Source organism: Corythoichthys intestinalis, chromosome 6, assembly GCF_030265065.1.
Source record: "Corythoichthys intestinalis isolate RoL2023-P3 chromosome 6, ASM3026506v1, whole genome shotgun sequence".
Classification (NCBI taxonomy): domain Eukaryota; kingdom Metazoa; phylum Chordata; class Actinopteri; order Syngnathiformes; family Syngnathidae; genus Corythoichthys; species Corythoichthys intestinalis.
In genome coordinates this window covers 58,023,016-58,152,372 of record NC_080400.1, presented here as the reverse complement: position 1 = coordinate 58,152,372, position 129,357 = coordinate 58,023,016, and the positions used below count along the sequence as shown (strand labels likewise).

At 41.1% G+C, this 129,357-nt stretch overlaps 1 protein-coding gene and 1 long non-coding RNA gene across 2 annotated transcripts; one reads left to right on the top strand and one right to left on the bottom strand.

Annotated features, from left to right (window-relative positions):
• Window positions 1–28,019: 28,019 nt before the first annotated feature.
• Window positions 28,020–71,042, bottom strand: akap1b (A kinase (PRKA) anchor protein 1b). Its single transcript, XM_057838764.1, has 11 exons — window positions 70,877–71,042; window positions 58,491–59,968; window positions 52,113–52,231; window positions 50,579–50,705; window positions 47,026–47,153; window positions 46,743–46,920; window positions 35,118–35,268; window positions 34,707–34,774; window positions 34,516–34,589; window positions 34,374–34,439; window positions 28,020–29,768 (listed from the first exon to the last, which is right to left on the bottom strand). The coding sequence occupies exons 2-11, from the start codon at window positions 59,944–59,946 to the stop codon at window positions 29,706–29,708; spliced, it is 2,430 nt and encodes an 809-aa protein (XP_057694747.1). The 5' UTR covers window positions 59,947–59,968; window positions 70,877–71,042; the 3' UTR covers window positions 28,020–29,705.
• Window positions 71,043–107,524: 36,482 nt separating this feature from the next.
• Window positions 107,525–110,580, top strand: LOC130917405 (uncharacterized). Its single transcript, XR_009063459.1, has 3 exons — window positions 107,525–107,925; window positions 108,121–108,256; window positions 108,488–110,580. It is a non-coding gene; the product is annotated as an uncharacterized LOC130917405 (long non-coding RNA).
• The last annotated feature ends 18,777 nt before the right edge of the window (window positions 110,581–129,357 follow it).

Below are 129,357 nucleotides of genomic sequence, written 5' to 3'. Positions count from 1 at the left end.
AATCCATACCGCTGCATGCGAATGGAGGGGTTGCTTCTAGTCTTTCAGATGGCAGGTCGCCCATCTTTTGTTCTTGGTTGTATTTCCTGTATCTTCGGCATTTGACACATTTGTATATGAACGATGAAACTTCAGTACTGCAGCCAATTATCCAGATGCCATTAGCACGAATTTCATTAACTGTCATTCCTCGACCTTGGTGGTGTATCTTCTCATGAAAATGTTTGATGAGCAAACGTGAGACGTGATGATCTCTTGGCATGATAACTGGATGTTTGATGTTGGGATGGAGCGATGCCTTCGTCAGTCTGCCTCCCACTCTAAGGATATCATGCATGTCAAGGAATGGACTTAACTGGTACAACTTTGATTGAAATGACTTGAGTTCTTCTTTGTCTTTGAGTGATTGGATTTCTTTGCTGAATGTCTCCTTTTGAATTGTGCGTATGATGAACTCTTCAGCTTCTTTTCTTTCTTCCAATGTAGTACTTTCATTTGACATCACTTTTGAATTCTTTGCAGACTTAACATATCTTCTTAATCTTGCAATTGCTTTCACAGCTCTTGTCCAATCTGAGAACTTTTGCAGCCGTTCAGTGACATATTTCTCCTCCTTTGCTTGTACTGTGAAAACATGCATGACCTTTAGCTCTGGATCTTCGGTGTTAATCTCTTTCAGTTTAACATCATCTTTGGGCAGTTCCTTTTGCCATAAGAAACATGGGCCAGTGAACCAGTTGGACTCAACTAATTCTCTGGTCATGATTCCTCGCGATGCGTGATCTGCAGGATTTAGTTCAGAGGCGACATATCGCCATTGACTAGGTTCTGTGCTTGATCTGATTTGTTGTATTCTGTTAGCAACGAATACATGAAAGCGTCTTGCGTCATTATTGATGTAACCAAGGACGACTTTAGAATCAGTCCAGTAGTATTCTTGAATGTCCGGTATTTCTAACTCTCTTTTCAGAAAGCTAGCTGTTCTTGTAGCTACAACAGCCGCTGAAAGCTCCAGTCTTGGAATCGTTGTCACTTTCGTAGGTGCGACTCTTGCTTTCCCCATTACAAGGGTGCAGTGAACTTCTCCAGACTTCGTCACTGTTCTTAGATATGAGCACACGCCGTAACCGGATACACTGGCATCAGAAAAGCTGTGTAACTCATACTGTTGGACTTGGTTGAATGTTGACGGGACATAGCAACGTGATATCTTGATTGTGGACAGGTTCTGGAGGTCTCTAAGCCAGGCTTCCCATTCAGGTTTGAGATCTTGTGGAAGCGGCTCGTCCCAATCCAGCTTTTCCTGACACATTCTTTGGAGGATTCTTTTGCCGACGAGAATGAATGGGGCCACAAATCCGAGTGGGTCGAATATTGAGGCCACTGTGGAGAGCACTCCTCTTCTGGTGAAGGGGTTGTTTTTCATGACAACTCTGAAGCAGAATATGTCCGATGTTACACACCAGTGAACTCCTAAGGCTCTTTCCATCTTTGGCTCTCCCAGTGCTAGATCCAGTTCTGTTGCTCCTTCTGCACATTCTTCCTTTGGAATAATAGCAATCACCTTTTCGCAGTTGCTAATGAACTTGTGCAGGTGCAGCTTTGCTGTGTCACATAGTTCTCTGGCTTCTCTTACAATCTGCAGAGCTTCTTCTTCCAAATTTACACTTAGCAAACCATCATCAACGTAGAAGTTGCGTTGGATGAACTTAACAGTGGCTTGACTGAACTTACTTTTTCCTTGGTCAGCTAAATGTTTCAATCCAAAGTTTGCGCAGCCAGGCGATGATGCTGCGCCAAACAAGTGGACTCTCATGCGAAAAACTGCTGGTGGCTTTTCCATGTTACCGTCCTCCCACCATAGGAATCTAAGGTAGTCCTGGTCTTGTGTGGCGACATGAAATTGATGAAACATGCGCTCTATGTCGCACATGATAGCCACCTGTCCTTTCCTGAAACGACACAGAACTCCAACGAGGGTGTTTGTGAGATCTGGCCCTGACAGGAGATGTTCATTCAGAGATGTATTCTGAAACTTTGCCGAGGCATCGAAGACAACACGTATCTTATGTGGCTTCTGTGGATGGTAGATGCCATGATGAGGTATGTACCATGCTGGTTGGTTGTGTAGCTCAGCTTCTGGCACCTTTTCAGCATCACCCTTCTGTATGATGTCTTGCATGAATGCCACATAATCTTTGTAGTAGCGCTCATCTTTCCGGAGGCGCCGCTCAAGACACTTGAGCCTGTGTTCTGCACAAATTTTGTTATTTGGCAATTCAGGTTTTTCTTTCTTAAAGGGTAGTGGCATTTCAAAGTGACCATCTTGCTTTTGTTTGATGCCTTCTCTTACTTTAGTCAGAAATAACATGTCCTCTTGTGACATCGACTCTTCTTCAATGCTTCTTTCAACGAAGTCCATTTCCAACACTTTAATTATTTGAGCAGGAGTGACTTCTTTGACTTTGTTTCTGTTCACAAAGTGCACTTCAGGTTTGAGTTTACAGCTTGGTTCAATAGCTGGTATGACTTGTTTCACAATAACACGATGGCTCACTCCTATTTCATCTACATATGCACTCTCGGTGTCACTGTAGCCAATAATACACCAACCAAGCAGGGATTTCAGTGCGAATGGCTGGTCTCTTTCACCACTAATGACTTCTAGTGGGAGTAAAGCTTGAGGACAATTATACCCAATCAGTAACCCTACATCGCAGTCAAGCTTGGGTGCCATCTCACTTGCGAGATGTTTCAGATGGGACCAATTCTCTGCCGTCTTACTTGTAGGAATATGTGATCTGTTGGCAGGAATGTAGTTTCGAGTATAGGTTGTTGGCAACTTGATTCTTGTTTCGGAATTCATGCCCCTTACTTGTAGGTCTTTCATCTTGTGGCTTGACACGATCTTTGTTTTAGAAGTCATTGTGGAGATCTTAAGTTTGACCGGCTCAGACTTTGTGTTTAAGGTCTCAGCTGTGTCCTTCAAAATGAATGTGGTGTCGCTTTGAGTGTCAAGCAAAGCATACACAAGTCTTTCGTTTTTTGGTTCATCCACCGTTGAGACATAGACTGGAATAACTGAAGAAGTACAACCTTGTGACCTTTGTTGCACTACTCTGTTAGACGTAACTTGTGTGGACTCTTGTTCTTCTGACACTGTTTCCTGATTTGATGTTGATCTTACTTGATCGTTCTTTGGTCTTTGTTCCTTGTCTCTTTTCTCTCTGTCTTGATGAAGACACGTTGGATGAGGCTTTTGGCACTTGTCACAAACACTTCTTGACGTACAGTTTTTGGAGTTATGACCGGACTTGAGACAGCCAAAACACAGTTTTTCAGACTGCACAAACTTAACTCTTTCTTCCACCGACTTTTCGAGGATCTTTCGACATTTATGAATTGTGTGACCAGGTTTCTTACAAAAAAGACATGTGATATTTGGTTTTTCATTGGAGCTTGTGCTGAGTGATTTAGCATTCAGCATTTTGTTCCCTCTTGGCTTCTCTTTGAACATGTACTTATCTGGTTCACTTGGCTTCGTTGCCTGCAACGAAGTGATTGGATTGCATGCAATTCTTGCTTCTTTATTCAGAAATTACACAAAATAACTGAAGTCAGGGAACATTTTGTGTTCATCTTGGAATTCAGTCGCCTTTCTATTCCAGCGTGCACTTAGCCAATCAGGGAGCTTTGCTGCTATTCTCTGATTTTCTACACAGTCATTCAACACTTGTAGATTTTTAATGCAAAGCATGGCTGATTCAACACTTGTTAGGAAATCTGCAAACTGGCGTAAATCTTTACTGTCTTTGGTGCCGATTTTATGCCACGACTGAATCTTATCTCGATATGACTTGCCAATCACAAATGGATCTCCAAACCTGTCATTGAGAATTTCCCAGGCAGCAGAATAGGCTGCATCTGTTCCAACTAAAAAGTGTCCTTCGATGGCCATTTTAGCTGAACCTCCAACATACTTTCTTAGGAAGAAAAGTTTTTCTTGAGTTGGGATATTTTTACGATCAACTAATGTTTGAAAAGACAGTTTCCAATCATTAAACTGCAGAAGGTCACCTGTGAAGATAGCAGGCTCCGGGATTGGAATTCTGTTTGCCGTGATTGCTTCAGCCAATGTCTGTACGAGATCAATGGATGTTGCAGTTGTCATTGCTGGTTGATGCACAGCTGCTTGTTGAGGTGCAAACTGCTGACTTGTGAGAGCAGCAACTTGAGATGGAACAAATGGTTTAGAATGGACATTGAGAACGCACGGTTGTGGAAGAGAATTATCGTGTTTAACTTCAGAATTGGAAACAGGAGGTTTTTCTTCAAACTCACTGTTTAGACTTTCAGCATACACCCTTAATCTGGCTTGAGCTGCATTGTGCTTTTGAATTTCTTTTAATAGTTCCACTTCTTTTTTCTTTTCCTCTAACTTAGTCTTTATTGTTGTGCTTTCTGTCAGAAATTGAGCTCTTCTCTTTGCATCCTCAACTTCAAGTTCTCTTATTTCTTCTTCACATTGATGCTGTGTTTTCATTATTTTAATGACTTCTTCAGAAGCTGCTACTTCAGCTGCAGCTTGTCTTTGTTGTAGTGAAACTACAGACGACTGTTGGGACATTCCTGACATGGACTTTGATTTATGTGTCAGTATAGAAGAAACGCTAGAAGAACTACCTTCAAAAACTGACTCTGAGTCAGGCCAGGCGATGCTATCTGGATCACCTTTTTCTTCCAGAAGACACTGAGCTTTTGCTCTGGCTGCTTCAGTGATAGACCAGCACATATCACATTTTCTTCTTATTTCAAAATCAGGAATTTCATCCCTACTTCTGAATTTGTCATAGATTTCACATATCTCAGTCCTGATAGCGCTTATAGCACTCACAGCTTCAGGTAGCAAATCAGTGTCCTTGTATTTCAGCATTCTTTTAAAACTGTTAATTTGGTATTTCCACTTCTTATAAATTCGCTCAAAGTCCTTTACCAAATCAATGAACTTGGCTTCTTGTAAGGATTTTCCTTTTTCAGTGAGAGTGCGTGCACGCTGACTTCTACGTGGAACTTCTGGATGTGTGCTATCAGTGAACATTGATGACAGCAGTGTTTCTTCTCCAACTGCTTGAGCTTCTGAATGCTGTTCTTTATTTTCATCCTGCACAAACAATCCTGCACTGCTTTGTTCAGCGGGCTGGATAATATCTTTCTTGTCTTCTGCCATTTTGCCTTGTTTTCACTTTATACGCATACAGTGACTTTTATCTTGCTGGCAAATGTGCAACCTTTTGCGTAAATGTCACCTTGGAAGTACTTGTAATACTTGCGATACACAAGTCTTAGTGCTTTCTTGATTAGCTTTAACTTATTAGCTTGCTTATTGACTTCTTCAATGCATTTCCAAGCGTGTGTAGCATGTCTTACTTGCAGCTTCTTCCGACCGCCATGTTGCCTTCTCTGGAATTCTTTCTCCAGAGCAGAAATGTTCTACTTTCTCTTCTCCGAAGCAGAGGTGTTGTACTTTCTCTCTCCGAAGCAGAAGTGTTCTACTATACCGGCTTGTTCACGAATGGAGACTCGAGAGTTCTTGTTTTACTGATGTTTACTGTAGTCTTGCCTTTACTACAGATCCACCGTAGAACTGGTGATACAATGAAGTGGTGTACAATTGAATAAATGAACATATACAAAATATAAAACACAAATGAAAATATACATACCACTTTGGCCTGCTCATGAACAAACAGGGAACTTTACTTGACTTATTTAGCTTTTATACGGCTTACTTTCAGCAACTCGAACGAGCTAGTGCTGCTTATGCTACAGCTTGCTGCATCGGACTTTCACTTCCTTATTGGAGAACAGGACGCGACCTGATTGGTTGTGCGTTCACTGCAATTAAACTTGGAAATTTAACAATTTTAGTTTAACCTTTCAACGAATTATTATTAACAATGTACTTCCATGAATTGTAAAATTACAACAGGAAATAAAAATAATGCACACAAAAATAATTAAGTTGCACGTCTTGTAAAAGTTAAATTAACTTTAGCGATTCAACAGCTCCGCTTGCTGGCGAAACAAAAAAGTTGCGGGACAACTTGACAGCTGTTACAACTGGGTTGTCGATTGTCTTTGTGGATCGGCAAACCGCCCGGCGGAGAGCAATTTACAGTTCGTTCCCCAGAGGAGGGCGGCTGCAGTTGTTGTGCAGCTAACGTGCAGCTAATGTGCACGAGGAGAGCTTTTTACATGCCTATCAATGATCAAACGTAAGTAGTCCTTTATTTAAAGAAAGTTTGTAGTGTTTACTTTGTAATCGCTGTATTAATATTTGACATAATACAAAACAAGATGTTTACTCACTTCCTCGTAAGTCCAATAGTCCCACAGCCCACCTTTTCAATGCAAGACCGAAGCCGGAAGTCACTCATTTTCATGGCGCTGGATTAAAAAAACTAAATAAATATAGCGATCGCTTCCACACACATCCAAGCGGTCCATATCATTCAGGAGCATAAAATACCGCATGTATTATGAAATAAACATGCTTTTTCGTGTCTCATGCACTTTAAAGGGTTAAGGAAGTACATAACAAAAGTGGCGACGAGGATGGTATCTTCGCAACCTGGATGCTGTCTTAAAAAGGCTAAGGCAGTGTGGTCTTCGAGTGCGCAAGGAAAAATGTGAATTTTTAAGACCCATCGGTGCAGTATCTCGGGCATGTGATAGACCACGAAGGACTACAGAAGGCTCCATCAAAGACAAAGGCAATTGTGGATGCACCTGCCCCAGAAAATGTGAGTCAGCTTAGATCTTTTTTAGGTCTATTGAACTATTATGGACGGTTTATTCCCAATTTGGCATCGCTTCTTGACCCATTGCATGAGTTGTTGTGCAAAGATGTAAAATGCAAATGGACGAATGAGCGTAACAAAGCTTTTCGAAATGCGAAAAATGCCCGGATTTCATCAGAGGTTCTCACTCATTCAAACTCTTCAAATCCAATACAGCTGGATGCTTCACCCTATGGTGTGGGTGCTGTCATCTCTCATGTGTTCCCGAACGGAGATGAAACACCAATTGTTTTCGCATCAAGAACACTTAACAAAGCAGAGTCAAACTATGCTCAATTGGAACGAGAAGCATTGGGCATTATTTTTGGTGTGAGGAAGTTCCACCAATATTTGTATGGAAGGAAGTTTACTCTGTTAACAGATCATAGACCACTGACAACGATTTTGGGACCTCATGCAGGAATCCCTTTGCTGGCTGTTGCACGTCTTCCGAGGTGGGCTTTGTTGTTATCAGCTCACTCATACGACATCAAGTATTGTAAATCTGATTTGCATTGCAATGCTGATAGACTTTCGAGGGTTCCGCTTCCTGTCACAAAACATGAACCTACCTCAGCGGACTCTATTTATTTACGAAATGTTCAACATGCACCAATTTCAGCTTCGCAAGTGAAACGTGCAACTCGGAACGACTTTGAACTGTCAGTCGTCATGGACATGGTAATTAAAGGACAAACCAAGTGTGAGAACACCGCTCTCAACCCTTTTTTGGATAGGAGGTGGGAACTTTCTGTTCAATCGGGTTGTTTGCTGTGGGGGAGGAGAGTGATTGTGCCACAGTCATTGCGTGCTAAAATGCTTGCGCAACTGCATGCAGGTCATAGTGGTATTGTTAAAATGAAAGAAATGGCGAGAAGTTATTTTTGGTGGCCAGGATTAGATAAACAGATCGAAGAGACGGTAAAAAGTTGTTCATCTTGCCAGAGGATTCGCAGCAATCCACCTGCAGCCCCACTTCATCCTTGGGATTTTCCTCAGGACCCTTGGCACCGCATTCATATTGACTTTGCGGGGCCTTTTGAAAATCGAATGTTTCTGGTTGCTATCGATGCCCATAGTAAGTGGCCAGAGGTGGCTATCATGAAATCAACCATATCGGAAAAGGCAATTGAGAAGTTAGGGGAGATGTTTAGTCGTTTCGGAGCCCCTGCACAACTCGTGTCAGACAACGGGCCCCAATTTGTGTCAAAAGAAATGGTTGAATTCCTGCAAGCCAATGGGGTTCAACATATTAAGTCGGCTCCCTATCACTCGGCAAACCAACGTCTTGGCAGAGAGGTTTGTGCAGACCCTCAAACATGCTCTCAAAGCATCACAAGGGCAAAGTACACTCCATCAGAGACTACACAAATTTCTCCTCAAATACCGAACATCTGTGCATGGAACTACCAAGGTATCGCCAGCGAGCCTAATGTTTTCTCGAGAGATACGAACTGGCATGGATCTTCTGAAACCACCAACCCTGAGCGTGATTGTTCAAATGGATCAATGGAAACAAGTCAAGTACAGAGACCTGCATTCCAAGAACCATGTTTTTGCACCTGGTGACTCTGTTATGGCCCGGAGTTATCAGAGTAAGGAAAAGTGGGCCCCTGCCACCATCATTGCTCAAACTGGGTCTGTTTCCTACACAGTTCAGACAGCTGATGGTGTTTGGCGTCGCCATGTGGAGCAGTTGTTGAGAACACCAGACACTACTCCAGAACTGTCTATTGATTGTGATGATGCTAGCAGTGTAATTATACCAGAAATGTCTAGCTTACCGGATGTGCCAAAAATATCAGAAATGTCTAGCTTACCGGATGTGTCAAACCCAAACAATCCTGCTGTAATTGTGTCGAAGTCAACCAATACACAAACGGAACCTGAAACGGTATCGGAACCTGTTTCCACAAGTGGAAAATCGGAAGTGACTGTTGAATGGAGTTATCCTGCACGCAACAGGCCTGATAGATTGGATTTATAAGTAATAAATAATGGGGGAAAAACAGGAGGTATTTTTGTGTTTATTTCTGGGACATGTTATGTAAGGGTGGAGGAGAGTTTATTTCTGGGACATGTAAGGGGGGAGGAGATGTGACAAGGACCTTGGTTGTAAGTCGAAATGGTTGTATGTACAGTGCCTTGCAAAAGTATTCGGCCCCCTTGAACCTTGCAACCTTTCGCCACATTTCAGGCTTCAAACATAAAGATATAAAATTTTAATTTTTTGTCAAGAATCAACAACAAGTGGGACACAATCGTGAAGTGGAGCAAAATTTATTGGATAATTTAAACTTTTTTAACAAATAAAAAACTAAAAAGTGGGGCGTGCAATATTATTCGGCCCCCTTGCGTTAATACTTTGTAGCGCCACCTTTTGCTCCAATTACAGCTGCAAGTCGCTTGGGGTATGTTTCTATCAGTTTTGCACATCGAGAGACTGACATTCCTTGCAAAACAGCTCGAGCTCAGTGAGGTTGGATGGAGAGTGTTTGTGAACAGCAGTCTTCAGCTCTTTCCACAGATTCTCGATTGGATTCAGGTCTGGACTTTGACTTGGCCATTCTAACACCTGGATATGTTTATTTTTGAACCATTCCATTGTAGATTTGGCTTTATGTTTTGGATCATTGTCCTGTTGGAAGATAAATCTCCGTCCCAGTCTCAGGTCTTGTGCAGATACCAACAGGTTTTCTTCCAGAATGTTCCTGTATTTGGCTGCATCCATCTTCCCGTCAATTTTAACCATCTTCCCTGTCCCTGCTGAAGAAAAGCAGGCCCAAACCATGATGCTGCCACCACCATGTTTGACAGTGGGGATGGTGTGTTCAGGGTGATGAGCTGTGTTGCTTTTACGCCAAACATATCGTTTTGCATTGTGGCCAAAAAGTTCAATTTTGGTTTCATCTGACCAGAGCACCTTCTACCACATGTTTGGTGTGTCTCCCAGGTGGCTTGTGGCAAACTTTAAACGAGACTTTTCATGGATATCTTTGAGAAATGGCTTTCTTCTTGCCACTCTTCCATAAAGGCCAGATTTGTGCAGTGGACGACTGATTGTTGTCCTATGGACAGACTCTCCCACCTCAGCTGTAGATCTCTGCAGTTCATCCAGAGTGATCATGGGCCTCTTGGCTACATCTCTGATCAGTTTTCTCCTTGTTTGAGAAGAAAGTTTGGAAGGACGGCCGGGTCTCGGTAGATTTGCAGTGGTCTGATGCTCCTTCCATTTCAATATGATGGCTTGCACAGTGCTCCTTGAGATGTTTAAAGCTTGGGAAATCTTTTTGTATCCAAATCCGGCTTTAAACTTCTCCACAACAGTATCTCGGACCTGCCTGGTGTGTTCCTTGGTTTTCATAATGCTCTCTGCACTTTAAACAGAACCCTGAGACTATCACAGAGCAGGTGCATTTATACGGAGACTTGTATACACACAGGTGGATTCTGTTTATCATCATCGGTCATTTAGGACAACATTGGATCATTCAGAGATCCTCACTGAACTTCTGGAGTGAGTTTGCTGCACTGAAAGTTAAGGGGCCGAATAATATTGCATGCCCCACTTTTCAGTTTTTTATTTGTTAAAAAAGTTTAAATTATCCAATAAATGTTGTTCCACTTCACGATTGTGTCCCACTTGTTGTTGATTCTTGACAAAAAAATTAAATTTCATATCTTTATGTTTGAAGCCTGAAATTTGGCGAAATGTTGCAAGATTCAAGGGGGCCGAATACTTTTGCAAGGCACTGTATGTCGAGCAGGATTTTCCCATAAGAATACATTATAATTCCATTAATTCGTTCCACAGCCTAAAAACCTACACTAAATCCTTAAAAAATACTGCTCGTACTATTACAAATGGCAATTACACATAGCAAAACAAATAAATTATAAATAAAAATGGGAATAATATAATAATAATAATAATAATAATAATAACAATAATTCCTGTAATATTGTAACAAATCGGGTTTTAATGTGGCGGACGTTTGTTGCTGTACCTGAACGCACCGCGGGGGCTGAAGTGCCAGAGACAGAGCAGTGAGCTTGAGTACTTCACTTTCAATGTTTTCTTGAGAACACCGTCAATTACGGCAGACAGTAGGCGTTTTGTGTTGAATAAGTTGTGAATTATATGATAAAAACGTGGTGAAGCTGGTGATTTTTTTGGGCGATGTTTCCACAATAATAATTGTCAGCTCAACTTATAAAGACTGGCGAACGGTGGTCGGAGGAGGACCGTTGAGATGTATTCTTGAGCCAGTTCACGGATGCGCACCCCACGCTCATATTTTTCTATAGTTTGCAACTCCATTGAAAAGGTAAGTGTCACCTTTTTCTTTATTTCACTTCTGTACCAACCTTTTTGAAACATTTTGTGTTGATTTCTTACACAAGAAAATCCACCGTGCATTCGTCTGCGATGCTGTCATGTCGTCGGATGTAGAAACAAATGGCCAGTCAAATTTTACGTCAGATGTCGAAAAAATCGTGTGTCGAAGCGATCGTATGTCGAGGTACCACTGTACTGTATATTATTTTTCAATGTACAGTATATTCACCTGAGTTTTCGAACACCTGTAGGTCAAAAATACTAGTAGTTGATTCAGAATAGATTTGCCTTTAGCAATTTTCATGATGACATGAACATTATTATAATGAACAAAACAAAGACGAGAAAAGTTTTGACTTCAAATAAAGTGCCCATATTCATTTTTTCAAATAAATATAATTTGAATCAATCACAATCAATCTGTCAACATCACTAGCCACGTTTACATGCTGACTTTTATTCATACCGATTCAAATCATTCCAAATGGAAATTTCACATCAGCTGTTTACATGTCACTTCATCTATTCCGATCCAGCGTTTACATGTGTCTGCCTTTATTCCGAAAGGACGTTTGACAACTGCCGTCTGACATGCGCAGATTAATCAAAACAAAGCGTCACGTTGCAAAACATGGAGATCGATCGTCAGATCAGCTGCTGTTTTAACTTTTCGAGTGGAAACAAAACTTCAGAATGACACGCCGTTCATTTAAAAAGTTGTGTGGGTGCGCTGTGCGTGTGCTTGGAAGCCATGTTGCAAGTGACGTTACTTACGTCACCAAGTGACGTCACCACGTCAGTACGGAGCATGTGCAGAAAGAACGCAACCAGACACCATTCCGCTTCCCTGTTTACATGATATAATTTTACTTCTAATCGGTTTGGGAAAAGGAATATTCCACCCCTGTGAATCGGAATGAAATTCCATTCGGTTTGGGCCTGTTCATCCCGAATGAAGTGTTTATATGGAACACATTTATTCGGTTTGAACAAATATTCCGATTGTAATTGGAATATTTGGCTCCATGTAAACGTGGCAACTGACGATGTGCTCCCCTGAACAATTAGCACAGAACTAAAACAAACATAAACCCAACAGGTATTGTGCTTTGACAGCAGATAAAACATTTGGTGCAACAGGAGAGGAGACTTTTGTCGTCTTGGTCCATGAAACAACTTTCTTAACCTGGCAATTATATATCAGTAACCAAAAGTCCTCTCAATAATTTGTAAACATAACACTGTAAAATGCAAACATTTGCTAATTGCCATAGTAAGGTTCATCACTCAGTGATGGAAAAATAAGGGCTCTAGAACAGTAACAAAACTTTGCATACCGGCAAAACAGGAGGGGAAACAAACACACACATCCCAATCCACCGATACCGTGCCAAAATTAATAATAACTCATATGCTCCCAAAAACGTATAAATACGTTCTATTTTTAATTGTTTCAGTGTCCCAAAGACGTATTTATACGTCTTTTACGTTTTTAATTTTTTTTTTATAAGAGACATCTCTGGGTTCCGATTCAATTTAAATCCCAAGCACAAAGCTGAAAATCCATTTTAAAGCAATAAAACTGGCCACTGGATGGCAGTAGCGCATTTGGTAGGACCGCAATCTGATTCAACGGCAATGAACAGCCGGGCCACACGGCCGGGGCGTTGGCAGAAGATGACCGAATGGAGAACAACCTAGAGGACGCTCGGGATGCCAGGCGCTGGACGACCGAGCAGAATGACCGGGACCACCAGTGCAGCGGACGATGCCGTTGAGTCCGTGCTGCTCGCCAAGCAGACCCCGCAGAGACTAAAAAAAAAATCCTTTTTTATGAGACAGGCGGCGATGAGGGAAAATTTACCTGGCTGTCGCGGCGAAAACAGCGTCATCTCTCAGTTAGGTATTTGTAAATAAATTGTTACTTTGCTATCAAAAGCTCTATTTGTCTTGTTGTTTATGTTATTTTGTAAAAGGAAAACATTATTCAAATGTTTGGGTTGTAACTAAAGCAAAAAATAGCTGTGTTAAAGTCAAAGTTATTTTTGAAATGTATGCTTTCACAAAAAGGTCAATTTCTCTGTTTTTCATCAGAAATTGGAAAATTACTCAAGCTAAGCTATTTCCTAATGCTGATTTCTAAAGAATGGAAAATATATGAACTTACTTTTTTTCCTGCTGAAAGAAGAGAGTCTAATCTTTCTTTTGGTGGGTTCCATCCATGTTTGTTTAGCAATAGAACAGAATTTTCTGTGGGCCTTGCAAAATCAGTCAAAATCCAGTTAAACGGCCGGGAGCGAAGGGGGTTTCACCGGTGAAAATCGCTGGGAGTGAATGAGTTAATAGGCCTGATAATATATAACAGGGATCCCCAAACTTTTTCCTGTGAGGGCCACATAACTTTTTCCTTCTCTGATGAGGGGCCGGGGTCAGTTTTTAACAGAAAAAGTGTGATGATTGCAGGAGAGCCTAAATGTAAAAATGTATTGTTTTTCACAAAGCCACAATCAAATAACCCTTTCTAGATTCTTCATGGAACAGAAATCAAATAAAAATAATAATAATACAATACGAACCAACACAATATAATACAATATAATAATTATTATATTGTATATATATATATATATATATATACATGTGTATATATATATATATATATATATATATATATATATATATATATATATATATACACAATATAATATAATATAAACCCTCTCTGGGTTCTTCACAGAAAAGGCCAGGAAATAAATAACACAAGTAAAAAAAAAAAATTGTTCAGGGGGCCGTATCAAATGTGGAGACCGGCCGTAATTTGCGGACCCCAGATATATAATGTTATTGGATTTATTGGGATGACGTCATAATTCCTATTATTAGACCGATGATTATCGTGCACCTCTACAAAAAACGCTACTCTTACTCTGCTACTTTGGGATTTCACCATTGAGACGTTCCAACAATAATCACATGACTCCATTATACCAATCAGACGCAAGCTTGCCGTTCTAGCTTCACACCAGCCTGTTCAATCATCTGCCAACAGACTCTACTCACCTACGTCACAAAATGACGTGTCGCTGTATCCTGCCGCCATATTGTCCGTATTTTTTAGACCTATTCTCATTGTTTTCAATTAGTCGTGCAAGTTATAGAGCAATTCATGGAAGCCCCGGTGTTATCTGACTCTGTAAACTCATTGGATGCGTTGCATAAAAGGCGTTATGTGGAAAAGCTTCAGTTTATCCAGTGTTTCCCACAGGATTTTAGGAGACTGTGGTGGGAGCGTCTCTGACCCTCGGGGTAGGGTGTGTGTGTGTGTGTGTACATTTTCAAGCCTGGTGTATCTCTTTAGGGCATTTTGAGACCACTGAATGTAATATAAATTGCTGTATGCGGTGTCGCCGGATCGCGCCAAATGCAGCAGAATGCAGCAGACAGTAGTCCCGTAGCCTGGTACACCAGACTCTGCGGCTATATGTTCCAATCCGCGGTAAATTCGGTTTTACATGACCAAAAACACACCGAGTCGCTAAAACCAACAGTCTGTCTCGCGCTAGCCATGTTGAATATGTTGAAATGTCTCTCGCTAGTTTCTTGTCGCTTTACCGACGTCGCGTCAGCCCGTCGCTGATTGGTCCGCTCCGCTGTCTATTTGCTGTGGCTGGCTCCGCCCTGGAATTTTTTTTCTGCTGAATGGTGGCCAGACTCATACTCTCATAGCCAGGCATGAAAATGGGTCAGGGGTTTAAAGGTGAGAAGGGTGTGGAGGAAATATGTTCCAGTACACTGTACACCCCAACAAAATATTGAGCTCTGTCGACCCACACTGTGTTTCAGCAGGGCCATGCAGAGACCGGTGGAGGGGCGGGTGCTCGTAGATCAGAAGGGGCACATGAACAAGTATTTAATACACCTTAAAACAACATAACTTCAATTTTAACCAGCTTTAGATAATAATTGGCTGCGACTGTGACCAGTGACGTGCGGTCAGGGGAGGCAGGTGAGGCAGAGCCTCACCTGTCATCATGACAAAAAAATAATTATAGCATCAAATTTATATTAATATTTGTCCATTGCTCTTTATGTATGACTCATTTCAAACATTTTTTATAGTCAAAATCGCTGAATTTGCCCATTTCCTGTTCAAATAACGAAATGAAACGAGAGGTGCGGCAGCAACGAGTAAAGCCTCACCTCTGATTGCGCAATCCATAACAAACTGGGTTGATACATGGAATTGGAGCGTGCTGGTTGCCGTACATCTGCATGTCGCCATTATAATGTTTCCAGATACGTTTACTTGACCTGATTTTCCACAGTCTGGCTAATGTCTTTAACCCTTAAAGTTTCATTTTTGTTAGCGACATATTTAGTTTTGCTGATGGGAAATAAAACCGCAGTGAAAAGGCACAGCTTGCGGCAGATAGTACTCTGCCGCACTGAAAGGGGGCGTACGTGAAACTGGACTTTCCGTCAAAAGTGGACGCGATTAACAACACCGGAGCTAAAAGGTGTGCTTCAAACTACGGGACAGAAGATAACTCGCGCTTTTCAAACGGATTGGTACACCCGAAAAGACTGGCTATGTGGCTGTCCTTCGAAAAAATCGGCTTTGCTGCTTTCCCTGCCTTTTTTTCTCAACTTGTGCCAATGTCTGGACTAACACGAGATATTGTGACATTAAAAAACTACCACGAAGCCTCAGCAAACACGAGAGCTCGACCACTCACATTCAAAGCCTGATTGCTTTAAAAACTTTTGGAAGCTCAAGGATCGATTTGGCTTTGACGAACAGCGGAAGCTCAACGGTAGCATCCAGAATGCTAAGGTAAAGAGTTTGAAATACCTCATTAATGCAACCTGCATCCTAGCTAAACAGGAGTTAACATTTCGTGGTAACGATGAGCGTGTAACCTCTTCTAAACGTGGCATATATGTAGAACGATTACATGGTTTTGCTAAGAAAGATGAAAGGTTAGCTAGACATTTGGACACATCCACTGTGTGTTCTTGCTTGTCAAATAGAACACATCGATCTAATTGAAGCAATCCTCTCCAGTGAGGCGGAGAGATTTTTTTAAGGTAAAGGAAAATAAGGAGTACTTTTACAAAAAGGGCGTAGGTTTGCATAGGGACGGTAGGGACATAACACTACCAACTTTTCAGGATGCTAAAATTGTCCCCACCAACGTTTAAGCAACCTTACCTTTTTTGCATGATATAATGTTCAGTTATATAGAGAATTTAGATCTTTCAATAGTTCCATATGTTGTAAGGATAGAATTGACCCTACCATTATTAAGTAAATTATTTTCATTATGTTTATGCTATTAAAAACCAGACATTTATTCAGGAAGTTTTCAAAATGTTTCTTTATTATTTTTTGAAAACAAAGGTTTGAATCGAACAGTGTATCATCTGAACCAATGCACATAAAAGTTATTATCAGTAGATAAGGATTTATTTTGCATTGATCATTTTGTCTATTAATTAACTAGGTTCATATACATGAGAAATGTGGCCCTTTGCCCCCTTCATCCAATCTGTTTGGTCTTATTAATGTCCTAACTAAATTTTGGCCTTAAATAAAATATTCTTTGTTTTTCTTTTCACACTTTTTGTTTAGCAATCTGTAATAAATTGATTAAAGTATCAGAATTACAAGTTTTTAAAAAAAACTGAATATTTCACTAAAGGTCAGAATTGAATTCTGTAGTTTTGTACACCACTCTTTACTCTCATTTATGTTGCATGAATTATCGCAAATGCATGTTATTTTCTTACTTTTACGTATCGATAATATGTACCGTGTGTGCGTGTTTTGTGAAGAATGCTGATGAGATATGAAATAACCAGTAGCCAATTGAATAAGCTACCCTTTTTGGTTTATATATTTGGAAATCTGACACTAAAGGAGTCAGTGCCTCACCAACCATGAACCTCACCGCACGTCACTGAGTCTGTGACATACTTTAATTGGGAGGGGGCAACAGTGAATAGAAATCAAAACTGTCATCAACACTTTCTGGTTGTGACTCAGTCAGTCTGCCTCTTTTCTTCCTTCAACCTCTGCATCAAAACTTCCTTCCTCAACTTGTTCATCTGAGAACAAACCACATCAGATGGTCACTGAGCCACCAACAGCACAGTTTTCTCAAAACTATTATTTCATTATTATCCATACTTAACAACTCTAGCACCTAATGATTAATAAAGCAATGACATAAAATCTTATAGAAAAATAAGATTGTAATTGTTTATAATTGTATTTAATACCCGACTATCCTTGCAAACTTGTTCTTACCATGTCTGCTATTCACCCAGCTGATGAGGTACCCACTGCCTTTAGCAGCCTCATCCAACTCCTTTTTTGATCCCTCAATCTCCTTTCCCTACGAGGCATGTCTATGTAATGAAATATAAATATTAAAAAAAAAAAAAAAAAGACTCCCCGGTGGCTTTTAGTTTTAAAGCTTTCTTAATTTCTTTCTCTCTCAATAACGATGGAGGTAGATTTGTGTTTTTATTATTCAATCAAAAAACAAAGTTACTTCAATCAAAATACAGTATATACTTTTAATCCCAAAAAAGTCACTTCAATAAAAAAAATTGTTTTTGATTGCAAAAATAAATTTGAGACAAAAAAAGCATTTGAAAACTATTTTTCTTGATTGAAACAAATTTTTCCATTGAAGTAATGTTGTTTTGCATTTGGGCCACATTTTGGCTAGGACATTTGTGTCTTTATTATACAATCAAATAAGTTGCTTCAAACAAAAATATATATATAAAAAGAAAAACTTTGCACATGTGTCAATCACCGTTCAACAAAGCTTGAGAGGGTTTGAGTAGACTCACTATGAAGCATTTAATAAACCCAAGCATTTTCTTACTACTTTATTCTTGTTTAAAAAATAATTCGGTGGGGCAGTAACATGTTTAAAACATCATAATTCTTACATTTTGAAGTGCTTGAAAACCATTTATAAATGATACTTTGGTGAAAAAAGTGAAAAAACATGTCATATATATATGTATCTTTTTTCCAATGTAAAATCTGAATAAATACATTGAACGCGCACAAAAAAATGGGGGGGGGGGGGCACTACTTCGCGGTTTTCACTTATTGCGGCGGGTTCTGGTCCCCATTAGCCGCGAAAAATGAGGGATCCCTGTATCTCTGAAAAGCATTAAAAAGCAAGAGTCATTCCCACCACTCGTCGGGCCGGTGTTGTGCAGACACCGGCCGTCAGCTCAAGTCCCAGCCGAAAATAACGCGTCTCAGGTGGACGACGGGAGCGATACGAGGCGCCCCCCCTCCATCCGAGAGCATGCCGCTTAATTTGACTCAACAGTGTGTTTCTTCGTTTATATTACCGCTAAATACACAAGCTTGACGCCAATTTAACGGGAGCTATTTTTTTTTTCATGGGAGATTTGGCTAGCTCTGGCAGTGTTCAACGCAAACTGCAACGAATGGCAGTAACTTTTTTATATCGCTAAATGTGAAAACGATTGAAACCATTACTCACCAAATTCAATCTGCTGGCAAATACAGGCAAGTGTGTATGCTGCGCTCTGGTCTGCCCCGGTGTGGATAAGGCCTGCTTTTTGTTTTCGCAGCTTTGCAATGCAACCAAAGGCTCTCCGAGCACTCCATGTACATGTATGGAGTGCGCGCGTTTGGAATAATGGAACGCAGCTTGGGCCGATGATTGGTTCTTGTCAGCGAAGCATCTAGAAGGATTTGCTGACTGTCCAAGTGTCGCTTTTTTAAAGAACCGATTTCTTAAGTGCTCAGTTTACGTACTAAGTTAATCACATGATGATTATAATAATAATAATAATTACATAAAACCCCCCGCCCCCCCCCCCGCCCCCCCCCCCTCCCAAAAAGAATTTCTCCTCGGATCTACGCAATTCACGTAGGTCGCCCTTTTTGACTTCAAAACGGCGAATTTCGCCGAAAGGTGAGAGATTTTCATGCCTGCATAGCACAGCTATGAGTCTGGTGTACCAGGCTAGTAGTCCCGTCTCTGAGCGCGACCTGTTGGCGCGTGTGTCTGTGTGTGTGTGCAAGCACGTGCGCGCTCTCGCACGCGCGGGTAGTAGAGTGGAGTGGGCTATAGCTATGTAATCGGCTGACTGACGCATCTGATTATTATCTTTTTTTTTCTTCTTTTTTTTCGGCGGGGGGGCAAACAAGACTGTGGCGCGCCCAAACGAGACTGTGGCGGCCCACCACAGTCTCGTTCATTGGTGGGAAACACTGTTTTATCCATTTGCCAGATCCATATTTGATGCCTAAATCGATGTTTGTCGACTCGCTGTCTTTGCCGTCTTTGCCTGACATCTGCTACCCTGATATTTACAACTATCTTGTCCACACAAAATCAGCCTATTCTCACTAAAGTTTGAAAAACTTTAAGAGCTTGGAGGCTTATAAATACTTCGTTGCTGGTTGGGTGAAACAGGTCCTCATCCACGAAAAATCGGCAGGAATCTATCTTGTGCTCGGGAAGGTGAGTAGTTATGAAATTTTCAATTCAAAATCTTTTGTTCTTGCTAACATCCACTGTCAAGTCTAATGTATTTCATGTCATTTGTCAATGGAGCTAGGACTTTTAATGTTTATATGGTTTAGCGATAGCACTCTCACTACATACATATATAATATGTAATAAATATGAAGTGCGATAGCACTACTCCAGATTGTCCCTAGTTGAATTTATTTTTTGGCTTTTGACCTCAATAGTGAAATTGTAAATTAATTGTATGACAACTGTCTCATTATCCCCTTATATGTTTTCAGGTAGTTCATTCACAACGTCTGAGTGTATGTTGTCGGCGATTAGCCTAGCAATGATCTTAATTGTGGTTGCCAGCCCAAAACCCTCTAAATATATATTAAATGCATCTTACTAAATATAAAATGACTACTACATAATCTGTGGTAGTCGTTTGGAGCCCAGTTTTCTCGTCGAATTGCAGCAGTCCATCTCGCTCTCCTCTCCAGGTCTCTCGGACTACGGTAAAACTTCAAGTCTCTCCGTCTATCTTCTCTGTTTTTGCAACTGACCGCCACACACAACTTCACCATTTTGATTATTAATGTTAATGAGCAGAAAAACACGCCATAATAGGAGGAATTTACGAAGCGCTAATGCATTAACATGACGAGTAGACGGACAACATGGCGCGGGGGCGTGGCTGTGACGTCACGTGAGTAGGGTCTATAAAGCACCGTGAGAAATGAAGTCTTTCATATAGAGCGCTGCCCTCAACATTTCTGAAAAGCGCGGATTTTAACCTCTCTTCCAGTTTTTGACACCGACTTGCCGCTGAAAACCAGAGATATAATCCTTTTAATTTCAAAATAGTAATTATGAAGGAAATCTTCAATATCCAAACTAGGAACTATTTTCTCCATCAGAGGGCAGTCATACTCTTTGGACGAATAATGCTGCATTTATGTAATTTTTATTTGAGTAAAATTTTTGGCTACTCTACCCACCTCTGCTTATCCGATACTGGTAACAAATGAACGGTTACAAAACTGACGGTTCCAAGTCTGTGGTTGGTCCTTTAGTTAATTATTGTCATGTGCCTAAGACGAATTGGTTGATCGGCAGATGAGAAAGTGGGAAGGACGTTCAGGCCATCAGTAGGGGGTAATGGGGTTGGTTGTCACTAGAGTTGCCTGAAAAAAATTAATAAGGGACTCCTCATTGGTAGAGCCAGCTGGCCAGATAACGTCACCCTTTAATGTATTTTTTTCAACGTAAAATTTTTTTTAGGAGTTGAGGGGTGCATCCCCTCTTCCCATCCCTGAGCGCGGGTGGCCTGGGGGACCACCCTGGATCCTGGGGGGGTGACGATGGCTCCTTTGCTGGGCTGCGGGAGAAGGGATGGGCTGCGCTGCCCCCCCCTCCGCATTGTCAGCCACAAAATGCAAGCCACCTCCTTATTAAAACGTGTGCCATAATCCCAGTATTTTACATAATACAAAACACGATGTTTACTCACTTTCTCATGAGTTCAATGGTCGCATCATTGTCAGACTTGTTTTGGCCAATTTCCGCTGTGAACGGGAACTTTTTGAGACCCAAAATGACTCACATGCCTCTCCCTGGTGCAGCAACAAAATCCTGCAGCACATTTGGCTGGCATGATGTGAAAAATAAATAAATTAATCCCCAAAAACAGCTGTATCCACAATTTATCTGCATGTTATAAAGCAATGCTGTATTGTGAGATGCTGACCCGGGTGACGTCATACTGTCATTCCTCCTCAATCCAGGAAGTCACTCATTTTCATGGCATAGGATTAAAAAAATTGAATATGTAAATCGGTCACTTCCACACACATCCAAGCGGTCGGTCCATTTCATTTAGGAGCATAAAATACTGCGTGAAATATGAAATAAACATGCGTTATGCTGTAGGCATATTATGGTATATATACAGGGTGTCCATAAAGTCTCTTTACCATTTCAAAAATACATTAAAATGCAATTGATTAGATATTTTGTTCAGATTTGTTCTATTGTATTCAGCGTTAATTGAAGTTTTTTTTTTTTTTTTTTAACCTCTTAACACTTATCACTTCTACATGGGCACCAGTAGTTGCACGAAGCACATCAAGACGGTACTCGATTTTTTGCCATGTTGGCTGTAGCATAGCCTCATCAATTGTGGCAATGGCATCAGTAATCCTTCGCTTAAGGTCAGTAATGTCCCTTTTATCTTTGTTCGATACACGATATCTTTAACATAGCCCCATAGAAAGAAGTCCAGGGAAGTGATATCTGGTGAATGTGGTGGCCAAGGAATTGGCCCATCCCTTCCATCCATTGGTCTGGAAATGTTTGATTGAGGAACCCACGAACATGCAGCCCCCAATGTGGTGGTGCAAGATCTTGCTGAAAAATGATGGTTGGTTGAAGGTCATTCAGTTGCGGTGCCACATATTCAGTTAAAAGGTTAAGGTAAACATTTGCAGAAATTGATGTCGCGATTAAGAAAAATGGACCAAGTATTCGATAAAAAACTTTAATAAACACTAAATACAATAGAACAAATCTGAATAAAATATCTAATCAATTGCATTTTTAATAATTTTTTTAAGTACGTTCCTCAGTTTAGAGGTCACGGTTCGGTTCATTTTCGGTGAAGTAAGAAAACAAAGTGCGAAATATAAATGTGCTAGTTGTTTATTACACACCTTTGTGCTTTCAACAATAGGAACATTAGCCTATACAAAGCTAGAATTCTGTTCAAAAAGAAGTGGGTATTTAAAGCCAACAGTTTGCCTTTCAGACCCCGCGTATTGATCAGCTTTCTTTCTGAAAGAAAGAAGTCCTGTGCTTAGAGAAAAGCAATCCCAATGACAAAGATTTTTTAACATGTATTTTACAAATGAAATGCCTCAATGAATAATTTTCTCCCCTTTTGAACGGTTTTCAAAAGCTTTATTGGTGGATTTTCTCAAGTTAAAGTGCCACACAGAAATTAATGAATTAATTGTGTAAGCAGGATCTGTGTATTATTTTTATTATTTAATTACAGGCGTTTTAGCTCATTTCAATTTATTTTATCTAAATGGGCTATTATTAATTTTATGTTTATATTCTACAAATGTGATGTAGTATTCATTTATATTGTATATTGTATAACTTTAGTTCCTATGTGAACATTTGTTCCTACTTGTTTTGTTGTGGTAGGAGGGTTTTGTATTGAACGTGTTGGTTATTATTATAGCAGAGAAGACAGCAGTAAATCAACAAAGACAAGTCAACTGTGCCCCGATCTACCACTCAAGAGATCTGATGGACTCAAAAAGTGAGTTACGATTGCATATTAGTTTGAAAATCCATCCGGATTTTTACACGAGTGACTTCTGGTCTGCCCGATCCTAGCTACCAGTAGTAGTATTGACGCAGGAGGGTCGCGTCTCACATCAAATAATAAACTCTGCCGTTCTTTTCGCGTGCGTCGTGTTGTGCCGCTTCTGGGATGCGTCTAACACGCGGCCGCACTGCGACTGGTGTGCATTGGCTGATTGACTTTAAAGCCTGCGTTTCACTGTGTTCTCGCGGCGGCCACGTTGTCGCGCCGTTGACGTTTCTGGGTTATACTGTCCTACCGTGTTTGTCCTTATTATAGTAGAGAAGATGGAGTAAATATAATCTACACGAAGAAACTGTAACCCGATCGACTCACAGCCTCGAAAAGTAAGGTTTACATTGCGTCAGAAACTCAATCGCAACGCCTCCGTTCCGAACCGAGCACCACGCACCGAGACGGTTCAATACAAATACATGTACAGTTACACCCTTTATGTATATATATATATATACATATATACATACATATATATATATAAACTGTTGTATTTTAAGCCAAAACAACTGTTGTGTTTGATAGAACCATATGTCTATATGCTGCCATAGCAGATTCATGGCGCATTAAGCCCCCGAACTATTTTTAATTTGTCTGTTTTACCCTGAAAACCCCTGTTTACAGACGTCAGGCAACCGCTTTTTTTTCAACCCAGCCATAAAATGATAATATTTATCATTCAAATTTCGTTTTTTGCTTAGAATCATTGGTCTCATATTTTGTTTAAAAAAAAAACAAAAAAAAAAACATAAAATATGTGAGTGAACAATTTTTTAAACTTTTAAACAAATTATGTCACAATGAAAAAAAGGTGTCTAAAAAAAAAGTCACATACCTACATCATAAGTATCGCTTAATTATATATTTTTTTGTTACTGTCGCATTTTCGCCAATATGTTAGATGATAATCGATGCGAACAAAGAAAAATTAAAATAAATAAAAAAAGTTTAAAAGGGTAAATATATGAAAAAGAAAATCTCGACCACTCCTTGACGTCTGCGATTTCTTCATGTTTCACCCATAAAATCCCCCCCAAATCCAGCTGTGGCCATTCACAGCTGTGTCTTGATACTCAGGATACATGCTACATGGAGTTTTTGGATCGAAACAAGGTAAGTACGCGATAATATATCGTTAAAGCATGGCATCTGTAATTCTGCTCTCGCGTGCTGCCACTCCCAGATAAGGTTTTGCTGTTAATTTTTTTTTTTTTTTTTTTTAAATCCCCTCCTGTTCAAATTTTTTCTTCCCCCAGAAAATTGAGATTTTAAGCTTTCCAATGATGTATCACACATCCATATCGGACAATTTTGAAAGTTGGCTAAAGTGGGGGTCTCAGACCGGAACTTCAAGTCTGAGTGTTTTCCGCCACATATACGTATATATACATACACAGTATATACCACTAATTGTGCAAGTTCTCCAACTTAAAAATATTACAGAGGCCTGTAATTGTCAACATGGTTAAACTTCAACCATGAGAGACAGAATGTGGAAAAAAAAACAGAAAATCACATTGTTTGATTTTTAAATAATTTATTTGCAAATCATTTGGTATTTGGTCAATACCAAAATTTCATCTCAATACTTTGTTAAGTACCCTTTGTTGGCAATAATGGAGGCCAAACGTTTTCTGTAACTCTTCACAAGCTTTTCACACACAGTTGCTGGTATTTTGGCCCATTCCTCCATGCAGATCTCCTCTAGAGCAGTGATGTTTTTAGGCTGTCGTTGGGCAACACGGACTTTCAACTCCCTCCGCAGATTTCTAAGGGGTTAAGACCTGGAGACTGGCTAGGCCACTCCAGGACCTTGAAATGCTTCTTACGAAGCCACTCCTTTGTTGCCCTGGCTGTGTGTTTGGGATCATTGTCATGCTGAAAGACCCAGCCACGTCTCATCTTCAATGCACTTGCTGATGGAAGGAGATTTTCACTCAAAATCTCTCGATACATACTCATTCTTTCCTTTACACCGATCTGTCGTCCTGGTCCCTTTGCAGAAAAACAGCCCGAAAGCATGATGTTTCCACCCCCATGCTTCGCAGTGCGTATGGTGCACTTCAGCATTCATTTTCCTCCAAACACGACAACCTGTGTTTCTACCAAAAAGTTCTATTTTGGTTTCATCTGACCAGAACACATTCTCCCAGTCCTCTTCTGGATCATCCAAATGCGCTCTAGCGAACCGCATACGGGCCTGGACGTGTGCTTTCTTCAGCAGGGGGACACGTCTGGCAGTGCAGGATTGGAGTCCCTGGCGGCGCATTGTGTTACAGATAATAGCCTTTGTTACTGTGGTCCCAGCTCTCTGTAGGTCATTCACTAGGTCCCCCCGTGTAGTTCTGGGATTTTTGCTCCCCGTTCGTTATCATTTTGACGCCACGGGGTGAGGAGGGAGTCGAAAGTCCATGTTGCCCAATGACAGCCCCAAAACATCACTGCTCTCGAGGAGATCTGCATGGAGGAATGGGCCAAAATAACAGCAACAGTGTGTGATAAGCTTGTGAAGAGTTACAGAAAACGTTTGGCCTCCGTTATTGCCAATAAAGGGTACATAACAAGGTATTGAGATGAACTTTTGGTATAGACCAAATACTTATTTTCCACTATGATTTGCAAATAAATCTTTAAAAATCAAACATTGTGATTTTTTTCTTTCTTCCCCACATTCCGTCTCTCATGGTTGAGTTTTGCTCATGTTGGCAATTACAGGCCTCGCTAATATTTTCAAGTGGGAGAACTTGCACAATTAGTGGTTGACTACTTATTTGCCCCACTGTATACTATATACTATATATATACAGTATGTATTACTATAGGCACTTTCAAGTTACTGATGATTGCCTATGTACATAATGTGACAAAGGCACGTGCAGAGGTGATTTTTCTTTTGAAAATATTTGATTATTTTTTGATTGAATAATAAAGACACACATGTCCTAGCCAATATGTGGCCCAAACACAAAACAATACTTCAATCAAAAAAGTTGTTTAAATCAAAAATAATATTTCAAAGAAAGAGTTTTCAAATGCTTTTTTTTGTCTCAAATTTATTTTGGGATTCAAACACATTTTGATTGAAGTGACTTTTTTTGATTGAAAATATATATTTTGATTTAAGCAACTTTTTTTGATTGAACAATAAAGACACAAATCTACCTCCATTATTAAGAAATGAGCAAAGGTTTAAAAATAAAAGCCAATGGGGAGTCAGATTTTTTAAATTAAAATTTTAAACAGGCCTTGTAAGGAAAGGAGGTTGAGGGATTTAAAAAAAGAAAAGAAAAAAAAAGTTGGATGACGCTGCTAAAGGCAGTGGATCCCTCATCAGCCGGGTGAATAGCACAATTGGTAAGATTAACAGTTTGCAAGGATAGTAAGGTATAAAATACAACAATTATAAACACAATTACAATGTTATTTTTCGATAACATTTTATGTCATTACTTTATTATTAGGTGCTAGAGTTGTCAAATATGGAATAATGAAATAATAGTTTTGAAAAAAACGGTACTGATGGTGGCTGGTGGCCACGTCAGCTGGTCACCAACCAGCTGATGTGGTTTGTTCTCAGATGAACAAGTTGAGGAAATTTTGATGTGGAGGTTGAAGGAAGAGGCAAAGACAGTCACAGCAGGAAGGTGCTGATGACAGTGTTGATTTCTATTCACTATTCCCCCCTCCCAATTAAAGTATGTCACAGTCACAGCCAATCATACTGGTCTCTGCACGGCCCTGATGTTACATTATACTGGCGAGTAGGGTGGCCAACAATTTTATAGGGGTTAGGGCATGGCCACCCCCTGGTGGCGCCATTGCATATTGGGCAGGATGTTATCGTTTTCGATCCAGTTTTTATCAAATTGAGTTCTCTTGCCTTCAAAGGATGCCATATTTACTGTTAAAGTTGAAAAATTAAGTCAAATTCAAGTATTAAGATTCTAATAAATAATCGAGATATTGATAGTAAGAGTAAATTGTGAAACCTTATGTCACAGTTTGAAATGATCATATTGACTTTGAGGATTACCAACGTTTTACCACTCTTTCCTCCACAAATGAAGAGCACTTTGAAAAGAGTGCATATGAACACTTTAAACAGTCTTTATTAGGTTTTTCCTCATAGATTTGTACAATCAAAATGAAAAGGAGGCTAGCAAAAAGAACAAAACAAACCCTCATATTTACAAGTCAAATCTTTTGGGCACACGGATAACCTAATGACGACTCATCTAGCAGTTCAAAACAAAAACAAAAAAAACGCCCTCCAACTTTACAAAACAATATGGGTGTGACAGGTTGAGGCAAGATTAACCAGAACAGACCAAATGGCAATAAATACCCGTCTTTCCCTTTAAATTCCACTCTTAGTGTTATAGAAAATACAGTCAGATCTTATTTACACATAACCAAAGTAACTAGGTGGTGGAAGTTTGGAAATGAACATTATAGGAGAAGACATCTACAGTATTTACTACATAATTGGCTTCAGGAATACACATTTCAGAGAAGTTCCAGGGTGATTTTTTTTTTTAAATGGCGAATTAACACAAACCCATCAGAACAGATTTAAACAATCCTCCTGGATTTTGCAGATACATTATAGAGGCATTTATTGTCTCACCCTTATGTGCCTCAACTAAAAGACAGGAAATGCAAAAGAAAAAAAAAAAAGTTGAAGTCTGTTTGCATGGAGCTTGAATATAACAATTTCGGCCTGAATTGTCTCACACACAAAAGGGACTCTCGAAACGGTATTAAGGCCTTAACCAGGAGTGTTTCAAAGGGCAATATTAACTAAACATTAAAACTTATCTTAACCAAGAGATAGTGCTTGACAAAAGTTGCCGTTTTTACATGGGTCAATCTAACTGCCACGTCATGAACTCAACCCTGCATCAACTTTGACTAGTGTGATTTTACGTTCCCCCCCCCCCCTATTTAAAATACAAGAAATATGACAGGTAGTCAAATACAAATCTGTTTCTACTGAATGCTAGTAACAAAGATGTCCCTGAACCGATCACCTGATCGGAAATGGGGCCATTTTTCAGAAGATCGGAATCGGGTGAATTTTTTTTTTTTCCCTCAACTTCAGGGCTGAAACATAAAATAATTGGAAATACAATGGCGCTGCCAAAACAAACAAAAATATGTTTTATACTTCGCAACAAAAAAGCGGAAGAGGAAGTACTGTAAACGGTAGGGATGTCCCGATCGCATATTTTTGCACCAGTCCGAGTCACCCGATTTTGAGTTTCTGCCGATTGGAAGTCGCGATCAGATACAAAAAAAAAAAAAAAAAAAAAAAAAAAAAAAAGTTATTTGAACAAATGTTCCAAACATGTAGACAGTACAGTCCTGTAACAGGTTTGAACTTTCATTTATACATACATACACGTGTATGTATATACATACACGGATGTGTATAAATACACACACACACACATATATATATATATATATATATATATACATATATATATATATATATATAATCTATTGGATTGAGACTCTGTACCGGCATTCTCAAAGTCGGGTAACTCGGGCGCAAAAATATGCGATCGGGACATCCCTACTCGTACCCACAACGTCCAAATCCTGCATTCATGTAAAACAGGCCACAGAAAGTCAGTTATGAGTATTCATTTTTAAGCATCGAAACATTCAATTTGGGAGGGATGGCAGTGAAAAAGAGGTCTATGAATTTCAAGTAAACCACACTGCCTCGGACTCCTCCTGTAGTCTTAATCCACCAATATACCCAAACTGTGCCTCACTCAGTTTCCAGAGGGAATAATGACCCCAAACAATGAAACTTTTGTAGTGGATGCCGAGTAGTTCTGTATCACTTAGGTTTGCCATTTTGATGGGTTAAAATGTCTCACAACATTGTAGCACTCAAAGCGTAGACTTAAATAACAATAAGCTTAACTTCGAATCATTAACGTCTTTCCCCATTCTTAATACTTGGGTTTTGTGGTTCTGTGGCAGTCAAAATTCAAAACATTTTGTCAAAAAGTATCACCGATAGTCAGCCAGTGAACAGCATTTTGAGACCATTAATACAAGCACAAGATGGTCACCCTCTACTTTGACATCCTATTAACTTGAGTCCAATCAGCCTCGCAGCATTAGAAAATGACTTTGCCTGTTGAGTCACGGTATACAGACATTTTTGCAAACAATTTTGAAATTGACTGACCTAAAGCGCTCATTAAGTTGATCATTACAGTTCAAAAGTGTCATATATATATTATATATATATATATATATATATATATATATAATATATATATATTAGTCTGACAGTCTTATCACACAGCATGACTGAATAATGTCCCAAAGCCCAGTGCAAAAGGTAAGCTGGGGAAGAGAAATATTTTGGTTGAACCTTTATTTAAATTACAATAAAGACCGTTTTGTTCCCATTTAAATATAGCCGTTTTCACTGGGATCTTTGTTCAAGAGAACCAGAAAAAGTTTTTTTGAAGCAGTATTTGTCTCCAAGGATTATGCCTGAAAATTATATTTAATGTCTTTTTTAAAGGAAAAAAACAACAGGACAACAAAGAAAAAACAACAACAATCCAGTGGTGTCTTCAACCAGTGATGGTTCAAAATCCTTCCACCCATACACCCAAGCCCCTCTCTGCTAGCGTGCGGTTTAGTGAAACAACCTGAAAGAGAAAGGAATTTACGTTAGACATTGCTTAGAAAATATGCCGGGTAAACTGAAATTACATAGTATTTTGAACAGTGTTAATAATCTTCCTTTAAAAAATGAATTTGTTACATATTACTTCTCCCAAAAAGTAATTGAGTTAGTAACACAGGTGCCTCATTGTGAGAGTAATTAGGGGGTAGCAAGTAGGGGGCCGTCCCACAGTCCGCTTCAGTTATTCAACGCATAGAGCAAGCCAACGCTGGTTGAAAAAGAAAAAGCTGTACCGCATACAAACAGGAAGGATTGTCTCAGGAGTGATTTGTTTGAGGACTCAAGGTAATTATACTTTTCGTACCATGCATGCATTTCAAAACGTTGTGAAAAAAAAAATCAGGAGAAATTAAGCGCTATGGTATTGGGGTCATAATTTGCAATATTTACGTAAAATAAATGCTAACTGCACAGTTTCTTTTGCTTTTAACCAAGATTTGAGACTTTTACGTCCATATCTATAAAGAATGCAGGGATTTAAGCATTTATTCACAAGAATTTTCAACGTAAGAAGCTCTTTGTGGTGATAAGGCGGCGCAATAGTGGCTTAACCCTGCAGCAGCCCATTTGACATATTTCCGTAAAATCAGTGCTAACTTGCCGGTTCTTTGCTCTTTCAACAAAAGAATCAAGACTTGAGTCTATATAAAGAATTCAGGAATTTAGGCATTTATTCACAAGAACTTTCAACGTAAAACGCTCTTTATGGTGATAAGGCGGCACCACAGTGGCTTAAAGACGAGCAGAACATTTGACATTTTTACATAATTAAATGCTAACTGCCCGGTTTTTTTTTGTTTGTTTGTTTGTTTTTTGCTTTTAACAAATAATCGAGACCGTTTTACGTCACTATCTATAAAGAATTTAAGCATTTATTCACAAACGGAAAAAGCTCTTTGTGTTTCCACTCTGTCAGCTTTGACAGAGATAGGCCCCCTATTTATCGGCCCAGTGTCCCGTCAATATCATTATGAAGTCTATGTTTAGTTAACTCATTGAATTGAACAGATTTTTTTCATTCGAAAACAATAAAAACCATAGGTCACACGTTTTACTTTTTAAACTTCACCTATATTAGATTAACAGCATACAAACTTTCAAATGCTGTGGTTTTACAAGCTCTGCTTCTGCCCTTTCAAATTTAATCTCAGAATTTGCTTTTGCATTTTTTAACCATAATCTTTATTTTGGTTTAAAATAAAACAGATTTTTAAAAAATAACTAGAAATATAACTAATTTCTTTATTCAGGGTGTTAGAAAATAGAAATGCCGATATATTGCTCCAAAAAGTAACTAACCCAACAGTGACTGTAAATAATAACTGAATTTATTCCCATTTGCCGGTTTTTTAATTACTGCAAATCTGACCCTTCACGTCCACATTCACATTGCTTCTAGAGACCTATGGTCTTAATGTCATCACTGGATTATTTTTGGAATGTGAAAAGTGAAACTGACGCCAATTTTGTTAAAATTTCTTGGCTGAATTCAATATGTATTGAAGGGGATAGTTACCCTTCTCGCAGACACCGTATGACTGTTTGCATTAGTCCAACACATTCACTATAGTAAAGCATTTAACCATAGTTTAAGGAGACGTTACTCCATGCCTTTTGACACAGTAAAGTAGACCAGCTTATCAGCCCTCGCCTGATAAGGTAAGAGAGAAGTCAGCAACTCTTCGGTGGGGTCAGGACATCCCCGCCTTACCAAGACAACAAATTGATAGCTCCGCGCCTTAGATGTCAAGGCATGCCGAACCCCAGTTGCCATGGCAGCCACGACCCAGCCACGAAAGATGACACGAACTTGACCGCCCAAACCTGCCACAGAAGGATGAGCCCAAGACAACACCCATGCACGCCTTCCGCCCCGCCCACTCCACCGCAGCTTTCAAAAGACTGAACATTTAGCGAACAACTGTCGCTTCTCGGGAATATTCCGATGTATCCGTTGTTTTCCCGACCCTGGATCCAGTATTGCCTCTCAGTAGTCTGTTTTTGCCATGCTTTTTGATCACTGTCGGCGAATAAAGCCTGAGTTACGCTCCTGCATTGCAGTGACGCCGCAGCAACTACGGCGTCATTTGACATTCGATGGTTCTCCGGCCAGGTGACGCGTTGCTCTGTTATTCACCGCCAAGCCACTAGAGGGGTGTGGCGTTATGTTTGTGCGGTTTTGGGGCATGGTTGTTGACTTCCTCTTGTCTAGTTTAACAGAGAAAAATAATAATGCAAGATGGAACGCTTGAATGTGGATCTCATCAACATTGAATAAATGTTGATCATACAAATGTTGAGACGCAGGCGACGCAGAAGACTGTTTCGACGCAGTCTGTCCAACTTTTAATGCCGCATAGAGAGTTCTAGCCTCGGGTGGAAATCAGCTAGCTGTGGCTGCTAACTTCAAACTGGCGTCGAGCACTGCGTCCAGCATTTTGTCCGAGGTCTGCAAAGCCCTCCAGCCCGATTTGTTTGCCGTGTTCTACAACCAGTCAGTGGGAAGCCATAGCAGATTTCTGGCATCTATGGAACTTCCCAAACTGCGTTGGAAGCCTTGATGTTAACGTTATCATAAAAGCACCGAGGCACTCTCAATCAGTGATGTATCGTGTATGAACTGTCTGTTGTTGAAAATTAAACATTAATAACAACTCTTTTGACACCGAACCTGTGCTTTATTTTTCATTTACTTGAAGTGTGACACGTAAAGTCAGACTCACAGCAAACATATGTACACAATAAATGATGAAGTGCAACGACCAAAAATATGACAAAGTGATAAAAAACTGGCAGTTTTTTGCCGACTGGGTCACCGCTTCGTGTGGCCATTCGATTCCGAACACACACATACTGTACCGCATTTTTCGGACTACAAGTCGCCCCTGAGTATAAGTCGCACAAGCCATAAAATGCCCAACAAAAGAGAAAAAAAACATAAGTCACACCGGAGTATAAGTCGCATTTTGGGGGGAAATTTACTTGATAAAATCCAACACATAGAACAGATATGTCATCTTGAAAGGCAATATAAAAATACAATAGAGAACAACATGCTGGATAAATGTACAGTGTACAGTGCATGAACAACGAAATGCGAATATACTGTCCTCACCAGGACGCTACGGCTCGGTGCTGGCTATACAGCGAACTCCCAAAAGACAATGCTGGACGTCCGTATAATTTGCTGAATCAATTTGGTCCTCGATAGCAAACAGGTTCACATCAACGTAAATAAATGATAATTAGGTACTATGACAGCAATAACGCAACAGCTTAGCATACGTTTGCTATCATTAGCACATCTTTCAAACAACCACACAACTGGCTCTAAGTGTCCGATCGCGGGTGGAAAACACACAACAACAACAACAACAGAAAAGATGATACATGCAGGCGTTGCCTCTGTAGAGATATTTTAAAAGCATAAACAATGAACGTAGGTTCGCAGCCGTCTTTCTCTAGCTAACTCGCCCACTCACTCACTTAGAGCTACGTAGCTGTCAGTCTTCTTCTGGCGTGTGAGCGCTCCACGTAAACAAGTGCGAGTGTACCCCCACGTGGGCGTGAAAGCGCCACAGACTAAATGCATCCATTTCAATATAAAAAAAGTCAATAATACAATTGAACATACATTGCCAAAGGCAGAACGTGAACGTGGCCATAGCTATTAAGAGTTATTCAGATAACTATAGCATAAGAACATGCTAACAAGTTTGCAAAACCATCAGTGTCACTCCAAAACACCAAAATAACGTGAAATTATATCATATTGTGTTAATATTTTCACACATAAGTCGCTCCTGAGTATAAGTCGCACCCCCAGTCTAAATATGAAAAAAAAAAAAAAAAAAAAAACGCGACTTATAGTCCAAAAAATACGGTACTTGTCTCGGTGGTTCTTCCATTTAAAAAAAAAAAAATTCAATCGCTGGCTGACCTCCAGCCCCGTATTTTCAGCAATCTCCACCCACGAATTGCTTGCCATTTGGCAATCTTCATAATGTCTTGACGACACATTGTAGAAGTTGTCGTACTTGCTCTTCCTTAATACTCTCGTCGGCTTGGTCCAATTTTGCGTGTGTAGAAAAATCATGTTTGACAATGGCGGTGATTTCACGCTGAACCGGAACCAACAGTCTGAGCGGACCAACCATAGTCCATTTCCACTACGTCACACGTGTTGATGCGACGCGAAGTCAGAAAAAAAAGGAAGGACCCAGAGAGGCTACGGTGCAGGGTCGTAAATCGGGTCTTCTTTGACTGCGCAGGTCTGACGCGGAAGCATAACTCGGCCTTAAATGGTCAACCTGTTCTCAATGGGCTTTCTTTAAACCGTTCAATATGGAGTCAGTACAAAGGGTGAATGTGCGGAGTTTGGCCTTCCCGGCCAACTTGCTGGGGGCTGCGCCAGCGGGACGCCTACTGGTTCGGCTGTCGCGGTTCCGGCGGCTTGGCCAGGGGGCCGAATTCCTTCAGTATTAATTCAAAACCAATTTTTAAAGTCCCTTGTATTCAGCAATAATTTAGCCACTTTATTCATTGTCAGTACGTCATGGCATCTTACCTTCTCTCCCACCATGTTCCACAGATGAACTAATGGGAGGCCTGTGTTGTTGTCATAGTTTGAGACCTTTCAAATCCAGAACGACATATTGGCAGTTAGAGAGTGTCAAACTACCCTGTAAGGTTTATAGACAAAGCCTTACTTGAGCAAGCAACGCAACTCCTCTTGTCATCTCTTCTAATGCTGTTGTGGCCTCAGATGAAAACCGATCCTCACCTGATACATTTCAATTCAATTCATGCAAAGACATTTCATACGATGCATAGACATTAGGAATGCAAACTATTGTAATCAGTTGTTGGACATTATGCACAAAATCCTGTGTCAGTGTACCTGGGAGAGGAGCGATGTTGTCAAGCAATACTTCAGCCCCTTGAAACGGCAGTGTTACAAAATCAGACCTAGGGAAAAGAACATATTTAAATCTGAAGATTTTTTAAATAAGAGCTAATTAAATGCCACTAAGCATTTTCCCCAGAGTTGGTTCAAAGGACAAAAACATCTTTAAATAGATTAATCTGCTGTTCCTGAATCCTTAATATGCAAGCATCAACTGTACAACTATTGATATATAGTTTCCATCTTAAAATATTTCAGCAACATTGTTACAATTACCGATTCTAAAGAGTAACACATTGAGGTCAGAACATATTCAGAAAGGTGATTTGCATGAGAATACACCTAAAAATAAAATACTTTGCAAACACAGACCACTTCAAAAGAGCCTCTTGCATAAAGCCTTACCTTATTTGTCGTAGTGAGTCGATCTTAACTCTGTCATAGCCGCCATAATCAACGTATCTTATTTCCACTTCATTTGATTCATTGTAGAAGGTGATGACCTGAGCTCTCCACCATGCTCCTTCCAGAGCTGGAGCAGCACATATCACACCAACTAGATGATGAAGATAGAAAGACTGTGTATTAAGTTGTGCAAAAACTGCATAAGAAGTGCAAAAGTTAATGCGATGTTTGATGGGTTTTGGAACACCATAAACCGAAAAAAGTGCTCCCCCCAATCATAATATCTGTTTGGATCAAGGTTGGACAAGCGACAGTATTTATCAAGGACCCTGTGAGAAACTGCTATACTTAAAAAAATAAAAATAAAAAAAAACGCTATTTGGTACTTTGTGATAATAAACATTAAAATTGTCAAAACTTCAAAATATTTTTATTTTTTATTTTTATTTATTTATTTATTTATTTTTAATTGAGCTTTTATGCTGGGCACCAACAAGCACTAACACGTATTAGCTTAAGACTCATCAGTCCGAATTGACCTTTCGCAAACTCCACGTCCTAAATGGTCATGGACCAATTATACAGTGCTGTCCAAAAGTATTGGCACCCCTGAAATTCTGCCAGATAATGCTCAATTCCTCCTCAAAAATGATTGAAATTACAAATGCTTTGGTTTGATTATTTTCCTTGCAATGAAAAAACACAAAAGAATGGGGAAAAAAATTAAATCATCATCATTTTACACAAAACTCCAAAAATGGGCCAGACAAATTTATTGGCACCCTTTAAAAAATCATGTGATGCTTTTCTAATTTTGTGTATTTAACACCACCTGTTACTTACCTGTGGCACATAACAGGTGGTGAAAATAACAATCACACTTGCAGCCAGTTAAAATGGATTAAAGTTAACCTATTTCCTGTGTCCTTGTGTGTACCACATTGAGCATGGAGAAAAAAAGAAGAGCAAACAACTGTCTGAGGACTTGAGAAGCAAAATTGTGAGGAAGCAGGGGCAATTTAAAGGCTGCAAGTCCATTTCAAAAGACCTGAATGTTCCTGGGTCTACCGTGCGCAGTGTCATAAATAGTGTAAAGGCCATGGCACTGTGGCTTACCTCCCTAGATGTGGACGTCAAAGAAAAATTGAGAGATTTAAACAAGGGATTGTGCGGATGGTGGATAAAGAACCTCGACTAACATCCAAACAAGTTCAAGCTGTCCTGCAGTCCAATGGTTCAACAGCGTCAACCCGTACTATCAGTTGGCATCTGAATGAAAAGGGACTCCATGGTTGGATACCCAGGAAGTCCCAGAGACATAATAAAGCCAGGCTGGAGTTTGCCAAAACTTACCTGAGAAAGCCAAAAATGTTTTGGAAGAATGTTCTCTGGTCAGATGAGACAAAAGTACAGCTTTTTGGGAAAAGGCATCAACAGAGTTTACATGGGAAAAAAACGAGGCCTTCAAAGAAAAGAACATGGTCCCAACAGTCAAACATGGCGGAGGTCCCCTGATGTTTTGGGGTTGCTTTGCTTCCTCTGGCACTGGACTGCTTGACTGTGTGCATGGCATTATGAAGTCTGAAGTCTACCAACAAATTTTGCAGTATAATGTTGGGCCCCGTGTGAGAAAGCCGAGTCTCCCTCAGAGGTCATTGGTCTTCCAGCAGGACAATGGTTTGAGAGAAAGCACTAGAGACTTCTACAGTGGCCAGCAATGAGTCCAGACTTTCAAATCTCAGAGACCTGGAGCAGTTTGCCAAAGAAGAATGCTCTGCTGGAATTTTAGACCATTGTAAGAAACTCACTGATGGATAGCGGAAGTGGTTGTTCACAGTTAATTTGTCTAGAGGTTGTGCTACCAAGTATTAGGCTGATGATGCCAATACTTTTGTCTGGCCCATTTTTGGAGTTTTGTATAAAATGATTTAATTTTTTTATTTCTCTTTTGTGTTTTCTCATTTCAAGCAAAATAAATGAAGCTATTACTCCCAAAACATTTGTAATTGCAATCATTTTCTGGGAGAAATTGAGCATTATCTGACAGACTTGCAGGGTGCCAATACTTTTGGCCAGCACTGTACATCCTAGAGACCTGTTAAGGCAGCATGTCCTACAAACTCTCGGATACCCAATGGCAGACATGTGCCGATTAATGGTTTCAAGATATACCGTGGTATGAAAACTTTAAGGTCTCAAAACTCCCAAAAATTTCCATCATACTGTCCCTAAGGTATTAGCAATTTTTTATGTTAAAAAAAATGCATGGACAAATCCCTTGCTTGCAGCTGCAAAGCTCAACCCTCCCCCGCCAGTTGTTGCTCAGTGTCTGAGTCAGCTGTGATACACGATGGCTGGAGAAGGTGAAACTCTTGAACATTTCCCCCCCCGTTGAAGAAAACAAAATCGCTGGTATGCGAATACTTCAGTTACAGAAAAGTTACAGATGGCCGCAGCTTAGAGGAGCGCAAACCGCCATGTAAAACATGTCTGCGGAGGGTCGCTGCCGAGGAGGTAATACCTCCAATGTGATTTTGCATTTATACAAAATTAAAGGTTAGTGAACAATGTCATGGACGTTTTCCACCAGCAACAAGAGGTAACTCCAGGGTATTTAGTGTGTCTAACGGTGGTAAAATGTGTTTTTTCTCTCTGGTAACTTTGTGTTGAGAAAGTGTGTGTATCATGTAAACATGATAAGAGAAAATAATAATAATTCAATTATTTTTGTTCTGGTGGTAATAATGTTAAGCTGTGACTGTGTTGTCTGGCACAGCCGGACTGTTCTCCCTGTATTTTTCAAACACTGTGAGAATAGTCTGGGGCCCTAGCCCATTAACGGCCTCTCGAACACGGACAAAATCAACCGTCCAATCAGATTCGTTTATTTGCGTGACGTGTTCTAAAAGAGCAACGTCACTCTTCAGTGTCTGAAGTCGTCTCCACAACAACACAGATGGCGAACAAGAGCCGAGAATATTTTCCAATCCACGGTAAAATAAGTTTTAAATTACCAAAAACACATCGACACGAGTCATTGAATAAACTCCGCTCTCCTCGTATGTTTACTTCCGCGCGCAAGTCCCTCGTCCTGCCCTCGTCGCTTTACTAACGTTACGTCCGTCCGTCGCTGATTGGTCCACTCCGCTGTCTGTTTGCTGTGGCTTGCTCCGCCCTGGAAATTGTATCCGCTGAATGGTGGCCAGACTCAATAGCTGGAACAGCGGTGAGTCTGGTGTACCAGGCTAGTGGCTGTGGGTTTAGGCTCACCGAAAAGGACTGCATTTATTTTAATTTTATTCTGAATATTTTTTAAACTTAATATTAAACAGTGGTACCTCTACATACAAAGTTAATTCGTTCCAAGACCTTGTAAGTCGAAATGGTCTTATGTCGAGCCGGATTTTCCCATAAGAAATACATTATAATCCCATTAATTCGTTTCGCAGCCCAAAAACCTCCACTAAATCCCTAATAAATACTGCTGGCACTATTACAAAGGGCAATTACATATAGCAAAACAAATCATTTATAAATACAAATCGGAATAATAATTCCTGTAGTAGTGTAACGAGTCGGGTTCTAATGTGGTGGACGTTTTTTTCTGTACCTGAATGCACCGCTTGGTTGACGTGACACAGAGGGAGCGGAGCGGCTGAGAGTTTACTTTCGCTTTCAATGTTTATTCTTGAGAACACCGTAAGCTTTGGCGGTCAGGAGGCGTTTTGTGTTGGATAAGTTCTGAAATAAATGATTAAAACCTGACGAAGCTGGTGATTTCTTTGGCGATGTTACCACAATTATAATTGTCACCTTAACTTAGAAAGACTGGCGAACGATGGTCTGAGGAGGACCGTGGAGATGTATTGTTGAGCCAGTTCACGGATGCGCACCCCACGCTCATATTTTTCTATATTTTGCATCTTCATTTCAATGGTAAGTGTCCTTGTTTGACCACCTGTATAAACCTTTTGAATCCTGTAATGATTTCTCTCACATAAAAATTTGCCGTGCGTCCGTCTGCGGTGCTGTCATGTCATCATATTTCGAGCATGTTGTAGGATGTCGAAACAAATGGAGAGTCAAATTTTTCGTCGGATGTCGAAAAGATCCTGTGTCGAAGCGATCATATGTCTAGGTACCACTGTACTTATGTTCCAATTTGCTAATATGTTTTGGAAAATAAAAATCCTGTTCAATGGAAAAAAAAAATTAAACCCAGTTATCGCCAAGTAACACATTTTAGAGTTGTAATTATAATACCGTGATATTTTGGCTTAAGGTTATCATACCGGCACATGCCTACCCAATGGCTGATTAATTAATATGGTGGCTTCGAGATCGACGACTGCCATTAAAATTTATGGAAGAAGACAAAAAGACAATATTCTTTGGACGCCTAAATTGGACACAAATGTATCCCAGGAGTATACCAGTATGAATGTGGTTCTTTCCCTTCCTAAACCCAAAAAAAATCTGGCTTCAGAAGTATTTCCGGCTAAACGTCTCCAAAATTAACATGCATACAGACGTGCTCCCTTGAGGTAAAATTAAGCTAACTTCAGAGGCCAGCCAACTTTCTTGCCTAGAATGCTTCAATTGGGGCAAGAACATTTACAAAACTTGATATCGAAGTTACCGTTAGTGTTATCGAATATTCTATCATACTAGGATGTCACCACTATAACGTCTAACTATTACCGTTTCATTAGCTAAAGTTAATACATTTCATGTATTTTTTTTTTTTTTTTGCAGTTCGTTGTTGGAGTGCCACAACATTTTTCTTTTTAAGTAAACATAGGCTAGGTTCATACTGCAGGTCTTAATGCACGAATCTGATTTTTGCGTGTTTTTCCGACTTAAGTGAGGCATTAACTTGACGGTCTGAACGTGACAAGTCGCATAGAAGTGGACCATTTCAAATTCGATCTGGGTCACTTTCGTATGTAGTTCAAATCCGATCTGGACCACATTTTTCCAGAATGTGGTTAGCGGTCTGAACTGTCAAGTTTCCCAAATCGGAATTCATGCAGCAATGACATCAGCAGAGAAAGAAAGTGGCAGGCAGGACGGCAGCGATGTAGCTGTGCATTAGCTTCTAGCTTGAACTCTGCTTTTAAGCATGAAGCGGGCTTGACCAGTCAAAAAAAAATAAAATGAAGGATAAGCCTGACAATTTTTGATTTTCATTCTGTGCGCCGAATGAGCAATATTTCATTATTGCTTACATGGCCGAGTAGGGGCAAACTGGCGCACCCACGTCATTTCATGCACACATGTCAAGGCTTATGTTTGTGCTTGTATGCGTTCAGTCATATAATAATATATAATAATCAGTCCATATAAACTTTGAATACAAGACTAGATGGGGATTATTAATGTCTTATTTGTGTCCTCTTTTTGGAAATCAAAATATGATCACCCTGGAATGACATACAGCTAGCATGTGTAATTTGTTTGAATGCTTCTGCGCATGCGGGTCAGTTTGCTGAGCGGATCTCGGACTGCGAATTAGTGCGCACTTGAACGGGCTTAATGGAAAAAGGCAGTCTGAACAGGCATGCCAAAAAAACAGATATGACAAAAAAATCTGATATGTGCATCAAGACCTGCGGTATGAACCTAGCCATAGTGTCCTAATAAGCGCCTTGAAATTGATTTTTATTTTTCTTAACATTTTGTGAACGGGCACCTTACTATACCAACACTTTGCTTTGCAGCGTTGTTTTCGTCAACAATGACGATAACGAAAATATTTCGTCGACTAAGTAATCTTTTTTGTGACGATGACAAGAAAAAAAACGTGGCTCAGGAGACTAGAACGTAACGAGACGAATGCCATGAATGTTTTTGTCTGTCGAGACAACGAGAAGAAAATACGACACAGTTTCTGTCATATGTTCACAATGCGTGACACTTTCATATTGTACGTTAAGTCCGTCAGCTTGCATCGTAGCAGTTTTTGGGTTGTGTCACTCATACGAGATGTGCTGCGCCTCCCCCTCCTCACGGGAGTTTAGGATGTATCTCAAGCCAGGCTGCACTTCATCTTGCTTTTTTGGAAACACTAAGACTTATCTTGGCAAGAGAAAATATCCAGTGTTGTTTCAGCCTTTAAAGGTCTGTGCTGAATGATCATCAGACGCTAAATGTAACTCCTAGCATTAGCGTAGCATTTGCATTAATCTCAGAATGCCGAGCGTTCTCTTAAAAGCAGAGCCTCTCGGCTTTTCTGTTCAGCAAGCCTTGAGGATGTTACATGCTCGGACAACTTTTTTATTTTTACAAACATTTCGCGGCTTCTAGGTAGGTTTATTAGAAAATACTGTAGGCCTACTGCTTTTCCTGCTGAGAGTATTATCATCACAAAGGCATTGTCCTTGTAGAGCAGTGGTGTCCAAACTATTCCACATAGGGCCGCAGTGGTTTTTGTTCAAACCCATCATGAGGACAACCTTTCACCAATCTGGTGTCTCACAAGTGTAATCTGTTGATTGCAGTCAGATGCTGCTTGTTTTAGCATAAACTTCATTGGTTAAACTGTCTGTGCTTGATTGGTAGGAACAAAAACCAGGACCCAAGCGGCCCTTGAGGACAGGTTTGGACACCCATGTTGTAGAGGTTACAATATGTGCTTGTCTATGTTCATTTGATTGTTGGAAACCTTTATTTTTGTACTAAATTTTTTTTAATTTTACGGACGAAAACACTGAGTAACTGTCAACTACAACTAGACGAAATTTGCATGAGATTTCGTCAACTCAAATAAGACTAAGACGTAAACATTTTGAAATGACTAAAATTTGACTAAGACGATAAGTATTTTCGTCCCAAAAAAAGACACAAAAATTAAAAGTGCTGCCAAAAACAACAATGTTGTTTGCTTTAAAGGGAACCTTGGATAAAAAGACATGTAATTCTTAAAAGATAAATGTTAGTACGAGTTATAATAATTTGATTTTAAAGCCCCTCTTAATGTTTTCATTTAAATAAGCGACTTTGCCTGAGTTTTTTTCATATTCTTGGTGCCCTGATTATTTGAATCCTCTACCTCGTTAAGTTATTTGAGTTCACAATTTTTTTTCGCCTCACTTTTACGGCTTCTCACCGCGGTTTTCCACGTTTTTTCTACTGTCTCCCGTTTCGCGATCGCGTGTTTTTTTTGTGTGTGTTCAATAAACCATTGTACACAACTCCTCTACATTTGTTGTCTAATTTGTGCTCAAGCCTCGCTTCCGCATTCTTGAACCATTTGTTGCTTTTCATCTGAGGACTTGAGTTACTGATTGCAGCTAATAGACAGATAAACAATACACATACTATCGATGAAGAAAAAAATAACATGGTCATTGTGGTGTTTCCTGATTGTTGCCAAAGTGGGTGGTCTTGAACGCTTCCTATTGCAGCACCAGCGCAGAGTGGAAAAGAATCACGTTTGCTCACAATGTGTCTCACGTGCTTTGAGTACAAAGCGTACACGACAGTCCTCTTAGATCTCAAAGTGCAAAACAAGGCGTCATTATAACCTGTTGGGCAGAAAATGATGCCAATAGCCAGCAATCAAACTAAATTTAAGACTCAAGATTCATTCGTTTTTCAGCAAGCTTCCGGACTCTCAGGAGCAACATTTGATAAACTGAGACACAGGCAGGATGATCACAGACGACATGGACAGTGCATTTACGTGACAAAAATAAGGTAAGGTGACGCAAAAAAGTAATCAAACCGCTGTGTGTGTGCTAATGCCATCCAAAAGACAGCTGTGGATGCTTCCATAATAATGTAACGAATTGGGTTTATACTATAGTGGGGGTATTAGCTTGCGTTCCTGAATGCATTGCATGACTTATGGAGGTGCGGCAGACAACAGCCACGTGTTGTATAAGTTCCCAAAATAAAGAATTGCAACTTTACTAAGCAGGTGACACTTTGTATACGTTACAATAATATTGGACTAAGTTCGATCACACAGTAGTTTAGCGTGAAGATCTGCAAACATTTTTTCACATCACTCTCCGGCTCCGTCACTAGAGCAGGAGTGCTAGCTGTCACTAGTGAACTTGACACATGTACGCTGCTCCTTGTCTCATCCCATTTTTGATGTTCATTTTGCTTTTGCTGCTCGTTTTGTGAAATATCGACAGGGCTATCCTTGTCATTAATATTACATTCGGATTCAAATTGGAAGGGCAGAATGGACGACATGTTTATGTAGTTCACGAGTGACACTGTGGAAGTGCGGCAGCGAGCCCATTTGACGTCACCAAGCTGCGACGTCAGCAACAATAATGGCGATCTACTAGTTAAAATAATTTTACAAACTTTATTAAAACGAAAATGTTAAGAGGGGGTTTAATATCAAATAAGTATAACTCGCACTAGCATTTATGTTCGAAGAATTACATGTCTATCTTTGGATCCCTTTAAGTGTTAAAGCCGTTCGCCTCAATAGTTTGCTACTTAAAAAAAAAAATAAAAAATTCAATTTAACCCTCCGTTGTATATTGTAAACTAAGGGTGTCAACAATAATCGATGCGGCGATGCATCCTGATGCGGGGCAGGGACGATTCGATTCGATGCGGGCAACATGCTGAATCGATTCAGCGCATTTTAAAATATATAAGTACGTTAAAAAATCTTCCCTGCGCAATTCCGGTGATGCAATGGATTTGGTTTCCCCATTTGTATTGTTATTCTCATGTTTACCTGTAGAGAGAGCTACTTTACATTCAAAGCAAGCCCGTAGAGGTTAGATCGGGCCTAAAAAATTCCAGCCCAACCCGACACAGCCCGTTGGTATTGAAGCCCGACCGGCCAGATCAATTATAGATTTGCATGCCCGAGCCGAGTGATGCGGGGGGAAAAAAAAACGCAGCAGCAGCAGCAGCAGCAGCAATTTATTTTCATTTCTTCAAGTTTTCTTACTGTTTAAATAGTCTACATATTTTTATAAGAGTTATAAAAGCCTTTACACAACGAAATAACGCTGGGAAAGTTTAATATAAAAAAAACACGGTTTTGCAGACAAACAGAGGAGAAGATTCGTAAGGATCACATTTGCCTTTGTGTGCATAAATAAAAGTGTCTTTCCTAACAAATTCTCAGTTGGCAGGAAAAAAACGCAAGTTTACTCAATATTTAAATAGTCTACATATTTTTATGAAATTTATAGAAGCATTTACACAACGAAATAACGCTGGGAAAGTGATTTAAAAAAAAAAAAAAACGGTTTTACAGACACACAGAGGAGAAGATTCAAAATGATCACATTTGCCTTTGTGTGCGTAAATAAAAGTGTCTTTCGTAACGAATTCTCAGTTGGCAGGAAAAAAACACAAGTTTACTCAATATTTAAATAGTCTACATATTTTTATGAAATTTATAGAAGCATTTACACAACGAAATAACGCTGGGAAAGTTTGATTTAAAAAAAAAAAAAAAAAAAAACGGTTTTACAGACACAGAGGAGAAGATTCAAAATGATCACATTTGCCTTTGTGTGCGTAAATAAAAGTGTCTTTCGTAACGAATTCTCAGTTGGCAGGAAAAAAACGCAAGTTTACTCAATATTTAAATAGTCTACATATATTTATGAGAATTATAAAAGCATTCACACAACGAAATAACGGGAGGAGAAGAAGAAAAAGAGGGCTGCGCCACAGCCCTCTGCGCATTTTTTTTTTTTTTTTTTTTAAATACTTTATTAGTCCGGCGCGGCGGCCCGACCCGACCTACCGAAACGTGAATGCTTAACATTTCGGGTCGGGTCGGGTTCGGGCACAAGATCTAACCTCTATGCAGGGGGGACGAGGAACCCAAATCCGCTTCCTTACCGGAGTAACGTCACAGACAAGCGCAGTTGTAATCGAGAGAGCAGAGAGATAGGACATAACATAACAATGGCTGGAACGGAGAACGAGGGAGCGAGAAATATTATAGATATAAGATTGGCTAGGCCTACATTTTACTTTTGTTCTACATTGCAATTTAGTTGATGTTTTGTTTGCAACTGAACTGATCCCTGGATTGATATTGCGATAAAGATGCTGCTGCACTACAATATTTTCTTTGTCGTTTTCTTTAATATTTACTTGAATATTTTTATTGATGGGTCGTTGTGACTAAAATACAGTGACTGTTATTACTGATTTTGCACAGGAGTTCAGATGTTACACTGTGTGAAAGGCTGCTACTGTGTGTAAAAAAAAAATAAAAAATAAAAAAAAAAAAAGCCCTGGTCTCATTATAAGCACTATTAAATGCTGTGATCTGATTTTTTTTTTAAAAGATATATATTAAAGTATACTATTTTCATTTGACTTCGACCAGGAGTGACACAAGAGCCAATAAAAAGTTGTTTAATGTCTGTCCGCTTGTGTTGGCTCATGATTCACAAAAAATATGCTTTGCTTTAGAATTTTAATGCATCCCAGGCTTTAATGCATCGCAATGCATTGTCGAATCAAACCGAATCGAATCGTGGCCTTCCGAATCGTAATCGAATCGTGAGGGCGGTGTCGATACACACCTCTATTGTAAACCCTTTGCCTCTATCTGGAGGATGTTGCACTGGTATCGCTCAAAAATCACTTGAATCACTGTGTTATACGTCTGGAGCAGGGGTCGCGTTAAACGAATATTTTCCGTCATTGACAGATTTTTTAAAACGGTGACGGAAAAAAACTGAAGTCCATCTGTCATTTTGACAGGTTGCAATTCACACCCCAGACCACAGGGTGGCGAGTGAGCATATTAATTAGCTATTGTCTCTCTTGATGCATGACGCCGTTGGCCTTAATCTGAAAAAATGTTAAGGCAACTGAGTGTCCGAAGTTTCTTCAAAAAGCCCCAAAACGACAATGGTGTTGATAAAAGAGGTGAAAAAACAGGGACTGCACAAGCGGGCACGCAATTCAAGTCCATGCGCACCAGGAGGAAGGTGTAAGACTCCGTTCAGGCCACAGCAGGTGGACTGTTAATTTCACTGTTCCATATGTAGCCTACCTACTGGGGCCACAGTCAGCTGTTTTTGTCACTGCGGAGAAAAAGTTACATATTCATCTGCTTGATGTGTGATGGCACGGTGTGGATTCTCTGTTAAGCTTGTTCGGACAGAATATTAATTTAAAATGAATGAAAACTAAATACTATTGAATGTGTTGAAGCGGTATGCAATGTTAAGAGTCTTGTTAGCTCGAATTGCTGTGTCCAGCCGCTGTAGCTCTGCTGCTCTCTGTGAACTCTCTATTCAAGCTGAAACGCGCGCGGCTCTTCAGTGTCTCTGTCACGTGACTGTGTTGTAGCCGGTAACGCGCTCGGCCAAATGGACACACAAGTACGGAAGGTGAATTATGCCAAACAAAGGGTCACCACGATGTCATTATCATCATTTAAAAAATTTAAGTGACGGGTAAAAATAGATTATGACCGGATTTTTATGACCCTGTCAGTCAAAATGACAGACAACGAAAAAGTCTAGCGCAACCTCTGGTCTGGAGTTATGAAGGTTTTCAACCATAACTAATGGGGCGGCGCTTTTGCGAAAGGTCAATTACCCTACCTGAGAAACATGACTACTAGACATACATTGCTGGCCTAGACTCTTTAATAAAGCTTTTACTTACCTTCTGCTGGGGAAGGAAGGGTGGGGGTGCCTGGCTGAGAGTAGCATAAGAACATCTGCTGGTCAAGGCTTCTTAGGGCATGGTAAGTAGGATGGGTGTGTTGCTGGACAAAGACGTGCCCGGCAGATACAATATTCACCACAATCACTTCAACCGTCACACCACTGGGCAGAAGAAGCTAGATGACAAATGACAACAGTAAGTTCAAATCGATTAATCGTTCCAGCACTACTTCAAATCAAGAAAAAAAATTCTATTGACCAAACCAATTTTTCAGCCTTACCCACGAAGTCATGGGGAGTGATGGCAATGTAAGCGGGGGTGGTGAAGGTGCATATAGGTTGGTCAAATCCATATCCTTAAACTTCTTCCCAATCAGAGACAGGGCTTTGTCTACTTGCTGTTTCATACCTGTGCAGATATCAAAGGTTACAATTTTGATCAATTGTGACAAGGAGAAAAAAGCAACTACCGTATATTTTTGGGGGACTACAGGCAAAGGCGTAGGTTTGGGCTCAACATTGTTAGGGACGATATAACAGCAAAACCTACAAGTACACTTTTTGCTGGAGACCAGACCAAACAGATTGGGTTAAGAAGGGTGAGGGCTACATTTCTCACGAATATGAACCTAATTGATAGGCTAAACAATCAAAGCAAAATAAATTTGTATTGACTTTTACTAACTTTCATATGTATTGGTTCAGGTGATACACCGTTCGATTCAAACCTTTGTTTTTAAAAACTAAGAAACATTTTGAAAACATCCAGAATAAATGTCTGGATTTTATGAGCAAATTTAAATTGCAATATTTGAATATACTGTAAATTATATTAACATACATAATCAATACAAACTTGCTAATAATCTCTTAACCATCCAGGAATGCAAAAAAAAAAAAAAAACATTTGTCTAAAGACCACTCAACATTGTGTAAGAAATTAAATATAACAAACATCTTACTCAGGGAATGAAAAAAATCAAAATGGAGCCTTCATTCAGGTAAAGCGTGAGTGCTTTTGTCCACAAGCACAGCCAAACTCAGTAAAAAATAAAAGCTCAATTGGGCTGCTTTAAGACAACATAACTAAAAATGAATATTGGGTTCACTATATTTTTCACAGTTTAATTAACGTTAACAGTACAAAATGCATACAGGAGGACACGTCTCTCTAAGCCAGTGTTTTTCAAGCGATGTGCCGTGAGAGACTGTCAGGTGGGCCGCGAGAACCATTTCTTTTCTTCTTTTTTTCTTTACATCATCGGGCGGAGTTGCAGTAGATGGCTAGAAATCAGAGCAGCTCTTGAACGCGACACGGCTTGTGTTCATCTAAACAGGCTCAGGTTTCATATCGAGTTAATTATAAAATAACTTCTCAGTATTTATACTAAGTATACTGTTCAGAAAGTAATTTTGGAACATTTTTAGTTTATTGTGTGCCGCGAGATTTTTTCTCATGTAAAAACGTGCCGTGACTCGGAAAAGGTTGAAAAACACTGCTCTAAGCTTCCCACTCAAGTGTTGCAGGTTGGCAAATTCACACAGTTTAATGTTATGTTAACTCTGATGCAGGTTGGACATTTAGTAGCAAAATTTGTAGTGTGTTCCCCACCTCTACAACATTGACATATTTTTTACTTACAGTGGGTGCTGCTGGCCGGAAAAAAATATTCTAATATCTCTCCTCTTTGAAGGGGGCTGAGGAGGTAGGAGGTGGCATGTTGTTGATACGTTGTACTTCTGTCGGGGCTGTGTGTTTGGGTGGTGGCGCTCAAGTCATCAACCAATCAAACGTGCGGTTTTTGGGGGGACTGGCACATTCAGCAAGTGAAAAGGGGTCAATGTAAGTCTGAACATAATGAAAATAATTCACTTAATTCTATCCTTACAACATATGGGAAGACAATCTAAAGGACCTATATAACTGAACTCATTATATAATGCAAATAAGGTTGCTTAAAAGTTTGTGAGGACAGTTTGAGCATCCTGAAAAGTAGTGTTGTCCCTACCGTCCCTATGCAAACCTACGCCCTTGACTATAGGTCACATTTTTCAATTGTTTGGCTGTGCCTGCGACATACTCAGGTGCGACTTATGTTTTTTTTTTTTCCCCTCTCTCACACACTGACAACCACACTTAAAAGGGCATTTTAGTCGTACCATCTTCTTTCAGAGTTGTTCAGGAATCAAAAGTGATACTAAAGATGAAGAGGTCAGTGGATTTGGTATTTATTAGGAGTGAGATTGAGTTAGGTAAACAAGTCATGTTGTGCTGTTTAGGCTATAGATCCCAATCACGTGACGTCACAACTCCGCCCCCCCGACTGGTGCCGCCATATTGTCCGTCAGCTCATCGTGTTTACATATTACCGCTACGTACATTCCTTCCATATATTACTGCGTGTTTTTCTGCTTGTCCAAGGAATCACCGCCTAGTAAACAAACCCAAAAACCTTCCTGACAATCGTTAACATTGATACATCAAAATGGTGAAGGCATGTGTGGCGGTTGGTTGCAGTAACAAAGATAAACGGTCATTTGTGTGCCCATTGTTAAAAGGGCAGATCTCTAAAGCAGCACGGTTTGTTTATCTCGGTCCATGATGCGTTTGTGTCGACAGCCGTCAGACGGCGGCGAAAACATCAATATGATGCCAACACGATCACAGACATCATCAGACTGAGACTACGAAGCTCGTCGCCACGGTCGTGCAGCAAGAAGGTGAGCACAACAACAGGTGTTGTGCCGAAAAATAGCCACCCTGCGTGAAATGTCCCCCCTGACGGGAGCGCCCACACTGAAACGACTTTCTTGTACCTTGAATATGTATTGTTTTACTCTGCTTATTAATAAATGTCATACCTGTGTGATTGTCATTGGGATATGGTCGTAAACACCTGTAGACTAATACATTTCTGATCAAAGATGGTTATGTGGCCCAGTCCACGATTTGTTACTAAAATACAGTACTAATATTTTGTGTAATTATTTAAAACTGATCTTACAGTCAAAAATCCATTACTGTAATGCGTCCATGAAAACATTTGATGTTTTCATGTCAATAAAGCGTTATAAATAAGCGCTCCCGTCAGGCAGGACATTTCACGCAGGGCAGCTATATTTCGGCACACACCAGCCTGTTGTTGATCAAGTTTCATTTTACAATCGTGACAACGTTGACGCTCAGCTGACCAAATGTTGGTTTATATTCGGGCCGGTGCCGATTTTGGGTACCCGACTCCTCATCGTGACATAAACTGGAGTATGATTGGAAATTTTGTGGTCTCAGGACGAGCTCTGACGCACAGGATAGGACCGGACGGGAGGAAACATCTGTTTGGGCATCAAATATGGATCTGGCGACTGGATCGACCGAAGCTTTTCCAAATAAAGGCTTTTATGCAACTCATCCAATGAGTTTACAGTGTCTGAAAGCACCGGGGCTTCCATAATTTGCAAGTGAATCCACCTTTAGAAACTACGATCATAGAGAATACGGACACACAATGATGGACAATATGGCGGCACAATACAGCGATCACGTGATTGTGTGACGTTGGTGATTGGGGTCTATACCACTCTGAAAAAACTGCTAATATATTAATAAACATTTTTATGATTGTCTCTGATGAAACGAACCAAAATATGATTCTACGGGCGACTTATATACCGTTTTTTCCCCCCTTTACTGTGCATGTTTTGGCTGCTGGGACTTAAATTGTGGTCCAACCTATGATAATCTAAAAAATACGATAAATGCTATAATCTTCCGGCTAAATAGTTTACTTTTCAAAATAATCTATGGAAAAAGATGTGATTGATCGCACAACTCACCCTCTATGTGACAGATTTGGAAATCCTGTGTATAAGGCAGGGTTGAGATGTATATCTTTGCACCAGAGGTCTGCTTCAAAAAGCTTACATATCTTCCTTGCTTCCCAATTAATCGACCAACCAGAAGCTGAAACAAAACCAAAGAATATGCACGTCAGTCACATTTTATATGAACGTTGCGAGCAGACTTAATAGTAATTTCAGAGATGTGCATCAATAGTCAGCAAATCTGCAGAAGTGAAACGAAAATTGGCCTTTTCAACAACGATTGAAAAAAATGTTTCTAGTTAAGTGACAGCATGCAAAAACTATAGATAGCAATTTGCAGAGTGCAAATAAATACATGTAAATGATATGGAAATCTGTACACAACAGACAAATACTGGTTCAATTTTTACGACAGTGTTAAATTATGGGGGGAAAAAAGCCCCTAAGTTTGCCTTCCAATAGCTGCAGAGTGGAGAAGTTGATTTGAGGAAAGTTAAACTGCATTTAGATGGTGAATGCTGCTTGACAATGGTTATAGGAACAAAAGAGGTTTGTTTTGTTCATTTGTTTTTTTAAATCCAGATTGCACAAAAAAAGGCTCAACTGCCCATGCCGTGTCTTGTTTAAATTCCAGCATATTCAAATGGCAGGGCTCTCATCAACATTTCTGTGGATTTCAAGAGGCGTAGGACAAGAATTGGTGTTGGGGGCCCATTTAGTTCTCTTTTCGTCCTAATTACCATTGCATACAGTGTATCACAAAAGTGAGTACACCCCTCGCATTTCTGCAGATATTTAAGTATATCTTTTCATGGGACAACACTGACAAAATGACACGATGAAACGTGGTCTGTGTGCAGCTTATATAATAAATTTATTTCCCCCTCAAAATAACTCAAAATATAGCCTTTAATATCTAAAGCACTGGCAACAAAATTGAGAACACCATTTAGAAACTACATCCCTACATCATGGTTGAGGTTTACCCATGTTAAAAATTACAGGCCTCTCTAATATTTTCAAGTTGGAGAAATTGCACAATTAGTGGTTGACTAAATACTTATTTGCACCTCTGTATACCCACACATTCCAGTCTTCTTCCACACACATACAAATACATCAACGTCATTCCACGCATGCTCTCATCTGCTCATTGAGTGATTCTCATATCAAGTGCCATTGCCTGTATATAGTTGTGCCTGTTGCCAAGTTGGATTAAAAGTGCCAAAGACCAACTCCACTCTCCGCTCCGGGTGTTTTAACAGACACCCCGAGGCGAATGAACCATAAAACATACTGAACCCAGAACCTCATTCAGTCCTCTAGTCCAAATTAGAATCGATAAAGAATCGAATTGTTAAGCAATATCGATAATGGAATCTGAATCGCAAAAATTGTATCAATTCCCATCCCTATCTATAAGTGTAGAAAAAATGAACTCTATACAACCTCACTCCTCATGTTCGGACCTGGGTCACTTAGCTGATCAAGTTGCTGGACCTCTTGCTAATTCCAATATATACGGCTATGACTTGTAACGTCTCACCTTTGGCACCTCAATCTCCCAGATGACAAGCTCAGAGGGGGAAGCATAGTTACTATGATTTTCTCTTGCACCCATAGTGCAGCCACTGTCCACAGAGTCCATACTGTTCACATCAGACCCTAAATCAGAAACACACAGTAAGCACAGTTTTCAGCACCACAAACTTTGAATCAGTCAAATCAAATTAAATATTCCCATAATGTAAACATCAGCTTTTTTCCCAAGCACATCAGATATGAATTAACACAGATTTACAGTTTTTTTTTTTTTAAACCTGTGCTGTACATTAGAGGTCGACCAATATATCGGCCGGCCGGCATATTGACTTTTCAAACATCGGCCATTGGCCAAGGATTTTGATGAGGCCTCTGTGCGGCTGATTGGAAGTAGGACCCCGGAAGGATCCCTCAGCAGCTTAAAGGCAGGGTGCTACAGGAAGCTTCAGGCTTGTCTGTTTTGTAAATATTGTAAAAAAAAAAAAAAAAAAAAAGAAAATTATGCATTGTTGCTTTAGCCATTTAAGGTGTTTACTGATTTTTACACTACAACCCCTAACAAAAAGTATGGACGAGCACTCTCAGACATTATGTAGAAAAAACTGAAAAAGCTTGAAAAAAATAATTAGTTCAAAAGTGCACCTCCTTGGCATACAGAAACACTAAAAGAAAAATAAACATTGTGGTTATTATTTATAGCGCAAGTGCAGGGAAATATACAATAACTCCATTCTGAAGAAGAAAATATGGAATCACTCCATTTTGGGTAGAAAATACAGACACACTCAGTCAATTTCTTTCCTTAATTGGGCCCCCGTCTTAGATCTGCTTGTTAGTCAGCAGTTAAAAACGGTGCATTTATCACACCTTGGAGGACTGCTGAACCAAGTGGATTCACAAGAATCATGGCTCCAACAAGAGATGTCTTTTGAGACCAAGGAGAGGATTATCAAACTTCTTGAAGAAGGTAACGCTACACATATGGTTGCCAAAGATTTGGGCTGTTCACAGTCAGCTGTATCAAAAATCTGGACCAAGTACAAACAGCATGGCAAGGTTGTTACAGTTAAGCGTACTGGTAGACAGAGAAAGACATCCAAACGTCATAACAAACAACTAAAGGCCATGTCTTGAAAACAGAAGATGCACAACGACGACAAAGAAAAGGGAGGAAGCTAGAGTCAAGGTATGTGACAGAACTACAGGAAAGCTAAAAGGAAACCATTATTGACACATAAACAGAAAAGAACAAGACTGCAATGGGCTAAGGAGAGGCAATCATGGACTGTGAATGACTAGATGAAGGTCTTTTCAATGATGATTTAAGAATCTGCAGTGGACATGATGATGATGCTGGAACTTTTATTTGGTGCCGTTCAAGTGAGATTTGCAAAGATGACTGCCTGAAGAAAACGTCAAAATTCCCTCTGTCCCTGATGATATGGGGCTGCATATCAGGCAAAGGCACTGGGGGAGATGGCTGTGGTTAAATCTTCAATAAATGCAGAAGTTTACATTACAGCTTGCTTATTCCTTCAATTGAAAATATGTTTGGGGATAAAGAAATAATTTTCCAGGATGACAATGCATCATGCCACAGAGCTAAAACTGTTAGAGCATTCCAGTCAATGTCATGGCCTGCAAATAGCACAGATCTCAACCTTATTGAAAACCTGTGGTGGAAATTGAAAAAAAATGGTCCGCAGCAAGGCTCCGACCTGCATGGATAAGCTGGCAAGTGCAATCAAAGAGTTTGCACCAAATTGATGAATAATACTGTTTGTCACTCATCAAGTCCATGCCTCAGAGACTGCAAGCTGTCATAAAAGCCAGAGGTGATGCAACGAAATACTACAGATGTTCTGATTGTCATTTCTTTGTTTCTCATGATTCATTTTTCCTTAGAATGGAATGATTCTATATTTATTCCCCTGCACTTGCTCTATAAAAGTAACATTTACTTACCACCACAATGTTTTTATTCATTTCTTTTAGTGTTTCTGAATACTTAAAGTGTAATTCCCTTTCGAGTCGAAATCACAAACCACGCCGTTTCTTTTTTACGGGCTTTTATCACAGAACTTGATTTGCCTTGACAATGCCTTGATTTGCCGTGACAATGCCGTGAGAACTGAACAATACAGATAAAAATATGCATAAAGTCAGATCAGATAAATATATACAAGTCAAAATAAATACCGTATTGGCCCGAATATAAGACGGCCCTGATTATAAGACGACCCCCTCTTTTTCCAAGACTCAAGTTTGAAAAAAAAAAATAAAAATTTTGAACACCAAATTAATTTTTATACAGAAAATAATTACAGTACATCTGAAACAAATGATTATACAATATATTTGAGAGAAAAAGCATGTTATTTTGCCTCATTCAAATCTTAATATATGAAAATTTAAATATGTAAATTAGTGTCCAATCACATTCGTAAATGAATGGCTTCTGGTTTTTGAAATGTAAATAAACCGATCTATTGGGATAAAAACAAAATTGCAATACCTGCATTAACCATCAAAGTGAAATCTAAGGGCCCAAGGACACCAGATGCAAGATTGTTGCGGTTCCGGTCCGGTGCAGTGTTGACTGCGTGCCACGCAGTACGTCAAAAACAGGCAAATTATACCAGCTGCGCACGGCTGCGGTCCGCCAACTCCGTTCCCTCGTGAGCGCAAGCTATAATGTGCCATTTAAAACAACGAAAAACACACGGAGTCTATAGACCCTACCCACGTGACGTCACAACTCCGCCCTCCTGACTGGTGCCGCCCAATTGTCCGTCAACACATCGTGTTTACCTGTTACGGCTACGTACGTTCCTCCTATTTACGGCGTTTTTTTCTGCTCGTTAACATTAATAATCAAAATGGTGAAGGCGTGTGTGGCGGTCGGTTGCAATAACAGAGAAGATAGACCGAGAGACTTGAAGTTCTACCGGATTCCGAGAGACCCGGAGAGGAGAGAGCGAGATGGGCTGCTGCAATTCGACGAGAAAACTGGGCTCCAAACGATTACCACAGATTATGTAGTAGTCATTTTATATCTGGTAAGATGCATTTAATATATATTTAGAGGGTTTTGGGCTGACAACCACAATTAAGATCACTGCTAGGCTAATCGCCGACAACATACACGTGTGCATGTAGTGAGAGTGCTATCGCTAAACCATATAAACATTAAAAGCCCTAGCTCCATTGACAAATGACATGAAATACATTAGACTTGACAGTGGATGTATTTGGGCCCTAACTGTAACTGTAGTCTTGAAACAAATCTGAATCAGGAAAAACAAATAAAAAAAATAAAATAATGCAAACTGGTTAAACTAAAAAGAGTAGCTGAGATCTGTCATGACAGAATATCGCTTCAATGATATCTGGCGCCATCTAGCGTCGCGAATGGGGAGAGTAGCTGAGATCTACATGACAGAACATCGCTTCAATGATATGTGGCGCCATCTAGCGTCGTGAATGGGTATAATGTCTAGACCGCGAATATAAGACAACCCCCTCTTTTTCAGTGTTATTTCAATGCAAAAAACACCGTCTTATATTCGGGCCAATACGGTATGTACATGAAGTCAAATTATATTCACACAGAAACAAAACAACATGAATACATAGCTACACTGACTAACAGAAACCAAGTCAATTAACGCAAGCAAATAACACAAACTAAATTACTTCATTGGCCGCTTTACTCCAGAGAAAATTAGTTCAGCTTCAATTCTTCGATGCACTATAAAATTGAGATGTTTCCTTGTTGATCTTAATCAGAGGTACCGAAAACTTGTCTGTACTCTAGTCGTGTTCATCAGATAATAACCCGATGTAACGCTTAGTAGTGCCCCTGTCAACTCGCAACAGTGAACTTTAGTTCCCACCCCATATCAAAGTAAATGCTGAACATTACACGCCCAGATCAAAGATTCAATTATTCATTTCTTTATTCTGCCTTAATGGCAGTTAAACAAAGAGTTGCACTTTGAATTAATTATTTTTTCAAGCTTTTTATCAGAGTTCGTCCTACATAATAAAATGTCTGAGTAAGTGCTCATCCGAGACTGGTGATTCCATACTTTTTGTTAGGGGTTGTAAATGTTACTCGTAGCATCGACAAGTAGTAAGTCTTCCGACGGAGCCCGGCAGACCGCCGGTCGAGCCCGGTTCCCCGGCGGCGGGACCTCAGGCGAACACCCCGGTTCCACGAGTGTTCCCCCATGGCGTGCGGGACGCAAGGCGTGCACCTACGTCCGGAGCAGAGCAAGGCCCCGAATACGCCGAACCGGCCAGGGCGGGCGGATCATTCGGTATGAACGTAGCTGCTGCCGCCGCCGAAACGAGACACAATTTTTTTTTTACCGAAATGACCCGAGAGCCAAAGCCCCGGATAAAAAAAAATAATGCAGTTCATACGACCGCCATTCTTCATGAAAAACATGCCAATCACATCAGTTTCACCACGGACATTTGGACAGGTGATGTCCAGTAAGCAAGCTTACCATGATGGCACAGTGGTTAGATGATAATTTAAACAACAGAAAACGAAGTCAGCCAGTCAGTAATGCATTAAGTATGTAAAATGACAAGCGGTCAGATGACTTTGTAACGAGGCCTTTATTTTCGGCTTAACAAAACGTGCACAAAACAACACGCACGGGGATGCGGGCTTCAACTCCGTCCAAATATTACTGCCGTGTATCAGTTTAGCTGCTGTAAAGCAGGTGTCGAGAGTGCCGCAAATGTAAAAAAAGCGCTGCAGAATGGATACATGACATCTCGCTATTTTGAGTCAGTCATTTTCACCGTGTGCAACAAAGCATATAACATTATCAATCACGTCTCAAATTATTTAACTTATTTGTCTGCTCCATTACAGCCGCAGTAGATAATCAAAACTTATTGGCACTTATTAACACTTGTCAATTTAAGTATGCACATTCCTGTTGTAATGAAATAACAATATTCTGTAGCCACAAATATTATTCAAAATGTTTCCTACCAAGTTTTTCTTAGGATTAAGTATAATAATTTATTGCTTAAAATAAGGCTGTTAAGCTTATTTTAAGCTTGTTTCAGCTAGCTATTTTTCTTCCAAGAAATCTGAAATACACTTGAAGCACTGGCAGATAATTTCACTAATTTCACTGATTTACACTTAAAACTGACTAGTTTTAAGGAGGTGTGTTTTAGCAGTGTAGTAATGTCATACAGTATATGTTAGGAATGGTTTACTTTTAAAGATATTTTTGTGCAACTTAGGTATTTTCTCTAAGTAATTGTTGCCAAAAGTTAACCATTACACAATGTCAGACAATCTGTCATTTAGATGTTGGAATTGACTACTTGTTCACATTTGATGTTGGAAAAAAAAAAAGAGCAATAAATTATATTTTTGTACAGTAATATTTTCTTTTGTGTATAAAATTTTACATAAATCTTTTAATAGAATATTGGCTTGACATTATCGGCTATCGGTTGGAATGAGGAGGAAATTATCGGTTATTGGTATCTGTTGAAAAATGTATAATCGTGCATCACTACTTTGAACCAAGATTCGAGGCCTTTTTACTTCAATATCTATAAAGAATTCAGGGATTTAAGCATTTATTCACAAGAGTTTTCGCCGGAAAAGCTCTTTATTACATATGGCGGCCACCACATTGACTAACAGAATAGCATCGTATTTCGACATATTTACGTAAAATAAATGCTAACTGCACGTTTTTTGCTGTTAACCAAGAATCGAGACTGTTCTACTTCATTCAGGGATTTAAGCATTTATTCAAGAGCGTTTTCGCCGGAAAAGCTGTTTACATATGGCGGTCGCCTCATTGACCGACAGACTTGCATCGTACTTCGACATATTTACATAAAATAAATGCTAACTGCACGTTTTTTTTTTTGTTTTTTTTTTTGCTTTTAACCAAGAGTCGAGACCGTTTTACGTCTATATAAAGAATTCCGGGATTTAAGCATTTATTCACAAGAATTTTCACCGGAAAACCTCTGTTTACATATGGTGGCAGCCAAATTGACTAACAGATTAGCATTGTACTTCGACATACAGTATATGCGTAAAATAAATGCTAACTGCAGTTTTTGCTTTTAACCAAGAATCAAGACTGTTTTGCGTCCATATCTATGAAGAATTCAGGGATTTAAGCATTTATTCACAAGAATTTTCAACGAAAAAAGCGCTTGCATTTATTGCAGTGGGGGTTGAATAATTGAATAATTTTGAACTGTACAAGTTCATTTAAGATAATTAAACTAATTAAAATACTGCCTCCACAGGTCGACAGCAATGCATGTTTGACTACATGCTCTACTGGAAATTGCACTGAATGAGACTCAAAAGACAACTCACCTCCAGACTGGTCTGTTTCCATTTCACATCCCTGAATTCCGTTTCTTAGATCCATTCCATCTAGCATCTTTATACCACACACTGAATCCACAGAGGTTTCTTCCGTCAAAGAAAAAATATTTTTCTCTGTGGCTGTTTGAATCTCGCTCACTTGGGCTTGTATTGCTTCTTTTTCTGACAAGTCTGTAACCTGGAAGACATCTATTTCGTTGTCAAACAGACTATGTTGGTCGTTGCAATTGCTCATGCTGTCCTCAGACTGACAGTCTTGTGTAGCCAATTCATCACCTTTGAATTTATTGTTTAATAGAGGCGCACAGTCTGCTACTTGGTGAGACAGTTCTGTCATAGGTTCTTTTTGTGTATTGTTTATCTGATGAACTTCGACAGACTCCCATTCCGAGGCTGAAGAAGAACCGTTGGGGAGCACTTGCTCTCTGTTCTGGGTTTCATCACAGTTTATTTGATGGTGGTTTGATGGTCGAAGTTGGTGACACTGCTGCCTTCTGTCAGAAAGAGAGCAGCCGGCGCCACCAAGGACCTGCTGGGTGGCTGCCGAGATGACCTCGGTTATGAGTCCAGCTGCCAGAACTTCCAGATCGTGCTGATTTCCGTGATTGCTGTGAACCTGGATTTCCTGTGGCGTCAATGGCGTTGTTTGGGCTTTGGAAGTCAGGACCAGAGAATTGGGAGTGCTGGTTAGAATGTGTTGATTAAAATCATGCGGTGAAGTAGGTGTATCTGGAGACTCGAACTGTGATGAGACCACTCTCTGCGCTTTCAGCGGGATAGCTGCAAAACAGTCATCCTGTGTCATTGTAGCGCTGTTGTTTGCAACTTCCCCCTCTGGCTCAGGCCGTTCTGCATCAGATAGGCACACTGATGTGGTGGCTGAGTGAGTAACTTTGGTGGATTGGCAGGGAAAGACTGGCTCTGTGATCATTTCTGATGCCGATGGTTTACGAGTTAAATGGATGTCTGCCTCTGAAGCGCAGGGAGGTGATAGGTCCTTGGGATCTTTGAGTGATTCATTGAGCCTCTCATCCTGCTCATATTGTGGTAGAGTTGAGACTGTAGGTTTCTTAACTTCCTCTTTTATTCCACACGTCTCAACGGCAGCATCTTTAAAAGTCTGTCCCACCAATGATGATTCATTTGTATCAACACCATGGTTTTGAGAGATATTGTCATGCTCCCCGTCTTTTGTAGGGATCCTTGCACGTGAGCAAGTGAGGTGGTGTTCAGTGTTGTTTGTGATGGATACAGTGTCTTTCTCAACCACACCATTGCTACCGACTGATGAAGAGAAACTTAGTGTTGCAAGAGCTGGACCTCCATCTGGGTCGTCATGGCTGATGAGATGCTCTTTCTTACGGGAGGTGTACCACCACCAACCGATCAGTGCAAGGACTCCAGGCAGTGTGTAGGGCACAATCGAACGAAACCTTAGAGGCATCTCAGGATGCTAGCAGCTACACCTAAGGCAAAAGAAGAAGAAAAAAAAAAAAAGATTTATGATTTTTCATGTGAGCGCTAAATTGTTAATAGTGCTGCAACGATTGATTAACTCGAGTATTTCGATCACAAAAAAACTTTGATATTTTGCTGCTTCGAGGATTTGTTTAATTAGAATGGCGTTATAATGGTTTGTTTTGAAAGTGTTTGCATTTAGTTTTATTACTTCGTTCGTTTTATTACTTGTTTATGCATTCGTAGTTTAGAGGTATATTTAGCAGTTTTTTGTGGGAATATGCGTTTGAACGATTTGTTAAGAGCATTGTAAAAAAAAAAAAAAAAAAAAAAAAACGTGAGCATTATACAGTATCATTTTAGCTATCGAACTTTTGCTATGCAAGTTAGCTAATTGTTGTACTTCGATCCTTATCCATTAATTTTTTTTTATACCGTAAGAGGCTAAGCTCAGGTATTTTTATTTCTAAATGCGTTTATTGCTCTTGTGAAATGAAAGTGCAACTCTGCATAGTTTGAAGAAACACTCGGGAATTATATTTTGTATTCACATTTAATGTTCTTTGAAAGTGCAATCTTAGCAAGCCGTTTTACATCTCCTAAAATTAAATGTTCCTAATCCGATTATTCGATTATTCAAACCAACTGATTTATGGATTAATCGATTACTTACATAATCGATAGCAAACAGTATAAAAAAGTAAATAAATCAGGATCTATGTACAAACAAAAGAACAATTGGCTAACTTACATAGCAAAAGTCCGCTAGCTTAAATGCTATAAAATGCTAACTTTTTTTTTTTTTTTTTTTTTTTACAATGCTCTTAAATGGTTAAGACACATATTCCCACAAAAAACAGCTGAATATTACTAAACTAAATCACGATTAAAAAATTAAAAAAAAAAAAAAATAAAAATAAAAAAACTAACTCAAACAAAAGCTGATGTATGTTCTTAACAGGGAGCAACTGGATTCATGTGAAATGAGGCACCCAATGTATCCACCCAAATCAATAAAACTAAATGCAAACACTTTCAAAATATACCATTACAAGGCCACTTTAATTAAACGAATACTCGAAGCAGCAAAATTTAATTCGAATGTTTTTTTTTTCTAATCGATTACTTGAGTTTATCGATTAATCATTGCAGCACTAGTCTATAGCAATGTTTGGCTAACAAGAGTCAAAGTAATGTAATATGGACTAGGAGCATTCTATTAAACAGTGATAATATATTACTCCTAATAAAACTAGCTACAGATGTACACACGTTATAAACACCAATTTGGAAGAGAAACAGAACACAACTTTGTCCTCAAATGAATGAGTAGAACCACCACTGATTGCATCTTGGCGTTCTTGCTGTAAAATACTAAAATGTACTTACTAAAGTTTAACTTTGAAACAGTTGTGTTATACTAGACTTGTGAAGTTAAACACTACTTGGCCAACCCCCCCCCCCCCCCCCCCCCAATTTCAAGCGGTGTAAGTTATCCGTTGCACTAGAATTGCACTGTTTACATTGCAGTGTAATAGTGTAAAACAAGGATGGCATAGCTATTGTGTGCAATAAAAATGGTGTTAATCCAAAACAGAAATTACATATTTTTATTCCCATATTCCCATAAAATATATTCATTCCGAATTTTCTCGAAATCTCGCCCACATCTATTGCGCAACATTAAGTAAATTTATCTGTCCTTGGCCTATTTAACTCGGTGGGTGGATGGGGTAAGCGTTGATTGAGTCATGTTCATTCCCAACATTGTAGCGATTGGTGACGTTCTCTTTTGAGTCAATATTGGACATTTTTAATTTAGCAGATAATGCAGGAATTTCAGACCCTAAAATTTGGCCACTCCTGAATTCCTGAAAAATAAACATCACCTTTTCAGATTGTTTTGCTTTATATTATCAATTGAAGGCAATGAACCAATAAAGGCAAACAAGTATGACATGATTCATGTGGTGGTTACACTACGTGGTGTAATCACAGTCCCAGAGTTGTAGATAACATTATTTCAGATATGCAAACCTGTTATCTTTTTCTTTGGCGTAGAAGCTAGCATTTTAGCTAGCAGTTACTGCTGACCAAAAAGAGAAACTTATGTAAATAATACTGGTGCACGATAATAATTCGATCCGATAATAGGAATTATAATAGGAATTCTGACGTCACCCCGATAAATCCAATAACATTATCAATAGGACCGACAATATGTAGTGTGCTGGCTTTACAGTTTACACACTAGTATGGGAAAGCAATTGACCATTTGCGGGGCATTGCACCCACCTGCTGGTCAGAATAATTCGCTGCATCCATTTTTTTGTTACAGTAGTTTGGTTCAGATTACAAGCTCTTCACATACACATTGCGGTGTCTAGCGGTAGCATTGACATTCGTGAATGCTTTCGGTTACCTTTCCGCCTCGGAAATATATGTCTAAGTATTTTATGTTTACTATAACATATGGATGTGCAACATATGTTTACTTTTGTGGTGAATGGTCATATGTGCAGTACTTAATAAGTTGTTGTGTTATAGAAGCCAGCCAATGCTTTAGTAGCTCAAGCTAGTGTGCTATGCTATACATATAATAGTTGTGTATATAAGTGTATTGTGCAGTGTGTTGTATATTGAGTAGGGGTGTAACGGTACACAAAAATCTCGGTTCGGTTTTGAGGTCATGGTTCGGTTCATTTTCGGTACGGTAAGAAAACAAAATGCAAAATATAAATGTGCTATTTTATTACACACTTTTGTGCTTTCAACAATAGGAACATTAGCCTATACAAAGCTAGAATTCTCAAAAAGTAGCGAGTATTTAAAGATAATAATCCAACAACAATTTGCCTTTTCGACCCTGCGTATTGGTCTATGGGGAGAGCATTGTCTCAAAAATATTCTCACAAATACATTCGCGATTCACACATATTTTTTGCAGATGCACAAATATATCCAAGATTTTCACATGTATTTTCGAGATCCACAAATATATTTGTGGGTTTCACGTGTTTTTGTAATCCACAAATATATCCGTGAGTTTTACGTGTTTTTTTTATGTTGTGCGTGCACTCATCATGAATTATTGTTTGCAAACATTCGAATTGTATTTGTGAATAGGCGGCCGCGTGCATTTATTTTTGAGACAAACATAACAAGAAACGGTCAAATTTTCACACACAAGCACATTCGCGATTCACACGTGTTTTTCAAATTCACAAATACGTCCGTAAAAAAACAGATTGGTGTAGCACACTCTCATTATGAAAGTGAATTATTTGGTTTAAAAAAAAAAAAAAACAGGTTTATGTAGCACACACTTTCGTTATGAAAGAGATTAAAAAAAAAAAAACCTTGCTAAATAATATACATTTGTGGAGGTAGCAAAATTTGATAGCAAAATGGGAAGATTAATAATAAAACCACTCATTCTTGCGATTCTTATAGAGACAAAAAATGACATTTTCCCCATTTGAGTTTGACGTCCACATGTAGGTTCCTGATGATGAACTTGCAATGTTCTTTCCAAAATTTATTGGAAAAAAAGCAGGTACAAAAAGGGTGGTGAACTGTCTCTGGATGATTTCCACAGAAAAAAAAAAAAGTTTGTCTCAATGTCCCGCTTGATAGTATCTATGGATAGTTTTGAAAGCGACTTCTTTGACCTTACTTGTCAACGGAAACATATTGGGGATAGTCCATACCTTAGACCAAATGATATATCCAACAAATTGATTCCAAAAAGACTTAAGATATGGTGTGGATCTAATCTCATTCTGAAATAGAGATCGAGTGTATCTATTCGAATTTTTGTAATGTAGTTAACATAATTTACCCACACTTGAATTTAGTATATTTGGAGGAGATAAAGTTTGAAATTGCATGCTTACATTTCTACACAGCATAATGAATCCTGAAGGAATCGCATCATAAACAATAGCATATTGCTTAGGTCTAACTGGTAACTGAAAAGAATCAAAAAACTCCACGTAAGACATCAGGTGCCCGTTGCAATTAAAAAGTTGTGACACAAAAATGATTTTCTTCTGCATCTAATTGTCCAAGAATAAAGATTTGTTTTTGTAAAGAATTCAATAAGCCATGACCCGGATGACGATGCCTTGTTGAAGAAGAACTTTTTCCGGGTCAAGGCTCATCGTAAAAGCGAACTCGGAGGAAAACAAATATTGAAGGATATAGATATAGAAGGAAAAACAAACAGCCAAAAGGTACACGGACCGTCTTGATAGTTCTTGAAGTTTGGGAATCATACCTTTTTGGTGTATGCGCTGAATACTGCCACCTATTGGGTGGAAGCGGAAGTGTTTTGAGACATGTGAAAATTGTCGGCTTGTGTGTGAGAAAATCTTGGTCCAACATCGAGTGACGTTTGTCTCAAAAATAAATGCGCGTGTTCGCTGTTAAAAAAACACAGCTCCAACAATTCAAAAGCAAAATTGAATACTTAAAAAATGTCAAGTCATGATAATTGCAAGCACATCATTAAAAAACACATGTGAAATTTGCGGAAGTATTTGTGGATTTGAAAAATACATGTGGAAAACGTGGACGTATTTGCGGATCTGAAAAACACGTGAAAATGACTAATGTATTTGTGAGAATCGCCGATGTATTTGTGAATGAAAAAAACAAATATGTGAATCGCGAATGCGCTTGTGTGTGAAAAATTGACCGTTACGTTTGTCTCAAAAATAAACGCACGCGGCCGCCGATTTACAAATACAATTCGAATGTTTGCAAACAATAATTCATGATGAGTGCACGCACAACATAAAAAAACACACGTAAAACTTACGGATATATTTGTGGATTACAAAAACACATGTGAAACTCACGAATATATTTGTGGATCTCGAAACTATATGTGAAAATCTTGGATAGATTTGTGCATCTACAAAAAATATGTGTGAATCGCGGATGTATTCGTGAGAATATTTTTGAGACAAATCTCTCCCCATATTGGTCAGCTTTGTTTCTGAAAGAAAGAAAAGTCCTGTGCTAAAGAGAAAAGCAATCCCAATGACAAAGATTTTAACAAAATGTATTTTACAAATGAAATGCCTCAATGAATCATTTTTTTTCTTATGAACTGTTTTCAAAAGCTTTATTGGTGGATTTTCTCAAGTTAAAGGGCCACACAGAAATTAATAAACTTAATTGTGTAAGCAGGATCTGTGTATTATTCTTATTATTTAATTACAGGTGTTTTAGCTCATTTCATTTCATTTGATTTAAATGGGCTATTATTTATTTTATTATGTGTTTATATTTTACAAATGTTATGTAGTATTCATTTATATTGTATATTTTATGTTGTATAACTTTAGTTCCTATGTGAATATTAGTTCCTCCTTGTTTTGTTGTCATAGGAGAGTTTTGTATTGAACACGGGGCCGTGTTGGTTATTATTATAGCAGAGAAGACAACTGTAAATCAACAAAGACAAGTCAACTGTGCCCCGATCTACCACTCAAGACATCTGATGAACTCAAAAAGTGGGTTACGATTGCATATTAGTTTGAAAATCGACCGTATCCACCTTATTTTTACACGAGTGACTTCCAGTCTGCCCGATCCTAGCTAGTAGTATTGACGCAGGAGGGCCGCGTCTCGCGTCAAATAATAAACTCTCGCATTGAGCCGCTTCTGGGACGCGTCTTACACGCGGCCGCACTGCGACTGGTGTGCATTGTCTGGTTGACTTTAACGCCCACGTTTCACTGAGTTCTCGCGCCGGCCACGTTGTCGCGCCGTTGACCTTTCTGGGTTATACTGTCCTACCGTGTTGGTCCTCTTTATAGTAGAGAAGACCGAGTAAATATAATCTACACAAAGAAACTGTAACCCGATCGACTCACAGCCTCGAAAAGTAAGGGTTACATTACGTCAGAAACTCGTTCGGTACGCCTCCTTTCCGATCCGAGCACCCCGAACCGAAACGGTTCAATACAAATATATGTACTGTTACACCCTTAATATTGAGTATTGAATATGTGTATTTTTCTGTTGTACTTTCACAATATTAAGATGAGTGTCTTCCCATAAAAGCAAGAATAGACCAAGCCTCGTGGTTTATGGAAGTGCATTCATTTTTAGTTGGCTGTCGGGCAGTGCAGAAGTGAAACGCACCGTTTGTTCATGTCATTATGAAAAATCTGGTGAGATCAAAGGCAAATCTATGTTAAATCCACCACTTTTTTTTTTTTTTTAAAACCTCCAGGTGTTCAAAAACTCGGGTTATACATTTAAAAAATTATATATTTATTATCGGTATCGGCTTTGAGGAGCAGGAAGTTATTGATATCGGTAAAATTGTCTTATTCTGATCATATGCTTATTAAGGCTGCATGAGTTAGAGTGTGACATGCAATCAAGGCAATTTCATAAAAATATGACAAATAGAAGCGAGGACATAAATGTGTTCTAGCTCTAGGGAAGGTCAAAATGGATTGGACGTCTAGCCAGTCCTCGCAATTTAAATAAATTGGACATTTATCGTTGTCAATGGCAGGTAATGAAAAGGTAAAAAAAATATATTGTTGGGTGCCATTGCCATGTAATTTTTGTTTACATTTGATTAATTTAGATTTTTTTTAGTCATTAAAAATGGGTGGGGGGGAAATATATATAACTATAATTGGGATCTGGCGTCCACAAATGTGGACATCTCTCTCACTTTGGATCACATAGGCCACCCTTGTGTACAGTACATACCAAATGTTAATATTGTAGCTTACATGAACCAAAAATACGATGTGGACGGATGCTTGGCCTTTAGAGTAGTGATGCATGATAACGCATTTCAACCGATACAGATAACCAATAATTTCCTGCTCCTCCCAGCAGATAACCGATAATGTCAAGCCAAAAGTTCCATTAAAACATTCTATATGCAACTTTAAATTATACACAAGAGCAAATGTTACTGTGCAAAAATAGAATGTATGGCTACTTTTTCCATACCAAATGTGAATAAGTAGTCAAATCCAACATCTAAACAATGTAAATTAATATTAATACAAAGTGAATAAGTAAATACTTAATTGCACAAAAATGCCTTTAGGAAGGGGTTAAGGCGCTGGCGCAGAATTGGAGAAAACTGCTTCCACTCCGCACATCCGGAGGCTAAATCGAGTATATATTTATCAGATTGCATTATCTGTTGAATTTTTTAAAAACCTGGATATCAGTGTGACGTCATAATTGCCATTATCGGCCGATAATTATCGGTAAACGATATTATCGTGCATCTTTACTTTATAGGGTTGGTTTTTAAATGGCCAAAAACAGTTACTTCCCCTACAACAGCTCAAGGGCATTGCCAGACATTTCAATGAGGCACGTGCCCCAGTACAAATTTCACCAATTAAAATAAAATTGGAGTTTTAAGTCTACATAGCATAATCTACACAATGTGCCTATATAATATAGTGATATTACGTTAAATTGAAAAACTGTTTGGCACTCTTTATACTAATAGACCCCGTGTAATAGAGAATCATTTTTCCAATAAGTCCAACACGTATGCAGCATTAATCATACGATGCGTGTGCTAATCAAACAGTTGATGGTGCACATTGCATCTTCCCACCTGCTTTACAGGTTAGTGCCAGATAAACTGCCCGTCCTTGTTAGTTTTTACCTCTGTGTTGATGTTTGTTCGGTTGCCTATTCCCAGGAATTGTGAATTTAAATGCTTCGACTTTACTCTTTGCATATCAGGCAGTTAACTGCGGTAAACTACTCTGATCTCAAATTGATGTAGCAGATTAGCTGCAGTCTTTTACCTAACTAGCGATGAATACAATGACATATGATTTGAGTGAGAGGCTCTCATTCAATGAACTCTCCACTCTAAGTCACTGTCAAGTGATTGACCGCTTTGCAAAACTCAAAACAAGGCGTTACAGTTGGGTTGTCAGAAAATGACTTTATGAACATGAATGCATTTTATTGCTTTGTTTTGATGATGATGTAAATAATTTATTCGGTGTAGAGTTGTTTTTTTTTGTTCTACTGTTGATCAATTTGTATCGTGGGTCCTGCAAAAATATTGCATAAAATTCATTGTGCTTCATTTTTGTTTTGCCAGTAGTGGTTTAGAGCAGTGTTTTTCAACCGGTGTGCCGCAGCACTCTAGTATGCCGTTTGCGATCGTCAGGTGTGCTGCGAGAAATTATCCAATGTCGCAGTCATATATATCTTTTTTTTTTTTTTTTTTTTTTAACGTAGTCAGGCGGTGTTGCAGTAGGAAGGAAGTAGTGGGTAGAAAGTTCTCGGTCGTGTGCAGATGAGCAAGGTATTGCTCTTGTCATGTTCAAGAACTGCTCAGATTTTTAGCCATCAGCGACAATGTGGACCCCAGCACGCCTACTGCACATCATTTGGTTAGACTCGTCATGTGTTGATATACTCAAAAGTGTACTTTCTAATTTATCCATATGTGATGACTGTCAATTCGCCCTCTGTGTTTTATTTCAACACATTGTTGAGGACAACAAGGTGGCTAATGGGTAGAAATCAGAGCAGTTCTGGAATGCGACACGAGCAGCTATCCAACATCCCCATGGTGCCAAGCAAGTTTAAACATCTCCAAACGAAACACCCGTCGCTTCAAAAAAAAGTCTATTGACTATTTTGTTCGCCTTTGTGAAAACACAAAGAAACCGGCAACTTTTTTGAGAAAAACTACAAAGGTAAACGAGAAAGCCCTCAAAGCCAGTTACCTTGTTGCTGAACTTGTTGCTAAATCCAAAACGTACCACCCTGTGACAGAGACATTAATACAACTTGCTTGCAAAGCCATTGTCGGCAAGATGCTCGGCCCTGATGCAGTTAAAGATATTGCTCAAGTCCCCCTATCTGATAATTCTGAGCTTTTTCAAGCCCAACTGCTATTTAAAAAAAAAATTTTTTTTAATAAATAAAAAAATAAATTTAAAAAAGCTGTTGAAGAATAAGGATATCGGCTTTGTGTTCATCTAAACAGGCTTAAGTTTCACACTGAGTAAGTGTACATATTGAGAAATTATTTTATAATTAAAAATACTGTACAGAAAATGATTTTGGAACGTTTTTAGTTTGTGGTGTACCGCGTGATTTTTTCCAATGTAAAAACGTGCCATGACTTAAAAAAGGTTGAAAAACACTGGTTCAGAGATCTGGAGTAAAGTGCACAGTAGGCTACATGGATCAATTCATTTCAGGTGTTTAGTCAATGATCCAGAAACGATATAATCTGATATGGTTACATATATTTTAAAGCTGTTTCTGATTTTTTTTAATGATAGATAGGCATTTATACTATTTTTTTTTTCCCTCACTCGCCAGTGCCCCAGTATTGTATTAGGTCTAGTAACGCCCCTGAAAATGGTTGCCATTGATTAAAACAATACATTTAAAATTTGTTTCGTCTGTTACATTTTACTTTAAAAAATAAAACAAAAACATTTTTGTAGTTGTACAGTTACCAGTACCGGTATCGAAGTGCTTTATGTAGGTTTTCTATACAGAAGTCAGAATTTGCCTATCTTTACATCTGCTTCATACACTAAAAGAAAGTCGTGAAACTAGCGTTATTTGGCGTTTGCATAACGTCAAACTCGTACACAAGAGCGATGAGACTAATGCTAAATAGTCAAGTTGTGCATTGTCAATGTTGTGTCTTTTCGACTTTGCCTGAAGTACTTTGAAACAAGTGGTTAAAAGAATTAGCTAGCCACAAGTTAGCATCGACGACCACATACATACGCGACGACTTTCCCCTTGAAAGGATACAAGAAAGGGCATGCAATGAGTTAAGCCTCTAGCGATATAAGCACAACATGCTTCTGACACGACAACCCTTAAATTATGCTACAAATGGTGATTTGGACAACATTTTGCTTCTAAACAAAAAAAAAATTATCGTCGGGTGACTACAGAGATTACGAAATTGGGACCAACATATAAATCGAACATCAAATACAAGGCCAACACGTAATGTCCATAACTTTTTATTTTATGTTTTGGCTCTGTGGAACACAAGGTTACGTGCAAATTAGCACATTAATGCGCGTTGCCCAGTGTACAAGTACAAATTAGGTTGAAAACAACGCCGATAGCTTTGACCTAATGCTAGTTGACACTTCTGGGAATAAAGCATGGCTCTTTGGGAGGCCTCGACGTTTGAGACACATTGCACGAGCATGAAATCTATGTCATTTATATCAAAAAACGGAACTACATAAGTCGAGGTCACAGTAACGTTGCATCAATGTCAGTACAGCAAGTACAACTCCAGAAGTGTTATTTTTGGCCCAGCGACTGACTGAGTGTTACATCATAAGATTCCCCCTTTGCGTTAAAGAACGGTCTCGTCTTCATCACCAATTAAAAGGAAATTCTTAACTAAATAACCACTATGAAATGCACTAGAATACCGTATAAACTTAAGGACATTTCATCCACTGCTCCTGTTTAGCAAAAATGGGCCTCAGACCTTGACATTAGCTTGCTAACCGGCCTGCTGCAAATGAAAGCACAACTGTTGTTGGCAATGTATGGCTCATTGCTACTACTCTGAACACGAGCTCTTGTTATTGTTGTGTGCATTAAAAACAAAGAGACGAATAAGCCAAGTTGTGTTTTTAACAAGAGGGAAAACAGTTAACTTGACTATGCAAGTTCTGACTTGGTTTAGAAGATGAAGCTAGTTGTTCAATGACACGAACATATTAATGTTAGAGGCATGCATAACAGGTTTGCTCGGTGAGGGAAGAACAACTTGTTTTGAATCGCAGGCAGTAGATGTGACAACCACGCGGAGTGAACATCAACCTGCAGGTTAACTACAGCCTAAACTGCTTGCTGGCACAAACGTCTGAAAGCGAGTCATCGATTTCACTTACAGTATTTCAAGGTCCTTGTCGTCGCCACGATGAGAACAACAGCGGAGGAAAAGTCGTTTTGGAAAAAGTGTCCCGGTCCAAAGTCAATCTCACCCCCACGTGCTGTCCGACAACTACCAGCCTAAAAAAACCACACACTAAACAGCTGCTCAAATCTCGCGATAGACATGTCAGCCGTTTGTGATACGTTGTAGTCTCGCGGTAACTGAGGATGCGGCAATGGGCCCCATTGCTAACAGCCGTGTTCGCAAGGCAGTCCGCCCCGCGTATTCTATTCCACTTTCAAGTAAGCGAACGCACACAAGGATAATTTATCTGACTGACAATTGGAAAACGTATTGATAAGATGTAGCAATTTATGACATTGGATTAATATTGTTTACAGAGAAAATAATAATGTAATATCTGTACATTAAAAGGAACAAAGGTCAGTTGAAAGGGCAAAGGGATACACTGCATTTATGACTCAAGTGAGGAAGTAAAGTATTGCGGGTTGTTGAAATATTAAGGCCATGTAATTACCTTGGTCTTTCTGAAGGAAAGAACAAGGTTATGTTGTTGTGCAACTTTATTACCTTGGTCTTTCCAAGGGAAAGAACAAGGTATTGTTATTGTGCAACTTTATTATTATAATAATTATTATTATTACCTTGGTCTTTCTGAAAGAAAGAACAAGGTATTGTTATTGTGCAACTTTATTACCTTGGTCTTTCTGAAAGAAAGAACAAGGTATTGTTATTGTGCAACTTTATTGTACTTATTATTTATTCATCTTATTCTCCGCGTTTTTTTGAGCCAACGCACAGCCCAAACCGTAGCACCGATCGGCACAGTTCAAGTATCGGCACGACCGGAATTTTCGCGTGACGATGGGAATTTTTCAAACCGCCACGAAAAATTTTCCGTTCGCCCGTAAACGGCAATTTTCCGAAAAATAAAAAAAGTTTCAAAATGTATCTAGTCCTACAATTTTTGACCAAATCACATAATTTGGGCATCAAAAATTCCGGGACGGTGAGGGGCATAAAAGTTGTATACAGAATTTGGCAAAAATTTACGGTTCCCCGGAAATTTGCCAAAAACTTTCCTATTCATTTTGAATGGAAAAAAAACGCGCGCTTCACAGCCCGAACCGTTAGACCGATCGGCACCGTTCAAGTATCGGCACGACCGGAATTTTCGCGTGACACAGGAAACTTTACAAATGGCCCCGAAAAATTTTCCGTTCGTCCGTAAACGGCAATTTTCCGTGAAAAAAAAAAAAGTTTCAAAATGTATCTAGTCCTACAATTTTTGACCAAATCACATAATTTGGGCATCAAAAATTCCGGGACGGTGAGGGGCATAAAAGTTGTATACAGAATTTGGAAAAAAATTACGCTTCCTCGGAAATTTGCCAAAAACTATCCCATTCATTTCGAATGGGAAAAGTCCCATTCACTTCCAATGGGATTTCCAATGGAATTTACATTGCATTGATGCCATTGACGGCCATGCATGTCGAATCTACTGATGCCAATGTACTTGGATTCAACTGACTATATAGATGTCGATGCCATTGACTGCCATGGACGTCCAAAATTTTTCCCATTCATTTTCAATGGGGAAAAAACAAAATTACCCCAAATCAACAGAAAATGACCAGATATCAATAGGACGTGTCCCCCAAACTTCCCCAATTCCATTGACGCTTATGAAGGGTGCCGCCATTGACTTCCATGGACGTCCAAAATTTTTCCCATTCATTTTCAATGGGGAAAAAACTACATTTCTCCAAATCAACAGAAAATGACCAGATATCAATAGGACGTATATCCCAAACGTCCCCAATTCCATTGACGCTTATGGGGGGTGCTGCCATTGACGTCCATGGACGTCCAAAATTTTACCCATTCATTTTCAATGGGAAATTTTTTTTTTTCCCCAAATCAACAGAAAATGACTAGATATCAATAGGACCTGTCCCCCAAATGTCCCCGATTGCATTGCTACTTATGGAGGGTGATGCCATTGACGTCCAGGGACGTCCAAACTTCCCATTCATTTCCAATGGCATTTCTTCATGTTTGTTCATTCTTTTGATGCCAATGTACTTGGATTCCATTGACGGTTATGTAAGTTGATACCATTGACGTCCATGGACGTCCAAAATTTTTCCCATTCATTTTCAATGGGAATTTTTTTTTTTTCCCCAAATCAACAGAAAATGACTAGATATCATTAGGACGTTTCCCCCAAATGTCCCCGATTGCATTGCCGCTTATGGAGGGTGATGCCATTGACGTTCATGGACGTCTAAACTTCCCATTCATTTCCAATGGCATTTCTTCATGTTTGTTCATTTTATTGATGCCAATGTACTTGGATTCCATTGACGCTTATGTAAGTTGATACCATTGACGTCCATGGACGTCCAAAATTTTTCCCATTCATTTTCAATGGGATTTTTTTTTTTTTTTCCCAAATCAACAGAAAATGACTAGATATCATTAGGACGTGTCCCCCAAATGTCCCCGATTGCATTACCGCTTATGGGGGGTGATGCCATTGACGTCCATGGACGTCCAAACTTCCCAATCATTTCCAAAGCCATTTCTTCATGTTTGTTCATTTTATTGATGCCAATGTACTTGGATTCCATTGACGCTTATGTAAGTTGATACCATTGACGTCCATGGACGTCCAAAATTTTTCCCATTCATTTTCAATGGGATTTTTTTTTTTTTTCCCCAAATCAACAGAAAATGACTAGATATCATTAGGACGTTTCCCCCAAATGTCCCCGATTGCATTGCCGCTTATGGAGGGTGATGCCATTGACGTTCATGGACGTCTAAACTTCCCATTCATTTCCAATGGCATTTCTTCATGTTTGTTCATTTTATTGATGCCAATGTACTTGGATTCCATTGACGCTTATGTAAGTTGATACCATTGACGTCCATGGACGTCCAAAATTTTTCCCATTCATTTTCAATGGGAATTTTTTTTTTTTCCCCAAATCAACAGAAAATGACTAGATATCATTAGGACGTGTCCCCCAAACTTCCCCGATTCCATTAACAATTATGAAAGGTGCCGCCATTGACGTCCATGGACGTCCAATTCTCCCATTCATTTCTAACGGCTTTTACTTTGTTTTTTGCCAATGACTGGCATTATGATCCATTCTATTGATAGACCTGAGTGGGGCTAAGATCTGTGTCTCCACAGAGGAAAGACCAAGGTGTGTAATTTCTCCCGAAATTGCAGTTTCTAGTTGTACTTATTATTTATTCATCTTATTCTCCGCGTTTTTTTGAGCCAACGCACAGCCCAAACCGTAGCACCGATCGGCACAGTTCAAGTATCGGCACGACCGGAATTTTCGCGTGACGATGGGAATTTTTCAAACCGCCACGAAAAATTTTCCGTTCGCCCGTAAACGGCAATTTTCCGAAAAATTAAAAAAGTTTCAAAATGTATCTAGTCCTACAATTTTTGACCAAATCACATAATTTGGGCATCAAAAATTCCGGGACGGTGAGGGGCATAAAAGTTGTATACAGAATTTGGCAAAAATTTACGGTTCCCCGGAAATTTGCCAAAAACTTTCTTATTCATTTTGAATGGAAAAAAAACGCGCGCTTCACAGCCCGAACCGTTAGACCGATCGGCACCGTTCAAGTATCGGCACGACCGGAATTTTCGCGTGACACAGGAAACTTTACAAATGGCCCCGAAAATTTTTCCGTTCGTCCGTAAACGGCAATTTTCCGTGAAAAAATAAAAAGTTTCAAAATGTATCTAGTCCTACAATTTTTGACCAAATCACATAATTTGGGCATCAAAAATTCCGGGACGGTGAGGGGCATAAAAGTTGTATACAGAATTTGGAAAAAAATTACGCTTCCTCGGAAATTTGCCAAAAACTATCCCATTCATTTCGAATGGGAAAAGTCCCATTCACTTCCAATGGGATTTCCAATGGAATTTACATTGCATTGATGCCATTGACGGCCATGCATGTCGAATCTACTGATGCCAATGTACTTGGATTCAATTGATTATATGGATGTCGATGCCATTGACTGCCATGGACGTCCAAAATTTTTCCCATTCATTTTCAATGGGGAAAAAACAAAATTACCCCAAATCAACAGAAAATGACCAGATATCAATAGGACGTGTCCCCCAAACTTCCCCAATTCCATTGACGCTTATGAAGGGTACCGCCATTGACTTACATGGACGTCCAAAATTTTTCCCATTCATTTTCAATGGGGAAAAAACGAAATTTCTCCAAATCAACAGAAAATGACCAGATATCAATAGGACGTATATCCCAAACGTCCCCAATTCCATTGACGCTTATGGGGGGTGCTGCCATGGACGTCCATGGACGTCCAAAATTTTACCCATTCATTTTCAATGGGAAATTTTTTTTTTTCCCCAAATCAACAGAAAATGACTAGATATCAATAGGACCTGTCCCCCAAATGTCCCCGATTGCATTGCTGCTTATGGAGGGTGATGCCATTGACGTCCAGGGACGTCCAAACTTCCCATTCATTTCCAATGGCATTTCTTCATGTTTGTTCATTCTTTTGATGCCAATGTACTTGGATTCCATTGACGCTTATGTAAGTTGATACCATTGACGTCCATGGACGTCCAAAATTTTTCCCATTCATTTTCAATGGGAATTTTTTTTTTTTTCCCCAAATCAACAGAAAATGACTAGATATCAATAGGACGTTTCCCCCAAATGTGCCCGATTGCATTGCTGCTTATGGAGGGTGATGCCATTGACGTCCATGGACGTCCAAACTTCCCATTAATTTCCAATGGCATTTCTTCATGTTTGTTCATTCTATTGATGCCAATGTACTTGGATTCCATTGACGCTTATGTAAGTTGATACCATTGACGTCCATGGACGTCCAAAATTTTTCCCATTCATTTTCAATGGGAATTTTTTTTTTTTCCCCAAATCAACAGAAAATGACTAGATATCATTAGGACGTGTCCCCCAAATGTCCCCGATTGCATTGCCGCTTATGGGGGGTGATGCCATTGACGTTCATGGACGTCCAAACTTCCCATTCATTTCCAAAGGCATTTCTTCATGTTTGTTCATTCTATTGATGCCAATGTACTTGGATTCCATTGACGCTTATGTAAGTTGATACCATTGACGTCCATGGACGTCCAAAATTTTTCCCATTCATTTTCAATGGGAATTTTTTTTTTTCCCCAAATCAACAGAAAATGACTAGATATCATTAGGACGTGTCCCCCAAATGTCCCCGATTGCATTGCCGCTTATGGGGGGTGATGCCATTGACGTCCATGGACGTCCAAACTTCCCATTCATTTCCAATGGCATTTCTTCATGTTTGTTCATTCTATTGATGCCAATGTACTTGGATTCCATTGACGCTTATGTAAGTTGATACCATTGACGTCCATGGACGTCCAAAATTTTTCCCATTCATTTTCAATGGGATTTTTTTTTTTTTCCCCAAATCAACAGAAAATGACTAGATATCATTAGGACGTGTCCCCCAAATGTCCCCGATTGCATTGCCGCTTATGGAGGGTGATGCCATTGACGTTCATGGACGTCCAAACTTCCCATTCATTTCCAATGGCATTTTTTCATGTTTGTTCATTTTATTGATGCCAATGTACTTAGTATCCATTGACGCTTATGTAAGTTGATACCATTGACGTCCATGGACGTCCAAAATTTTTCCATTCATTTTCAATGGGAATTTTTTTTTTTTTCCCAAATCAACAGAAAATGACTAGATATCATTAGGACGTGTCCCCCAAACTTCCCCGATTCCATTAACAATTATGAAAGGTGCCGCCATTGACGTCCATGGACGTCCAATTCTCCCATTCATTTCTAACGGCTTTTACTTTGTTTTTTGCCAATGACTGGCATTATGATCCATTCTATTGATAGACCTGAGTGGGGCTAAGATCTGTATCTCCACAGAGGAAAGACCAAGGTGTGTAATTTCTCCCGAAATTGCAGTTTCTAGTTATTATTATTATTATTCAATAATTCTCCGCGTTTTTTTGAGCCAACGCACAGCCCAAACCGTAGCACCGATCGGCACCGTTGAAGTATCGGCACGACCGGATTTTTCGCGTGACGATGGGAATTTTTCAAACCGCCACGAAAAATTTTCCGTTCGCCCGTAAACGGCAATTTTCCGAAAAATAAAAAAAGTTTCAAAATGTATCTAGTCCTACAATTTTTGACCAAATCGCATAATTTGGGCATCAAAAATTCCGGGACATTGAGGGGCATAAAAGTTGTATACAGAATTTGGCAAAAATTTACGGTTCCCCGGAAATTTGCCAAAAACTTTCCTATTCATTTTGAATGGAAAAAAAACGCGCGCTTCACAGCCCAAACCGTGAGACCGATCGGCACCGTTCAAGTATCGGCACGACCGGAATTTTCGCGTGACACAGGAAACTTTACAAATGGCCCCGAAAATTTTTCCGTTCGTCCGTAAACGGCAATTTTCCGTGAAAAAAAAAAAAGTTTCAAAATGTATCTAGTCCTACAATTTTTGACCAAATCACATAATTTGGGCATCAAAAATTCCGGGACGGTGAGGGGCATAAAAGTTGTATACAGAATTTGGAAAAAAATTACGCTTCCTCGGAAATTTGCCAAAAACTATCCCATTCATTTCGAATGGGAAAAGTTCCCATTCTTTTCCAATGGGATTTCCAACGGAATTTACATTGCATTGATGCCATTGACGGCCATGCATGTCGAATCTACTGATGCCAATGTACTTGGATTCAATTGACTATATGGATGTCGATGCCATTGACGGCCATGGACGTCCAAAATTTTTCCCATTCATTTTCAATGGGGAAAAAACTACATTTCCCCAAATCAACAGAAAATGACCAGATATCAATAGGACGTGTCCCCCAAACGTCCCCAACTCCATTGAGGCTTATAGGGGGTGCTGCCATTGTCGTCCATGGACGTCCAAAATTTTTGCCATTCATTTTCAATGGGGAAAAAACTAAATTTCCCCAAATCAACAGAAAATGACCAGATATCAATAGGACGTGTCCCCCAAACGTCCCCAACTCCATTGACGCTTATGGGGGGTGCTGCCATTGACGTCCATGGACGTCCAAAAATTTTCCCATTCATTTTCAATGGGAAATTTTTTTTTTTCCCCAAATCAACAGAAAATGACTAGATATCATTAGGACGTGTCCCCCAAATGTCCCCGATTGCATTGCCGCTTATGGAGGGTGATTCCATTGACGTCCATGGACGTCCAAACTTCCCATTCATTTCCAATGGCATTTCTTCATGTTTGTTCATTCTATTGATGCCAATGTACTTGGATTCCATTGACGCTTATGTAAGTTGATACCATTGACGTCCATGGACGTCCAAAATTTTTCCCATTCATTTTCAATGGGAATTTTTTTTTTTTCCCCAAATCAACAGAAAATGACTAGATATCAATAGGACGTGTCCCCCAAATGTCCCCGATTGCATTGCCTCTTATGGAGGGTGATGCCATTGACGGCCACGGACGTCCAAACTTCCCTTTTATTTCCAATGGCATTTCTTCATGTTTGTTCATTCTATTGATGCAAATGTACTTGGATTCCATTGACGCTTATGTAAGTTGATACCACTGACGTCCATGGACGTCCAAAATTTTTCCCATTCATTTTCAATGGGAATTTTTTTTTTTTCCCCAAATCAACAGAAAATGACTAGATATCATTAGGACGTGTCCCCCAAATGTTCCCGATTGGATTGCTGCTTATGGAGGGTGATGCCATTGACGTCCACGGACGTCCAAACTTTCCATTCATTTCCAATGGCATTTCTTCATGTTTGTTCATTCTATTGATGCCAATGTACTTGGATTCCATTGACGTTTATGTAAGTTGATACCATTGACGTCCATGGACGTCCAAAATTTTCCCATTCATTTTCAATGGGAATTTTTTTTTTTCCCCAAATCAACAGAAAATGACTAGATATCATTAGGACGTGTCCCCCAAATGTCCCCGATTGCATTGCCGCTTATGGAGGGTGATGCCATTGACGTTCATGGACGTCCAAACTTCCCATTAAATCCCAATGGCATTTCTTCATGTTTGTTCATTCTATTGATGCCAATGTACTTGGATTCCATTGACGCTTATGTAAGTTGATACCATTGACGTCCATAGACGTCCAAAATTTTTCCCATTCATTTTCAATGGGAAATTTTTTTTTTTCCCCAAATCAACAGAAAATTACTAGATATCATTAGGACGTGTCCCCCAAATGTCCCCGATTGCATTGCTGCTTATGGAGGGTGATGCCATTGACGTTCATGGACGTCCAAACTTCCCATTAAATCCCAATGGCATTTCTTCATGTTTGTTCATTCTATTGATGCCAATGTACTTGGATTCCATTGACGCTTATGTAAGTTGATACCATTGACGTCCATGGACGTCCAAAAATTTTCCCATTCATTTTCAATGGGAATTTTTTTTTTTCCCCCAAATCAACAGAAAATGACTAGATATCAATAGGACGTGTCCCCCAAATGTCCCCGATTGCATTGCCTCTTATGGAGGGTGATGCCATTGACGGCCACGGACGTCCAAACTTCCCATTCATTTCCAATGGCATTTCTTCATGTTTGTTCACTCTATTGATGCCAATGTACTTGGATTCCATTGACGCTTATGTAAATTGATACCATTGACGTCCATGGACGTCCAAAATTTTTCCCATTCATTTTCAATGGGAATTTTTTTTTTTTCACCAAATCAACAGAAAATGACTAGATATCATTAGGACGTGTCCCCCAAATGTCCCTGATTGGATTGCCGCTTATGGAGGGTGATGCCATTGACGGCCATGGACGTCCAATTCTCCCAATCTTTTCTAATGGCTTTTACTTTGTTTAGTGCCATTGACTGGCATTATTGTCCATTCTATTGATAGACCTGAGTGGGGCTAAGATCTGTATCTCCACAGAGGAAAGACCAAGGTGTGTAATTTCTCCCGAAATTGCAGTTTCTAGTTATTATTATTATTCAATAATTCTCCGCGTTTTTTTGAGCCAACGCACAGCCCAAACCGTAGCACCGATCGGCACCGTTGAAGTATCGGCACGACCGGATTTTTCGCGTGACGATGGGAATTTTTCAAACCGCCACGAAAAATTTTCCGTTCGCCCGTAAACGGCAATTTTCCGAAAAATAAAAAAAGTTTCAAAATGTATCTAGTCCTACAATTTTTGACCAAATCACATAATTTGGGCATCAAAAATTCCGGGACGGTGAGGGGCATAAAAGTTGTATACAGAATTTGGCAAAAATTTACGGTTCCCCGGAAATTTGCCAAAAACTTTCCTATTCATTTTGAATGGAAAAAAACCGCGCGCTTCACAGCCCGAACCGTTAGACCGATCGGCACCGTTCAAGTATCGGCACGACCGGAATTTTCGCGTGACACAGGAAACTTTACAAATGGCCCCGAAAATTTTTCCGTTCGTCCGTAAACGGCAATTTTCCGTGAAAAACAAAAAAGTTTCAAAATGTATCTAGTCCTACAATTTTTGACCAAATCACATAATTTGGGCATCAAAAATTCCGGGACGGTGAGGGGCATAAAAGTTGTATACAGAATTTGGAAAAAAATTACGCTTCCTCGGAAATTTGCCAAAAACTATCCCATTCATTTCGAATGGGAAAAGTCCCATTCACTTCCAGTGGGATTTCCAATGGAATTTACATTGCATTGATGCCATTGACGGCCATGCATGTCGAATCTACTGATGCCAATGTACTTGGATTCAATTGATTATATGGATGTCGATGCCATTGACTGCCATGGACGTCCAAAATTTTTCCCATTCATTTTCAATGGGGAAAAAACAAAATTACCCCAAATCAACAGAAAATGACCAGATATCAATAGGACGTGTCCCCCAAACTTCCCCAATTCCATTGACGCTTATGAAGGGTGCCGCCATTGACTTACATGGACGTCCAAAATTTTTCCCATTCATTTTCAATGGGGAAAAAACTAAATTTCTCCAAATCAACAGAAAATGACCAGATATCAATAGGACGTATATCCCAAACGTCCCCAATTCCATTGACGCTTATGGGGTGTGCTGCCATTGACGTCCATGGACGTCCAAAATGTTACCCATTCATTTTCAATGGGAAATTTTTTTTTTTCCCCAAATCAACAGAAAATTACTAGATATCAATAGGACCTGTCCCCCAAATGTCCCCGATTGCATTGCTGCTTATGGAGGGTGATGCCATTGACGTCCAGGGACGTCCAAACTTCCCATTCATTACCTTGGTCTTTCCAAGGGAAAGAACAAGGTTATGTTGTTGTACAACTTTATTACCTTGGTCTTTCTGAAAGAAAGAACAAGGTATTGTTATTGTGCAACTTTATTGTTCTTATTATTACCTTGGTCTTTCCAAAGGAAAGAACAAGGTTATGTTATTCTACAACTTTATTATTACCTTGGTCTTTCTGAAAGAAAGAACAAGGTTATGTTATTCTACAACTTTATTATTATTATTATGCAATGGTTTCTCCGCGTTTTTTCGGCGCGCCGCGCAGCCCGAACCGTACCACCGATCGGCACCGTTCAAGTATCGACACGACCGGAATTTTCGCGCGACGATGGGAATTTTTCAAACGACCCCGAAAAATTTTTCGGTCGCCCGTAAACGGCGATTTTCCGATTTTTTACAACTTTTTCAAAACGCTACTTGTCCTACAATTTTTCACCAAATCACATAATTTGGACATCAAAAATTCCGGGACGGTGGGGGGCATAAAGATTGTATACAGAATTTGGAAAAAAATTACGGTTCTCCGGATATTTGCCAAAAACTATCCCATTCATTTCCAATGGGAATAGTTCCCATTCACTTTCTATAGTATTTCCAATGGACTTTACATTGCATTGATGCCATTGACGGCCATGCATGTCGAATCTATTGATGCCAATGTACTTGGATTCATTTGACTATATGGATGTCGATGCCATTGACGGCCATGGACGTCCAAAATTTTTCCCATTCATTTTCAATGGGGAAAAAACTAAATTTCCCCAAATCAACAGAAAATGACCAGATATTAATAGGACGTATACCCCAAACGTCCCCAACTCCATTGACGCTTATAGGGGGTGCTGCCATTGACATCCATGGACGTCCAAAATTTTTCCCATTCATTTTCAATGGGGAAAAATCTAAATTTCCCCAAATCATCAGAAAATGACCAGTTATCAATAGTACGTCTCCCCCAAACGTTCCGAACTCCATTGACGCTTATAGGGGGTGCTGCCATTGACGTCCATGGACGTCCAAAAATTTTCCCATTCATTTTCAATGGGGAAAAAACTAAATTTCCACAAATCAACAGAAAATGACTAGATATCAATAGGACGTGTCGCCCAAATGTCCCCGATTGCATTGCCTCTTATGGAGGGTGATGCCATTGACGTTCATGGACGTCCAAATTTCCCATTCATTTCCAATGGCATTTCTTCATGTTTGTTCATTCTATTGATGCCAATGTACTTGGATTCCATTGACGCTTATGTAAATTGATACCATTGACGTCCATGGACGTCCAAAATTTTTCCCATTCATTTTCAATGGGAATTTTTTTTTTTCCCCAAATCAACAGAAAATGACTAGATATCATTAGGACGTGTCCCCCAAATGTCCCCGATTGGATTGCTGCTTATGGAGGGTGATGCCATTGACGGCCATGGACGTCCAATTCTCCCAATCTTTTCTAATGGCTTTTACTTTGTTTAGTGCCATTGACTGGGATTATGGTCCATTCTATTGATAGACCTGAGTGGGGCTAAGATTTGTATCTCCACAGAGGAAAGACCAAGGTGTAATTTCTCCCGAAATTGCAGTTTCTAGTGAATAATTGAAGTGTTGGATTTGAATTAGAAACTACAAAATGTAATTCCTGGAGAAATTGCGTGGGTACAGTCAGGGGCGCTGCCGGGGATTTTGGGCCAAATGAAAAGATATCACTTTGGGCTCCACCACCAGTGCCGGGACACACACACAAACACATTTAGAGTATCAACTACGTAATTTCCTGCATTCTGGTGAACCTTTACACACTAATTTGTGCATTTTCTGCATTAAATTAAGATGAAAATATTTATGTAAACATACAGCGTATAGAGCAATAATGAATGGACTGATATCATCTATAAGAAATGTATTGGAGGCCATCTTTTACAATCTAAATATATTTTTATTTGAAATATTCTCAAAGCAAATACCATAATGAATGACTTTGAATATTTTTTTGTTTTAACTATACTACAGTATACATTAACCACAACTAAAATAACATCATCTTTAAAATGATAAACCAAAGCGAGCAGCAGATCTTTTGACCTTGTATACAATCTGTAGCAAGTGTATTGATCTAATGTTGCCATACGTTTAACACCTGTCACTGCATGATCCATGGTCCCTTGCTCAGCCTTACTCACCAAGTGCCCATCGCCGAGCCTTCTTACTAGCAAAGTCACTGATCAAATCAATAAAGTCTGTCATCTGTGGAGCCAGTGCCAGTAGCACTGTCTTTTTGGCTCTCTACACTCCTTCCTGACAAAACTGAAGATGGCCCTGGTTCTGTAGTGTACATACAATGACACATGGTATAACAATATCTTCTATATTATTCTTTATATTCTATGATATACACACAGCTGTGTAGATAAGGGGTTTATCCTTAACCACTGATATTTTATGTGTGGCGTGGCAGTGTTCGAATTAATTCCTCACCTCCTTCAGTTGGGAGTAAAGATGAGGCTTGTTCATAAAGGGGGTCAGGAGACAGGGCTGCTGAGCCAAACGCAGCGAGAGAAGTTGTGCCTATTACAACAGGCAAGGTTAGAGATGACTGTTTTAGTATGACGAGCTTGGTCAAGGTTTGCCTGCTGTACTGATTAAATGTAAGCTAAAAGTGGAGCAAACACTAGCTAGCAAACAATTACAGTATTTCATTATGGAGTAGGCTTAGCCCCATCTGGAAACTCGCAATCTCCACTAAAGGCTACAGCTCCAAAGCGAGATCCCTTGTTCACAAACCAAATTCAATTGATGACAAACTAAATTAAATGAATTCTTGACAAACTGGATTCAAGCCTATTTTAAAAAAGAACATTTCCACACCAACTTTTAACATCTGTAGGATACCAAAAAATGTTGGCATTATTTTGAATTCATATTTTTGAATAGGTGAATGTCGCTCATTGAGGCCGTGAAAATACCGTATTTCTTACGGAGTGAGCTGGGACCTCGCTTCGGAATTTTGTAATAGACAGCCCGAGGTTTCAGATGGGGCTGGAGTGGGCTAAGATAACAGGTTAATTTTCAGCACTACACTGAAAAAAGACACCAACCTTCCTTTGTTAAGTACTTTGTCACAAATTGTTGGCCTTTTCTACCCCTCTCCTGTTATGCTTTCTTTTTTTTCATCTTTTGATTACCCGATTTTTGTTTTGAAAACATTTCTGCAGTACGGCGCACTCAGAGTCATTGACTGGTATAAATTCGCACTGCTGCTCCCGGTCTGATCGAAGGAAGGGCGGACAAAACCATTTAATGAAAATACGGGGCTTGTGTGGTGGTGGCTTGCAATACATATGCTCTCTGGGTGTTTACTTTTTGCCAAAAACAAAACAAGAAAAAGAAACCCTTCATTTTATTCCTACTAAAATTATAATGATTAATATTTAAATTTGCAAACGATTACCTAATGTTCTAATTTTCTTTGTGGGCCCCATCAGGGCATGGGCCCTTTTCACACCTATACGGCGCCCCTGGGTGCAGTGGTATGAAAAAGTATCTGAACCTTTTTGAATCGCTCACATTTCTGCTTAAAATCACCATCAAATGTGATCGGATCTTTGTCACACATATGTAAAAACAGTGTCTGCTTTAACTAAGACCACCCAAACATTTATAGGTTTTCATATTTTAATGAGGATAGCATGCAAACAATGACAGAAGGGGGAAAAATAAGTAAGTGAACCCTCTGCCTAAGGAGACTTAACAGTAGAAAACCCAGCAGATGCCGACTAGGCCTTTCCCAAAGACAAATACTCTTAATATTCCCAAGCAATGGCCGATTTGGCCTCTCCTCCCAAAAACGCAGAAGTGGCCCAAATGACCCAAGTGGTTTTGAATTAGCATGTCGTTGTCCGACAGACAGCAACCATTCATATGTAAATGCAACCACTAGACATACATTGTGTTGGTATGCGGCCCAAACGTAGGGGTACACACCACAGTTGCACAATTCATGTGATAGTTTGTGTCAGTCAAGCTACATGTATTTATTTACTTTATTTATGGAGTTTTATGCTTTTTACACATTTTTACCTCACTTTTCCTATACTCCTGAAGGGGAAACGATATCGTCATCGCACACACCATATAACTGTTTGCATTAGTCTAACACACGTAATATAATTAATCAGGAAATAGTATCATTTTCATATTTACGGTAGGACTACACTACTAATATAAAATAAATAGCACACCATAGTTTAATGAGAAGAAATAGAGATACACAATGCCGTCTTATCACAAGAGTGACGCACATACTCAGGTAATCTGCTCTCCCAGCAAACTCCAAGGACAAAGCGCTTTGTCCTAAAACAAGTACAACCAGCCTGGACAGCAAAGTTGATAGCGGGCGTCCCAATCCGCGCACGAACCTAAGCCGCCCAAAACCGGCCACAGCGGCGGTGGACCAAAAGCAACGCCCAGAAACGCCTTCTACAAGACCCGCGTCAGCAAAGACTTCAAAAAGACTGAACACTGAGATAAGACAGATTTTTTCTGCTCGGAAACATGTAGCCTTGTTTTGGATCCAGAATTGTCCCTCCGTCGTCTGTTTTTGCCTTGTTTTTTACCATTGTCGACGAATAAATTGTCAACCTGTTTTCGGCGAGTGTTCTTCAAGCTTTTGAAACATGGAGTCAGTGTGCAAAGGGTTAACACAGGAACGCGCGGAGTTTAGCTTCCTCCTGGCCTGGCTCCGCTCGGGGGCGTCGAGTGGCGGAGCACATTTCCGTTCTGTTGCCGGCCTCCCCGTGCGGTTTGGGCTGGGAGGACTAAATTCCTTCAGTTGGTGACCCCGACGTGATGGTTTGACGACGTGATAGGCCCAGACGACGGAGGGGATGGACGAACGGCTGCGGAAGAGTCAACTGGAGCCCTTTTAGGTGCACCGCTAAAAGCCGAAAAGGTAAAAAGACGTTTTGTCATAATTTAAGGCGGGTGAAAGTTGACTTGAAGCGACCTTCGACCATTTTGTGTTTTGTCTAACGGTGAATGTTGCATTCTGGCATATGGGGAATTAGTTTGGTAACAGTAGTCTTAACACTAGAGGGGTATTTTATAGATTTGTGCATGAAGTACAACATCCATTGCGTAGTTTAGGCTGGGCGAAAGATAGATAAAAAAAGAAAATCAAAAAAACACAAAAAAACTTTAAAAAATCAAAATAATTAAAAAAAAAGTAAAATAAAAGGACAAGTTAGGTTAGGAAGCGTGGTGTCCTCAGGAATCCGATTAAATTCCGAGAGATGGCAATTGAGAAGGGGTTGTGAGTCGCCCCCTCCCTCCCCAAACCCCAACCTTCCCTTCCTAATGCTGGTTGGCGTCTGGGCGACACAATCACCGGATTGTTGTTGTTTCCCGATTTGATTTGGTGGGGCGCACGTAATATAAGTTAGGTTAGGAAGCGTGGTGTCCTCTGGAAGCTGATTAAATTGCGAGAGACGGCAATTGAGAAGGGGTTGTGAGTCGCCCCCTCCCTCCCCAAACCCCAACCTTCCCTTCCTAATGCTGGTTGGCATCTGGGCGACACAATCACCGGATGGTTGTTGTTTTCCCGATTTGATCTGGTGGGACACACGTAATATATACATGCGCATGTATGCATATACATATAAATATATGTGTATGGGATAGATATGGGCATATATATGGAATTGTAGATTAGATTGTAGATTAGTGCGTGAGAACCCCCTCCGAGTGTTAATAGGATCGCGAGGGATCGGCAGTTGCAAGCTCATTGTGACTGTTGGTTTCCGATCTGACACGGGGGCTGTGGCCCGCAGTATGTGTATGCATATATATATATGTGATTAATTGCGCATATATATTTATATGGATAGACATATACTTGTCCAAAGGAAGTGAATTGACTGGTGAGGCAGCGTCAGGCCGGGTCAAATTCGCCGGGACTGGAACGTGGCGGTTCCCCACCTCGCGTCTGACGAGGCGGAGGATTGTGAGCTGGGTGGCGGCGCCCTAGGGAGTGGTCCCTCCTTAAAAGGTGGGTGCAAGACCCGTCGGAAGGCACACTGTGGCGTCTTGAGCCACCTTTTGTGGCTCACGAGGGCCCCAGGTTCCGACGGCAAAACACGATAGGTTAAGGCCGCGCTTGGAGTGACGCCCAGCAGCAGAGAGAGCCTCGAGAGAGAAAAAACATGGCCATGAGTAGATTCGCCCAGCGGAAATATAGGTTAGGGACCCGGAATGGATGGTTGTACAAATGCACTAAGATTGACCATGACAAAAAAAATGACAATTAAAATGGGGAAGCCGGGGTGGACTGCCACTGTTGTTGTTTCAATGTTAAGTTGCTATGGTGTCGTGTAGTCTCTTGTTAAAGTAAGTGGATGTTTTGTTTTGCTTAGTGTTGTTTGAAATGAAGCCGAAAAAATAGGAAGCGCCCCTGCTAACGTTCTGGGAGACAGCCGTTGGCATGGCACCTGGAGTTGGGCAATCTGATTAGAAAGGAACACTGTGTTCAAGATAAGGAGTGCGGGCTGGCGGTGGCCCCTATTTGCAACATGGGGTCCTCGACGGCATCCGCTGGGTTTTTTGCCAAAATTGATTATAAGGGGAGGCTAGAATTGAAGCTGGGAATTTTCCAGTCCTTGTTGAACACTTTAAGATAAAATTGAGAGCAAAAAAGGGACAACATGTAAACAATTCTAAAAAATCAGTAGATCTGATTAGAAAAGGAACACAGTGTTCAAAATGAGGTGCGCGGGCTGATGGGCGGGAGGCCCCTCTTGCTCTTGTTCAGGCCAAGCAGAGCAAAGGAGGGCTGAAGTCCCTGGATGTTTGGTAAAGTTATAGATTAAAAAAAAAAAAAAAAAAAAAAAGCTTTTTCTAACAATATGTTTTTTACTCACAAAAGAAGGTAGAGAAACAAAAGAATATAAAAGTGATGCGTTCAACCACGAACTTACAATTATTAGAATAACAAACATGCAGACCGAACAAGCAAAGAACACCTTAAAATTAGTAACGGGGAATTGATATCATGGCTCGCTTCTAGTATAACGAATAGTTTGAAATTTAATTTTTAGGGGATTCGAGCATGATGAATATGGGGAAAGTGTCACTTTTGGATCACATGTTGATAGAATTGGCTGTCTTGAATTCAGCTGGGATCCAAAGAACAACAGGACAACTTTATTGATTTTAGTTTTGATATAAGAAGACAATTAAAATTGAACTAATTTTTGCTGTTATGAAAATAGAGTAGGAAATAAGTGGCCAACTTTGTCGAGACAGGCCATGACCAAAGTTAATTGACAAATTATCAAATAGGGTGCGACTATAAAACATGTAACAATGCAATATAAGAATTGTAAATATTTGAGCTAATTGACATTCATAACACCCCTTAAAGTAACTAGAACCACTTGAAAAAAAAAAAAAAAAAAAAAAAAAAGCAAATGGTTCTTTCATAACACTTATCACGATTCCAAATTTACATCGGAGATAACGTTCCCAGAATGAGATAAATTGTAAGTCTTATTAGTTTTTATTTTTATTTTAACTTGGATATTTGCTTTTCATTGTTGACCCTTGAAGGAAATAATTTCATTTAGTATATTTTCTTTTCCTTTTGCACTTTCGTAAAACTGATTTTGGAGTTATTTTGTAGTTCCGTTTAATTTGGAGTCTATAGAAGCTAATTTAAGTTTGAGATGCCTTGCCTAAAGGGTTAAAGTTTAGGAAAGAGCAAAGTTTTAAAGTGGGTCATCTCAAGCGCAAGTCTCTGGTTGTTTTGGTAAAACAATAGATAAGACAGTGACTAGGGTTGTTGACGATCAATATTATTAAGCTAATATAAGTGGGTCAAGATAACACCAACATTAGTACTGAAAGTTAATATGGACGCGGACAACTGTAAATTTTTATTGACTTGTACAGTCTGTTCAACTCTAAACATACAGTTCTTAGGCCCAACAAACAGTAAATTATCATAAACATAATACTATTCATAATCTCACTTAGACATATGGAGTTTCACACATTGCTTTAATAGCACGACACATTTTAGGAGCGCGCAGAGGCCATTACAACGATCTAAAGTTTTCCTGACCACATTGTTTCCCAAAAGATTTCAAGGTTTAAGGATAATAATCTGTCACATCACATGTTGGAGTTTTGAGACGGGTGCTGTTGGGACGTTTCAGGCGGTAAGGTTACAAATAGGCCCAGTTATGATAAGTAAGTATGACAAATCGGCTATTCTTAAGTTTATCCTTATTTCTATTTATCGATCCCCTGAAACACCAGATGTGTATGTTGACAGGATGGGAGGACATTCACCCTGAACGCTAGCTGAGCTGGAGCTGGGTGTGACAAGCGGAGCCATCACACCGGCACACGGACCACCGGTTGCGCGGGTGGGAGAAGGGATCGCCAATGGTTGGAGGATCAAAGGTTGGATTCCAGACCCCACCTATTCCCTCAGGGCTGTGACTGCGGTACCGCATGAGCCGTGAGCTGGTGGTTGTGTGAGAACAGGTGCTCACAAAATAATGGTTCATCGCCAAGGGACAGCCGTCACGACTGTCCCCACGGTTTTATACTCACCCCAGCTGACGATGCTGTGTTTCGTCGAGGTGAATGTTTTCCGGTCTTTTTGAGTTTGAGAAAGTATTTAAATGTTAGAGAGATTACCGTGCCTCAGACGTCTCGACAAGCATTAGGAAAAAACTAAAACGTGAGTACGTGACATATTTTAAGTACACCACATAGTCCCAGAAGTATTTGATTAAGTATTTGATTATTTTCACTTTCTAATGACTAACTTTCCCGTAGGTACCGCATTATATTTTAGACACCTTAAACTCATTGTTTGTGTTCTACACAAAGGCAAAGTCGTTCTATGCTTTAATTAGGGAGTGTTTTAAAATATGTTGGGGGCTCTGTATTCTTTTGAGTTGAACAGATTACAGCTACACTAGGATCCACTCGGGGGGGGGCAACCATGACGGATCCGGACTGGGAGAAAATAAACAAATTCCCATACGACCCATGTCCTAGGAAGCGACAATTGATTATGGAAATAAATAGGTTTAGTGTCATGGTCCCTGTCGCTATAGTGCTCTTGTTTATTTGTTCTTGTTTAATATTATTTTTCGCTAAAAGGTTTGGATTTTCTTTCCTTTTTCCCTTTTATTGATTTCACATGGAGATGTTGCTGTTAGAAATGTGGTGTGGAAAGGTGCCCCTGACGTTGTTGGTAAGTGGTGGGAATACACATTGTTTATGTAGTGGGGTTTATTTTTTCCGTCACATTTTTTCAATCTTTTGCAGTCACATTTGGGTTTTGTAATTCCTCGACACATGTCATATAAGTTCACTGGGTTGTTTTATATTTCCACAATCACCATAGATTCATTTTTGTTCTTGGGATTTTTGTTCAACGACTACTATTTTTTCGTTAGGTTCTAAATCATAGTACTCGGTAGATTTGTGCCATTTTTAAGTCCCAGTTTTTATTCTTTAGCCTTTAGCCATATTTGTCATTTGGGGTGGAGAATATAACTTTTATTATTTTTATATGTATACTTTTGATTAGGATATTTATTCATTTTTTGGTGAATGGGGCGGAATAAAGTTTTTCTTTAATTGGGGTGGAATAAAGTTTGCCTACAGGCGTCTGTGTCCATCATTTTCAACAACTGGTAAGGGGTGAAGACGTTTATTTCGAGTTCATTGTGTCCAAGTTTTTCTGTATTGCAACATTCCGCTTTTGTACAGTACAGCTTTTTCACCATTCTCTAGTCAATGGGGGAATGTTTTTGCTGTATTATGTTTTTAGATGTAGTAGTTTGTCAGTGCTGTTCTTTTTCTTCATTTAAATGCTGTTCTGAGATGTTTGACAAACTGTTGCATTCCTTTTTCTTCAGGGCTGCGCACAGTTCCTTCTTACTACAGGTGGTGGTTGACCCTAACGTTACGGAAGTGAAAAGAGGGGCACTTAAATTTTAATTTACTGGACCAAAATTTAACTCAGTTTGGTTCTCACTTTTCCTAATCTAAAGGTTTTTATTCAATGGACCAAATTTAGCTTAGTGTGTCTCTCATTTTTCCTAACTAAAGATTAACTTTATTTTTATTTATGGGGCCAAATGTAACTGAATGTATATCTCATCTTTCCTAGCGACAGGACTAACTTGATGGGTAGCCCGTCTATTTGATCATGACAAATCGGTCTCAATGCACCTGTACAAAGAGGGCACTGTGAGCTGATGCCTATAGCCACGGGACCGAAGACAACCAAGGATTAACCCTTTGAGGCGGTATCATATTGTTTTAAAGAGTACTTAACAGGAGTCCTGAGGGGGACAAATTTCGCACATCCCTGTTTAAACTGTTCATCAATTGCTACATTTCTTCCACCACTTGACAAAGCTAAGTTCTAAGGCCACATCCATGTTTTTTCGATCCCCTGTCAGGGCTCGAGAGGGGGAATGAAGGGGAAACGATATCGTCATCGCACACCCCATATAACTGTTTGCATTAGTCTAACACACGTAATATAATTAATCAGGAAATAGTATCATTTTCATATTTACGGTAGGACTACACTACTAATATAAAATAAATAGCACACCATAGTTTAATGAGAAGAAATAGAGATACACAATGCCGTCTTATCACAAGAGTGACGCACATACTCGGGTAATCTGCTCTCCCAGCAAACTCCAAGGACAAAGCGCTTTGTCCTAAAACAAGTACAACCAGCCTGGACAGCAAAGTTGATAGCGGGCGTCCCAATCCGCGCACGAACCTAAGCCGCCCAAAACCGGCCACAGCGGGGGTGGACCAAAAGCAACGCCCAGAAACGCCTTCTACAAGACCCGCGTCAGCAAAGACTTCAAAAAGACTGAACACTGAGATAAGACAGATTTTTTCTGCTCGGAAACATGTAGCCTTGTTTTGGATCCAGAATTGTCCCTCCGTCGTCTGTTTTTGCCTTGTTTTTTACCATTGTCGACGAATAAATTGTCAACCTGTTTTCGGCGAGTGTTCTTCAAGCTTTTGAAACATGGAGTCAGTGTGCAAAGGGTTAACACAGGAACGCGCGGAGTTTAGCTTCCTCCTGGCCTGGCTCCGCTCGGGGGCGTCGAGTGGCGGAGCACATTTCCGTTCTGTTGCCGGCCTCCCCGTGCGGTTTGGGCTGGGAGGACTAAATTCCTTCACTCCTCACAGAAAAAACAGAAAAAAATGGCCCAAATGTGTACATTGTTTTGCAAAAAAGCGTTGTAGAACTGCAATTTGAGTTTAAAGCAGGATTGCGTCTGTAGTTTAGAATGACTGGATCAGAGGCATGGAGCATGAATTGTGCTCATTTTGTCTGACGTTAGTACAAGAAAATGTGTGAAAACCTTTGAGAAAACCAGAAACAGGTTGAATTTGTGTCATGAGAAGGGGGAAGGGAGCGGCCCTAAACAGTTGCTTTGAACACACTGAAACAATGACTGAATGTCCTAATAGTCCTAATTATTATGAAGGGGGTATGTACTGTACAGTGTTGTTATTCTTACTTCAAAAAGTAATTAGTTACAAGTTACTAACTAAATTCCTTTTTAGGAGAAGTAACTCAGTTACCTCATTGTAAGAGTTCATTTGTTTACTCAGCATAGTAACTGATGTAACTTTTCATGTTCTACACGTTATGACATTATACATTCTAGAACATATTTCACATCAAATATGTTTATGTTAACTGAGTGAATTGATTTTTTCATTCCTCCCAGAAATTCCCAAAACATAGACCTGGTAAGAATTGTATTGATGAGAAACATTGTCTGATGTGTATCATGGCTGGGTCAAAAGAGCTGTTTGAAGAAACTGCGATCAAGGATTGTTGATTTGTATAAAGCTGGGGAGGGTACAAAACCATCTCCAAAAGCCTGGATGTTCATCAATCGACAGTCAGAGAAGTAGTCTACAAATGGAGAGGGTTTGGCACTGTTGCTTCTCTTCCAAGGAGTGGCCTTCCACCAAAGATGATGCTAAGAGTTCAGTGCAGAATAATCAGAGAGGTAAAAAAAAGAACCCTAGAGTGTCTGCTAAAGACATACTTAAATCACTGGCACAGTCCAACCTCTGTGCACACGTAAACTACATGAAAAACTGTGGCCAAGAATGGGGTTCATGGGAAGACTCTATGGAGGAAGCCACTGCTGTCTAAAAAACATTGTTGCTTGTTTAATGTTCGCAAAAAGGCACTTGGACAATCCAAAGAAGTTTTGGCAAAATATTTTGTGGACTGATGAAACCAACGTTGAATTTTTTGGGAGTAACACACAACGTCATCTGTGGAGGAAAACTGGAGCAGCTCACCAACATCAACACCTCATCCCCACCGTAAAGCATGGTGGACGGAGCATCATGACTTGGGGCTGTTTTGCTGCCTCAGGGCCAGGACAACTTGCAATCATTAAGGGAAGAATGAATTCAAAAGTTTATCAGGATGTTTTGCAGGAAAACCTAAGGCTGTCTGTCAGACAGGTGAATCTAAAAAGAGGATGGATGCTGCAACAAAACAATCATCCAAGACACAGAAGTAAATCAATTTCAGAATGGTTTCGGAAGAAGAAAATACACATTCAGGAGTGGTATAGTATAGTATAGTATAGTATAGTATAGTATAGTATAGTATAGTATAGTATAGTATAGTATAGTATAGTATAGTATAGTATAGTATAGTATAGTATAATACACTGTAAAAAACTGCTGTAAATTTACGGCCAATTTTGAACACTAAAATACCGTTTTTGTGTTAAACAGTTAATTACTGTAGTTAGCAATGCATTGTGGGTAATTAGCAATGCATTGTGGGTTGCCAACATTAAAGCTACAAGACAAATGCTGTAAACGGTATGTTAATGTTTCAATTACATAACACTACCGTATTTTTGGGAAACTGAGTTTTGACTGGAAATTTGCAGCGTGGTCAGAAATCTGACATCTTTTACATTGTGGCAGTATAGACTATGTTTTTTTTGCCAATTTAAATTGAAATAAAAAATAATTTGCCATCAAATCCTGGGGGACCTAATTACCCACAATTTGGATGTTGGGGACTCTTCAGAGGATGACTTTAGATAACATATGCTGCTATTCAGTGCTTGTTTTTCAACTTATATTTGGATTTATGTGTACTAATTTATAAACGGTAAGTTAATTAAATCTTACTCATATTACCTAAAATATTTTATATTAAACTAAATTTATAAACGGTAAGATAATTAAGTCTTACTCATATTACCTAAAATATTTTATATTAAACTAAAGTTAAGAGGATTGCTGGATAGCGATATATAATATTGATGTTTATTCGTCTGGAGTGCCAGCAGAGGGCAGTTTTCTATTGTTTTCAAAAGATGCAGATGAGTAAATTTTTTTGGGAAATAAATAAAAGGTGTTTGCCAGTGAGCGGTTAAAAAGCCAAAATCCGAGTGTCTCATATGTATCCAACAATGGAGTTACAATACGATAGAATTTATTTTTAATTATTTCTCTATTTATATTATTATTTATCCCCCCATGAGTCATCACCTTATCGTGGTGGAGGGGTTTGCGTGTCTCAATGATCCTAGGAGCTATGTTGTCTGGGGCTTCAAGCCCCTGGTAGGGTCACCCATGGCAAACAGGTCCTAGGTGAGAGGCCAGACAAAGTATGGCTCAAAAAGACCCCTTATGATGAGCAATATTAATGAACCCCAGTTTCCCTTGCCCGGACACGGGTTACCGGGGCCCCCCTCTGGAGCCAGGCCTGGAGGTGGGGCTCGAAGGCAAGCGTCTGGTGGCCGGGCCTGTCCCCATGGGGCCCGGCCGGGCTCAGCCCGAAAAGGCAACGTGGGTTCCCCTTCCCATGGGCTCACCACCTGTGGGAGGGGCCAAAGGGGTCGGGTGCGTAGGGAGTTGGGCGGCAGCCAAAGGCGGGGGCCTTGGCGGTCCGACCCCCAGCTGCTGAAGCTAACTCTTGGGACATGGAATGTCACCTCTCTGGCAGGGAAGGAGCCTGAGCTGGTGTGTGAGGCAGAGAAGTTCCAACTAGATATAGTCGGACTCTCCTCCACACACAGCTTGGGTTCTGGTACCAATCCTCTCGAGAGGGGTTGGACTCTCTTCCACTCTGGAGTTGCCCATGGTGAGAGGCGCCGGGCAGGTGTGGGCATACTTATTGCCCCCCGGCTTGGCGCCTGTACGTTGGGGTTTACCCCGGTAGACGAGAGGGTAGCCTCCCTCCGCCTTCGGGTGGGGGGACGGGTTCTAACTGTTGTTTGCGCTTAATCACCAAACAGCAGTTCAGAATACCCACCCTTTTTGGAGTCCTTGGAGGGTGTGCTAGAGAGCGCCCCCTCTGGGGACTCCCTCGTTCTCCTGGGGGACTTCAACGCTCACGTGGGCAATGACAGTGAGACCTGGAGGGGCGTGATTGGGAGGAACGGCCCCCCCCGATCAGAACCTGAGTGGTGTTCTGTTATTGGACTTCTGTGCTCGTCACGGTTTGTCTATAACGAACACCATGTTCAAACATAGGGGTGTCCATATGTGCACTTGGCACCAGGACACCCTAGGCCGCAGTTCAATGATCGACTTCGTAATCGTGTCATCGGACTTGCGGCCGCATGTTTTGGACACTCGGGTGAAGAGAGGGGCGGAGCTGTCAACTGATCACCACCTGGTGGTGTGTTGGCTCCGATGGCGGGGGAAGATGCTGGCCAGACCTGGCAGGCCCAAACGTATTGTGAGGGTCTGCTGGGAACGTCTGGCAGAATCCCCTGTCAGAAAGAGTTTCAACACCCACCTCCGGCAGAACTTCTCCCTTGTCCCGGGGGAGGTGGGGGACATTGAGTCCGAGTGGGCCATGTTCCGCATCTCCATTGTTGAGGCGGCCGAGAGCTGTGGCCGTAAGGTGGTTGGTGCCTGTCGTGGCGGCAATCCCCGAACCCGCTGGTGGACACCAGCGGTAAGGGATTCCGTCAAGCTGAAGAAGGAGGCCTATCGGGCCTTTTTGGCCTGTGGGACTCCGGAGGCAGCTGACAGGTACCGGCTGGCCAAGCGGACTGCGGCCTCGGCGGTCGCCAAGGCAAAAACTCGGACATGGGAGGAGTTCGGTGAGGCCATGGAAAACGACTTCCGGACGGCTTCGAGGAAATTCTGGTCCACCATCCGGCGTCTGAGGAGAGGAAAGCAGTGCACTATTAACACTGTGTATAGTGAAGATGGTGTACTGCTGACCTCGACTCGGGACGTCGTGAGTCGGTGGGGAGAATACTTCGAAGCCCTCCTCAATTCCACCGACACGCCTTCCTTTGAGGAAGCAGAGTCTGGGGACTCTGAGGTGGGCTCTTCGATCTCTGGGGTTGAAGTCACTGAGGCGGTTGGCAAGCTCCTCGGTGGCAAGGCCCCGGGGGTGGATGAGATCCGCCCGGAGTTCCTAAAGGCTCTGGATGTTGTAGGGCTGTCATGGCTGACACGCCTCTACAACATTGCGTGGACATCGGGGACAGTGCCTCTGGATTGGCAGACCGGGGTGGTGGTCCCCCTTTTTAAAAAGGGGGACCGGAGGGTGTGTTCCAATTATAGAGGAATCACACTCCTCAGCCTCCCCGGTAAAGTCTATTCAGGGGTGCTGGAGAGGAGGGTCCGTCGGGAAGTCGAATCTCGGATTCAGGAGGAGCAGTGTGGTTTTCGTCCCGGCCGTGGAACAGTGGACCAGCTCTACACCCTCGGCAGGGTCCTCGAGGGTGCATGGGAGTTCGCCCAACCAGTCTACATGTGTTTTGTGGATCTGGAGAAGACGTTCGACCGTGTGCCTAGGGGAATCCTGTGGAGGGTGCTCCGGGAGTACGGGGTACCGAGCCCCTTGGTAAGGGCTGTTCGGTCCCTGTACGACCGGTTTCAGAGTCTGGTCCGCATTGCCGGCAGTAAGTCGAAATCGTTCCCAGTGAGGGTTGGACTCCGCCAAGGCTGCCCTTTGTCACCGATTTTGTTCATAATTTTTATGGACAGAATTTCTAGGCGCAGCCGAAGCGTTGAGGGGGTCCGGTTTGGTGACCTCAGCATTGAGTCTCTGCTTTTTGGAGATGATTTAGTGCTGTTGGCTTCATCAAGCCGTGACCTCCAACTCTCACTGGAGCGGTTCGCAGCTGAGTGTGAAGCGGTTGGGATGAAGATCAGCACCTCCAAATCCGAGACCATGGTCCTCAGTCGGAAAAGGGTGGAGTGCCCTCTCCGGGTCGGGGATGAGATCCTGCCCCAAGTGGAGGAGTTCAAGTATCTTGGGGTCTTGTTCACGAGTGACAGTAGGAGGGAGCGGGAGATCGACAGGCGAATCGGTGCGGCGTCTGCAGTAATGCAACTCTGCACCGGTCCGTAGTGGTGAAGAAGGAGCTGAGCCGAAAGGCAAAGCTCTCGATTTACCAGTCGATCTACGTTCCTACCCTCACCTATGGTCACGAGCTTTGGGTCGTGACCGAAAGAACAAGATCCCGGATACAAGCGGCCGAAATGAGTTTCCTCCGCAGGGTGTCCGGGCTCTCCCTTAGAGATAGGGTGAGAAGCTCGGTCATCCGGGAGGGACTCGGCGTCGAGCCGCTACTCCTCCGCGTAGAGAGGAGCCAGCTGAGGTGGCTCGGGCATCTGGTTCGGATGCCTCCCGGACGCCTCCCTGGAGAGGTGTTCCGGGCATGTCCCACCGGCGGGAGGCCCCGGGGACGACCCAGGACACGCTGGAGAGACTATGTCTCTCGGCTGGCCTGGGAACGCCTTGGGATCCCGCCGGAGGAACTGGTTGAAGTGGCTGGGGAGAGGGAAGTCTGGGCTTCCCTGTTAAAGCTGCTGCCCCCGCGACCCGACCCCGGAACAAGCGGAAGATAATGGATGGATGGATGGATGGATATTATTATTTATTTAATAAATTTATTATGTTTATGTTTTGATAATGTTAGTAGTTTTAAATTTTGATGTTGCAAATTGTAGTATTCCATCACCCTGAAGGCTGATTTATGCTTCTGTGTAGCGGTGACGGCGGACCTACGCCATAGCCTGACGTGCACCTCCAAAAAGTCCTGACTACACATCACGTCAACGCGCTTGACGTGAACGTCGAAGGACTGTGATTGGTCCGCTCAGAACATTGTTTCCGGATCAGCACAACAACAACACCATTTTCAAACATCCGCACACGACTTCTGTGTCGCCTACGCTTCAACATTTGTATTGACAACATTTGTTGTTTAATATTATTCAGCTGCAGCTGCAAATGCACACGCTCCATCTCCATTGCCATTGCTGTCAATGACCGGTGGAAAATTAAAGGAATTCGACAAGAGTCCCCCAAAACCACACAAAGACAAAGCCACACCAATCTAGTGGTATGGCAGTGAATTACTGTGGAAACGTCACTGGCTGTGACAAACTTTGTCCCCACATCACACATGAGACCAATGTTTACATTTGGAGTAAATAAGACAGATGCTTTTTTGCTTCCATTTTTTTTTTTTTTTTACAAACTCTTACTTCTTCATATTGAAGAACCCATGCGAAGAATGGGAGTATTATGGACGATGATTTTTCATGCATTGTAAAGTCAAACCTTGATAAACATCAACAAATAAGCATTGAGCAGACAACCAGTGGCCTATACTACGAAGCCGGTTTTCTGGCTTAGCAGGGTAACTTCGAGAGTAACTTTATCACGTGCGACGTAAGTTCGCGGCTATGCGAGACTACGAAAGGTGGATATGTTGGAACCGAGAAGTGTTGCCATGGCAACACACGCCAAACCTGGTCGTGTCAGAGTTAGATCTTGCTTAACATCAGGATTCCAATTAACCACGCTCTATTTAAACAGCACTCCTCCGCGGACGTGTCCTCCTGACAATGACAGCGTACTTGGACGACCCATACGACATTGGCGCGCGGATTGTGAGGGGCTCTCTCCGGAGGGCACGGGTATTTCGGGACCGCCAGAATCCGCTGGCGTACCCGGACCATGTACTCCACGAAAGATATAGATTTTCAGCTTAGGGAATTCTTTACCTGTGACAAATGATCGAGGCGGACGTCACTAATGTAACCCGCCGAGTCAGGCCCTCACAACCGCGCAGCTTGTGTGCCTGTCCGTGCGCTCTTTTGCTAGGGACAATATATGTATTCCATCTGTGATGCTGAATACCTGCGTAAGAACACTGTATGCCGTGCGATTCGGAGTGGGGTATGGAAACGCTTCAAATTGATTGTTAAAATCGCTGAATGTAAACGAATGCGGAGCATTGCTCTCATACAAGAAATATATTTAACGAACTTTCCAGCGTTATTTCGTTGTGTAAATCCAGTTATAATAATCATAGAGAAATATAGACTATTTAAACATTGAGAAAACTTGCGTTTTTTTCTGCCAACTCGAAGAGATTAAATTGTCAAATCCACTGATAGGACAGACGCACAAATATAAAAGACATAAATGTTTATTGAATATGCACCTTACAGTCTTGTTTAACTGTGAAAATTCGTTACAAAAGACGGGCTTTAATTTACGCAACAACGCATGGCATCCCGCATTTCCTTCTTCTCCTTGAGTCCTCACAAATATAACAATTTTTTTTTTTTTTTTTGGTCGGGCTTGGGCCTGCAAATCAAGTTGATTGATCGGACTCGGGTCGGGCTGGATTTTTTAGCCTTAAACTAAAAAAAAGAACATACGTATTCATACAGTCAAGGGGACTAAACATACAATCATCCTGCTTCATGTGGTGATGCGCGATAAATTATTTCTTACTGTTAACGTACCAAATCTTCTTTTATTGTCCTAACAGCAGGCTTTATTTCTTTTGATGGACATAAGTAAACTGGCATATTGACGCATTCACAAATCACACGATCTGTAAATTCGCTGTCAATAGACCCGTCGCACTCTACTCGCCGAATCGGTGTTGGATTTCGCAGTGAGGGTGGATTTTAATCATCGCGCATTCCTCCTCCGTGAAGTAAGGTGCCCGTGCCATCGTCACAAGTAGTGTTTGACTCTGGTCTCCGCCCCTTTTATGTGAACGCGCAGTAACTCTGACTGGGTTGACACAGGTTCGACTAATCAACCTCATAATCAGCGTCGTAGCACCGATTGACCACAAACTAGACAACCAGGTTTTGTCAACTCCGGTTACCCGCTAGTAAACTGGATTACTTCTGGGGAGGTTGAACTCCGTTCGTAGTATAGGCCACAGGGCGTCAACTGGAAAATCACCGGCATGCCTGCACTATGGAAACGATGCACAGCTGGAAGAGATTGGCCAATCAACCCATGACCAACCCAGCGCTATAAAAGCAGGAAAGGAAGATGGCAGCCTGGTTTGGCTATTGACACTTGCAGTCCTGTGCAGCTGGAGACGTTGGCAAAAGACCTACCCAGCCTGTCCTGCGTGACCCGACTATGCCAGAGTTCCAGCCCAATCAACTTGCTCAGCCTGTCCTGCTTGACCAGACTATGCCAGCACTCCGTTGAGCTCAACCTGTCCTGCTTGACCCGATTACGGCAGATCTTCAGCCTGACCTACACGACCCGACTGCACCATCTCTCTGGTTCCTGTCCGTTTTCACTACCTGCCAACACGATGAAATAAAACCTGTTCTGTTTCACACCTGACATCAGCATTTTTTTCCTGTACTAGACTGAAATATATGCATTCATAGACTGTAGTCACTTTCCCAAATACCGTTAAAACACAGTATATCGTTAAAAACGCAGCATACTGCAGCTCGTCAGTTGCCTGCTCTTTACTGTGAATTCTGGTAATACAGGAATATACAGTTTTTCCTGGATTATACTACCACTGTTAAATATTTTTAAATTACCAAGACAGTAATATAAGTCTGGTAATAGCAATCCTGCTGACACTTTTACTGTATTTTCTATAAATACAAGAGTCAACAGTTTTTCTGGATAACGGACTATTACTGTGAAACATTTTTACATTACCAAGACTGTAAAATAACTATATAAATGGCAACCCTGCTGCCAGCTCTTTACCGTTATTTTACACTGAAATTTTTCTAGAGCTGTCCCGACTAGTCGACATAGTCGACGTCATCGATGACGTAAATCCGTCGACGAGCACAACATCCCGTCGACGGTTAATGAAGGGTTACAAAAATATATGCGTGGAAAGTTAGAATGTCGGATGCTCTGTTTGCAAGCGGGGAAAGCGGCACAAATCCAAAAAAAGCGCACCAGAGTGTCCAAAACATTGACTTATTTCAAAGAAACTAAGGAGAGTACACTCTTCTGTCCTGTCTCTTCAGTGCCAAGCTTGGCTGCACGTCAGCCGTGAGTAAACACCTCAAGCGCCTTCACGCAGTTTGTAATTTTTTTTTTTTTCATTTTTTGTACACCAGAGGGTGCTGTCGCCTTACTAAATAATAATGTTTCATTGACAATGGGCCTATAAGTGCTATTAGTATTGTTCTTAATGCTAATTGAAAGGTTTATTTCATGTTATGGCTTATTTTATGGTATAGAAAATTATATAAGGTTAAAAGGTCATAAATATATACAGTATATACAGTGATTGCACTCAAGGGAGAGATTGTCAATGATAAGGTAATAAGGTAAAAGCAATTCATATAGGCAATTCATTGATATATGAATAAGGTTTAAAAGGAAAAAGGTGAAAAGTTTTTGTTAATTTCTAATTTTGTTGCTTTATTTGTGTGCACCGTAGCTCTTACGGTGTGTTTACATCAAGGATGGAATAAAAGTTGTAAACCATCAGTTTAAGAGACCATCTTTTCAATCGGGATGCTACACTAGTTAACTCTATCAGCATTTGAACTCATTGTTTATTTGTGATTTATTATTGTTATTTACGTGTTTATTTGTACTTTAATAAATGATTTGAGTGTTCCAATATGTTTTTTGTGAATTGATAAGCGTCAACAAAAATTTCATTGCTAAATTAGTTAAAAAAAAAAAAAAAAAATTAGATTAGTCGACTAATCGTAAAAATAGTCGGCTGACTAATCGGGAGAAAATTGGTCGTTTGGGACAGCCCTAGTGTATAGTATAGTATAGTATAGTATAGTATAGTATAGTATAGTATAGTATAGTATAGTATAGTATAGTATAGTATAGTATAGTATAATAATAACAGTGTATACAGATGAAGTTGCTGAAAAAAAAAAAAATTTAAAAAAGAGACATCTAACGTTACTCATTACTTAAGTATTCTTTTCAACAAATACTTTTTTTTACTTGTACTTAAATTAATGTATGACTACTTTTCGTTTCACTTCAGTCAAATTATTTAGAAGTAGCGCTACTTTTACTTGAGACAATTTTTTTGGCAACTCTACCCACCTCAGCTTGTGGTACAATTACATGCAAGTACACATATTTGTGGCACAACAAATGAACAAGAATGAATGAATAAACAATGAACAAAAATTAAACACACCTTACAACAACGTAACTTACAGTTTAACCAGCTTTACAGTATAATTGGCTGTGACTGTGAAAGACCTTATTTGGTAGGGGGGAATAGTGAAAAGAAAAAATATATGGACAGTAGCACCTCTGTGTGTGTGAGTGAGGAAATGAGGGAGGGAGACCTACTAAACAGTATATCAAAACGTCCTTCCTCAACTTGTTCATCTGAGAACAAACCACATCAGATGTTCACTGAGCCACCATCAGCACAGTTTTTTTGAAAACTATTATTTCATTATTATCCATATTTGACCACTTTAGCACCTAATAATTAATAAAGTAATAACAGAAATGTTAAAGAACACCTGAATATCCTTGCAAACTGTGTTATACTTACATTTTGTGCTCTTCACCCAGCTGATTAGGGATCCACTGCCTTTAGCAGCCTCATCCAGCTCCTTTTTTTCATCCCTCAACCTCCTTTGCTTATCACTGGAAGTCCCGTTTTTTTTTTTGGGGGGGGGGGGGGGGGGGTGTTGGCTATAAAGAAAGACCAGAAAGGCGTCAAATGACCCCCCATACCAAACTGACTACGTGGCTAACCCTTTGTCAAACAATCGACCACTCAAACAAGCAATCAAGCAGACAACTCCTCTACACACTCCTGTGGAGTCGCTGCCTAGGTGTGAAGGGGGGGTTCACTCAGGATAGCTGCAATAAATATTTTGAATATTTGATAATCCAGGGCTCCCTTTGCTTTGTCAAACACAGAGATGGCCAGTCGGCCTGTTCTACAATATGATTGACATGGTAGCACTGAATGCATATGTGTTGCATCAGGCATGCACCGGAAGGCAAGAGAGACGGGTGGACTTCTTGGTGGGTCTTGCAAAGGAATTGGCTCACTCTCATGTGGGCGCAAAGAAGGTGCAGAAGGAAAAATTGCTTAAGAAACAACCTCCAACACCTAGCCCCGGGAAAAGGGCGAAGTGTCATATGTCACCAGATAAAAAATGTTTTGTTTTCTTATTACATTGTCACTTGTACTGTGGGCAAACTGCAGCTTTTGGAAGATGTAACAAGGTTTTCTGCCTGAGCGGTCCACTGTCCGACAAAGCCAAAGCACCCCTGCCCTGCAAACACGCAAGATGCTAATTGGAGCAATCCAACCCTGTGGTTTTGCAAGTGTGAATGGGAATGACTAATGAGGACATCAATGCTCACAAAATACTATATACTGATTAGGGTCAGAAGACCCTTCTCTGGATACAAAAGGGATTTGTATCAACTGTATCAACATCTAGTTATGAGGCATGTCTACTGTAAAAAAAAAAAAGAAATATAAACCTTAAAAAAAAAAAAAAAATCACATTTCTCGGTGGCTATTATTTTGAAAGATTTCTTAATTTCTTTCTCTCTCAATAACGTTGTGAAGAGATAGAGAAGACAGAACACTTAATAAGGGTATAATACAAAAATATACATTTAACCACAAAATAAATAGAAATGGAATTACCAAATTGTGACATTAAGATTCATACAAACACAGGAATCACAGAAAAGGAAATAAAAAGACGGATTGCAAATATTAAATTTAGATTAAAATGAAAACTTAAAGATGTGCACCTTTCTAGATACCTTTGTGAAGAGAACGGACAAATATGGTTGCCTAAAGAGAGTAGAAACATGGATCGAAATAGCCAAGGCTGGGGGAGGGGGTTGTTAAAGCAGAAAACTATATGAGAAACGTGCAGCTATACTGTTAATGAAAACTAGAGGGAACAACATGTGTACAAGCAAGATTAGGCAGGTGAACTGACCAACAGAATAGAATACAATAAGCCTTTATTGTCATTATACGGTTGTACAATGAAATTGTGGAGCATCTCCCTTTACAGTGCAGGACAAGTGAAGGAATAAAAGTATACAATCTAAATAAATATAAAATATGTATGCGGTAGTCCTATGTCCAGGCAGTGCAAATAATTGAAGTAGCAGCAGTTGACAGTGAGGCATTGAATATTGCACTTAGTAAGTATTGCACATAGACTATTGCATGTAAATGAATAAAATGATATCAATCAATCAATAAAAAACAACAGTGAGAGCAGTGCACCTTCAAATGGGTACTGCACACTCTTGTTCAGTTGGCGGGGATATGCACCTGCTGAACATGCCACAGTTGCTTGCAATCCGCCATTAAGCTAAATTTTGGAGTTTTTTCAGCTTGTTAAGTTTCTGTTTATAGTGCAGTCAATTTTATTACTATTTTCCATTCTGCACGGTTATATAATTTATTTATATTTCATTCATTCATTGTACTCTTGTTTGAATAATTTTTTTCTTAGATACTCGTACTATTTAGATACTTAAGTATTTTCTTTGCCCCTGTATCTGTACTTTTACTTAAGTAAAAAACATTAAATTTTTTTTTTTTTTTTTTTTAAACAGTGCGTACTTCATTTGCCACTCGGCACTTGAAAATTAAGCCAATGATCGACTGATGGGCTTCCCAGTTCAAATGAATTGGATGTCTTTTGCCATCAGTGGCAGCTAATGAGTTAATGACACTCGGAAGACCAACATAGTAAAGCAGCTGATGCAACTCATCTTACAGGAGCTGTTTGGTTGACAGTATTAGCAAATATTAAAAATATTAAAAGTATTAACAATTGAAAATGATGCAGACCCATTACCACTTTTTAGTCATCTTTGGACAGCGTGTGATCCCACTATTGTGGCCTGTATGTGACTTTTAAATCATATATTGCAGTATGAAGTAGTTTGCTTCTATTGTAAATTGGAACCAGTGTCCATATTCCAGCCACGTATGTGTTATATATTCACATATATATTGTGATTGTTTTGTACATTTAGGAGGAATGGTGTGGATAAAAAATGTAAGGTAGAAAATTAAAATGTTGAATGAGTTATTTACTGTACATATTTTTTTATTATTTTGTCCACTAGAGGTTACTGTGTCACCGCTTAATATTGTAAAGGCACCTTGTGCTTACAGCGCTGTATAGGACATCACTTCATTGACAATGTTAAAAAAGTTAAATAGTCTCGTCACATGAAAACAAAAAAGGTGACCTCTGGGTTTGTATTCAACAGAAAGTGTGGGAGTCATCTTTGGCTACATTTTTTTTTTTCATAATGTTACTATCATGTAAGATTACAGTGTGTCAGTGACAAAGCCTTGGTGGCAATAGTAAGAATGATAGGGAGCTTTTCATCTCAAACACAGTTTGACAGCATATACTGTAGAAGAGTCAAAATAATGCACAGGCCTATGTATTTAAAAAACACATTTATCTTCTTTATCTAACCACAGGATTTGACTTAATCAGACAACAGCTTGATACAGAGCTGGATGATGTCAATACAAGCAGGAGCCATTCAGATTAAGAGGATTTATTTGCATCCATGAAGTCAGGAAAACCAGAAGAACTCAACTCAAGAAACACTTATAATGTAGCTCCACAGGCAGTGCGGATATACAGGTGGGCCCCCGGTTACAAATGTGTTCCGTTCCCACGCCGGTGTGACATAACCCGAATGTCCGCATAAATCGGAATTTACCCTTTAACTATCCCTGAATCCCAAAATTACTGTCCAAAAAGTCCAAAAGTATTGTATTTTGTGTAATGATGGAGGATACACTGCCCTCTGGTGGCAGTGTTGGGTCTGGCTGGACTGTCACCTTGTATAACTGAGGAGCAGACTCGTCTGACATGGATAAAGGACAACTGCGCCCTGTTTGGTCCACATAAAGCTGTAAATTGTTTCAGCTAATATATGTTTATGTATGCATTTGTAATAAAGTTACATTTGTGGAGTTATGTGTGAGCAATTTGCTATGAGAATTGTAAATACATTAGCACTCATAGCATTTCAGCTAGCCGACGTTTGTTAGGCAAATTAGGCTAATTTAATCTACTAAATTTACATATACAGTGCCCTCCATAATTATTGGCACCCCTGAAAAAGATGTGTTTTTTAGCTTCTATTTTTTTTTTTTTTTTTTTTTTTTTAATTCAAATAATATGGGACCTTAATGGAAAAAAAGAGAAAAATCCAACCTTCAATACAAGTGCACTCATTCAGTAAGGAAAAAATCCTACATAAAGAAAAAATTATTTGACATCAAATAATGTGTGTCACAATTATTAGCACCCCTGGTGTTAATACTTTGTACAACCCCCTTTTGCCAACAAAACAAGGTCTGGGGACTGAGATGGCCATGGGAGGAGCTTGATTTTGTGTCTGCTCAATCTTGGTCTCAACTGACCAAGGCACACGGTCCCAGTTGAAGCCTGGGACCGTGTGTATTTTTGTGTGAGACCAAGATTGAGCTTTTTGGCAACAAACACTCTTAAGTGGGTCTGGCGTGCCACAAAAGATGTGCATGCTGAAAAGCACCTCATACCCACTGTGAAGTATGGGGGTGGGCCAGTGATGCTGTTGGGCTGTTTCGCTTCCAAAGGCCCTGGGAACCTTGTTAGGGTGCATGGCATCATGAATGCTTTGAAATAACAGGACATTTTAAATCAAAATCTGTTGCCCTCTGCCCGAAAGCTGAAGATGGGTCGTCACTGGGTCTTTCAGCAAGACAATGACCCTAAACATTATGGAGGACCAAAGCTGCCAAAATTCAAAATAAAAATAAAAATCAATCAATCAATAAAAAGCAAAATAAAAACGAAAATAAATACAAAAATAAGAAATATGATACAAAAATTAAATATAAATACAAAAATAAATTTGGAAATAAGTAGGTAATTAAATAAAAGTAGAAATAAAAACGAATATATATACAAAAATAAGAAATTACATTAAAAATGTAAGAATAAATACAAAAATAAATGTGGAAATAAATACAAAAATAAATATATTGATTGAAATAAATGTCAATCAATAAATAAAAGCGCTTTGCCTTATATTTACTTATTTCATTGTCAGCGCCAACTTGCAAGTGGAAATGTAATTCAAATGAGGGGGCGTTCCTAAGGGTGCCATGGGTTGAACTATTCGCTTATTGGTTGATCGACATTCGATTTCTGAAATCTACTAGCCATGCCTGCCACAGATGACAGAACGTGGGTCTGAAAGTCAGGGAAACAGCCGACCTAGTTTAGTAGTCCTACTTGGTGAGAAGTGAGAGAAAATGCATTATCCACCGTCGAATGTCAAAGCATGGTATAAGGTGAGTTTGTATGACAGTGGCATATTTTAAAATGAAAACTTGGTTATTCGTATGGCATGCTGCACTCTCTATATATATCTGACTGCTACTGGTATCAAAGCTACTTGTAACTGCTCCAGTGTAGCTTAGCAGAAGTTACAACTAAGTTCTCATGAAAGCAAACGATATTCCTGCTCACCATGACATTGTTTTTAGAGTCTCTGACTTGAATAATTCCACTGACATCGCAACGTTGGATGCTGGGTGATTACAGGGATCCCAGGATCTCATCCAAATTCTGGGTTCAGAATGATGCAAGGACGTCTCAGGTTCCGACGTACAAAGGTTCAGAGTAAGTGAATGTCATTAATAATTTGACTTGGACTATAGTTTCATTCATTCAAATGAAGTGTCAAGAGGAAATATTTGTGTTAAAAAAAAAAAAAGCCGAATCATGACTTTGCCATCAGGGTTAAACCATTTTGTTATTTCAAGTCCTGTTTAAACACTAGAAATTACTTATTCAGCTTTTATGCAATGCAACTTTTTAAATTGCAACTTGTTTTCCTGTTTTTTCATGGAGGACTTCGTGTGCAAGAATCCATGCCACGTCTGGATCCACCGGGAATTGTCCGCACACTACAACTACAAACTGTTCGCCGTAGATGATATTCTGTGCCAGCCCCCAACAGTCAAAGGCATAGCTATGGCAACCATAAAGTCAAAAATTAAAGCTCTATATTGGGGGACTCGGAAGGAAGTACAAAAATAAATTAAGACCATATTTTTTTCACCCATTTTGGAAAGATAAACCCATATACAGTATAATATAGACCATTTTAAATTAAGTTGAAATATTTCATGCTTTTATTATTTATTACGCGCTAGGAATCCAATTCATTTAGATTTGGAGTGCTTTCGCTGCCAGCCTCTCCCAGTCAAAAATTGATTGGATGTCAAGCGCTGTCAATGGCAGCCAATGAGTTAAATGTTGATGTTTATGGCTTGCAAAAATAAGAAACCCTAAAATTTTATGTGTCAGAATTACGAAAAAAAAAATTCTGGGCCCTGCAACACATTGTCTGTTATTGCAGAAATGTTGGTATAGTTTTAGTTGCCACTTCTGGGAGATGATTGGATGAAATTTTACCCATCAAAATCAAATTATGAGGTGTGGCACGCCCTCTTTGCTTGTTGGCTCTTTGAAAATGGCTTAACAAGTTAAACTTCAAAAGGGATAATGTAAAGTGCACATTTCTAATCAAAAACATAACATTAAAAAAAAAAACAATAAAAGCATGAAATATCCCTGACCAAAAAAGTTAAATAAAATTCTATAAATGCGAACACTTTCACGGTCTAGGGCTAGGCACATACAGATGAGGCTAATCAATAACTAAATTTGCCATATACGATGTGTGCATGTTTAGTTATATTTTAGGACTAGTTGGTTCAACTTTAAATTACATATTTGCAGTTTTATGTGATGGTCCACATGGTTATCATCCCCATGTCGATGTCAGTCCCAGAAGTGCAGCTGCGACAGGCCTCGACTCCTGAAGAAATTCAGCAGATGTCAGAATGTTCTAATGTATTGAATGTCTACAACGAGACTATCCATCCTGCGTCAAATATTTGGACTTGTTTTAAATGACAGCATAGAATGTTGGTTGTCGTTGATGTGACAGTACCTCAATAATGTGAAGAAATAATAAAGGCAATGATTGTTTTTCTGCAAAGTAATATTTTATTGATGACCAGTGTAATACAATACAAATGATAAACAGGCAATTGATGTACAAAAAAGGACTTCCAGCACAACTAACTCGTTCATCAAAAAAATTGTCCACTGGACACCAACATGAGCCACTTAAGGTCAGTAACTTTTTCCCCTAATACTGGCCAACTGCTCACCATCAGCATTCCCTGAAATGTAAATTTATTGCGTCTTCGGGGAGCTTTAGGGTAAAAAAAAAAAAAAAAAGCACGTAGATAAGTGAGGACGAGAGATGTCTTATTGTTGAGGAACGACACCCCAACCTTCCTCAGAAGTATCTAGAAGAAAATAGATGACAACGGCAAAATGGTATAATAGATTAGCTACGAAAGCATTAAACGAGACACCAGCCGGTGAAAACAGTCTCCCGGAGAACCACACGAACTTGAATGTGTGAATTTTGCTTCACTAATTTGCGCTAACGCTAAACTATTCCTTGTGAGTTTAATGTTGTTAGCAGCTTTATCCATGTCCCGCCTTGCCTCCCCTTCCTGAGACCCAATGCAAGGTATTAGCTTATGGAAGATTATATAGATTCAACATACCTCAACTGGACTTAAGTAAAAAGTTTTTTAAAAAACACACACCAAATTACCAATTTAATACGTACCTTGTCCTCATCCAACCGATTGCCAGCATCCCGTAGCCGAGCCAAGTGGCCAAGTCTACATAGAAATGGTTCACCAGACACAAAATCAAGCTCCTCCCATGGCCATCTCAGTCCCCAGACCTTGTTTTGTTGGCAAAAGGGGGTTGTACAATGTATTAACACCAGGGGTGCTAATAAATTACTAATAATTACAAATAAATTATTTGATGTCAAATATTTTTTTCTTTAGGTGGGATTTTTTCCTTACTGAATGAATGCACTTGTATTGAAGGTTGGATTTTTCTCTTTTTTTTCCATTAAGGTCCCATATTATTTGAATTTAAAAAATATATATATATATATTACAAGCTTAAAAAAAACACATCTTAACCAGGGGTGCCAATAATTATTGAGGGCACTGTGTAAGTGTTACGGCTTTGCAAATTTTCAAAAGTGAAGTAAATAAAAAGCTTCAAAAAGCACAATTGCCTTGTTTGCTATCTGTCAAACTGAACAACTTCACTTTTAGTGAGGCCAGAACACGCCATATTAATAAAGTAAAAAACTTTAGGGGGGAAAGGGAACACCGGGTGACTAGTGATGAAGAGACTAGATGACTAGATATTAACATTGGAAAATAGAAATAAAGTAAGATAAGTGGTAGGTAGAGTGAGAAAAAGGAGATAGAACTCAGTGGCTGTACTTCCCCCAACTTTATAGCTTCTAGTGCAGCTTAGACTAAACTTTGAGTCTACTCCGACTTCAACTAGCCTGACCATAACCTTTGTTGAACAGGAACGTTTTTTATCTAATCTTAAATGTGCAGGCTGTCTCGGCTTCTTTAATATCAGCTGGAAGCTGATTCTATAAAACAGGGGCTTGGTGGCTAAAGGCTCTAGCTCCGACAGTACTTTTAGAAACCCTGGGAACTACCGGTAGACCTGCATTCTGAGAGCGGAGTGTTCTGTAGGGCGGTATGGAACCAGAACATCGGTGAGATAAGATGGCCCCAACCCATTAATGGTCTTAAATGTAAGAAGGAGGATTTTAAATTTAATTCTAAACTCGACTGGAAGCCAGTGAAGCACGGAGCACCGGGGTGATGTGCTCTCTTCTATTGGTTCCTGTTAAAAGTCTTGCTGCTGCGTTTTGGACTTGCTGAAGACCTTTTAGAGAACTTTTAGGGCAAGCTGCAAGTAGGGAGTTACAGTAATCCAATCTCGATGTAACGAACGCGTGAATTAATTTTTCTGCATCGCTTTTAGATAAAATATTTCTAATTTCTCCCAACGCGAAAATGTATTATACATATATATTTTTATAGATACATACAGAGATCTGAGTCAATGTTCAAAGAAAGAACCAGAGAATTCATTGACTGCTCAGTGGTCAGTTTTACTTTAAAACTGCAGGACGGAAAAAACAAGCAATAAAATTGACTGCACTGTAAACAATCTTTACAAGCTCAAAAATTCCAAAACATAGCTTAATGGCGGATTGCAAGCAACTATCAGCTGCATACCGTCATCTGCTGTAGTGTGGTGTTTTTTCAATTGGTCAATATCCTTTTCACCTGCCTAATCTTGCTTGTACTCATGTTGCTGCCTCTAATGCTCAGTTACGGTGTAGTTGCATGGGCTTATTGATGAAAACGAAACTATTAACTCACAATGAGAGACAAAGAAAACAAACAAAAGTAACGTGGAACACAGGCAACAATTTTAAAAGTAGTGGAGTAAAAGTAAAAAGTACCACTTCATATTTGTACTCACGTAAAGTCCAGATACACAAAAATGTACTTAAGTACAGTAACAACTACAGGTGTGTGAAATTTACGATCCTTAGATTATTCGCAATTCGGCCGTGGAAGATTCGAGAACGATTTACAAACATCCGTATTCTGATTATTTAAATATGCCAGGTAAAGCGGAACTAAAACACAGCGCGTTCTTCAAGACGCAATGAGGAATGGACCGAGAGTTCACATCCACAACTCATGCCGCTAGATTAAAAAAACAGCAAAAAAAAAAAAAAAGATACAAAAACAACAAGCATGGCTGACCTAACCACCCAACTTGTCCGTGAGATCAGACCTGCTCCCATAAATTTAAAAGCAGACGTATGGAATTATTTTGGATTCTACGAGAAAATCCACTTGTAGAAAATAGGGGATTTCGAAGAATGGTGAAAGCAATATTTATTTATTTATTTATTTATTTTCCCTTCAGGCATGACAAATCCAAACAAATATACAGCATTCATATGTGTTTACAATTCATTCAACCCGAAAAGAAAAGGGCTGACGGGAGAAGCCGAAGCTTATTGAGACCCGTCCCCAGTATACCATAAAGGATGCAGAAAATATCAAATATCAAATTTTTGACATTCAGATTTCGTAATGATCACAATTTTTTTTTTTTTTTTACAATGCGTCCTTCGCCTTCGAGTGTCTGTGTCTTTTTTGAGAGCCAAGGTACATCATCCCATCCCGACGCGATTTCACTGACACGGCAGTCCAGGCTCTCTACACTCAGACGAAAGTAGAAATCATGTCATCGCCGTCATGTGTGATGCGTGGACATCTGTAGCCCCCATGTTTGTTACAGTAACTATCCATTTCATAACCGATGAGTGGGAGCTGAAAGCACACGTGCTTTAGAAAAGAGCAATGAACAAGATTGCTAATATGGTTGAGCTGCTAAGCGGTGCTGTAAATGAATGGAACAACAAAAAAACAAGACTTTTCTGTTGTTACAGACAACGCAGCTATTATGGTTGTTGCTGCCCAGCTGGGTAACTTTAGCCATCTGACATGCTATGCCCGTAGGCGGAGTTTAAGGGGGGCCCAGGCCCCCACTGGTGGCCGAAGAGTGTCATTGCATGTAATTGACTTTCCTATATACTGTATGATTTTAAAATTAAGAAACTTCCGGTAAAATTATGTCTATAAAAGTTGTAAAGCAATAAAACAGACATACAAAAATGAATGAAATGAAAAAAAAAGATATTTTTATTATGGGTCAAAATTATTTTCGAACAGATCATGTGACTAGCACCTTAGACGGTCATTTGCTTTACTGAGCCAAAACCACTGACTGAAGAGGCAAGATGGATATATGTAATTTTTTTCAAACCTAGAGTGTATCACAAAAGTGAGAAAGTCCGCCCATCTCATCAGACCATAGGACATGGTTCCAGTAATCCATGTGTTTTGTTGACAGGGCTTTCATGTGTACCGTCTTCAGAAGAAGCTTCCTCCTGGGGTGACAGCCACGCACACCAATTTGATGTAGAGTGCGGCGTATGGTCTGAGCACTAACAGGCTGACCACCCACCTCTTTAATCTCTGCAGCAATGCCGACAGCACTCCTGTAACGAGTCACATAACATTTTGAAGGGAAAATGACAAGCAGTACTCAATTTGGACATTTAGGGATGTTTTTTTTTTCAAAGGGGTGTACTCACATTAGTTGCCAAGGGTTTAGATATTAATGATTATATTTTGAGGTATTTTGAAGGGAAAATAAATGAACTCTATTATATAAGCTGCACACAGACTACTTTTCATTGTGTCAAAGAGTCATTTTGTCAGTGTTGTCCCATGAAAAGATATACTTAAATATCTGCAGAAATGTGAGGAGTATATTCAGTTTTTTGATATACTATAAGCTTTCAAAGCGACAACAACTACTGAGCAAGAACCAAGGATTGGAAATGTGGACCATGAAACGCCAGAGAGCACCGTCAAAATGGTGAATTTGCCCGATTGAAGACGCTAATTGTACCACAGAGCCACCACCGGTGTCTTGCCAATGTAGTTACCCCTGTCAAAAATTGTATCCCCTGGCCGCGGGAGCGTACACACACATTAGTTATGAGTTATGTGGACTTAAACAATTAATTGAAACCAGAAAAGAACCACACTTATATATTTTGGACATCGACGTTTATTGACCTAGAGAAACTCCATTTAGGACTTGAATTACAGTAACAACAGTTATAGGTCATCCTACGATTCTTTTTTTTTTTTTTTTTTTGTACTTTCAGTATGTATGTTACGTTATACGACAGAAATTATTATTATTATTATTTTCTAAAGTTGATGTTTTAAAACTTCGTAGATAACTACATCACTAAAACACGGTACTAAAGCAAATCAGTGCAGTGCAGTCTGCTGGACGGAGTCAGGAGATACAATTTTTGACGAGGGTAACTGTATTAGCACGACACCAACGGGCGTACTATATTCAATGGATGACGATCTTTGCGAAAAATATAGCTGTCCTAAGCAACCTGATTTAGAATTGCCCTCAAAAATGATGGTAAACAAAAAAGGCTTATTTCCAACTTATTACTATAAATATTCTTGTAAGTTAATTATATTGCTGACACAGCGTTTTGGGGTCATCAACATGTTGTATGATTAATAATAAATAAATAATAAATGAATTGTTGAAGATTAAATGAAGTTTAAAACTGCTGATACGGAATGGGGACTTAAGTATTCGATTTACTGTTTTGAACTGTTAACATGATACTGAAATAGTAGTTTATTTAAGCCTAGTGGATTTTTGTACTGTATTTGAAATAGTGAAATAGTAGTTTATTTAAGCCTAGAGGATTTTTGTACTATATTTGTAACTAATGTATTAAAAACATTAAAAGCAGCTAATAGCTGGTGGGGTCATTAATAATCGATTTATATCCGAATTGTAATATCTGAATCATAATCGAATCGTGAGATGTCCCAAGATTCCCACTTCTAGTAACAACGTACTTTTACTTCGTGAGATTCCACCACTAGTATTGAGTTTTTTTGCATGACTACTTTTACTTTAATTTGTGTAATATTATTTTGAAGTTATACTATTTCTGGCTACACAACCCACCTCTACCTGTTTTAAAAAAAAAACTGTGATAACAAAAACGGAAACCATGATGAACTGATGATCTTTAAGTCGTTTGTAGAGAGCTTTGGACCCAGTTTTAGAATAGAGTTAGAAAGCTTTTATTGTAAATGTCCAACGAGATTTAAAGCTTCGCCATAACACACACTACATCAAACTAGTACAATACAGGGTACACGGATTGGGAATAAAATTAATAAGTGACTAGCAGCAAGTATTGATGCAGTGGTAAAGGCCGAGTTATGCTTCCACGTCAGACCTGTACCATCAAGGAAGACCCGATTTACGACCCTGCGCCGTAGCCTGACGTGCTCCTATTGATTTTTCAAACCTAGCGTCACATCGACGCAAATGACATGGCGGAAATGGACTGTGATTGGTCCGCTCAGACTGTTGTTTCCGTTTCAGCGCGAAATCATCGCCATTGTCAAACATGATTTTTCTACACACGCAAAAATGGACCAAGCCGACGAGAGTATCAACGAAGAGCAAGTACGACAACTTCTATAATGTCTCGTCTGTTATGGTGGCAAGACGGTGTGACCCAAAAGCACAGCAAAGAGAAGTTAGAAATCCAAAGTACAAGATGTGTTTATTAAACAAAGGAAAATTGGTGAGAAGTGGTGGCTCTGCAGTTTTCTTGAATGTGCTGGAAGGCTGGATTGGCTCAGTATTGCTGTTGAGGAAAAATAAGCACAGATGAGTTGCAAGGTGAGCAAAAGGAAGGCCTGTACCTTTACCATGCGTGGTGAGGTGAAGCTCTGGCGCCAAATGTTGTGCAGACTGGTCTCTAATAGTGGCAGGTGGTTGATTGTGGAGTGGAGGCAGGTGTGGTGATTGGTGACAGGTGTGCAGAGCAGAGTCAGTGGGGAGAATGTGAAGTTGAGGAGGAGTGAGCCGTAACAGTACCCCCCCTCCGAGGGGCGCCTCTTGGCGGCCAACCAGGGGCATCAGGGTTGGCCTCGTAGAATTCTCGAAGAAAAGAGGGACACATGATGAGGCGCTTCGAGATCCAGCATCGTTCCTCCGGGCCGTAACCCTCCCAGTCTGCCAGGTACTGAAAGCCGCGGCCACGGCGACGGACCTTCAGTAGACGCCGGACCTTCCATTGGGGATGCCCATCAACCAACTGGGGCGGCGGAGGAGCTGGGGCAGCGGGCATGAGAGGGCTCGAAGAGACAGGCTTGATCTTGGAGACATGGAACACCGGATGCACGTGCTTCATGGCGGCAGGGAGTTTGAGGCGAACAGCGGTGGTACTCAGAACACTGTCAATTGTGAAGGGACCGACATACCTTGGAGCTAACTTCTTAGATGACACTTGTAGCGGCAGGTCGGCGGAGGAGAGGTAGACCTCTTGTCCGGTCCGGTATACTGGGGCAGGGGTACGGCGACGGTTGGCCCCACGGCAGGAGCGCACATTGGCACGTAGTAGGGCGGAGCGGACCTCTCCCCACACCCGTTGGCAACGCCGAAGATGGGCCTGGACAGAGGGGACAGAGGCTTCGGACTCCTGGACTGAGAACAAAGGGGGTTGGTATCCCAGAGAGGCCTCGAACGGAGACCTGCCGGTGGCGGAACAGGTCAGGGTATTGAGAGAATATTCCACCCATGGCAGATCCTTGCTCCAAGTGGTTGGGTGAAGAGCTGACACACAGCGGAGGGCTGACTCAAGGCTCTGGTTCGTGCGTTCAGCTTGTCCGTTAGTTTGGGGGTGATACCCAGAGGAAAGGCTAACGGCGGCACCAATACCTTTGCAGAAGGCACACCAGACCTGAGACGTGAATTGGGGTCCCCGGTCGGAAACAATGTCGCAGGGAAACCCGTGGAGCCGGAACACATGCTGGGTAAGCAGATCAGCCATCTCAGCAGAGGTGGGGAGTTTTGGCAGCGCCACCAGATGCACCGCCTTTGAAAATCGATCCACCACAGTGAGAATGATGGTATTGCCCTGGGAAGGAGGAAAACCTGAAACAAAGTCCACAGCAATGTGAGACCAAGGGCGATTGGGCACTGGAAGCGGGCACAGAAGGCCAGCTGGTGGCTGATGAGATGCCTTGGCTCTGGAACAGGTGTCGCAGGCAGCGACGAACTCCCTTACATCCACCCTCATGGTCGGCCACCAAAACCTCCGGCTCAGGAAGGTGAGGGTACGTTGGTATCCAGGATGGCAGGCAAACCGACTGGAATGGCCCCACAGAAGCACCCGGGATCGCATAGAGTCTGGTACGAAGAGCCGTTTGGGAGGACAGTTGCCAGGGCCGGGCTCAGCCTGTTGGGCCCGTTCGACCTCGGCTTCTATGTCCAGGGTCACCATCCCTACAATCCGGGAAGCAGGAACGATGGGCGTTGGTTCGGCAGAGGACTCCTCAGGTGCATGGAGTCGTGACAGGGCATCAGCCTTGGTATTGCTGGAACCAGGTCGGTAGGTAAGAGTGTAATTGAACCTGTCCAGGAACTGTGCCCACCGTGCCTGGCGGGAGCTGAGGCGTTTGGCGGCCCGGATGAAGGTCAGATTCCGGTGATCTGACCAGACGACAATAGGTTCCTTGGCACCCTCCAGCCAGTGGCGCCATTCTTCAAAAGCGGCTACCACAGCAAGCAGCTCCCTGTTAGCGATGTCATAATTCACCTCCGCCGGCTGTAACCGGCGGGAGAAGAAGGCACAGGGGTGTAACTTCCGGTCCTCCGCGGAACGTTGGGATAAGACAGCCCCAATACCTATGTCCGAAGCGTCGACTTCCACTATAAATGGTCTGGAGGGGTCAGGATGGAGAAGGACCGGGGCAGTAGTGAAATGTTTCTTGAGGACTGCAAAGGCGGCGGTGGCTGCCGGCGACCAGACATAGGGACGTAGAGTGGAGGTAAGTTGAGTGAGGGGCGCAGCTAAGCGGCTATAGTTCTGTATGAAACGGCGATAAAAATTTGCAAAGCCTAGGAACCCCTGGAGCTGTTTGCGGGTAGTCGGTCTGGGCCAGTCAAGGATGGCTTTAATCTTGCGGGGGTCAGGACGGATGCAGCCGTCCTCCACGATATGACCGAGGAATTCAACAGAGCGAGAGTGAAAGACGCACTTCTCAGCCTTGATATATAGCCTATTCTCCAAAAGGTGCTGGATTACCAAGCGGACGTGTTGGACATGCTCTTCAAGGCTACGGGAGAATACCAGGATGTCGTCCAGGTAAAGGACTACAAAAACATCTAACATGTCCCTGAGTATGTCATTCATGAGTGCCTGGAAGACAGCAGGGGCATTGGTGAGGCCAAAGGGCATAACAAGGTACTCGTAGTGTCCACGGGGGGTCTTGAAGGCCGTTTTCCACTCGTCCCCCTCCCGGATACGGACAAGGTGGTATGCATTTCGGAGGTCCAGCTTTGTAAAGACTGTAGCACCGATGAGTGGTTCAAAATTTGAGCTCATGAGGGGGAGCGGATACTTATTTTTGATAGTGATGCTGTTGAGCTGTCTGTAATCGATGCATGGTCTCAGGTCTCCACCCTTCTTCTTGACGAAAAAGAAGCCAGCAGCCACCGGAGATGTGGACGGGCGTATGAGACCTTCAGCCAGGCACTCATTGATGTAACTGTCCATCGCCGCCTTCTCAGGGGGGGGAGATGTTGTAGAGGCGACTGGCTGGAAGTTCAGCTCCAGGACGGAGCTCAATGGCGCAGTCGTAGGGCCTGTGCAGAGGAAGGCTACAAGCGCGCTCCTTACTGAAAGCCTCTCCCAGGTCGTGGTACACAGCAGGAACCTTGGTGAGGTCAGGTGGAGCGGGACTGGGTCGTTCAGCCAAGGATGGTGTCGGAGCGGACCGAAGGCAGCGGGCGTGGCAAGGGATACTCCAGCTGAGAATGCGGCCAGAACGCCAACAGACATGCGGTGTGTGTTCCAGCCAAGGTCTGCCTAGGATAAAGGGCGTGTCAGGTGAGGCAATAACGTAGGGACGGATCATCTCCACGTGGTTACCCGAGACTGTGAGGGTGAGAGCCTCACACCGATGAGTGATGGGACCCATGGGGTGACCATCCAACGCAAACGCTGAGAGCGACCCCTCCAGGGGCGTGATGGGGAGTCCAACCTTTAGGGCATAAGAACGGTCGACAAAAGATTCATCAGCACCAGAGTCAATCATTGCTGGGACAGTGAGTGTCCGCTCCAGCCAGGCGAGAGTGACAAGGAACCTGGCTCTGCTGGAGTGGGGATTGGACAAGCGGCTTACACGGAACGCCCCGACCGAGTGAGACGTGTCTTTAGGGGTTCGAACTGAGGGAGCTCTTGAAGACAGGCTTGGACAAGAGCCAACAGAGTGTGCGGAGCTAGCACAATACAAGCAGAGCCCCCATAGTCTCCGGTGTTCACGTTCGGCTGGAGTCAAACGGGCCCCTCCCAACCGCATGGGCTCCCCCTCACCAGTAGGTATCGAGGAAGCAGGGGAGAGCTGAGAAAGCTGGTTGCGACTCACCGGAGGTGAAGGAAGTAGTCTGGTCGCAGCATGACACTGGTGAGCCCTCTCTCGCTTGCGCTCACAGCGTCGCTCGTCAAGGGATATAGAGAGTGTGATGAGCTGGTTCAAAGAAGTAGGCCTCTCTATACCCACTAAGGCGTCCTTTATGGGCTCTGCCAGACCTCGTCGGAACGCACTGAACAGAGCAGGCTCATTCCATTGAGAGCGAGCCGCGAGGATACGAAATTCAGTGGCATACTCAGCTACTGAAAGAGAACCCTGCTGGAGGGTTGAAAGGGCAGTGTCAGCGTCCTGCCCAGGGGCCTCATGATCGAAAACCATCCTGAATTCCTTGACAAATGCTGTATAATCATGCATGTAAGGTGCAGAGCCCTCTCGGCTAGCCATAACCCACCGACGGGCCTGCCCTGTGGTGAGGTTAGCGATGTAGGCTATACGAGCGGCGGTAGTAGAATACATGCTTGGTTGTAGTTCAAATATGTACTCACACTGCATGAGGAATTCACGGCAGAGCGAAAAAGAGCCGTCATACAGGGCCGGAGCAACAAGGTGGGGCTCCTGGGCAGAGGGTGCGTCTGGCAGAGTGACTGTGGCAGGAGGACCCGGAGGGGAAGAAATTTGTGCGCCGAGAGCAGCGACTCGGTCAGCGAGAGCTTGAACCAGAAGTGTGAGTTGGCTGACCTGGGACTGTTGTTCAGATGCCTGGGCCTGCTGGAGACCCGACACCGCCCGGACCTCCTCCCTCAATCCAGAGAAGAGATCAGCAGCCTCCGAAAGCTGGTGAGAATGTTGTGCCAACAGTTGGTCCTGGGGCCGACGTGGATTCGGAGCCGTGGGCCTCTCTGACTGCGACATGCTGGCTGGGTCCCTTGGCCAGAGCTTACTGTTATGGTGGCAAGACGGTGTGACCCAAAAGCACAGCAAAGAGAAGTTAGAAATCCAAAGTACAAGATGTGTTTATTAAACAAAGGAAAATTGGTGAGAAGTGGTGGCTCTGCAGTTTTCTTGAATGTGCTGGAAGGCTGGATTGGCTCAGTATTGCTGTTGAGGAAAAATAAGCACAGATGAGTTGCAAGGTGAGCAAAAGGAAGGCCTGTACCTTTACCATGCGTGGTGAGGTGAAGCTCTGGCGCCAAATGTTGTGCAGACTGGTCTCTTATAGTGGCAGGTGGTTGATTGTGGAGTGGAGGCAGGTGTGGTGATTGGTGACAGGTGTGCAGAGCAGAGTCAGTGGGGAGAATGTGAGGTTGAGGAGGAGTGAGCCGTAACATCGTCAATTTATTATGAAGATTGCCAAATGGCAAGCAATTCATGTGAGGAGATTACTGAAAATACGGGGATGGAGGTCAGCCAACGATTGAATAAAAAAATGGAAGAACCACCGAGACAATGCCATGGGAAAACCCATTGGCAGTGTATCAAATACTTGTTCTCTCCACTGTATGTGTGTGTTCGGAATCGAGTGTCCACACGAAGCGGTGACCCAGTCTGCCAAAAACTGCCAGCTTTTTATCACTTTATGTCGTATTTTTGGTCGGTGCACTTCATCATTTATTGTGTACATATGTTTGCTCTGAGTCTGTGACTTATTTACGTGTCACATTTCAAGTATATGAAAAATAAAGCGCAGGTTCGGTGTCAAAAGAGTTGTTTTGATGTTTAATTTTCAACAACAGACAGTTCACACACAATACATCATCACTGACTGAGAGTGCCTCGGTGCTTTTATGATAACGTTAACATAAAGGCTTCCAACGCAGTTTGGGAAGTTCCATAGACGCCAGAAATCTGCTATGGCTTCCCACTGGCTGGTTGTAGGACACCGCAAACAAATCAGGCTGGAGGGCTTTGCAGACCTCGGACAAAACCCTGGACACAGTGCTCGACGCCAGTTTGAAGCTAGCCGCCACACCTAGCTGGTTTCCACCCGAAGCTAGAACTCTCTATGCGGCATCAAAGGTTGGACAGACTGCCTCGAAACCGTCTTCTGTGTCGCCTGTGCCTCATCATTTGTATGATCAACATTTATTCAATGTTGATGAGCTGAAGATTTGCATTCAAGCCTTCTATCTTGCATTGTTTATTTTTTCTGCGTTAAACTAGACAAGAGGAAGTCAACAAGCATGCCCCAAAACCATACAAACATAACGCCACACCCCTCTAGTGGCTTGGCAGTGAATTACAGAGCAACGCCTCACCTGGCCGGTGAACCATTGAATGTCGAATGATGCCGTAGTCGCTGCGCTGTCACCGCAACGCGGGAGCATAACTCAGGCTTAAGAAAACAGTGCGTTTACGACATTTTACAATACTCAGACTAGGAGGCAGATGTCTACTTGATATGATGCAAATGTGCATAGACCTTTATGTAGAAGAGCAAAAATGCTGTAATGTGACTGTGCAAATATTGCATATGCAGTACCCAGAATGAGACAGATGTCTGAGAACATGTTACGGTTAAAGCCCCACAGCAGGCCTGTATGCCTTTTCCTTTTTTTTCCTACTCTCCCAGTAATCAGCACTCATTCCACACACCTGTCCTGCACACCTGGTCATTACCACAGCCTCCCTACATAAGCACACACAGCCCTCTGCTCCATTGCGAGTTTGTTAGCCTTCACTGCAACTTACGAGCGTTTCTAGTTACCTTGTCTTGCCGGATTTTTGATACACCTTTTTGACCTTGTGGATTTTTGCCTCTAGCCTGCTCCTCGTCTGTGCCTCTGCCTTTTCTCTGTGACCTGAACCCTGCTACAGGACCGGATCTAGACGCATCCTGCCTGGGCCTTCGCCTTGCTCGTCCCCCTCCTGCTCGAACAGCCTTCCGTGCTTCTCCAAGGGCCAAGACTTCTTCCTCTCAGAACCATTGTTAATAAATCTGCTCTGTGCACTGCATTATTGGGTCCGTTTGTTCTCTGAGCCGTGTCAGAACAAACTCGCCATAACATGGACCCAGCAGACTCTTCCCGGTATGAGCAGGCCATCAAGTACCAAGGCCAACGATTAGGTGAGCATGAGCAGCTCCTGTCTTTTCTGACCCAAAGTGTGTCTCAGCTTTCCCACATGGCTGCCTCATACCACAATCAACCCGCTGCTGAAAGGGAATCACAAATGTGGTCAGAGCCCAACATCCCACCACCCTCAAGATACTCAGGTGACCCAACAACGTGTAGAAGCTTTTTTAACCAGTTGAGACTAATTTTTGCTTCTCAGCCCTGTCGTTTTTCCCAGGAGACAGCCAAGATCGCCTTTCTAGCAAATCTCCTGGAGGGTGCGCCGTTGGGCTACTTCAATGCCCTAATGGAGCAGAATTCTCCATTTCTGGCCACATATGAACTCGTTGCAGCGGAGCTGAAGAAAATTTATGACCACCCACTACGCGAACAGGAAGCCGGCACACTCCTCCTTCAGATGAGGCAAGACCGAAAACCCATCAGGGAGTATGTCAGTCAGTTTCATTCTCTGGCGGTCGAATCCTGCTGGGGTAGCAAGGCCCTGTTATCGTCGTTCAAGGCTGGACTTGACCCAGAAATTGGAATGGAGATAGCACTCAGGTGCCGTTTTTCAACACTAGATGAGGTCATCAATACCGCCATAGAGGTGTCTGATCAAATCGCCCAGTGGAGGCCTCGTTCCGCCAGCTCCCCTGTTGTGACCCCAGTTATCCGTGGGGGCACTGAGGCCACATCCCCCACCCAGAGAGAACCGACGCAGATTGGCAGAACTAGGTTGTCCGTAGAGGAGCGCAATCACCGATTATCGACAAGGCTCTGTCTGTACTGTGGGAGACCCGGGCATTTCGCTCTTAATTGCCCCAACAAGAGGCATAGTCCCATACACAAACACAAAGTGTCCATCAGTCGCGCCATCTCCTTGGGGATAACTTCACGGGTTCAACCCACAGTGGTTTTAAGTTCACATGCCTTCTCTCTCCAACAGGAAGCCCTGATTGACTCGGGATCAGACACCAACCTGATAAACATGGATCTGGCTAAACGACTTCGATTGCAGCTCATCGAAATACCTTCTCCTCTGGAAGCCGTGGCCCTGGACGGAAGCCCTCTATGGCGGGTAACGCACCGCACACCCGTTATCCAAATGGAATTTCCGGGTCGTCATACCGAAAATATCAGTTTTCATGTGTACCATTCCCCTAACGAACCACTTGTCCTCGGATTGCCTTGGCTGAAAAGACACAACCCCCACATTGACTGGGACACCGGGGGGGTGGTCTCCTGGAGCCTGTCGTGTGACGGAACGTGCATCACAGACGGTACGGCGAAGACGGACAAGACTCACTCAGCCCAGATAGCCTCCACCACATTTATCACGAAGAAAGAAAAACAAGCTGAGTTCCCTGACCTCGATAAGGTCCCGGCCTGTTACCATGACCTCAGGCAGGTGTTTAATGAGCTCAAGGCCTCTAGCCTCCCCCCACACCGTCCTCACGACTGCGCCATAAACCTACAACCGGGCTCAATCCCCCCCAGGGGTCGCTTGTACTCGTTGTCCGGCCCAGAAACCCAGGCCATGACAAAGTATATAAATGAGTCGTTAGCATCAGGGCTCATCAGGAGATCCTCCTCTCCTGCCGGTGCTGGGTTTTTCTTCGTCGAAAAGAAGGACAAGTCACTCCGTCCCTGCATTGATTATAGGGGGCTCAATGAAATAACTGTCCGTGATCGGTACCCACTACCGTTAATGTCATCTGCTTTTGAGATGCTCCAAGATGCCCAAATCTTCACAAAGCTTGACTTGCGCAATGCATATCACCTTGTCCGCATAAAGGAGGGGGATGAGTGGAAGACCGCTTTTAACACACCCATTGGCCACTTCGAATATTTGGTCATGCCGTTCGGCCTGACAAATGCCCCGGCTGTCTTCCAAGCCTTGGTCAATGATGTTCTGAGGGAATTTTTGAATGTCTTTGTTTTCGTCTATTTGGATGACATTTTGATTTATTCCCCCAACCTGGAGACCCACATCAAACATGTTCGCTCAGTTCTTGAAAAATTATTACAAAACGGCCTTTTTGTCAAGGCAGAGAAATGTGTATTTCACAAACCATCTGTTCAGTTCCTAGGTTTTGTCATTGCAGAAGGGGAAATACGCATGGACCCAGAAAAGGTTCGAGCTGTCCAGGATTGGCCGAGGCCCAGTTCACGTAAGGAGGTACAACGCTTTTTGGGATTTGCAAATTTCTACAGAAAATTCATAAGGGGATTCAGCTCGGTGGCTTCACCGCTACACTGTTTGACGTCTCTCAAGTGTCGTTTTCAGTGGGACCCCAAGGCCGAGGCGGCCTTCTGTAGACTGAAACGGCTTTTTACCTCCGCTCCGATCCTCAGATTTCCTGATCCAGCTCTCCAATTTATAGTCGAGGTCGACGCCTCAGACACCGGAGTTGGTGCTGTGCTATCGCAGCGATCTCCCCTTACAGGAAAAATCCACCCATGTGCGTTCCTATCCAAGAAACTAACCAATGCAGAAAGAAATTATGACGTGGGAAACCGGGAGTTATTGGCCATCAAAGTGGCCTTAGAAGAATGGAGACACTGGCTAGAGGGGGCTGAACAGCCATTTGTTGTGTGGACCGACCACAGAAATTTGGAGCACCTCAAAACAGCCAAAAGACTCAACGCCCGTCAAGCCAGGTGGTCCTTGTTTTTCACACGCTTTAATTTCATCTTGTCATACAGACCCGGTGCCAAGAACACCAAACCAGACGCCCTTTCCCGGGTGTTTCCCTCGGAGGGACACATGGAGGAACCCGAACCCATCCTTCCCAAGTCATGCTTGGTGGGGGGTTTCCAGTGGCAGATCATCAAGAAGGTCCAGGAGGCCACCAAGGGATTGACCAACCCACCTGGTACCCCCCCAGGGTCGCTGTTTGTGCCGCAGGGCCTCCGAGGGGAGGTCATTCATTGGAGCCACACATCCCGATTTGCAGGCCATCCAGGGAGCAGACGCACGCTGGCTATCCTGGCCCGAAAATTTTGGTGGCCGCACATGAAGAATGACGTCAGGGATTATGTGGCGGCGTGTGTGGTCTGCTCCACCAACAAGACGCCTAGGAGGTCACCTGCGGGCGAACTGCTCCCTTTGACGGTTCCGACGCGACCCTGGTCACACATCTCGGTGGACTTTGTTACCGGACTGCCTCCCTCACAGGGGAAGACCACCGTGTTAACGGTGGTGGACAGATTTTCAAAGATGGTCCGATTCATCACCTTCCCTAAACTACCCACCGCTAAAGAAACTGCCAGCGCTCTGCTTGACGAGGTATTTAAGGTCCATGGCTTTCCGTCTGACGTAGTGTCTGATAGAGGGCCACAATTTGTGGCTCGTTTCTGGAAGGCATTCTGTGGGCTCATCGGTGCCACAGTCAGCCTATCGTCAGGGTACCATCCTCAGAGCAATGGGCAAGCGGAGAGGATGAACCAAGAGCTGGAAACAACCCTGCGCTGCTTGAGTTCCAAACAGCCCACCACATGGGCCAGAAACATCATGTGGGTCGAGGTCGCACACAACTGTCTGCCTTGCTCTTCCTCGGGATTTTCCCCGTTTCACGTTGTCTTTGGGTATCCAGCCCCTCTATTCCCACAGACAGAGACACCCACCCGAGTGCCCTCTGCGTTGTTGTGGATCCGCCGCAAGAAGAGGGTGTGGAGCCAAGCCAGAGCCAGTCTCATCAGAAGCACGGCCCGTATGAAGAAGTCTGCAGATCGCCATCGGTCGAGCAACCCCAATTACAAGGTGGGTCAGAAAGTGTGGCTGTCTACCAAACATCTGCCTCTCAGGGCTGGGAGTCGCAAACTGGCTCCCCGGTTTGTTGGCCCCTTCTCAGTCTCCAAGGTCATCAATCCAGTGGCTGTACGGTTGCGACTCCCCAGGACCATGAGGGTCCATCCGACCTTCCATGTCGGACAGCTCAAGCCGGTCTGTGAGAGCCCTCTTGTTCCCCCCACGCCGCCTCCTCCACCTCCTCGATTGATTGACGGTGGTCCGGCCTATACGGTGAGGAGACTCCTAAAGTCCAGACCGCGGGGTCGTGGTTTCCAGTATCTCGTGGACTGGGAGGGCTATGGCCCCGAGGAACGTTCGTGGGTCCCTTCCTCCCACATCCTGGACCCTGACCTCATTCGGGACTTCCATCGACTCCACCCCGACGCGCCTGGTCCGTCCGGAGTCCGTCCCTAGGAGGGGGGTTCTGTTAAAGCCCCACAGCAGGCCTGTATGCCTTTTCCTTTTTTTTCCTACTCTCCCAGTAATCAGCACTCATTCCACACACCTGTCCTGCACACCTGGTCATTACCACAGCCTCCCTACATAAGCACACACAGCCCTCTGCTCCATTGCGAGTTTGTTAGCCTTCACTGCAACTTACGAGCGTTTCTAGTTACCTTGTCTTGCCGGATTTTTGATACACCTTTTTGACCTTGTGGATTTTTGCCTCTAGCCTGCTCCTCGTCTGTGCCTCTGCCTTTTCTCTGTGACCTGAACCCTGCTACAGGACCGGATCTAGACGCATCCTGCCTGGGCCTTCGCCTTGCTCGTCCCCCTCCTGCTCGAACAGCCTTCCGTGCTTCTCCAAGGGCCAAGACTTCTTCCTCTCAGAACCATTGTTAATAAATCTGCTCTGTGCACTGCATTATTGGGTCCGTTTGTTCTCTGAGCCGTGTCAGTTACTTAGTGACGTACAGGGGTTGGACAAAATAATGGAAACACCTAATATTTTGGCATCATAATCATTGAACATAATTGTTAAAGAATGGCATGAGAAACATTTTAATGAAGTTGAGCATCTCGTATGGGTGACACAATCCCCAGACCTACACATTATTGAGCATTTGTGGTCAGTTTTAGAGATTCAATTAAGACGTCGATGGGCGCAGCCATCATCTGTAAAAGGGTCAGAGGGTATTCTAACCGAAGAATGGCTTAAAATTCCTTTGGAAACAAGTTGTATGAATCAATATCTCGGAGAATTGAGGCTGTAATTATTGCAAAAGGCGGACCGACACCATATTAAATTAGATTTTGTTGATTTTTTTTTTAAAGGTGTTTCCATTGTTTTGTTCAAACCCTATACATGTTACAATGATGTGGCATTAGCAGTGCAGTGACATTTAAGTGCAAAACTTCAATTGAGTATGATGACAGCTTTTGAAAAGAAACTCTCAGTTTGTTTGTTTTGGTTGTTATGTCCCTGTAGCGCCTGCCAGAGGGCAACAGGTTGAATAGGTGGAAGCTGGGAGTTCTATCATCTTTCATGATGCTCCTTGCCCTTCTTAGGAATTGAGATTTACAAAGTGTGTGGTTTCATTTGGCACTCGAACATACAAAAAGGAAGCAAATTAAGAGAAAGAATGTATTTGTAGGCAGACAAAAGAGTTCCTGTGTGCAATAAATGAGTAAGTGATAAGAACAGGCCTGTTGACAGTTGACAACCCATGTCACACCCTCGCCTTATAATAACTGATGCACATAACGTTCTAAGCTGATGTTGTGCGCTCAGTCAGTCAGTCAGTCGTGCCCACTGAAGATAATCAGCGTTGCCCAGACCACAGAGACACACATACTCCTTTGCCCCATCCAGGGTTGATGCCACCCTCGGACAACGCCTCGCCTCCCTTCTTTAAAAAACTGAAGTTTCTCCGGACGTCATCACTTCCCTCTAGAATAGACCCTGGGCCCAGTTTTTCCCTCTCTTTGCCTGCCGTTTTGGTTGCTCGCTACTTGTATTAATTGTCTATGGTTTTGGAAAGTCATTGTTCGAGCTGTTCTTCAGTTAATATTCGTGGAGTCAGATAGTGGGTACAACAACATGAACATCAATCGCCAACAGGCCTTTACATCCCTCAGGTTTTCTGACAGGTCACAATGCGCCACGCCTTAAAGCAGGGGGCCTACCCACATCAAGAGGAGTTATTCTCAAACACACGCACGCAGCGATCTAACGCCGGATTTAAGGTTGAAAAAGTAAGAAAGCTGTACAGCATACAAACAGGAAGGATTGTCTCAGGAGTTATTTGTTCAAGGATTCAAGGGAATAATTATATTTTTCATACAATGCATGCATTTGGAAACACTGTAAAACAAAATGTGGGAAGTTAGCCGCTACGACATAGTTCGTAATACGTAAAATAAATGCTAACTGCCCGTTTTTTGCTCTTTTAACAAAGAATCGAGACTGTTTTACGTCCACATCTATTGTATAAGGAATTTAGGGATTTAAGTATTTATTCACAAGAATTTTTAACGCAAAAAGCTCTTTGTTGTACTAAGGGGGCCGCCACATTGGCTAAAAAAACTAGCATCACATTCAACATATTTACTTAAAATAAATGCTAACTGCCCATTTTTTTTATAATGCTTTTAACCAAAAATTGAGACTGTTTTATATCCATATCTATACAGAGTTTAGGGATTTAAGCATTTATTCACGAGAATTTTCAATGGAAAAAGCTCTGTCTGTTTTCACTTGGTCAGCTTTGATGGAGATAGGCCTCCTATTAATCGGGTCCGAGCCCCGTGACCCGTCAATATCATAATGAAGTCTTTGAAAAAGTTTAGACACCCATGCTCAAGAACAATGCTGATCTGTTCGTACCTATGTATGTACTTAATGATGACTGAGTGCGCCATAGTTTTTCACACATGGTTTCTGTAAGAAGAAAACCAGTTTGGCCGCTTGCATAGCTCGCAGGTCAG

Bases quoted from the DNA above. Each gene is read 5' to 3' on its own strand.
- akap1b (XM_057838764.1), bottom strand. From the start codon at position 59,946: ATGCCTCTAAGGTTTCGTTCGATTGTGCCCTACACACTGCCTGGAGTC. The intron at 46,921-47,025 runs GTAAGGCTGAAA...TTTGTCATCTAG, and splicing joins CACTCCCCATGACTTCGTGG to CTTCTTCTGCCCAGTGGTGT. The intron at 35,269-46,742 runs GTAAGTAAAAGC...TTCATCATCTAG, and splicing joins CCTTCCTTCCCCAGCAGAAG to TTGGTGTGATATGTGCTGCT.